Source organism: Gymnogyps californianus, chromosome 15 (assembly GCF_018139145.2).
Source record: "Gymnogyps californianus isolate 813 chromosome 15, ASM1813914v2, whole genome shotgun sequence".
NCBI lineage: Eukaryota > Metazoa > Chordata > Aves > Accipitriformes > Cathartidae > Gymnogyps > Gymnogyps californianus.
Genome location: NC_059485.1, coordinates 12,282,535 through 12,426,713, shown reverse-complemented (window position 1 = coordinate 12,426,713; position 144,179 = coordinate 12,282,535). Strand labels below are relative to the sequence as shown.

General features: G+C 38.3%; 3 protein-coding genes and 1 long non-coding RNA gene across 10 annotated transcripts; 2 read left to right on the top strand and 2 right to left on the bottom strand.

Annotated features, from left to right (window-relative positions):
- The first annotated feature begins 42,894 nt into the window (after positions 1 to 42,894).
- On the top strand, positions 42,895 to 51,554 carry SNN (stannin). 3 transcript variants are annotated; one of them, XM_050905777.1, is made up of 3 exons: positions 42,902 to 42,930; positions 44,015 to 44,083; positions 50,983 to 51,554. In XM_050905777.1, the coding sequence occupies exon 3, from the start codon at positions 51,062 to 51,064 to the stop codon at positions 51,323 to 51,325; it is 264 nt and encodes an 87-aa protein (XP_050761734.1). In that variant the 5' UTR covers positions 42,902 to 42,930; positions 44,015 to 44,083; positions 50,983 to 51,061; the 3' UTR covers positions 51,326 to 51,554. The 3 variants fall into 3 exon arrangements, with proteins under 3 accessions (XP_050761736.1, XP_050761734.1, XP_050761735.1); XM_050905779.1 differs by lacking the exon at positions 44,015 to 44,083 and having other exon boundaries at positions 42,895 to 42,930; XM_050905778.1 differs by lacking the exons at positions 42,902 to 42,930; positions 44,015 to 44,083 and adding an exon at positions 49,565 to 49,610.
- Positions 51,555 to 53,400: 1,846 nt separating this feature from the next.
- Positions 53,401 to 88,523, bottom strand: TXNDC11 (thioredoxin domain containing 11). Of its 4 annotated transcripts, XM_050905775.1 has the most exons (13): positions 88,378 to 88,416; positions 84,249 to 84,323; positions 83,742 to 83,958; positions 82,897 to 82,994; positions 80,842 to 80,971; positions 73,130 to 73,223; positions 71,773 to 71,885; positions 70,351 to 70,551; positions 67,005 to 67,788; positions 64,408 to 64,553; positions 63,044 to 63,153; positions 60,985 to 61,065; positions 53,401 to 54,480 (listed from the first exon to the last, which is right to left on the bottom strand). In XM_050905775.1, the coding sequence occupies exons 3-13, from the start codon at positions 83,937 to 83,939 to the stop codon at positions 53,853 to 53,855; spliced, it is 2,583 nt and encodes an 860-aa protein (XP_050761732.1). In that variant the 5' UTR covers positions 83,940 to 83,958; positions 84,249 to 84,323; positions 88,378 to 88,416; the 3' UTR covers positions 53,401 to 53,852. The 4 variants fall into 4 exon arrangements, with proteins under 4 accessions (XP_050761732.1, XP_050761730.1, XP_050761731.1 ...); XM_050905773.1 differs by lacking the exon at positions 84,249 to 84,323 and having other exon boundaries at positions 88,378 to 88,523; XM_050905774.1 differs by lacking the exon at positions 88,378 to 88,416 and having other exon boundaries at positions 84,249 to 84,349.
- A 967-nt stretch (positions 88,524 to 89,490) lies between these two features.
- On the bottom strand, positions 89,491 to 119,208 carry ZC3H7A (zinc finger CCCH-type containing 7A). Of its 2 annotated transcripts, XM_050905816.1 has the most exons (23): positions 119,159 to 119,208; positions 112,563 to 112,666; positions 111,466 to 111,505; positions 110,412 to 110,609; positions 109,674 to 109,832; positions 107,923 to 108,003; positions 107,793 to 107,831; positions 106,944 to 106,971; positions 106,135 to 106,415; positions 104,111 to 104,318; positions 103,067 to 103,131; positions 102,108 to 102,300; positions 100,250 to 100,411; positions 99,415 to 99,611; positions 99,081 to 99,178; positions 97,853 to 98,034; positions 95,710 to 95,786; positions 95,021 to 95,154; positions 94,549 to 94,654; positions 93,916 to 94,024; positions 92,925 to 93,058; positions 92,384 to 92,547; positions 89,491 to 91,044 (listed from the first exon to the last, which is right to left on the bottom strand). In XM_050905816.1, exons 2-23 carry the CDS (start codon positions 112,628 to 112,630, stop codon positions 90,855 to 90,857), a joined length of 2,913 nt encoding a protein of 970 aa, XP_050761773.1. In that variant the 5' UTR covers positions 112,631 to 112,666; positions 119,159 to 119,208; the 3' UTR covers positions 89,491 to 90,854. The 2 variants fall into 2 exon arrangements, with proteins under 2 accessions (XP_050761773.1, XP_050761774.1); XM_050905817.1 differs by lacking the exons at positions 89,491 to 91,044; positions 92,384 to 92,547 and having other exon boundaries at positions 92,965 to 93,074.
- An 18,617-nt stretch (positions 119,209 to 137,825) lies between these two features.
- On the top strand, positions 137,826 to 141,738 carry LOC127022217 (uncharacterized). Its single transcript, XR_007767315.1, has 3 exons — positions 137,826 to 137,891; positions 138,019 to 138,193; positions 140,867 to 141,738. It is a non-coding gene; the product is annotated as an uncharacterized LOC127022217 (long non-coding RNA).
- The last annotated feature ends 2,441 nt before the right edge of the window (positions 141,739 to 144,179 follow it).

The following is a 144,179-nucleotide window of genomic DNA, read 5'->3' as shown; positions in this document are numbered from 1 at the left end:
AAAAGACCTTACAGACTAAGAGTGTTTAGCTGAATTCCTCAGAAGCCTTTAACATACAATGAGTTCCTCCCAGGAATTCCCTCCATCTGCCATAACTCAGTTTTGCTTCAGTCAGACCAAAAAAATCTAGAAGCTAGTCTCCTTTAGTTGAATAGTGAGAATAAGGAGTCTAATTTCCATACTATAACACTGTTGGGTTTTTTTCTCCCTCATGCCTGCTGCCATCCCTGGTTCAGACTTCAGCTTTATCACAGCTGCTGCAGCAGCCAGGAGCACTTTCAGGGTTGCATGGTTCTCGCTGCTGTTGTGGAGGTGCTTCATGATAAAGAGAGTAAGTGGATAACTGAGCAATTCAAATCATACAGAGTCACTTTGATTTCTATCCCTCCCCCATTGCATTAAGAAGGCACCACAGCCATAAAACTTATTTTGATTACAAGAAGATATTTTTTCTTCTAAAACCATTCTTGATCCTTCTCCAGAAAAGCACTGTCAGCTGCCCTTTCCTAACAGCTTTTGAAGGCAAGATGAGAAAGCAGTAAATTATTTTCAGATTATCTATTTACCATGGACATTTAAAAGAGAAATGCAACACTGGTCTCAAGGCACTCACTTCACACTTCTATGTTAAAGACCTCTAATATTATTCTGAGTAATTTATGTATTGTGCAATGCCAATATACAATCACCTGTAGTGTGTGTGGAGGGCTATTAGACTGGTTACACCCTTGCAATTATTTCATCCATTTTGCATTTTCTGAACCAGATTTTTCTGCTGAATAACAAATAGCTACAGTGAAAAAAATACAGTTGTAGCAGTAAAAACTTTGACCATCTCTGTTCTAAGTGTGGAGGTTTAGCTGCTGTAGCACAGCGCAAAAACACTGAGTACCATCCTTGTGTGCAGGTGAGGGAACCGGAGCCCATAGGTTTGAAAGGTGACAGTAAACTCAAAAACCCAGAAACCACTCATTCCCCATTTTAACATCTACAAACCACAAGCCCTCCTAACACTCCTTTTTATCTTTGCCTTCTAATTATTGCTTACATAGCTGGAAGCTAAGTATATTTTAATCTGTAAAATCTTTCTTTTAGATGCTTACATACAGTATATTAATGAGGGACAAGATAGGAAATGGAATAAAAAATTTAGAAAATGCTAGATATATTATACCATCCTGCTTATGAGATTACTGGATGTAAATCAAGGCCATTCTTATTTGCAGCATGTTTTTTTCCTTAAAAAAATTCTCAGTATTGTGCAATTTACTGTCTACATTATTGACTCAATGAAACCACAAACTGCCATCTGTTATGATTCACATTACATTCCTGAGGATGACTGAGTAATTGAGACTGATAGAGGTGTAGTCAACACTGGAGAAAAGTATAGCTTGAGCTCTGGTTAGAATTGTATATCTTACTGAAGTTTCAGATAGTATCTCTGAAAGTGTATCCTTCTGCAAAGGAACTTTTAACTTTTTTCAAAATCAGAATTTTTATTTCTGGAGGATTTGGCATGGCTCAATTTCCTCCTTTGGTACACTCTGGCAGTTATCTAGTTAAGACTTTTCAGAATATTTGATATTCACAGTACATCCTTCTGTCTTTCATACGTACTCCAAAACGTTTCTTCCTAAGGCACTGATACAAAGGCTGAAAAATAACCCTTTCTATCATTGGCTTTCTGGTAGAAGGTCATTTTGACTATTTTTTTTCTTTTTTGTCCTGCATAAAGGAGGCAGATATCTGTGGGCTCTATAATCTTTGCAGTAACTCCAGAATGTTGATGCAAATACAGGAAGAAGCAACAAGCTCAGGAGGCAGAATATCTTAAAAGTGCTAAGAACTAACATCAGAACTTCGCTGTTTTGATTTCAGACATTGTGATGATATGCTGCTCATGGCATTGGTGCCAGACAGCAAAAATATGCAGGACAGAAAATAAAAAAATAATCAGTCTTCCGGTTGAATAGACAATCCTACTACTGCCTTGGGCAGTCAGCATGACTGCAGTGCATGCACATCAACCTGGGCTTACAGGGTACTGCAGACTTGAGCCAGTCCCTGTACCATTTACTATTTATCTTCAAGAATCAGATTTTGGCAATAGTTGTTTTAAGACTTGTTGAGTACAGAAAATCTCTCTCTGCAAGTGGAACAAGGACATTAAAAACGGATGAGGAAAAGCAATTCCAGTTTAAATTTAAAATTATTGCAATCAGTTCAAGATATTTAGGAAGAAACTAAGACAATTGTTTTACCCAGTCTGAAATGCATGTTTCAAAACACGAAGGAAACATAAGAATTTTATTCAAAGGCAAATGCTAAATAATTTTTCTTGCTGGCTTTACATTTTTCGCCATGGAATAGTGGATTAAAAGAAACAAGTGGAATACGTTCTCCTGCACAGTACAAGATGGCCGAAGTGGCACTGGCTGTATACGGATGCTGCATAACATGGTTGTACCAAAGTTTAGCTTAGCTTTTGGTGGAGATGGAGGACAGACTCAGAAAAGTGAAGAATATCCTTCGAGCAACTGGGCATTTACAATGTTATAGGTAATTATCCCACAAGAATGTGGGCACATGCACTTTATATGAAGAAGATTCAAACGCTCAGCAGCAGAGCTATTACTAGTAATTACATATTCAGTGTAGTAGTGGAAAATGTCTAATATAGAGTCTTTCAATATTATTTGATCTGCTGCATTCCTACAAAGGTTTATTCACTGAAGTAAAACAATGCCAAAAAGTTGGTTGTTTTAAGCTGTGTGAATGTTATCCTGTTCAAAAGGGGAAGCATACTTTCATATCCTTTGCCCATCCTTTGTGAGATATCACTATCTATCTGCTTTACACCAGCTGAAATTAGCTGCCACTTGGGAGCCATAAAGAGCTATCAATTACTTTTTCTCTCTTGTATTAAATGAGCTGTGGTTCTTCATATTAGTGGAGGAGTAAGTTTATATCAATGCATCTGTTTCAAGATGGTTCATATTTATACCTTGGCTATGATGGCTTGCATGCAAAAATCTTGCTAATACCAAACAAGTTGATACCATAGTGCACTAGCACTTCTGATATCTACTCATAATTTATAAAAGTTTTGTCTGAAATCTGAAGTTCAGCATGGCTTCACACTGATCTTGGACAGTTAGATCAGAGATGAAGGCTCTTCAAACTCAGTGTGCATTTATCTGTACTCCAGGCATACTGATGACACCATGTCCCAAAACAGCCTCCAAATATTTCATATAGGTTTCCACAGGCATTCAAAGCGAGGCCCATTCTGCATCTCCCTTGGCACGTCCCAAAGTCCATCTGGGGAGCATTTGCACTAGAAGCACCATCACAGGTGTCATGCTCTGTGAAGTTAACTTTTTAAAAGCAATACATATGATGATGGATCTGTGTGCACCGTTTAAAAAATGAAGGACTCATTTAAATGAAAATGTACTTTTAAAATTTTGTTAATGGAAAAATGTTGAAAATCTACAAAAAAGCTTTCGCTGTAGATATAATACAATGGACTTAATTTTTAATTTTCCTTCCACATCTGGAAAAATTAGACCTCAAAAATGAAGCTTCAACAAGCTGAGCAGATCTTTTATGACCTTTAGAAACAAATTGGCAAGTTGTTTAAAAGCGTTAATTATCCTCAGTCACGCCATAAATAGAAAGAACAGATGAAGATATTGTCCCTTTAGGCACTCACTGGAAAGCAAAGTGGAGGGCTGATGTTATTTTCCACAGAAAGGAAACTACACAGTGACAGTACCAAAAATAGATTTCAAACTTTCTCCTTGGTTTAAAAGACTAAACTTCTTTGTGGCATGGCAAAAATAGAACAAATATATTTATTCTACTGCCTAATCGCCTCTGGTGCTGAACTTCTGATTCCTGTACAAAGCAGGGCCAGGCAAGTTCTGGGCACCTTCCGCAGCCTGAACACTTTCTTATCAAGTTCTATGGAGCAGAAAATGCAAATCCATTCTGCTGGCTGGGATATTTTAAGCAGTGGATAAGGAGAGGGAAGAGAATAAAAATAGCTTTATTATCATAGCCCTTCAAAGGCCAAAGTGACATACAGCAGGCTTAAAAATGTTCTGTAGATAAATTAAGAAAATTAAATCTTTTACTCTTCCACACCTATATTTTAGGTTTTTTTGGTTTTGTTTTTGCTGCGTATTTTAAGGTTAGTCTGGCAAGCAATGCATTTCACAGGAAAGCTAATTCTTTTACACTGGCAGAGTCCAAATTCACATCAGTTCAGGGTCTTTTCCAGGAATCCCATGGAAAAGGCAGACTTTTTAATGTGTCACATGGACAACATATCTGCAGTAGACTCCATGTTGTTCCTTCCCCCTCCTTTCTCCCACCCTCTTCTCCTCTCCATCAAGTTTAAAGGTAGTGATGACTGTCTTCAGTCACAGACTGATTAATAACATTTCAGATCTGCTTTTTCCCCATATTAATGCAGATTGTATTTACAGTTCTGATCTGACCTGAATGATTGAGAGCAATACTTTGCAAACCATTTGTCAGCTCTAGTACGGTATTTTAGATACTTATCATCAAGAGAGAGTCTTCCTTCCACATGTATAAACTTAGATATTAAACCTAGGTATAGATGCTCCCTAAAAATGCAAATGAATCATTTTTATTTGAAAGTATCAGCATCTGTTGAGACTGCAAAATTAAGGTTTAGTTTGGAACTGGTCCAGGCAAAATAAATCTTTACAACCGAAGGATAATATGACAGCAGAGGTAAATCTAAGCATTAGGAACCAAGTAGTTCCTTTTCTGGAAATTACAGAATTTTAGATCTCATACAAGTTCTTATTGGTCTGGACTTCTCAATACAATATCTACATTTGGAATTAAACATTATATGGAAAAGAGAGGAAAGGGAAAAATAACTAATTTTTGAGATATGTTGTTCAAAAAGGCAAAGTCATTATTATATAATCTAAAAGATGGAATTAAAAGACATTCTTGACAAAAAAACCAGCAGAACTATAGAACTATAGAACTATGTTTGAAATTTGCACTTTATTTTACTAGTTTATCTTTGATTATATACAAACTTCCAGAAGCCAGTGGATCATTATAGAGTGTTTTAATTAAAAACCTCTCCATTGACTGAGTGCCTGAAGGTCTATGTAACACAATAGCTATATTGGTAGAGCCAATATAGTTTGACGTACCATCTCTGTATAGGGTCGATGGAATACAACCAAAAAGCACATTAGAACAACACAACTCAATAAATATTGGATTCCAAGTCCAATCCAGTTCCCTTCTTGCACCAAGTAGTCTAACAAAACTGAAATTTAATTGGCTTAAAAACAAATAAAATGATACATTCTAAAGGAGAATATTTTACAAATATAAATCCACTCCACTGAGGACTGAACTACTATCTTCACCACTATTTGGAAGATATTTTTCCTCTAATCACCCTGGGGTTTATTTCCTGCAGGATTATAATAACAAAGAGCTGATCAATATAATGCATTTATTCAGATCTGCTGGTCATTAAGGAATAAGAGTGTTCTGGAGCTCAGAATAATTTAGATTATTCACATCTTACATTATGTGGTCATAAAAGCACGTCTCCTTATGATGCCTATGAAGTCAGCATTTCAGTTTCAAGACATTCTTAACATACAGAAGGAACATCAGGCACATGTTTATTGAAATTCCTGATAAAGCAGTAGGAATACATCTTTCACATTTCATGCTTCTGTTACGTCAGTGGATTGACAAGACAAAAACCGTAAACCTATACTTTGTACTTTCCACCTAAAAGTTTGAAAATAAACATGCTAGTAAATTTTTAATAGAGCACTTTGCACATTTCTAATTGCTATGTAAATAAACACACTGGTTTATTAACACCTCAGAATAACTCCAGGAAAGGGGAACACTGATGGACAACCTGATTTAAACTAAACCCATGGATGGTCACATACAGATTGTGTTACGGACAGAATCAGAAAACCTGTTCTGCTTAAGTGTTAGCCAAGAGCCAACGGCTATGCCTCCGACAGAAAATAACTGAGTTTCCTTGCCATTTGCCACACCTATAAGAGAGTCAAGTTAAAACATCTCATGGATGCATCAAAAGTCATTTTTTTGACAGTTATTTGTGAACAATCCCCATTTAGGTCATACTTTCTGGAAATATTTAATAAGAGAATAATTTGATTGGATAACGAGCAAACTAGTACCCATCCAAATGAAGAGAAGTAACCTACTTTCACTTTTATTTCAGACCCCAAGGAAGGATTACAATGTTCTAGCAACAATATGCTATGAGCAACTATTTTTCCCCCCTGCTAATACAGTCCTGCATTTTTTAGTTGAATTGAATGCTTTCAAAGGTCATGGTTTAGATCCCAGAAGCAAACTTCAGTGCCTCTTACTTTTTAATTCCTGAGGAAATCTACTACTCTCCAAATCATCTCCCTTCTCTCTCACCAGTGTACTTAACTATTTGTCCTAACTGCATGTTAGAGGACTGACTGGCCATTACTGTACTGCTAAGACTCAGACTCCCTGTGCAGTTCAGAACAGAGCAATGCCTAATCATCAGCTCCTTGTACATAAATAAAGAACATATTACTTCTTTTATCTCCTGTCCTATCTCCTCCTACCTACTCATACCTACCATAGATTATGTCAGCTAAAGTCTGCTCATAAAGACTCAGCCATCAACTGATTAAGATTCATTCAAGACTGGTCGCCTTAGCAGATCCAGACATTGTTCTTTGAGGGCTTCTTAAGTGAAGCCAGATTCATCTTTGGCATCATTTCACTGGCTTTGCTAAAGCCACAATATGGGTTACAGTTCAGATGAATTGAAAAATGTATTACTAACAAGCGTTGAATAAAACTGTCTGTAATTAATACTGGCTCACACACACATGGTACAAAGGTTTGCATTATGAGGAAATTCTGTATCTCCTGTTTGCTTTGGTAAAAACAGACACTTTACAAAAGTCATAGTATTTTCTTTGTCAAATAAACATGGAAATTATCTGTCTTGCCACTTTTATTTTTGCTTAACTGTTACACAGATGCCACTGTAAAAATAGAGGAGTAAAGTTAGCTAGTGTTAACTAAAACTTTTGAACTTCCAGAGTACTTGTGCTTAGCAACAGTTTTTCAAGTGGATTTAAATAGTACCTAATGTAGTTAATCCAGCCTCCCATCTTCTTGATAATATTTTGCTTTTGTGGACTTTTGTGAACAGAATTAATTAAGATAACGTAGCATTAAACCTCTCATTAGCATACTTTGGTGTAGAAACAGTGTCCAGAGAAATCCTAAGTTCTTAGAAGACTCGGACCAGAAATAACACCCAGATACTCTGAGACCTAGTGTCTTTTTCTAGCCAAGACTTTCCCGCTCATAATTTCATACTTCTATAAATTTCTGCCTTTCTGATGATGGTGTACACATTGCAAAGCAGCTGCTTTTCCTAGGGCAAATCAGCTCCACCTGAAGACTTTTCTTTTTTTTTTTAGTAACTTTTGCTTTTATTTTAATAAGGACAGAAAAATCCTTCACTATAAAAAGTCTACACAGGGGAATGAAAAAAGCATATAAGCATTTTTGAAGGATACATTAAACAGAAGAGATACATAGAGCAGTTTTGTGGAAAGGAAAAGTGTTTGTTTGCTTTTCTATATTCATTTTTCATTCTCTCTTACACCAGAGAGCTTTGATTGTGACAAACTGAATCCAGTTGGCTCAGCAAAAAGAAATAAGGCATTAATGAATATCAAATCCAGAGGAAATTCTTCTAGCTTTAAAGAGAATATTATAGTTGTTGGCAGTGAATGCTTTTGTATTGGTCACTCTTTTGTTAAAAGTAACTAATTTGGATACATGTTAAATCAATCAGATCGCTGGCTATTATTCAGCAGAAAATTATCAAGGCACTCCCACCCCTGTGGTGGACTGGCTTGCACTAGCCACTGAGAAGAAAGGTCAAGCTTAAATTGACTTACCTCCTGGGGGAAAAAAGGTAATGGAAAGGGAGATGAAATGCTGGTAAACAAGTTTTCCTCAATACTCCCTATACACCACCACTACTGCTTGGACATTCAAGCCCAGATGCTGCCTTTATCCCCTACAGCAAGCACTGTTACAGCCCCAGAGGAAACTGCATCATATTTTATGTGTATTGATAAAAGAATGAAACTGATTAATGAGGTCTAGAGGAATGTGTAGATTTTTCCCTCTAACAACTCACCCCTTCTCTGGACTGACTTGTGCACATTGATTTTTTTCTGTGCAATCAATTTCATTTTAAATTGCTTCTAGCAGTTATTTTGTTGCTACAGGAGCTTCCACAGTTTCTCTGAGCTATACTGATGTGCAGGTCATCTGACTATTTATTCAGCTTCTCCTGTTAAGCCCATGACATTGAAATCACCTCAGTCCAAATGTTTTCATTTCTCCTACTTTCTTTGCCTGGCCCCTTGCACGCAAGCACTATAAAAACCTACCATGCTCAGTGGTCTTATTACATTCTGGACTTTTCCTGGTTTATTTACTGACTTTTTCTTTACTTCTGTTTTTCCCTTAATACATTAGGGGTATAATTAAAACTGCTACTTCAGCCTCTTCATACTACTGACTTCCTTCAACAACCTCCTTTTTACTCTGGTAGTTTTTAACCTGTTCAGTCAAAAACTGCTTCAAAGATCCTTTTCTGGTTCTCCTACCTCCATTGGATCTTCATTCTCCAAAACCTTTCCTAATCTACCCCTACCTTATTTTCAACTCATATTCTCAAATTATATGCTGCTACCTCTGATCTGTTGATTGTTCATATTCACTTGTTCAGCAAGCTTCACTGTTCACCTCTGCAGCCTGGTGTTTTCCTTTCTTTTGTTCATCATGAACAGGAAGGATTCATACAAAATTCTGCAATGGAATATCATCAAACATTTACTTAAAATTCTACTGTGTGTCTTTAAAAAACAGCCAATCCGTCTATATAGTTGCTGCTGTTGCATTCAGATCACTGCCTATCAAGTTGATCTTTCTTTCCTGGTCATCCTCTGCTGTCTCCTGCCTTCAAGAAGTTGGGGGCATGCATGAGTTTGTCTGTACAGCACTCAGGATTCATGTCTGAACCTTTTGAAGCCACCAGAAAACCAGTAAATCACAAGCACTGGTACTATTGGTTGGTGAGTATGTACCAACTGGGGACAGTTATATTCTCTTTCTCCCCAAAACAAAGACTTGTTCATTTTCAGAAACAGTTTCCTGATACACATTATCTGTTTCTAAAAATAATCTTTTTTCCCATCTAAACAAAATCTGCATTTTTAATTCAAAACCCAATATTTTTGCTCAACATCTTTGCAGAAACAATTCAATCACTTCCAGTAATCCTGTATGTAATTAAAGCCTTAAGTACATAATATAGAGATAATTATGAAACAAAAGATTATGCTGTAATAAGACCAGCTGAAGTACTTGTCAAGTGCAAACAAAAGCATAAAATCCATTTCATGCCACTTAACGCTTTTGCAGCCTTCATAACACTATGACTGTTTTCTCATTATTTTTCCCATTCGTAAGATCTTTCTCTAAGCTAAGAAAATCACTAAACCTCAGACTATTGGGAAAGAGTATAATGAGAAAAGCTGTGTGTGCAACTTTTGATACACTATTTAGTGGGACAGAATAACCCTGTTATTACCTCTTGGTACAGAAGAAATTAGTATTAGATTAAACAAGACCTGATTTTGAACAGAATCTCAAACAAGTTTCTCCTTCTGCCTTTATGACTAAGTCTAGAAACAGTTGATGGTGTTTGAACTCTTGTTCAAACCTGCAAATTATGCACATAAATGTATATTTCCGTTCCAAAGAGGGAGTCAAATCAGTTAAATGCTTAGTAATAAATGCAGAGTTATTGACAACATTAGTGTTTGTATACATGTGGCTTGCTGGGGCCTTTTACACATGCATGCAAAGGAGGCAGAGTAATAAGCAGCGATATTTACAGACAGAACATGTGCCATATTGAACTGCCAGTATTTCAACCTTGACTTACTTCCTGTACAAAGGAAAAGAAAGCATGATTTTCGCTTCCTCCCTTGAGGTTGTCAGCACACTATTAACTTGAGAATCTTTTAAAATCAGCAATCAAATGGTTAGTCTAGGACAAAACAAGGAAACATCTGTCAAAATAATAACTGCAATACCCACTCTTTGAAATGAATTAGCAGACTTCTGGAAACCTATTGAGTCCATTATTCCTTGCTGTTCTGCGTTCTTCTAAAGGATCATAATAAGTAAGATTAATGAAAATTTAAGGATTTGCAGTGGATATACTAAGTGGAGATAGGCCGCTTGCTTGCACAGAGCTAGCTATGAAGCTCTGACATGCTACTGAGGTCAAACACTTCATGCAACCGCGAGAGTGGCCGAAAACAACAGATCCACAAGAATTGACAGTTGCAAGTTGCGGCAAGGAAAATTTCTGTTAAATCATTAAAAAGAATTCTTCACAGTGAGGGTGAAACACTGGAATATATTGCTAACTGAGGCTATGCAATCTCCAGCCTGGAAGATATTCAAAACTCAACTGGACAAGGCCTTGAGCAATCTGCCCTAATCTTGAAATAAACACTGCTTTCAGAGGTGGGTTGGACTAGGGACCTTCCAAGCTGCCTTACAACCTGAATGATTCTAGTTGTATGTCTGTTATTGAGTAGAATAACCACCTCCTCTGTTTGATTTATGATACTCTTTTACATGCTCTAGAATGAAATTTGTCTTTATAATCACTTATTGTCTATTTACTCAGCCAGTGACAGGCTATAGACTATAGACCCATCTTCCTTTTCTGCAGTTCTGTTGCCTCTTAAATGCTTCCCATTTGCACATGTTTTTAAGCAAAGTTTTTAAACTACTGTGACAGATGTCTTGATTTCTACCATTTACACAAGTGAACAGAAGCTGAATTCATTTTACTGGAGTGGCAGAGATAAGGTTATCACAAGAAAGGTGAATATATATTGACAGCCCTAGGGGCTACCCACACACTGAGCAAGCACACAAGTATTACAAACCCTGCATTTGCACAAGGACTATCTCAACTTTCTCCAATGAGACCAGCCTCAGGAGTATAATTTAGACTGTCTATTTAGTCTATACATTCTTCACTGACGTTATTGACAAGTATGGGAATTAATGCCCACTGTAATGCAGTGCTTCTTTTCTAATTTAGTTACCTTCAATATCCTCCTAAGTGAAGGAATTGCATCCTTCACAGTAACAGGAAGCTGTATGGGCAGCCAGTTCTGTAGCTGCTGAGATCCCTGGCTAGAAGGCACTAATTTGCATTGTCCATTTGATTTCAACTTGAAGCCAATCCTGCAGCATTTTCCTTTATACCAGTTCAAAGTAAACTGTCTGTATGACTCTGAATGTAGCTGCATGAAAACTCCTCACACCTTGTGATCTCAATAATCATTCTGAAAATGTCACTATGTGCACAGTGCCACAAGTGAATGCCACCACTTTCCCCTTGCTTGGCTTAGCGAGGAGGCAGTTATTGCTAATAAATTTCTCTCCCTTCTCAAGTTTTTAATGACATTATTTTTTATTTTGTTCTTCTGCAAGACTAAACACTTGACATTGCAAGGGTCTGGGTGACCACTTATACCTGGGGAGTGGAAGTTTGTAGCTAAAGTAGGGCCATAGCACAGCAACCATAGGAATGTCTCAATCATATAGATCAGCCAGTGATTTTCAAGAACATCTTGCCTTTCATACACAGAATGCCCTAGTACCACAAAATTATTAGAAAGTGGCAATTGCAGATGTTTTTGTGGCATGGAAACAAGAATACAAAGAATTCTTCTCATGAATAGGTTACTAGAGGGGTATTAGAGATTAAAGCAGGAAGATATGGAAGGCTGCCCTGTCAGAAGGGTTTGGGCAAAGGAGAGCAGGAGTGAGAAGAAAGAATGAGAAAAGTGCCTCCTTGACCTACAGAGATGACATTGTTAGCCCTCATTTACCACTTGAAAATAGTGAACACTACACAGCTTTATCCCAACTATTTCCTTTCAGACACATGTTCCATTTTTCAGCTGTTACCTTTGTGCTGAAGAAGCAGGAGCTGAAATGCCCCATTCTTGCCCATCTGTACAAAGTGCTGTCGCATTCAGAATTCCATCACAAAACACAAAACCGCCAAGATTTCCCCTCACAAAGCTCTCCTTAGACTGGCACCCTGGCACACTGCTGCCTGTGGAAAGCTCCTGCAGGGTGGAGGGCACTAGAAATCAGCTCCATGTGAGACAGGACATTTAACCATTGCTAGAAATAGTGGTGAGATTCCAAAGCTCATATTGGCCAAAAAGGAAGGCAGCAGTGTGATGAGCAATGATTGCTGCTAGCATCCCACAGAGCAAGTATAACCTGACTGGGGGAGTCAGCAGGATTGCTTGTCAGCAGCCTGCAGTGAAAAATGTATGTCACCATCCTAGCTAATAAGCAGAGTCACTGTCTTTCTGTTGAATTTAACAATGAAGAGTTTTGTTTTTCGCTTTTCAAAATGGTTAGCTTTCACATCCTGTGCTAGCAAGTACTCATTATTCTTAACATCTAGCTTTTTAAAAAAAAAGGAAAAAAGGTTTCAGCCTTGACAACTTATTACAACATATAGAGGATGAAAATGCCTCTCCTTGAACAGTCCCTTCCATTGATTGTCAGCCTAGTCATTTGAAACTCCTGCAGCTTTCATTACCTTAGTGAGCTTAATCGTTTTGGCATAGTTAATTTTTCTGTGAATAGGAAATATGATCTGATAGCCATCAAAACCGCCAGGATATCTGCATCACCAATAAAGGACTGAAAAAACCAGCTCTGTTCATTGTGGAGGGCTCTGATATTCTAGGATATTATACAATGCTGCCACAGTACATCCGCATAGCCCTTGTCTGGTTGAGTTGCGCAGCCATTCACTGAATTATCATCCTTCAACTGCCATATCCCACTTCAGAGCCTTGGGAAGAATTTAATTGCTGTCTCTGCCCACTGAGGGCTCAACATCAATGAAAATGCAAAAGCAAATCCTAAAGAATAAAAGGGCAAGTCAGCTAAAGCTGACTCACAGATACAGGAAAGGGAATGCTAATCCTTCCTTAGGAATTGTCAGTGTATCTCCCTTTCTGCCAGCAGCAATATTTTAGGCCCTTCTTCAAAAGGGTGCTCTGAGTATGAAAATCCTCACGCTATTATCAATTTCTTTGACATTAACTGAATGCCTATTTGAGCAATTTCTTGCAAGTGCAGAATCAGACATTGGACTACAATCACAGGGGCACGAGAATGTCTGGCTCACTGCACACTGTTGATCCAACACAGAATAGACACCTTAAAGGTTTCGGGAAACATCATAAGACAACTACTATTTTTAACCTAGTTACATTTGCTACTCTATGTAGTTACCAATGCAGGTAATAAGGGTATAAGATGAGGGCCCTGGTATTTCCTTAAAATAAATAGCCTATTTAAACGTAATTATAATTTGGATTTATGAAGCTATACAAACACCTTCTGCACAACCTTGGGATAAAAAGTGATACCAGTTAGTTTGATTAGTGCCAAAATACAGAGATGAATGGTTAGGGCTGCAATGCCATCCTCAAAAGGTACCAGCTGCAGAAATATGCAGGGATAGGTTGGTGGGTGCCTTCTCTCTTTAGAGAAGCTGGCAGATAGCAATTTTTCTGTTCTTGCATGTGAATTTCTTCACTTAATAGATAATAGAACTGCTTCCTTTAATTTAAGAAGCAGCAGCTTGCATGCTGAATTTAACCCTGTGTAGTCTCTTCCCAGTGCCCGCTTAGGTACACAGTTATCCAGGGCAGCCATGGGTCACTGCAGGCAGTCTAGGGTTAAGAGACTTAGCAGAGCTGAGCACAGAACAGTCTAGAGAAAATCAAGTAAATCCAGCTGCTCAACTTCTAACATTTAAAATTAAAATACCAGTATTGTGTTATTGTAGCAATATTGAAACTCCTCGTTATTTTCAGAGAACTTTAAGTTCAGTTCCTTCCAGTCAGGTCATTCCAGTAACATTTATGTCAGCATTTCTATTCTAATAGCCTCCTATTTTAGAGGTTTTATAACTCACCTACCTATAAAAATATACTTCAGACTCAGGAAGTACAGTCTCCTTTTCTTGGTATTACTTATGAATATAGCACAAATTTTATTTTAACCCAATTCCACATTAGTTCACAGCTGAGTTACAAAAGCAGAAGTCTTTAAGATGGCATTGAAACAGTATCAGTTGTATAGAGAGGGAAAAACAAGCCATGGAAAAGAGGAATGAAAAGGAACGTAATATCAAATTAGTATGGAACAGACATAAAAAATAAGTGGAAAGGAAAAAGCTAGTAAATGAAATGTTGTTCTCTACATCTGCAAAAGTGTTTTTCTCCAACCATTAACCAGTCTCCCCAGGATCCCCATGCAACAGATCATTATTCCCCAAGGTAGAAGAGAGAGAGGACTTTCTGTGTGTTAGGAACAGCGTGAGACATTCAGCACTGTATTGGCAAAGTCGATGGTTCCTAAGCTGTCGCCATGCATTAAAGGAAGTGTACACAGAACTCCGGGCAAACTGCAAGTGAAGGAGGCTTTCCAGAAAGAGCCAACATTGCATGCTGCTGCCTGAAGGGCAATTAGTCTTCAAACTTCAGCTTTCTATCTGGCAAAGATTTAAACCCACTGATTGTCTGTTACATTTACAGGTGACTGAGGATGCCCTAATAATAACAAATCATTTTATGGAACCCGAAATGATTAAAGAAAAGTCTGTGCATCAACTTGCTTTACTAGTGGGCTAAAAGAGAAGTAAAGACCTTGCAAAATCCACAAATTATGGAAACTTGAGGGTGCTTGAGGCTTCCAGGTGCACTTGTCTGGTACTGAGAAACCCTGTGGGTTTGGCTGTGTAGTTGCCTGTACATTAAGTTGCCAGTCTGGCTTCTTACAAGAAGTTTCCTACAGCATCAGAGTTGAGATGTCTTAAGTAAATAAGGCAACAACGACAACAAAATCTACTGCTACCTCCAAAGAACTTCACTGAAATCTCATAAAGCAAGAAAGAGAAATCCAGGCCTAGCATCAAGGCTCCAAAAAATCTGGAAGCCACACCTGAAATGAGAATAAAGTAAGAAAAGAAAGTACTATTCCAAACACTGGGGTTTTTTGCTGAGCTATTCAGAAGAAAAAGCATAATTTTATGCTGCTACAGGGAACTGTGTACCTTCTGGGAACCCATGTATTAAAAGGAGCAAAATGTATCAACACAGATTCTTCCCCATTGTTTCTGGACATTGGTATCCTCCATGAGACAGATCCTTGCCAATTTAATCTAGAGGGCTTTTTTTTTTCTAGGGACTAATCCCTGTAGGAGGGTCCATATAAAATTTTCCCTTCTACCAGCTTTGGCTATACTCCAGACATCATCTGGAATGCAGAATTTGTATCCCCATTCTGTCCAACTCTAACATGCCATTTTCCTCTTGCTCTATTTTTACTTTTCATGGTCTAGCTTAGCCAGGCAAAACTGTGCAGCAGTCAGAGTGCAAGTTTAAAATATAAAAAACCTAACCCTCCTAAACACAGCAGAAACAAACTATGTTTTCAGTCTTTGCTCTGCTTTTCAAGTATGTTTCATCTCCAGAAAAGCAGTCCGTCTCAAGAAAATTCTTTTCTCTCACATAAAAGGACAATTATTATCTTGTTTAATGGCATCTTAAAACATGGCAAAGAGCAGGTTTTATTTAGAAAACCTGTAAATCTTTTTTTCTAGCTAAAGGAAAACATTGTTAAAATGGGATATTACAAGATCATTAAGAGAGATGCTGCTAAAATGAAAGTTTCACTTCATACTTCCCATTTCAAACTTCTCACCCAATGTTCCTTTCTCTGCATTTATAGTACCAGGTGTAAAATATTTGTTACAGTGATTTTTTACCCTGAAACCAAATAGGCAGAAATTTCTGTACTGGAAGCACCAAATCTGTAAATGAGTGAAGTTTACAGTAGCAAGATAATGACAATCTCTCTCTCTGACCTGTCACCAAAATTAACATAAACTGTTCTTTGGACTTTCAATTAGTCTGCTATGATGCCAGGAACATGTATTCTTCTTGAGGTCTGGGGCTCTGGGATATCCCCGCGATGCAGCCTGCCTGCTGGCTCCCTGTGCCATCTTGCAAGCCAGCTGACTCAGCAATCTGCAAGCTATAGTCCCTTGGTTACAACAGACTAAGCAGTGCTGTCCCTGTTGCTTCATTGCCTGGGAAACTGGAAATAAACAGTGAGTATTTTAACTGACATTAGAAGCTGCCCTACTGTTCTACTGCTTTCATCTGAAAATACATTCAATCTAAACCAAGTCCAAATATTACAAATTTTCTAAAATCTGTCCTTTTGTTATGTAGTAGACATCAAACAGTGAGAAAAAAATAATTTTGCTTGTCATCACATGGAGGATAGTCTCTCTGCATCGTTCCACTATCTGGACTAGGTTATTCAAAAATGTTGTCCTGAAAAGGAGGCCTTAGATTGCAAAACGAGAAAAGCCTCACACAGAAGCAGGCTACGGAGTCCTGTGTATCTAATACCATATATTTAGCCACATTTCAGAACCATATATATTCTCATTAATGACACAGACTGCCTATTTAGGCAAGAATCATATGGGTCTTTCAAAAAAACAAAAAATTAAGGAGAGTCAATGAGAAAAACTGCCACCAGCTTGCTTTTTGTTTCTCCTAGAAGCTTGGAAAGGTGAGTGTGCATGTTGACAAGGAATATATCTCTATGTTAAATAAGGAATGCCTTTTATTTCAGCCCCTCCACCCCCTCAAATACTACCAGCTACTGATGTTAAGAGCAAACTTTAGTACCTGATCCCCGTTCCTTTCTTGTGTAATGAATGAAAGTGAAATCTCTGCAAGCCTTTGAAGAATTTCCTTCCCTCCTTTTAAATTGTTTTTCAGTCAGTGGGAATTTGACTAATTAGTCAATAGCTCACATATTGGAAAAGTCCTCATTATGTAAAAGGCATGATAAGGGTACAGTCATATTACAGGTAAGGATGATAAATATTTCACTGTTGACACTTGAGTTGTCAAGGAAAACAATTTTAAGTAAAACTCCTTAGGTCTAGACATGAAGAGATCTTTGGGGGTGTTTTGGGCTATTGTGTTGTCTAAGACTGTGCTGTAAAAGATGTCAAATTAGATGGTGATGTGGTCCCACTGGCATTAAAAATGATCTACAAATATCTATCTAACAAACATTAATCTACAAGTAATGGCTTTGAGGATGATCTGCTGCTTTCTGCTTTAGGACAACGTGTATTCTTTCCTTGAGCACGAGAACAGGCATGAATAAGCAGTTCCCTCACCAGATGATTCCCTTTGTCCTCAGCCAATGCCACTGCACCCTGAGAGTCAGGCTAAGGTGAGTATCATTTGGAGCAGGGGATAAGGAATGAACTCCTCTGCCTGACAAAAGAATGAATGGAAAACTAAATTTGGATGGTTTTGGTTTTTAACTTGCTGCAATCATCCTCAACTGTAGCCCCTTAGGGAGACTTATTTCATAGAGTTTAGCATTTTGCAGAGTGTCCATTAAGCAAGATGATTTCAGCAGCAATTTCTTTTCCAGCAAGTTCCCTACACAGGAGATTATCAGTACACACTGAACACACATTTAAATACACATCCTTGATAGTTCTGTATCTTCCTAACCTTTATGACTCAATAAATCTAGAAAGAAAGTTACCAAGCAGGATTGTCAGTCTTTGCCCATTTGGTTTTTTTTTTTTTTTTTTTGGTCAGTTGAAACTATGCTAGTTATATATATATAATCTGAAGGGAAAGCAAACAAGTTACATCTCTGCCTCAGGAGACTGTTCAGAGTGATACCAGCACTTCTAGAAAGGCTCTCCTCAATGCTGCTATAGAGAAGAAGGAATTCCAGTTCATCTAACTGGCTAATCTAACCAGTACACTTTGGAAGCCCAGGAACCACAAACTGCTACCCCAAACTTCTTTCTCTGATTCAAAATTCAAAAAGATCTCATATCCATGGCCAAGTGTGTTTAAAAATATTATTAACAACCTAATCAGTGTTGATGTGATTCAGTCAACACTCAACTGTTATTTAACTGAATGTATGGTCCCTCTATACTTCAGCTCTTAGGAGCTTTTTAAAGCATGCTATCAAGTCCAGGATACAGACTAAAGTTTTTATAAGCTTAGTGCTTGTCACTTTATTTTCCAAATGTTTATACTTGGGGCATGGTGATCAGGCAAGCCACACATTGGCTTATTTTCTGAAACAAAATAGTATATTTATAATACCACCTGCATGTGAGCATGAAATGTATTAGTAATTAATATTTCTGTTTCAAGAGATTAGATTCAAGTGTGTTATATTTATCAAGAGCCTTTGTTCACCATTTAATCCCCTGTTCTCTGGGAAGAAGACAGCAAAATGATGGCAGAAAACTCCAAATGAGCAAAGCTGGTTGGCACTCTTTCTCATTACGATTTTATTAAATACAGCAGAACTGTGTGGCCATAGGTACAATTCAATAGAAAGCTACAGCACTAGCACTAGCTAGCTTTTTCTCTTTTTGAAGTGATTATTACAGTATCAGTGTAGCTCTACTTCTTTTACTTCCTTCAGGGAAGCAGCAGAGAGAAACTTCCTAGATTTTGCTACAGGAGTTTGGAGATAAACATGGTTATAAATCAAAATGAGGGATTTTATAAAAGGAAACTGAAGTGTAAATGAATGTCACGGTCTGAAATATCCCTTTTGTAACCTCTCTCGTCAAGAGCGTCATACTGAAAGCGGATCCCCATTTGTTAGCTATACTGTCTGGTAGATATATGTGAGGTATCGGTATGTGACTCTCTGTAAATAGTCTTTTCAGTGTGCATCAACAGTGAGGAAAAACAAATTCACTGCATATGCAAAACATACCATGATCTTAGTAAGACTTTCCCAGGGGAAGTGCATATAAATTTTGGCACCTGGTAACTTATGTTAAATCTTAAACATTTATTTCATAGCAGGCACCCAAAGAAGAAATCACACAGTACCTTTCTTGTAGGAAGCATAAATTCTGAGAACTTTATACCTTTTCTGTGAAATTTCCAGACAAGTTGTAGATGGAAAAGATGTAAGCACCAGATTTTTCCAAAAAAATAACATCTAATTATTTTCAACATACAACATAAATAAATAACTTTTAAAGAATATGAATGTCCTTGATTGTGCATATTAACTATGAAATTCAGCACAACTCCTCAGAGGAGTTACTGCTAGTGAAATTAATTGGGTATGTATCTGGAGCCAAAGAGAGTATTAGTCCAAACTTAGATAGTCCCGGGTTTCCCCTAAAAATAATATAAATTAAAAGTGGTAAAGGCAGTCACAAATGAACGGTTTGTAAGCTACAAACATATTTTACAAAAGCACCTAGAGGAGAATGCAAAATACCGAGAAATCCATTGGTTTTTATAGAAATTATATTCAGGTTTTAAGTGAAATGCTTTAGAAGTTTCAATTTCAACAAGTAATTTTAACTATTTAAGTGGAAAAAAAGAAGAGTTGGGATTATAAGGGAGTTGTTAAATTTGATATCTCAAGTATTAGGTATAGTGTGTGTAAAAAGTTAATGTGAAGTGGCATTGACCAGATCAGTACTCCAACATGCTAAGCATTGTATGAGTTATGCTGTAAATGTAGTCCCTGCTCCAAAGAATTTATATGATACAAAGTGGCTAAATCTGAGAAAAGAAGGTGCTTAAGAAATATACACTTAATTTGGACTGGCTGTGCAGGCAACTGCAGACTAGTGGGTAGTAGTGAAAAGATACAATTACTCACATGAAGAGAAGAATAGACAGAAAGTTTGAATTTAAGGTTCCTGAATTGGCTTTTCTTCTCGGGCTTGTCAGTATGAAGAGGTTGCAGAACTGTCTGAAGTGGCCTTTTGGCATTTCCGTAGCTGGTACAGACCCTTTAGAACAGTTCTACTTACTTCCCTTTTGTCCCCACACCTCCCATCAGAGGCATGTTTCAGAGAAAAGTCAAAGCACTTCTACACTCAGTGTTCAGTGCAGAGAGGATAGCCTAAATAAAAGCAGCACTCTGGAAAGCATTTTGAAAACTGACAGTTCAAAGAGAGTCAGGAAGTTCAAAGCTGCAGAGTCGTAAATTAATCATTTTTCATCCAGCACCTAAGTGCTATGTTTTTACTGTGTTTCTTCTTTTGATGTCAGCAGTCTACCGTATGTTAGGCACAGCAGCACACAAGTTCATTCCCCATGATAGTAATCTGACACTATTCGTTTTGAATCCTATTGCACATTTTAGAATTATACAAATTTCACAGCTTCTTTGTGTTTCCATTTTGTTTGAACAACCATGGTGAAAATAAAATAATACGTTGTATTTCCCTCCTCTCCACAAAATACTGATCTTAATTTTGAATTTCTTTCCTGTTTATGTTAGCATTTGCTTTCCTAATTCAGCAAGCATTCAGGCCTGTCATGTTGCAGAAATCAAGGCATACATTTCCTATCGAGCCAATTACCTTCCATAAATTTAATCATTCTCTTTCAGTCTTTTTAGTAGCATGTGAGAGGGTTCAGTGTTATTTTTATGCTCTGTGTTAGAAAGAGGGAAGAAAAATAACTTGCTTTCAAGAGGTAAAAAGTGGCGATGGCTGGGATGATTTTATGCATATTCTTCTAATTGAGGTCAAGTAACTGGAATCTGTGTCTGATGTCATGCAGAACAGGGATGTGTTGTGATTTAGAGTTATATTGCAGTGGGGTGGATTTCTAGAAGATCTGAGCACCCGGAGATCTCAGTGGCTGCCTGGGGAGCTGAGAGAGCTCAGCGACGCCAAAAATCAAGAGGGTTGGGTTCTGTAGGATCATATCAGCAAGCTATTTCGTTCATATGAATGTGTGCGATAATACGGTACTGGGTGTTGTACACTATCACCTGAATCTGAGTCTTGAGTTAGTAAATTTATGTTTGAAGTCTCTGTTAGAATGTTATTTTTTTTATGGGGTCAGGAAACAGAAACCTAGCTGGCATGTGACATATCTAATAGAAGCACTAGAAAATAGTGTTCACCTATTCATTAATAACATGCATACAAAGAATTATTTATGCGTTTGGCAAGTCTAATTTCTAACTGTGGAAGAGTCTGACTTCTTTCCCACCTAGTTATAATTCACTCTTCATACATCAGACAACCATGGCATCAGTCTCATTCTTATTCCAAACACAAAAAATGCACATATTTCTCATGATTTAAGCTACTACTTTTGAACCTCTCCACGTTTAGTCACATATAGCAGTCATTAGCTTATTTGCTTAATTTACCAAAATGAAAGTCTGGACAAACTAGCACATGGTATATAAATATAAAGAGATATTCATTATGCATTTAAACACTTTCTATAGCAAAGAATATCATGGAGCTACAGCCCCATTTCCCAGAAAAATCAGTTTAGAGATCCTGTAGTAATTATCTCTTCTGTGTAGGCTAGAGAGATTAACAATTCATTAGAACAAGATAGTTTGATTAAAATTTTCTTAAACTCTTGTTAAAAAGCCACGTTTCCAATTAGCTAAATCTACTTTAAGTTTAGCACATAAAAAAAAAAGGGGGGGGGAAGTATTATGGTAATCTGTGTCTACAAGTGATTAAAAGTACTCCCACAGATTGTGCTGCTGCAACCTATTTTTAGGTAGAAATTTAAGACCTAGAACACTCAATAAAGCAGAAAGACTGTGAATCATTTCCTTATCTAATGAACCTTGTCTGCATATAGAGAGGTCAGCAGGAATCAGCCCAGAACCTTTAACATGGAAATTGCAGGCTTCTGCCATTAAAGTCAAAACAAAGTGCATGCTGTTACAGTTACTATAGCCAGATTATAGAAGGAGACTCAGGATTGCTGACTGATCACAAGAGTTCAAAAATCATGAGCTTTTAAAAGCAAAATGGTGGAATTTTAAAAGTTATAATCTATTTAACTTTTTTATTAATCTATGTGTACCAACAGAATTCCTGTCTTCCTTTCAACATTTCTTTGAAAAACATGACATCCAATAATTTGCTTTGCATTTATTATCCGAGTTTTAAAGATATGCTAAATGTTCTAAGAGTGACAAGAATCAGCATGGAATTTGTATAGCTGTCTCTTTTTACATCCAAATGGAGTCTAACTAATTTTTATATAAATCCAAATACATTCCTAAACCATGTATGCAGTACATACAAATCCAGGTATTTTTCTGGTGACACGCACAAAAATGAACTGTTAAGTGCACTTGAATAGCAAAAATGGAGGCAAGATTCCCCTCTAGATCCAGTCATGCCAAATGAGTAACAAAAATTGCCTGCAGAGCAAATCCTTTACCTGGCTTTACTTAATTGTCCTTTTCACTGGAGTTTGAATTTCCTGCTACCTGTAAGCCATTCACATTCTCATCTTTTTCCCATGTTTGTTTTCTGAAAAGGGATCCAAGCAAATGGCCACCTCCAAGCAAGTATGGGCAATAGTCAGAGTAAAGAGCTGGAAAGGAAGCCAAAAAAGAATTTAAGCCGTAGATAAGGACAGCAACAAACTGCTAGTTGCCCAGTGTACGTGAAGGGTCATAAAGAGTGCTCACATATCCTGTAGCTTAATTCCACCTAATGATTATGACCAAGAGCTTGTCACTGGTGCAGACATGACTTGGTTTGTTTTGAAAATAGATTTACAAAACCAGCAGACGTACCACACATCTGATAAATGATGTAACTCTTACAGTTCCCAGACCATGGTACTGGTGGATCCCAAAGGGAACTCCACTACACTTAGTCTGATGTATGACAGGTTCTCCTCCCAAACCTCTTCATTCCTGGATGTGTCACCATTCCAAACACTGGTGAAGTGCAGAGGTAGCTGGAAATAGCTGAGTTATTGGAAGTTCCTGTAGGAGCACAGAGGTAAAGCTTCCCACAGAGAAGCTTGGACACCTCTAACACTCGGCACAAAGTAGAGGCAAGCTCGCTGTTACAGAAGGTGGCAGTTGGAAATCTAGTGTTAAGCTACATTATGTAGAAAACCCAGTCATCACCTATATTTGCATGGGTCATATCGTACACAGTCTTTCATGCTGTGAGGAAAAACTATTAGTTTCATTTTTCAGACTAAGGCACAGAAACTAAGTCCCCATGGGACTTGGTGGCAGTTAGGCACCTAAATCTCTTTGGGGTAATGAAATACTGCAGTGACTGTGTGCAAGGTCACACTGAGGCAGAACGGGGAAATAAGTATCCATGCCCTGACCCCAGTTTCTGAAGTTAATGGCACACTCTGTGTTTCTACACGTTCATGTTCCTGTGAAGTCGTCTTGATAAAAGACTCATTGATAGTAAAGATTATTACAACCATTTGAAATGGTACTTCAGGACATGTCTTTTGTCACGTTAACATAAACAGATCTTCTGTTTATATCCGTAATTTATCCCCCCCTCAACCTTTCTGAATTACAAATGGAACCACTTATAAAATGGGACTTTCAGATATGAAAACCTGTAACTCAGTAAATCCAAGTAAGGACTGTGACCTTACTGCAATAAGGAAACTGCAGAGTCTGTCCGTATCTGTAGCTAAACACAATCTGTCTTAATATTTGGCTACACCATGACCATATTTTTCAGGACTCTTACTCCAACTTCAGTAACATTATATAATTGTATCATACCATGACCAGTTCTCTGCTTGCTTCAAACGCTTGTTGTCGTGGTTTAACCCCAGTCAGCAACTCAGCACCACGCAGCCATTTCCCCCTCCCCCCTCCCAGTGGGGTGAGGAGGAGGAAAGGAAAGGAAAAAAAGTAAAACTCGTGGGTTGAGATAAGAACAGTTGAATAACTAAAGTAAAATATAATACTAACAATAGTAATAATGAAATATAATAATAATAGTAATGAAAAGGAATACAACAAAAAAAGGAAGGGGGAGGGGGAAGAAAAAAAACCAGTGATACACAATGCAGTTGCTCACCACCCGCTGACCAATGCCCAGTTAGTTCCCGAGCCGCGAGCCGCGCCTCCCGGCCAACTCCCCCCTGTTTATATACTGGGCATGACGTTCCATGGTATGGAATATCCCTTTGGCTAGTTCGGGTCAGCTGCCCCAGCTGTGCTCCCTCCCAGCTCCTTGCACACCTGCTTGCTGGCAGAGCACGGGAAACTGAAAAATCCTTGACTTAGGATAAGCGCTACTTAGCAACAACTAAAACCTCAGTGTGTTATCAACATCATTCTCACACTAAATCCAAAACACAGCACTGTACCAGCTACTAAAAAGAAAGTTAACTCTGTCCCAGCCGAAACCAGGACACTTGTGTATGCATTTAATTTTATTTCTACACACGTAATGGAACATTTTCTTCTAAAAATCCTTCTCACGGTTTTGCCTCTAGTCACACTTAAAGGAAACGCATCTTTACAGATACATAGTTGATTAATTGTATTAGTCTTTCAGTTGGGCAAATTAAAACATTTAATGAACTTATATTTTATAGTAAATTCTGTGTTTCTGCTTCAAGAACTAAAGTGAATCACACAGCAGCTGAACTGTTTTAACAGAAGCTACAAAATTATATTAAATGCCTAATCTGAGACAGAGTAACATTTACAGGCTTCTAATGCACTATTTGTTGTTTTTCTGCATCCCTCTGTGTGTAAGTTTAAAAGCCAGTATTCATTCCTCTTCAGTATATTAACATATGGCAATTCCATTTCTGTAAGTGCTGCTGCATAAATAATTCATCTGGCATTAAAATATAAGCTCTCCCAGAAGAACTGTGTATTTTATTAAGACTTCATACACAAAAAGAAATGCAGCAGCAGAGAAAGACATCTCATTCTAACCCAAAGGCTGGAAAAATATCCATAGTCACAAGACACATCTGGTCAAGTATTGTTTTGCTACAGGTATCTTCAAGAAGGTTTTTTTCAGTGTACTAGAGAGACAGCACTTTATCATCTAATCTGTTAAACGTTATAAACATCTCATAGAAAAAAGGTTAATTAATATAAATGTGAATTTTCCTAACAAAGGCATAAAACCCATCCCTGAACAAAATCTGAAGGGAATGAATAAAGGAACAGATAACTATTCTTATAGTTACAATTTCATAGATTGAAAAAAGTTTAATTTCTCTTAATTTACACAATATCCACACAAGATGAAGAGATGTTTACCATAATTGCAAAATGATTTGTCCTATAAATGGTTGTGCTATGGAGAGGAGTGAAGTAATAGGGCAGGAAAAACCCCTATAGTTAGGCATGCAGTAACACTTGTGTCTTTTCAGTACAGATCAGACAGTTTGCAAACACTGAACACTAAGTATGGGAAACAGAAGAAAATTTTAGAGCTATATAGGTAATATTGCCTCATTAGCTTGCATAAAAGTGACAAGTTAAAAAAATAGCACTGTGTAAAAAATTCCATTATTTTGCCAAAAAGGTTTTCTTGCTGTTTGTTGCAGGGTCTGTTAGTCCAAAAATGTCTCTCTGGTCATATTAACCTTCCTCACAGCTATTTCTTACTTCAGGGAGTAGATCCCATTTAGAAGCCTTGGTAATATCACTAGTAATTTAACTTTCAGAAAGCCTGCTAAATATGCCCCATTTCCAGACCCATCTTCTCTGGTCTGCCTTGAAAATACCACTAAAAGGATATGCTTTGGGAAGCTTACACTTTTGTGTGTATGTTTTATTGAGTAATTTGGACTGCTACAGAAATTCTCTGTGCAGTTTGTCCTGATGTCAGAAACTGCAAGTGGAACACAAGAAATGAATGCAGTCTCAGCTGGCAAATTTCTCTTCTTCGGAAGATCCCATTCAACATGAATTGCACTGAAACAGTTGATGTGTACCTTATGAACAGTTTAGTATGTGAGCTGAAGGAATCACATGAACCATACCAATGGCTACAACCACAACTTTCCAAAGTAATGCTGGCAAAACTCTTCAAATGCTAAGTATAGTTTTGAATATAAATATTTTCCAAAAAGAGGTAGTGGACTGCTGATACAATTTCTGTCAATGTATCAGTTCTAATATTCACTCAAAATAATGGAATCATCTTGTGCAAAGACTGGGAGGTTCCTAATCCAGCCTAGCAAGCATTCCTTGACTTTGCCATTCAAAGAAGGATAAGATATTTTTATTCATTCTACATAACAGCATTTTCAATAGTACTTAAATATTTTGGTCTTCTAGGCCAGTTAATTTGTCAGATAGATAGGTTACTCATCTGCAGCTGCAGGTATATACATAATGTGGCTGAGGGCTAGATATTTTCTTCTCCATATCTATCACATCCTGAATAACAGGGCAAGATCTCTGCAGGATTAGAGTTTACGAGCTCCCTCAATGAAATATTGCTCTGGCAGCCAGTCCATACAGCAGGGAATGCACAGATCCTTCCCCTGAGACAGCAGATACCAGACTTGTCAGCAAACTATGAAGCTACTTCAAATAACATAATGCTGCAGCAGTGTTTCTACATGTTCACTATTTGCCATTGTGTTGTTACCTCTTTGTCGTCTCTCTTTGCACTGATTCTTTGCCTTTGATTCACTCATTGCATATGTGTAGTAATCTCTGCATTGGTATGGTTCATGTGATTCCTTTAGCTCAATTACTAAACTGTTCATAAGGAACACATCAACAGCAGAAAATGGAGGTATCATATAAGGCATTTTCCAGAAGAGATGGGGCCTTTGTGGGGGACCCTCAATTGAAGAGCCTAACGAAAGTTTCCATTTACAACAATACGGCTGCTGATCCAATTTTAAAACTGTGCCCTAAGCTGATTCAGCAACCAAAAAAGCTGAGCCAAGATGGACTTCAGGTGCCAAGTTCTTGATCTCTGATTCTGCTGTTAAATGTATCTAGTAATTTGGTGTCCTAATTACAGCTCTTTCTCTTTTTTCCTAGGCTCTTCTCTGCCTATTAAAAGGGAGAGGTGAAGCAAACACTGTGAAGAGGGAGAAATGTAGTATCTACAAAGAATGAAAACTGCTTAGGTTCATTGGCATGATTAAGTCACTTCAGAACTTACTGGGAAATTAAAGAGGGAAAAAAACACATTTAGCACAGGAATATGTTTAGTCTGCCCTGAAAAGAGTGCAACAGAGCAGGATCAAGACTTCTACAAAAGAGCTCAATTGTACCAAAAAGAGTTCAATTGTACCGTTTGGTAAATGTGCTATAAAGAAAAATAAATAAGTGATAATTATCACTGGAACTGTGTAGCATCTATTTTATGGCTTTGCAAGCTATAATAGTATATAATCATAAAATCACTTTATTTCCCTCCTGCCTTCCACTATGAAACAGAAGTGACAGCACTTAGGGGACCTTACAACGTGTGGTGAAACTACATATTATCTCAAACACAACAGTCTCACAAAACACTTGTGCTCCCACCAAGCATTCCTCCAGGTCCTCATCTGCCCCGGGCATTGCTCTGCAGCCAGGTGCAGGCAATGGTACAGTAGCTCTTCTCATGCTCCAGGGCTCCCAGCCAGTTCTGACCGTGCTGGCCTGACAGTGTGCCTGTGTTAGTGTGTGTAAATGGTTTCCCAACCAGAAGTCCACCACGCTTCATAAGCTCAGAACCTAGGTAAATCAAATACATGACTGTCTCTGCTTGACACCATAAACATGTGTTCTGCCATCTTTACTTCTCATGTCCTGAAAGGCTTAAGCAGGTGAATTGCTCAAAAATTTCTTTGTACACCAGGGTAGGATGGCTTGCTGCATAGCAGGGGGAGGTAAGTGTTTAAAGTTGACTCTTCCATGCTACTAAGGAATCTCTTTGCTGTACCTTTACTTAAACATAGCTCCAAGCTTTCAATTTGCAGTTTGGATTTGTAGAGCACTGCACATGCCATCTGAAGAAGCACCATGTCACAGTATCTTTACCTGAACAAAACTGTGCTACAAGCAGTGACCTGGAAGATGCAAAACTAAGCGAGTAAAAAACCCACTGCTCCACAGTTAAACAAGCTTTGAATCCTTTCTACTGTTTGCATGGGCACCATCACCTTAGCCTCATAAAGTCATAGCAAAGGTTCTGGCTAAGGAAAGGGAAAAAGAAAAAAAAGAAAAACCAGGTTTATACTAGCTAGCTTTAAATGTGATCTTGACTGGAAGACCCTCACATGACTTCCACTTACCGATTTGCCTTTTCAGTACAGTAAATTAGCTAACATAAGAGTGTGGGCCACAGTTTCTGTCGCTGGCTGCTGCTATGTGGACAGAGACAGGTGGTGGTGTTTATTTTTACTAGGCTATGTATTATGTAATCAGAATACAAATGTAGATTTGTTTTTACTTAAGTGAAAGGATAGGTTTGGGGGAAAGGAGAAGAAAAAACTCAAATCCCTAAAACTACATACATGATCAATAGTCATCTAATACAATAGGAAAGGGGATTCTAAAAAAATCCCATCCATGGGTTTGAATCCATCAATTTGGCTGCAAAAACAGGATTCTGTCTAATTCTAGGGTTGACTAATTATGGTAGAACTGCATGCTGATGCACACGGGAAAGGGAGCTTGAATGCAAAGTCCAAGTATTGTCCAGCTGGTGCCAAAACTCGCTGCTCTGCCAATTTTTAGTGTGAACACGGGATGTGCCTGGCTCAACACAGTCCACCGCACTGCTAGCTTAGAAGAAGTAGTGAGTGTAAGTGCGTGCTTGATTTTAACACAGCCTGAGCGTGAGTGTGAACTGTTAATGTTTTGTGGCAGCAATGTAACACTGCGTGGCTGCTAGGCACAAATGCAGGAACTGCACCAAGCCCTGCCGTACACAGCTAATGTCAAGCAGGAGGTGCTATTTCCACTATAAATCCATCTGTATTCACACATTTTGAAAAACAGCCTAGCAAATTTAATCTTGACAGCTACCAGAACACATGAAGAGCTTTTGCAGTCTTGCTGGTAATCTTCCAAATGTGTGCAATCACTGTTTTATTTAAAAACAGTGCAGGCAAGGATTTAACTTTTCTCACCCTTCTGACACACGCAAAATTGTTTGCAAGGAAAAAAGTCAGCTTGTTCCAGGGAGCACAACCAGTCTGCACTGGCATAAAAGTGTTTCTGCCAGGAACATAGAGGTCTGCAGAGATGAGAACTAATGCAAAGAAAAGGAACAGCTTAAGGAACAAATGAATTGCCTTTCTAGGAGTTACCAGACCATGCCAACAGATCCCTACATACATTTGGGTGAGACTTTTGATCACAATCCATGGAAATGTGACTGAAATAAATCAGCAATAGAACCAATTTCATCTTATTAGCCTAGTAGTGACACAGAGCTGCTACCTCATCTGCAGTCATTCACTCTACACTTGGGTCAAATACCTTCAAAGATGGAGGTGTATATCACCAGACTAGCCTATTCACTCCCTATCAACAAAAAGGGCAAAGCACTATCTATTGCTTTGTTGCAATTCTTTTTTTTCTTCAGAAAGGTTATCCTCCAACTATGGTCTAGGTCCAAATCTGCCTGAAGTTAACTATTAACCTTATTTCACAGAATGAACAGCCTGTAAATACTGCTGCCAGATCCAGTTAAGAGGAAGGCTTAAGTATGAGTCTGATTTGCTGTTCTGCTGTTTCCTCAACTCTGTTTTCAACAGTTTGTCCAACAACGCCTAATATAGGCTTGTTCTCTAAGGAGGAAAATCTTCAAGTTGACTGAGGCTTAACTCAAGGGGTTTTAGACACTGCTAGAAACGGTTTTCTGAATTCCCTATGCAAGAGTGTACTTAATAAAATATTATCCTGAACAGAAATTCACTGAGCCTTGAAATTCCTTGTAGTAGTTAGATACCACTGCCTGATACTGAAATTGAGAACAACTTAGTCACATTTGATTGAAGACTAGGATCTTTGGGAAAATGTAGTTTAGCAGGCTGATTTAGAATTGTGGTCTCTTGCTACTGTCTCAAGCTTTCTGATATATAGTCTTTTCTTTAAGTCCAAGCCCTTGGAAAGACAAGAATCTCAGTTTTCCTTATTTTCAATGTACTCTTCCAATCTTCCTGGTTACAAAGGAAATTTTGAAAATGTATTCAAGCTAACTCTTTAAATGGAAAGAAATAACCAATATTATTCTTCTTTTCTGGCATTTTAATCCCCTCTCTAGAGGCATTTCGCAAGAACATGGGTTTCTGAGCTTAGCAGTACAGACTGAAATACACTCCTGTGGGAATACATACAAGAAAGCTGGAAAAGGATTGTCTAGTTCCTGGCAATTTTTGAAGTTATTTGGAACGGTACTGGTCAAGCAAATCATTAGCTTTCTACAAAAGAAACTAGAGGAAAAAATCAGAGTAAAGGGCCTAGATACACATAATAGTAATGGAAGGAAAAGTCAGAGGTTCTAAACAAGCTACTTCAACTGTTACCAGCCAAAACAGTTATGTGCAGGCTTTTTTGTCATCTTTGAATCTAAGAATAGTTTACAGAATCTTGACTCATCTTGACTTTGTGATTCCAGCTTCTTCCAACTGCAAGTGGCACTGTGAGCCTCTCAGCAGAGCCTGCAGTGCAGGAAGGCTGTGTCTTACAACGCTAAGCAGCCAGGCATTCTTCTTGTTTGGTTGCTTGGTTTTGTTTTATCTGTGGGTTTCTGTCTATCAAACAAAAGTGCCAAGGAAATCTGACAGGCAGTAAATGTAAGGGACAGACAGACACCACCAAGAAAAGTAAGACTCAAATAGTTCTCTCTGCAGTTTATTCTGTAACCTTTTTTCTGCTTAGTACTACTCATACTAGAGGTACCACAGTTTGTAAGACTGGTTGCATTATTACAAGACCTAAAATGCTTACTAATTCAGTGTGAGACTAAGTTTCCAAAATGTTTCCAAAATGATTAGAAGAACTGAAAGCCATTGAGAACAGCATCACTGGGAGCATTTTGGCCCTCGTTTCCTCAATAAGAAAGTGGGTAGAGCTGTTGGAGAAGTCACTTAACAAAAAAAGAGAAGAAAAAAATTGCTGCCAAGGTGTTTATAGCTTTTCCTAAACTAAGCCATCATTTTTTTTTAGCTCTTAAGCTCTTAATGGGATACAACAAATCTTTACCTGAGACTGAGAAATTAAGATGGGGCAAATGCTGAAGCTGAATTCTTCATCTTATGTGTCAATCATAAAAAGCTTGTTTGGGCCTGCTGCTCTTACAGGAATACCTTAGCTAGGCTAAGAACATTTATAATAAAAGATTTTGAGCATATTTTCTTCATCAACAATTTGCTAGCATTACCACATTTCTTATGTGGTTCATCTCCTACAACTCAGTATTTCAGTAGCATGCACAGTTCTAAAGCATATAAGACTCATAATTACAGTTCAAATAATAAAGAAGAAATAATATTCTGTGTATTTATGGGAAAATGGGAATCAGGAGATTTGGGTTCTGTTGCTAGATCTGGCACAGATTTCCTATGTGTCCTAGGACAATTTGCTTATACAAAAATATTCAAGTGTTGCCAGGGGAGTTGGAAACCTACAGTAGGCCTGGCTTCTAGAACCAAACCCCTTAGTACCATATACTTTTTTCAGAAGCACTGAATACCCACAACGTCTATATGTTTCTGCTGTTGCATGCAGCATCTCTGGCATGCAGTCCTACACACCAAGTTGGGCCCACAATCGGTGGAAATTCAAAACTGTGAGCTCATACCCATCTGGGTTTTATAATCTGTAGCAACTTTGCCTCACTCAAGACAGAGAGAACAATATTTAACATTGGTAGCAGAAGACTAACTATTGATGATTACAAGCATTGATAACCTTGAATAGTTCTATGGAAATACAGTGTTGATATACCAACATAGACAGCAGCTATCCGTAATGTGGTAAAGCAATTCAAAACCAAGTAACTGCCAAATGCACTCTGCACATATGCCTAGGTAATAAATTTAACCATACTTTTATAAATGAATTTTTAAAGCAAATAGGTACAGGAAACTGTAACTACCAGGAAAGTAATGCATAAAGCAGCTGAGGTTTTGTATGTTCACACAGTTTACAGGAATTAAACTAAAAACAAACCAGCTGAGGTAAATAAATATGCAGCTGAGTGGAGAACACTGTAACAAATGAACATCTTATTCAGGTATTTCCATTCAGCATGCAAAAGAAACAAGATGTCCAGAAGACTGACTTGCATGCTAATATTACTAAGGTCTACAGTAACATATTGGAAGACTTTGATTTCATCAATTTGTCATGGAAAATGTGTTGAAAGACACAGAGAAAAGCTGGTGACTTAGGAATTCTTACTATAAAGTTACTTCAGACAACGTGCTTGTGTGACATGTAATGTAATCTCCTTGGATTTTAAGCAATAAAATGGAATATGGCTGAATGTGACATGAGATGCAGACATATCAATACATACTGAGCAGTAGTCCCTGCTCAAGAGCAATGTCATTTTTCTGCAAGGTCAAGGAGGAGTCATCAGGGTTAGGAACTTAAAGCAGGAAAAGGCTGTAAAGTGAACATTGTAGCTCTAAGAAAATATGACAAGGTCAGAGAACTTAACTTTCCTGCCCGTGCAACTGAATGATTCTTCCTCTGCAAGTCAGGCAATCTGGAAGGTTGGCCCTTGTTCTCCCTCACTTGCCACTCTGCTCCTTCTTTTCCTCTAGTTGATCCTTGACTTCACAGGACAGAGAGGAACAGACATGTTCTACTTAATCCTTTGAGGCAGTTAAATTGTGTGACTCTCTTGCACAGGCTCTGATTTTGACAAGGTGTGAGTTTTAATTAAGGATATACCTTTGACCAAAGACTGAGCTGAAACAAATCAATGCCCGTTAAGTTTGCACATTTAATTTTCCTGAGCACCCTCTCCTAGACAAGCTGATTCTAACTGCAAGAGGCAGTGCTTGGAAGCACTTGATATGGCCTAACCATACATAACAGGACTAGGGCTGGTACTGCTGCACTCCCAAACCCCCATAAGCACAACAGAGAAGATGATGTAGTTAACTACAGAATACAAGGAACCATGAGGAGTCTGAGCATAAAGGAGAGTAATAGAAAATGGACATTCAGTAGACCTAGGTGTCTGGGACATCTCACTGCCTTGTCTGGCATCTTCCTATCACAAAATAAACACCTTCCTATTCTTGGCACATCTACATTATAGATGTCTATAGGTGATGCTCTGGATGTCAGATTTCCATTTACAAGGCTTTTTTGTATTAACTCAGCAGTAAGAAACAGGTCTCTCTAGAATGATCTGTTTACATTTCTGCCCACCATTGTAAAAAGAAGGATACCAGTTGTGTCTAGGAGGCTTTCCAAGTGTCTTGAAATTAGCTGGAAACCTGGTCTAAGTGCTGTGTTGGGTCTGTGATAATCTTTTGTGTCACTTCCAGTTTGGTTCTTTTTAGAACTGGCTGTCGGAGTCTAAACTGCCACTGGATTCCCTTGTGTCTCTAGGTAATATACTGATTTATATTCCAAACAGTTCTTGGTTTTGTTTGTTTTAAATAAACCTAAATAGCATGTGAATGGCTGAAGAGCTGTATAATACATTTCCCCAACCATTTCTTTTAAGCTTTTCAACCCTCTGAACTGTACCACCTGCTAGTCTGGAGATCACACTCATATTCTCTAGTGTTTTGACCCACTATCTACATTTCATTCCTATCAGCCATCTGAGCACATTGTAGATGTCTCAGCTACAGCTGTTGTTCTGTATTTAGTAAATAGCATCCCGTTAAACAATCAGAAAATACATGACTTGGTCATATACCAGAAGAACCACAGAAAGAGCATTTCAGGCCTGTTTGCATCATAAGAGACTGGAATATCAACTCCATCAAAGCTGTTAATTTAATTTTTTCCTTTATATTATTCAAGATTCATAGCCAGGTTAAATGCGTCTTTGAAACATATACATAACATCACTGGGCTGAAGGTGCTCTGCACTACTACACAGGCTTGAGTAATGACTAGTTATCTGAATAAAACACTGAAAAGCAATTTAGGCTATTAATACAATCTAAGCCATATATGTCGACATGCAGCTTATCTGGCTACACATTGACACTCCAGCAAACAGAATTAATCTGTTACTACTTAAAATGGAAATATGAGATACAAATAATCACACTGGTCATAGCCCTACCCAGACATCTGATAAGAAATAAGCTCCAAGAGAAACCATACACTATATAAAGCAAAACTGCTCACTGTTATAACTGTTCACAGATGTAAATCGCACCTTAGTAACACCTTTCGTGTTTGAATACCTACAAATTTTGTTGATTTTTCTGTTAAAAAATGTGTACCTAATGCCAGAAGACTGTTGCGAGAATCACTTCATATCTGATATCCTATATCCTACTTGAAGCTACATTCAGAGTCTTCCCATAGTTATGGTGCCCCAACAACAAGTAAAATGCAAAGGGGCTATCATGTTTGGGATAATCTGCACAAGTTGCTGGGGTGGTACTGTCACTGTCTCCCAGTGCTCTGTATTCTCCTTTAGCTTTTTAAGCATTTTTCTTGTCCTTCAGATTGCCTGTTCTCTGTTTTTCCTGCTAATATTCTCACCATAGAGTTCTTGACTCTTCACAAGCCTAAAGGAATTAAGGGAATTTCCCTGAATTAATAAATAACTGCTCTCTCCAGCAGCACCATTCACCATATGTTCTGTTATTCAATTTGCAATATCCTACAAGCCCCAGTACAGCATGTTGTCTTTGCTAGCACTCAGCCAGTGCCATAGGCCAGCTGCTAGCATGGGAACAACTACGGTCTCTAACTCTGGAGAGGTCTAGGCTATCCAGACTATCCATTATTAGTATAGCTGCAATAATGAATAATAGCAGAGAACCTTCACAGGAAAGTCTAGTAGAGATGAGACTCTTCAAGAGACACAGAGGTCTCTAAAATGGAGAGCAGGTATTCAGTCAGGGTATAAGAGCACCTAGGGAACAGATAGGAATACGAGAAATGCCTTCACTGTATTTAAAGGATAACAGACTTTTCAATGTAGTAAAGTGATCTGATTTCTTACAGCAATTAATATCAGCTTCAAAGAATATACACTCCCAGTTTTGGAATTCTGAAATACAGTGGCAGAAAAAAGTTCAAATACTTCCTACAAAAGTTGGCTTCCGTGGAATAACTGCTGACTGGAGACCTCACCATAAGGAATACCGTGTACGTTTTCTTTTACAGAAAAATGCAATGCTGTTTTGAAGTCTTGTGCATTCACCCTGGGGAAGCTGCAGGGCACTTTGTACTGTAAGAAAGATATCTTGTCATTAGTGACTAATGACTGGTGGGTAATCCTGCAGCAAAGTCCCTTTATCTGACAGGACTGCACACATGGATGACTTGCAGCAAGATTACCCTAGCATGGTTGCTAGGCAGTGAATGTAGTGCCTAGAAAACATTTGATGCTGACAGCTACTGTAAACTGTTTTGTAGGGAACAGCTTTACCAGTGCATTTATTCTGCTGCAATAAAGGATTTTCTAAACTAGAGCTATTCCAAACAAAAACATCATAAAAATCAAATATACACTGAACTTTTGACATATACAACTTAACCTGCATTTCTCAAAAGAAAGATTTATAAAAACAGAGTTCTCTAAAAGCTGAGTCAACAAGACAGCTAGGTCACTAAAGAAAAGGCTGTTCTGCTCCTTGCCCACAGATTGTAGGCCTGGATCACAGGCACTCACAACTCTGCCCTCCCTGAACTTTGGAGGGAGATGGCACTGCTCAAATAAGCATCTGAGCTGATGAAACAAGGATGTAAAATTTTACTTGTGAAACAGTCAAGCACAAATGTACACTTCTTGTGCACTGCTCACCATGCAGGGTTAACACCTTGAATTCCTTTGTCTTCAAACCCCCTCTCCCCTAAGGATTTGCATATGTTGGTAACCACAGCACCTCTCACTCCCTAGATTCACGGGGGGGGGGGGTGGGGGGTGGGGTGGGGGGGGGGGGGGGTGTCACATTTACTGATTTTACAATCCTGATAAATCCACCATGATGTTAATATTATCTAGTAAAAGGAGGGTAATGTCCTTTCTCTTTACCTATTTCCATACTATCGTATAGTAGTTCATGTGGTCAGCTCTTCTAGAAAGTAGCTCAATCACCCCATTTATCAGAAAATGTTTCTTCATAAAAAAAAGAAAAAAAAACCTCAACCACACATTTAACGGTTAGCAATGTCATTTTTTAAGACAATTTTTTTATTTTGGTCCCTGCTCCTCTGGAGTATCTGCAGGCTATGAAGGAGGCTAAGCTCTTGCTGATCTAATCATACCCATTTTTGCAGTCCTTCAGTTTCATACTAAGAAACTAGTCAGGAGCTGATTGCAGACTGTTTATCCTACAAAAAAGACGTTGCTTTGCCAAAGTAAAAGCATATTCTGGGCCACACTACTGATGACAGAAGGAAATAGGAGTGTGCTATGTTCATCAAGAAGGGGGAAAGGCTGCTACATACAGGAACATAAAATATGTGGTCTTTTTCCATGCATGAGAGAATGAACTAAAATAAAAACTTCTTGGCTCTGCCTCCAGTCTTGGAACAGGGAATAGCTTTTTTGCATATGTCTTTGTGGTAAAGTTAAATCGAAGGAAATGCTGAACAACTCTACCAAATGTGGTTTCCAAATGTATATCAAGGAATTTATTTTTCAGCATAACACAGTTACCTATAGTGCCAAGCAAACACTGTTCCTGCAAAGCGAAGTTTATTACACTGCCAGATCTTTCAGCTAGGAAACTGTTACCTCTCATGTCTACTACAGACAGTTCCTGCAGCCTAATTACAAAGCAACATTTGATTTCGCTAAAACCTGTACAGTGTCATGTTTTTAATAACATGTTTTAAAATAACTGTTGGATTCAAAGTAATAACCTGGAAGGATGGGAAACTGTCTGTATACATTCAGATACACTGAGTGAGCCTGAGATGGTGACACTATCATCAGATGCCTTTTCTCATTAGGCTTCGTAACTGGCATAAAGCTTTATAAATAACTGCTGCAGAAAGGAAATGCCTTGTACCTTGCTCACCAGCCTTTAGATACAAAACCAGCCTCCAAAGCATGGGACAAAGATGTTTCAACACAGCAAAAGACAATAAATTTCTCTTTTTGCCTATTTTGAAGCAGTAGAAGTGAATAGGAGAGAGCTGTGTTGCAGCAAAATAAAGATGAGACTTTTCTGTGTCAATATGACGTATAGCACTGTTTTCACCTTTCTAATTATCAACTGTGTAATTATATACAAAAGCTGCTCTTTCAAGACAGAAGGCAAGGCATGCAAGCAGAAACACCTCTTGTCCCAAGTTAGGTTCTATGCCAAAAAGGGCTTCATCCTTCAGAAGCCTGAAGCTAAGCTTATGCTCAAATGGGTTTTAAACAATCCTTTTTTCCTGGCCTGGATTCACAGTCTGTCGTCATGAAGTACCACTTACAGCACTAATCAGAATAAGAGAATTCATCATTGCCATTACTGCTATCACATAAGAACTATCTTTTGAGGGTTTTCTTTTAAATAGATAAGGTTGGTATTCCTGAAGGTGGCATTAATGCTGAAGTGAATTGATTCTACTACTCGAATATACAGTGAGTCTATTCTCACACTAATATTAAAAGTGTTTTTACACTTTGTGAGTCATAGCAAAATGAGAGTGAGGTGCAGCAGACACAGAAATATATACACACAATTACAAATGGATATTCAGAATTGCAGAGGATAACCAGTCATGTTACTTTGTAACGACTGCCGAACACTTTAAAATAAAACAACATGCTCATTCCCCTATTCTCAGGAGTATCAATTGCCTTCATTCTCTCATCACTGAAGATCAAACACACCACATGTTCTGAATGCGATGGAAATTAAAATAGAGGTATTTGTGGAACCTGTCTGATAGTTTCATTATCCTTCTTTCTTTCCTAGAAAACTGGAAATTAGGTTCCTTCACTATGGACAAATACTCAGCCTCGGGCCTCGTAGTTTATCCACTTGCTGTCTAACGCGCTAAAGCTGCAATGACATTATGTCACTCAGTAGCTTTAGCTTTGCAGGCATGAAAAAAATGCCCCAAGTTTAGTGGACATGATACAGCGAGCAAACGCAAGCAGACAACTTTCTAATATACTAAAGAGGTCAACCAATATGTTGTGTGTCAAACAGCTGACAGGTAAAAAACAACCTCAAACTTTCAGCCAACAGGTGGAGCTGTGGAGATCTCAGCTTCATCCATGACAGAGTACAAAAAACAACAGATGCTTTCTTAAGCACAAGGCTATGGGAAACTGGTAGGGTTCCAGAGCAGAAGAATGCAAGAAAAGCTTCTGGGGCATGTACAGCACGCTCTGGTAGAGGAAGCAAGTCTTGCTTTAGTATTACCCTGAGGGTTTTATAAAACTTTTAAAAATTAAACTTTGACCTGGGCAGACTCTTCATATACTTTCATTCCTCTCCATGTGCAGAGCTGGATTAATTATTTCTCATTCCCTTCTTTCAGGTGAAATAAGAAAAGATAAAACTTACCTGCCCAAGCTGCTGGAGAGATTCAGCTTGGTCTCCTTTTCTCTGTGATATGTGCTCTCCAGTGGACCTGTAAGTAAAGGTGCAAGTTGTCACTTATACCTCCTTGAATAGAGAGTGGCATTTTGTCCTCTTTAACAATCATGCTATAGACTTGCAAAACAGCTATTTCTAAGGAACAGTTAAAACATACAGAAGAAAATGTTCTGTGTGGACCAGTCTGTTTCCCCAATACACTTTCTAGGGTGCAAAGATGATTACTGAACACATTTTGCAGCAAGGAGTGCTACAAAACAACAGAAAATTGAACAGGTATTATAGGTGTAATATATATATGTTGCATATTTGTTGTCTTTCCAAGTGGGAATGGAGGAAGCATATGTTTTATTTTACTAGTTACTATTTCAGAAGTAGCACAACATATGCTCCTAATTAAAGGAACAAATATTGACAGTAACCATTCAAAATTTAAAGTTAATGGATATACAAAGAACATACTTAGAGGACACAGGGTGTAACTGACAGAAGAAAACTCCAAAAAGAGGTACATTTAAAATAGCCACATTAGCTATCTGAAAGCTGTTGAAAGACAAGGAGAGTGTGATGTGAATTTCCAACAATGGAAACAATTTCTCTCTAACAAAATAAAATACAGGCAAATCTTAATCTGATCATTAATTTCTCTGACAGTGGTATAGTCCCTGAAGAGAAACCAAAGAAACTCTATAATTAGTAACGCTTAAAATCAACACTGCTGGAAACTATGCTAGGGGTCAGAGTAGCTCCAGCAGAGATCCAGATGACTGTGAGAATGATTACAACTGACCCCAGAATTCCCAGTGAAATCAATAAGCATATGTAATCTTTTAAGATGTTGAGTGCTGTGATATGAAAACATCAAAGCAAGAGGGTACGCTTTAAATGATGGTATAAAATTCAGAAAATTGTTAAATCTGTTTATATAAGTTATGAATATTGGGGAAGAAGTCTTATTGATAAACTTAGAACTTTTTTTCTCTGTGAAAACTATCTCCTATGCATGTTGCATGTTCACAGTTGTACATTACTTGTGCATAGCTAAGGAGCAATAGTAAATAAATGAGAGGAAACTCAATTTTTCATCCCTAGCACAGCTGAACAGCATGTTACTTGATTGCTTTAACTCAATCTGTCAGTACGCTTCACAAGCTCCTGGTAAATTATACAGTGGGCTCTGTCTGCTCCCCAACTGTGAGGCTCAGAGGTCACAAGAGCCTTGCCCCTGCTATAAGCCTTACGCATTAACTTGAGACAGGTGAAGGTGGCAAAGTAAGAGAAGCTTTTAAGCAATTCTGAAGGATTAACCGCCCTGTACTTTCTCCACAGCAGACTGGAAATTTCCCATGCTATAAGCCTACGCAGATCAAGCAGTCCATTTGCAATAAGAAAGAAACTAATGTGAATGAACCTGCTTTGTTCTCTGTGCAATTTACTAAATATGAGTTACAAAATCACTATAAAAAGTTTCTCAAAGGCAAAAAGTTTTCAAATTATGCCAAAAGAGATTGCTGCTCTTCTCTTAAGGCTGTGCTATTACTGGATAGCTTTTACTAGTCAACTCTGTTGTAATTGTGTTCATGCTTTTTGTACAAAAGGGCATGACCCTTCTCACTGAAGTGGATTAGGACACTCATATACAGTGGAGTCTACATCCATGGTTATGTAAGTAAAACAGGCATCTCCACAGAGATTCAAATATCTAAATGGGATTTAGACATCTTATTAAAGTACTGTCCCAAAGGCTACCTCTGCATCTGCGCACTTGATAGATAAGTTACTGCCATGGCCAATATTGCTTTGCCAGACAATCCAGACCATTAGTTACTCACAGTGAAGGTGTGTGGTCTTCTACTTCCTTTCAAAAAAAGATTCTGAACTTTTACTTTATCATCTCTTCTGTGGTGGGTGATGCATAAAGACAATAGAAACTGATGCTGTGTCACACTCATTAGATCCAAAGCTTAAATAAAACATTAATTTTACATTATGCAATGACTTTTCTAAAATGTTCTTAATTGGCTGTGGTACCTCAGGTACTCCATGCCATCGTGCATTTTTGATTAGACAAAACTACAAGATGGTGTGCTTAGGGCAGTCTGTACTATGAGGCAGTTTCTCTGCTAATGCTGCAACCCAGCTAGGCAGGATTCAGGAGCAGTCCAGAGTTACCTGTCATCTTAGGAAGGCCTCCTGAGATACCAAAATGTGTGAGCGGGGCTGTACAGCTTCCAGGCAAAAGATGGCTCATGTCTGGATGGCTTGGAGAGCAAGCAGGGGAGGTGAGGCATCCATCTGGGTACTGGGCCCTATTTGCTTTTTCACTGAATGAGAACGGAAAGGGACAATGCAGTTAGGATTGTCACATGCTCACGGTGGACACTGCATTAATGCAAGGAAAAATTACTTTTACTTCTTAGAAAATTGTGCATGATTGTGCTGGTTTTGGCTGAGATAGAGTTAATTTTCTTCAGAGTAGCTAGTATGGGGCTATGTTTTGGATTTGTGCTGAAAACAGTGTTGATAATACAGGGATGTTTTCGTTGTTGCTGAGCAGTGGTTACACAGTCAGGGCCTTTTCTGCTCCTCACCCCACCCCACCAGCAAGGAGGCTGGGGGTGCACAAGAAGTTGGGAGGGGACACAGCCAGGACAGCTGACCCCAACTGCCCAAAGGGATATTCCATACCATATGACGTCATGCTCAGCATATAAAGCTGGGGGAAGAAGAAGGAAGGGGGGAACATTCAGAGTGATGGCGTTTTGTCTTCCCAAGTAACTGTTATGCGTGATGGAGCCCTCCTTTCCAGGAGATGGCTGAACACCTGCCTGCCGATGGGAAGTAGTGAATTAATTCCCTGTTTTGCTTTGCTTGCGCGTGGGGCTTTTGCTTTACCTACTAAACTGTCTTTATCTCAACCCATGCGTTCTCTCACTTTTACTCTTCCGATTCTCTCCCCCATCCCACCGTGGGGGGAGTGAGTGAGCGGCTGTGTGGTGCTTAGTTGCTGGCTGGGGTTAAACCATGACAATGATATAAACCATCATCTATATTGTAAAACAAGTATTTATATAAGTCATGGTAACTTCTGAACTTGAATTTCTGTCAGAGTCTACTCCCTCAAAACTCCTTTTGCCAGAAACCTCTTAAGACTCTAGATGAACCTCAAACAAGTTGGGATCTGTTTTACCAGCAACTATACCACGTCAGAGGAGTTGCAATACTCCGTCACCTTTTCGCTCTCTGGCATCAGTAAGGACCAACTTCAGCGGAAGGGTGATGAAACCCTGTATTGGGCAACTTCCTAACGCATTTACATGGTTACTGTACTACCATGGGGTGAATTACTAAATATAATGGACATACTGGGAATGAGATCATACTAGATGTTTGACACGACCTTAGTGAGAGTCAGGGAGGCCTGTCATGCTGTCTGCATCGAGCTCCCGGCAGGAAGGCCTGGCCTGGGCCGGCCTGTGGCTGTCAGTGCTCACCAAGCACCACAGTGGCTCTGGGGTGGCCTTGGCGATAACGGCGCCCATGTCGTATTGCTGCACAGAGAGTCGAGAAAGGGCCTCTTACGCGGTCAAGGCGGCAGCTGTGGGGGGTTTTACACACGCAGAGGCTGGCGAGGAAGGCGCTGGGGCCAGGGCAGAGACGTCTGGCACCCTCAGTCCCTTCACGGGGGTGGCTGCAGGGCTGCCCAGCGCGGCCGGCGTCTTCCCGCCCGGCCGCTGCTCCCTCACGCCCTCACCTCGCCGCCGGGCAGGGCTGAGGGCTGAGGAGGCCGAGGGCGGCGGCGGGAAGGGGCGCGCTCCCTCAGGGGAACCCTTTACCTCAGCTTCGCCCTCCTCGGGCCCCCCGGCCCCGCTTCGCGACACCCGTCAACCCCTCACGGGCCGGGGCGGGGCGGCCGCCCACCGCCGCTGTCACGGGAAGGGAGAGGAGGGGAGGGGAGGGGAGGGCCGAGCCGCCACCGCCCCGCCCGTCAGCTGTTGCTGGCCGGGCCCTGCGCGCCGGGCGCCGATTGGCCGCCGCGCGGCGCCGCCCGGCCCCCGATATAAGGCGGCGCGGGCGGGGAAGGAGCCGTCGCGCCCGCGGTAGCGTCGGTGGGTGCGCCGCGGGGCGGTGTGCGGCGGGGCCGTGACAGACGGTGAGCGCCTGGGGCGGGGGGCGCGGCGGGATCGATCCCGGCACGAGGGCGGGGGGAGGCTCGGCTGGGCGCCGCGCGGGGCCCGAGAGCTCGGGTGGGAGGCGGGCCCGCCATGCTGTGAGCCGGGCGCGGGGGTCGGCGAGGCGGGCGCGGGCCGCGTTTCGAGGAGGGTCCCGCGCTGGGGCAGGGGCCGGAGCCTCGGGAGCAGCTGGAGGGGCCGCCTGTGCTTCCCCCCGCCCCCCCCCCCCCCCACACACACACCCCGGGCCGGGGCCGCCCCTTCCCGGGCGCCGCCGCGGCGGAGCCGCTCTTTGTGTCTGCGGCGGCCCGGCGGGAGAGGTCCGCGCCCGGGCGGCGGCGGGCTCCGCTCCGGCCCTGCCTCGCTCCCGAGCGGTGCTGGGTCGCCCCGCAGGCCTCGCGCGGGCCCCGAGGGGTGGCTCGGGTCTCCGCCAGCGGGCCCGGCCCCGGCGGCGGCTCTGCCCCGTCCTCCCGAGCGGCCCGTGCCGCCTCGCCGCCCGCCCGGGGGCTCGGTCCCCTTCTCCCGGCGCGGTTGCAGCTGCCGCTGCCGTGCTGCTGTCACAAGGCGATGCCTCACGGCTTGTCAGCGGCAGCTCGGGGTCGGCGCGGGCCGTGCCCGCCGCCAGCTGGGCTCATCTCGGCCGGGGAGCCTCGTCCCTGCTTGCTCAGCGCCGCAAAGCTTAGTGCGAGGAGTTAGGTACGTGCTACAGAAGAAGTCCAAACTGACCGTTATGTTGACAGGCCTGGGAGTTCACGGTAATGTGAGTTGTTCAAAATGACTCTTGTTCCTTCCTGTGAGCATCTGCAGTGTACCATGCTGTCTTGTGCTCTTCCTTTTCCTGACATGAATGCAGGTGTAGGCATCTGTCAGTAGACGTTGCTTTTGAATAGCCCTAAAGAACTTGGAACAACTTGTAAGACTCTTGCCTTGATTAGCGGGTAGGTGCTTTGCCTGACCGCCTGTACCAGAAGCTAATGGTTAGATGTTACGTAACTCTGGAAAGCCCAGAGCAAAAGGGACTCGGGATGCAGAGCATCTAGAGAGCAATGTGATCCCTCTCCACAGGGGAGGAGTGAGGAGGAAGACTTGCCAGACAAGATCCAAAACCAGTGTGACCTTCACTTTTCTAATAAGGTAATTCTGAAACTCTGAGTAGAGGACTCCTAGCCTGAGCTCTTGAGCTACTCTGTACAGGTATGTGATAGACTTTTGGGGTACTTGCAGTCTGAAGATTTGAGCTGAGTGTAAAAACTGCTTGAATATCAGCAATGTATGAGTGCTATCTAGCTGCTGTTGGATAAAGCCATTAAAAACCCCCAAACCACACATTTGAAGAACTACCTTGAATGTGTAAATAGAAAAATTTTATCAGCAAACTTAGTGTTGCCATCTCAGCAATTTTTCTAATATATCAAGCATTAAGCTATGCCACAGGATCTACACGGCATGTTACTTGTGATAACTGAATGTCAGAAGTGACCTTGTTGCCTTATCAGCACAGACCTCTCATTAGAGCTCCGTGTGGATGTGACACTGACAAATATAAATCTAGAGTGTGACAGATGCTTGCCAGCCATGCAATTGCCTCTGAAGCAAACATGGTCTTAACACTAGAGACCTGCTTCTAGTTCTGCATAAACTGGCTGACTGACTTGCCTGACAGGCAGTTACAGCGTAAACCTATTCCACTTGCTATGCTACTGAGAAGGTCTGCCTGCTCCTGAAATTGTGTCGCTGTGTCTGGGATACTTCCTAGACTGCTGCTTTCCCCTCTCCATCTTACTGTCTTATGTAAAATATTAACTTCTGTGTGGTTTAGCTTGGTGTAAAGCTTTAAAAGTGATTCTTGATTAAGTGTAAGGTACTACTACACCTCGTGTGGATACTATTTGCTGTTCCAGTCAACGCTGTTAGGTTATTGGTTTTTGTTCTAGCATTTCTAACAGTTGCTTGAATGCTAAGTTGTTGGAAGACTGTCCATAACTAATCGGTTATGAAAAGCCTTTTTAGCTGCCTTCCTTGTTCTTTTATTCCTCATCACAAGTGTAATAAGGGCTGAGAGGAGATTTGCATTGAAGGCTTCTACTAAACAGCTCCCTGCTTCTAAAATAGCTTCTGGCCAAGCCCCAGTTTGTGCAAGGTAACTTGGCTTTATCAGAAAGAGGTGGCATTAACTGAAGTTAATGAAGAATAACAGTGATCCCACTTTTTTTTTGCAAGTGGTGAAGCCTGAGAACTCCTGTGTTGTAAAAGCCTAACTCTCTATGGCTGGGTAGTGTGGGTGCTGTACGCACTTGTGTACCAATGGTAGAATTACAGTTCACTTCCCCAGAGGGTTTTCCCCTCATCTTCCATTGGCAATAAGGAGGCTCTTGTGATGAGTATGCAGCATTCCTCAAAAGTAATCTTACTGGCACATACAGGAAAAAGCATTTTTCACAATTAGTAGCATGTAGTGCAAGCTGCTGTTACTTTGTCTTTTAAAGGTCTTAACATGGAAGCTTTTTAACTAAACAGTCATTACTAAATTTTTTTTAAATTTTTTAAGCTGAAGTTCACTCCGGAAGTTTTATTCTCATTTCCTTTGCCCTGCCCTATTCAACTTAAAGTGAAACACTGTAATAGAAAGTATACCTCCCACTTTCCTCCCCAAAGACTTAATACTTGCACCTTAAACATTACTGCTTGAGGACTTTGGTATATTTGGGTGAACTATAGTAGATTTGCTTTTGAAGGCTCTTCCTATAGCTTTGGCTTCTATGGTAGCAGTATTTCTTTTCAGAAACATGCCTGTGGGCATTAACAATAGTGAACTTAGCAGCAGAATGCCTGTAATCATGAAAAACTTGGTTTAGAAACTAATGCCAGCCCTGCATTGAATTTGTCCCCTAGCAGCCTTCTGCAGTTTAAACTGCCTCTTTGTTTGTCCTTCACTTACAGCTTCTGAATTGGATTTAAAAAAAACTTCGCAAATGAAGTTCTGAGTAGAAGCTGGTATTAGGCAAAAAAGAAAAGAAGCAGTTATTTATGGAAAAATGGTTTATAGCTGATGTTTTCACTGCTTGATTGCTGTAAGAACTGAGATAGGCTATTTGCAGTTCCCACCAGTGAATCTGACTAATCTTGCTAATGAGTAAATATGCTCAGATGCTTGCTTTGATAGCAAGTGTGGTGGGAAGGGATATAGCACTAGAAGCACCACCAAGTATATATGGATGGTGTTAGCAATCCCTTTGAAGATCAGGAATTTACAGCTTTTAATATCTTACAGTAAAAGTGATAAATGAAGTCAGTGCTGCTCCTGGTATGCTCATGAGCTTTTCTAGCTCAGGTATGCTTTAAGGGAAAAGCGAGTCCTCAAGCTAGTTGTAATCCCCTTTAGATCAATTTAAGGGGATCTACAGAATGCAGTATTTCTCCCATCAAGAAGTGGACTCTGAAGACAGTTTAATCTTGATTTCAGTCAGTTGCTGGTGGAAAGAGTAGTGAGGTTGGAGTTCTGTGTCTAGAAAACAACACAGAAACCAAAGGTGTGTCTGGTAGTTCTTATACTAGTATAGCTACAACATGCGAATGTACTGTGCTAAGGATAGAATTAAAGCTGCAGGAGAGCTTTAGCTCTAGGTATACAGTGACCTAAAGCAAGAAAAATAACAGCATGAGCTACCAACAACACTGTAGCTTTCACTGCCAGAACACTGCAGGTGTTTGAAACAAAACTATCCAAAGCTAATAAAATAACAGTGCTACCATCCCAGTTACTGTCATGCACCATTAACTAGCTGTTTGTGCCATTGTACATCTGTACAGATGCTTAATACTTGACTTCATATAGGGTGCTGGCTCCAGACTCCTTGAGTGGGAAGAAGAGGATATGCCTGTAGCAGGAATGACTTCTACACTTTACCTTATCTCATTGAGAAGTGGAGTTGAAGTGCTTTGAGAAAGTAACCTTGAACTTTATCTAGTTGTCCTTTTCCTAGAAGGTGAATGTCCATGGAATAATCTTTCCAAAGACATGTAGGCTTGTTTTCTCCTACAACTCTTAGCATAAACTATAGTATGGTGTAAAGATGTGAGGAGCTTTCCAAATAGAAGCTAGAAAGGGCTTCTTGATGCAACCTGATTATCTTGACAGTATTATTGTGAGATCACACCCATTTCTGTACATCCAGAGGAAGTTGTGCTCTTTTCTGTCCCAGAGTTCAAACTGATGCAGATCCTTTGAATTTTTAATCAAAATTCCGAATGCTTTTTAATTTAAAGGTAAAAACCTATGGATTTGGCCAAGAAAGATCTTTAAGAGGAATCTGTAAGCTGCTGTGTTGCACTCAAATTTGGACTGGAAATTGTTTAATAAGGGTAAATCAGTCTCATGCATCCTGGAGGTCCTAGTTCTCAATCTCCAACACTTTCTACCTTGCCATATCAAAGCAAAATCACTTGACACAGGAGAGCCTAACCCAGCTAGAAGTAACTCTTTAGTGTAAACAGAGTGAGCATTCATGTAAAACATCCTGCCTCAAGGACAGGTCCTGAAACTTTCTGGTCTGTTTATATCTACTACTGTTAACATCTCAGTTGTCTTTAAGAGCTCTTCTAGTTAGTTGGTGATAATTAATACGAATGACCCCTTAGACTGGATGAGTCTGATAACACTCTTCGTTGTGTGTAAACTTAGGAGCAAGACTTCTACAAGAAAAGATGATATCCCAGTTGTTAAATCTGTCCTTCTGTAAAGGATTCTCTAGAAAGAGCTGTCATGATTAAGCTGAGTTGACTTACTAGAATAGAGGATAAAGAAACAAAGCTGTCATACCCAAAGTAATCAGCATGTTCTTCCTGGCCAGCTCTGCACCTTGAAACTCTCTGCTTATGCTCCTGACTGGCATCTGATGTAGAACTTCATATAGTCTAGAAGCATCAGCTGTGTGGGAGTTGCCAGTGACTGAAGTTGCCCACTCAGGGAGTGCATGTGGGCCTGCAAGGTTCTTCCCAGTGCTTGCTGAGAAATAAGACTGATGGAGACTTGCGTCTGGCCTTTGTATAGTTTAACATCAGGATTTTTCCAAAACGTGGAAGTAGGGGTTAAATTGCCTCAACTTCAAGCAAGCAGTAGCAGTGTTATTAAGCAGTAATTGTGGTGTTAAACAGAAGTGTCCAAGAACAGTAAATAGGAATTAAGAAAGTACTATGCAGCTCTTCACACAAGGAGTGATAAATGCCTACCTCTCATAACTCCTCTGAACTGCTCCGGTGCATGCTTTGCTCAGAAAAAACACCTTCCCAAACAGTGGACTTCCTGGTCCAGCTGTACTCCTCAGGATCCCAAAAGAAATGGGAATGGCAAGAGCCCAGTGTGTAACCTGATAAGAGAAAGCCTTGTCTCAAGATAGAGGTCTGCACCCTTAAAGAGCCCTGTTTCTCCTTCAGATAGGAACTTACAGACCTGCCTGTGTTTTCCAGGTCAGACTGAGACCATTGCAGTCTGGCTGTTAAAAAGGGGGAGGGAGAAATATATTCTCTTGCAGTCCAGATAGATGTAGGTCCTTTGTTACCTGGACCTCACATCTAGCTCTTGCTTTCAAACTTGTTTCTCAAGACTGCTTGCAAAGGTCTGTGCCTTGCTAGCTATTATGCTGAGGTCTAGAAACAGCTGGCCAAAAGAGCCTGGTGATACAGAGGATGGTGATGTGCAAAGTTTCATACCTTATATAGGTGATGCTGTCTACTCACTTGAAGTGTGGCAGAGGGGTGGCATTTGCAGCGCTAGTTTCCAGTACGAAAAGCTGTTTTCTAGGTGACAGTAACTGTTTAGTTCTAACGTAAGGTTATGCGCTGCACCAAACTGCTGTAGAGAAACAGTGCTAGTAGGTTGTTGTTGCTGCTAGCAATTGTGCAAGCTGCAGAAGAGGGCTTAATGGGGACATGCAGTGCCTGTATGAGAAGCAAGGTAAACAATCTTTTATGCTGATGCTGTACTGGTGTGGCTACATCAAACAGTGCTGCAGTTCAGACATGCCCTGAGGAAAGTGAACTATATGAAAGTCACTCTTAATCACCCTCAGCTGATCACCCTGTGTTGAATAAGCATTGCAGAACAGAGATGATCATGACAAAAATCATATACCTCTCCAGCTGCAGTGGGCACACAGCTCTGCTGAGGGTGTGTGGTGTGATCTGTTTTGTTTTCCTTACTTGGGCAAAATTGGGTCTGCAGGACTTGGTTGGTTGTATGAGGCACACTACAAGCTATTGGTTGCTGTATTTTACAGGGCTGGAAATGTAGCCAGTGTGTGTGCAAGTTAGTTATGAGACACTGGACCCTAATGACACTCACGCTGAACTCTTTAGTGGATGTGTCCTTGCTGAAATGGCTGTGTGGCAGTGTGCATGGGTCTGCCATTCCATGAGATGTTGGGGAATAAATTTAGTCTCTAGCTTGGGTTCTGTTGGTAAAGATACTGTACTGTAATTGCCTTGACTTTCATGTTGAAATGCTGGTGAGAATTCAAGTGCAGTGGATAACACTTCAATAACCTAATGGTTCTGGCTCAAGGTTGGTTAAGACTGACTTCTCCTGAGGGGTTTGTATGAAGATACTGCTGTTGCAGCTGAGAGACTGCAACAAGGATGGTGAGGAAGAGCCTTTCCTGGAAAGGTATGTGGCCCTCAATACACTGGCACTTACGGCAGCCTGAAGATACTCCTGTTATTCCATTGCCAGTCAGTGGCTACATGTCAGCTGAAATGCAGATGTTGTTCTGCACTTGCAGCTGACCTCACAGTCCCCACTAGGGACTGTATCTGTTGTACCTGAAATTGTAGTATTGAGCCCTAACCTGAGTCCTACAGCAGTACAGAGCTAAGTATGTTCCTGGGTAGGACTGGCTCTGATCTCTGCTGAAGTCTTCTGTGAGTTTCTGTCTTGTTAAAGAGCTAGGGTAGTCTGAAAGAAAAGGTAATGAATGAATGACTTTGTCTTATGTCCCAGTTGAAATGGAGGAATGTAAAGCTACCAACTTTGTAAACAATAACTCTGAAATTTAAGGCAAGGCTCACATGACCCCTTAGTGTTGTGAATTCAGAAGTGGAAGTAGCAAAAGACATTCCCCATACATTTGTCCTGCCAAAACTGCAGTAGACTAAGCAAGTCTTGGAGCTCTTCCTCTCTCCCATTTTCCTGCCTGCTGCCTCTGTTCCAATTTCAGCTGCAGTCCTAACATACTACCTTGCTCTTGTGGCTTGAAAGCCACTAAGAGGAGCAGAAGCTTAAAATAATGATCTTCCCCTTGTGTTTTGTTAGTCTTCAATAAATGTAGCTCTACCTGCTTATGAAAAATGCATATAAAGCAACAACTGTTTCTTTTTATCAGCTCAATGAACAACCAATTATTACTATGTAGTCAACCTTTCTAAACAGACCAGTGTTATGGACAGGCTTATAGTAATGCATTAGCATTGCAATTAATTTGCTTGCCAATCCTGGAACTGTTAGTTATGTAAGAAGGATGTTTGTAAATTAAATTTTAAAAAGGGCCAGACTTCTGACTCTCAAATGTACTGTTTCTGTAGGATTCCTTTAGGAAAACTAAAGGTTACTAAATTGCTACCTTCTCATGGATTTCAGAGCTCACCCACGATTTAGCATTTGTATTAAGTAGTCTTAAATCTCTCTATACTAGACTGTGTAACTTCCATACAGTCTATTATGTGTCTGTATCTTGTCTCATCTTCTGTCTCGTAGTAAAAATTGTTACCTTGTAGCAGGCTGACCATGTGCTATCTTGACAAGCATGTCAAGAGTTGAAATAAGCTTAGCTTTCATTTGCTTTAGTTTGATGTAGAAACCTGCATCTTCAAAGGTAGTTTGAAGAAATAGCTTAAAATGAGTAAGAACTGTAGGAGTGTGAGAAGCTCAAAGCACTGAACGCAAGAGGGTCATGTGCCATTGTGAAGGATACCAACCATGAATAAATGTTGCTGAATATGGTAAAACTGCACAACTTCATTGTCTATTTTTTCCACTGCAGGAGTTTGAAGATGCAGCAAGCCTGATAGTGAGGACAGAAGAATCTCCTTAAAGAAGTTGGACAATCTGAAATATTGACCATGTCTATTATGGATCACAGCCCCACCACTGGAGTGGTGACTGTTATTGTTATTTTGATTGCTATTGCGGCTCTTGGTGCCTTGATACTGGGCTGCTGGTGTTACCTGCGTCTGCAGAGGATCAGCCAGTCTGAAGATGAGGAAAGCATTGTGGGCGAAGGAGAAACCAAAGAGCCCTTTCTTCTGGTGCAGTATTCTGCTAAAGGACCTTGCGTAGAGAGGAAAGCTAAGCTAACTCCAAATGGCACAGAAGTACATAGCTAACTTGGAGCAACACATGTATATGGACTATGCTTATGATGTGTGTAACCAGCAGAAGAATATACTGTGAAGAACCTGGTCACATGTACACTACTCATCAGAAAACACCCTGATTAGGATTAAGTAAGCTTTGTTTGCAACTGCATGCACTGAGAAGTTGCACTTTGCATCAACTGTGTATCCTAATTCCTCTATGACAGGAGCTGACTCACCTGGTGTAATGTCCATTGCCGGCAATGGACACAGGGATATCTTGGTGTGAAGAGACTGCTAGTGTTTTTTGTTACTTGAATGTTTAGCTGAGCCTATTTTGATGGAGCTACTACTGTAATGTGAACAACTTTACAACTGTGAACTGTAAATAGGCTGCCAGAAGCTTTTTGCTTTGTGTTCCACAGCATATGGGAATAATATGATGCAACTGTATGTACCACACAAGGGGACTCCTGAACCACAACTGTAGATGCGATTCCAGACCTTTAAAACCAAATCTGCAGTTAAAGCTTGCTTCTGCTACTAACTTGAGTGCACAGCCATAAAGTCAGAACTCCTACTCTTACCAGTTTATTGGACTGATGCAGAATACTTTCTTTGAAAAGAAGTTATAAGCCTTCAGTAACATGTTGAGGGAGGAAACACAGGAGCTACAAGAAAGGAAGTGACTTCCTTTAGTTGCAGCTAGGGAGGTTAAGCTTTTGGCAGCTAGAACTGAGTTCTCTAACTATGTAGCTACTGCAAGGAAACTGCCATTTTGATGGATTCCAACATGGGAACTAATGATGGATACTAAACCCTCAGGGATGGTCCAGAAGGTTTCCAGGAGTTTGAAATGGCAGTAGAGCAGGCTTTTCTCTTCTGTGGGTCTGCATGCTGAAACTGCAGAAGTGGTTACTTATTAAAACTGGTATAAGTGCAACTGGTATAAGTGCAACTAGGATGAATTTTTCCTAGAACCCCTGTTTGTGTACTTAGCAGTTAGGGTATATGTTAACAGCCTGTTGTAAAAAGGCATTTTAGTCTACAGACAAACAGTCAACTATAGAATTCAGTTAACACATCTTGTAGATAATTCTCTTGATTTAACTGTACTACTACAAGATAAGTTTCAGTCTTTCCTACAAAAACAAATGTTGATATGGGCAAGGGAGATTGGTGGTCAGTTTGTAAAGCTTTTAGCTAGCAATGGCAAAGTCCTTCCAAGTAAGGACATCCCTTCCATTTCCTGCTCTGTGCTATAGTTCAGCTCTAGGAACTGTAAAAAGATGTGTTAAATGGGGAGTTCTGGACCTCAAAGGTTGGGGGGAGGAGAAGGAACAACACTGAGCCACCAATGGCAGCTTACATATTCCAAAACTCTTAGGGTAGGCATATGTGCTTTGAGGCCACTGACCTGTTTTCTATGACTTTATACATAGCTTCCTTTGCCTACTGAAATTTTTAAATACTTAATTGCCTAGGAGAAAAAAACCTACTGTAAATCTCTTCCCAGAGATAAGTTACAAATAATGAAGTCCAAGTTCTTCAGCTCTATAGGAAGCATTAGACTTGCTTCTTGTACCTGTACATATGGAATAACTAACATAGGCCTAGCAAGCGTGCTTGAGAATTGTAACTATATGCAAGACAACAATGGCCTAGACAAAAAGTCTTGTCCCCTTCTTCTACAATAAGATGTTGACTTTACATTTTTAGTGCTACATTTGCTTTTTTTTAATTGAAGGCTATAATTTGAAGCAAATTTAATGCTGTCGGTAGCAAAAAGCTCCTGCTATTGCCTCTTGAATACAATATAGGGTATTGTATACGATAGCGGGCTGTTCTTACCCTGGCACATGCTTTTTTTAAGATACTAGTCTCATGAGACTTGCATGTATAGCCAGACCCATACACTTAAACTGCTGTATTCTAGACCTCTTACAAATCAAGGAGAAATGGATTAATTCAGTAAGACTCTCTTTAGTTTTCAGTATAGAACAGTTCACACATGGCTCTTGCTGGTTTCAAGACAGTCAGATGACTGGTATACAAAAGTGATACAAAGTGGTGAAGTTCTAGAACAGAATAGTTGTAGCAAGATGACTTTGTCCATTCAAGTTTACTGATTACACAGATGAAGTGTATCTATTTTAATTCAGCAAAGAGAATGCAGTGTAAAGGGCAAACTTCAGAAATTATGGAAAAGTATAAATCAAAGGTCTAATTTTTCTTCTAGCAGCTGTAAGAGAAAGCCAGTGAAAAATAACTGGTCCTTATTCAGAGGTGCTTCACACTGCTGCCCCTAAAATTCAGCCTCTTTAAATGGATAGGTGTTTGCAAGTTAGTGCAATAGTAAAGTGCAGAAAGTGTTTTCCATTCTCCTCTTCTCTTTAGATGTGGGTATCTAGTAAGTTGTTCAAGTATACAAAAATATTCCATTTGATTTTTCTTTTTCTAGATCATGTGGGGGAAGAAGTCTTTATTTACAACGAATTTCAATAAAATTTGCATAAATACCTACCCAATACTGCATCATTTGACTTTGTGTAAGCAATCATTCTGTCCTGTTTCCACTACTGTGCTCTGTCTCTATGGTATCAATATTGTCAATCTTTTTTTCCTCTAATGTAGCAGTAGCTGTTGAAACTGATATATCATTATCTTCAGAAAGTGCTTCCTCTGACTGAAGGGATTCTTTAATTTCATCTTTGCTCTGTAGCTTTCCTTCCCTTGATGCCACCAGGATTCTCAGTAAAGTATTCTCTTTAAGGAGGTTTTCTGATGCATCAGCTAATTCTTGAAGCTTTTCAGCCATTTCTAATAATTCTTCATTCTTCTGGTCATATGTGGCCTGTAACTGCTCACTGTGGAGCTGCAGAGTCTTGTGCTGCTTTTCCAGTGTGTGTTTTTGCTGCTGTAGTCTATGTTCCTCTCTCCTAGCTTCAGAAAGCTGTGCTTCAAGCTGGTCATGGGCCTGATGAAGGGCACTGATTTCTGATCTTAACTTCTGAATTTCTCTCTCCAAGTGGGAGATGTGTCCTTGCTGTAGAACAGTCTCTTTATGTAGGCATTCTTTGGTACAGGGCTCTGATGAAGAAAGACTTGAGTGATGTAAAATAAATTTAAGGAGATTAGGAAGGTTAACTGAAAAGTCTTCAGGGAACTTAACACTTTGTTCCTTCCTAGAAAGACATAACAAGTTAATATTAAAACATTCAGATAGGTAAGCAATGATAACTTTAAGCATCTGCTGTTCAACTCCAACTTGATGATACCTTGGTTTTTATTGAGAATGGTTACTATAGCAGCTAAGAAACCTGAACTCATGTAACTAAAAAAGATAGAGCACACAGTGTTTTCTTTTGATGAACCCTTTTACCTGTATTCCAGGCTGGATGCTGTAAGCATCTCTGCACTGGACTGGTATTTGTCTGAGAGGAAAATTTTCTGTCAAATTTCAGGAAACAAATTTTACCCTTAAAAAAAGGTATCCCAATCATGGGTTATGAGCTTGAAGTACATATGGTAGCATCACTGTTGGGCAAGTGTAATCAGAGCATACTGATATTAACATTTGTTAATAAGTAAGTTGAAGGAGAACATTTAAGTGTTCCTATTCTACATATATTGTTAGAAGTTAAGTCCAGATGTATAAAGCTATCTGATGGGAAATGACTATTTTGAGCCCATATATGTTATCCTGGAAGAAGTAGCTTAATGTGTTCCAACATTAGAAGGGTACTGCAAGGAGCAGAAAAGTACAGTTTACTTTTAAACAGTAAGTAGTCACTTTAGTCAGAAGTGAAGCCCTTTTGCTGTCAAAAAACTAAATCTTCTTGCTTGTTCCTCTTCTTTGTTTTTATGCCACTGAGGTGATCAAGGAAGCAAACCAAACAAATTTTTTGGGTTTTTTGGGGTGTTTTTTCTGAAAAAAAAAAAAAGGCTCTTTCATTAGGGAGCCATTAAAACAGAGAAGAAAAGCTTAGTTTACTTCCCTTTGGTTGCCAAATTCACAACCAGATTAATGATACATAGCATACATTCAGACATACGTTAATTACAGAAGTCAGAAAAAGGACATAGGATAAACCCAAACAAAAATTATGCCAAAGCAAGAAAGCCAGATTCAAGTATAATGCCTAATACCTCAAAGTTTACCACTGTCACTCCTGTACAATACACACCACAGACAACTCCTGTGTCCCCACATGTGTGACATTATGTTTCTGAATTGCTTACACCATGCATCTGGAACAGGGGAGTTATTCAATTACAGTTGCCTCAAAAATGCTTTCTGTGAAATCCAAACGATTAGCATATAGGATATAAACATATGCTAATTTCATTTACTGAGAACTACTTATTGTATTTCAGGTAGAAGACAGATACCATATTTTATCAATAATTCAAGAACTTCAGCGAGATGAGGCTCCTGTTCATCAAAATTAAGCTATTTCTGGAAGCATAAGCAACATGATTTTTTCTTCCCCTGCAGACTTCTGGTGATCAACCAAGTTACTCTTGTAATTACCATCAGCAGTTTCTCAGCTGACAATCAGCTCACATCCAAGTTTAATGAATCATGACATGATTTAGGCAAAAAATAGTCTACAATAAGACAAAACTGACTCATTATACAGTGGTAATATTTTACTACGTCATCATCCATTCTTATTGCTCAAAAACACTGTGTATCAGAAAAGCTAAAAGGCTATTTAAAACAAAAAGCAAAACAAAATATTAACAGCATGTGGTGGAAAGAAATTGAGAACAGAGTTAATCTGCAAAAATTGTGTCATAAGGCAAATGCATAAGGAGCTGCATAGAAAGCTTTAATATGAAGCACCTTTATATCCAAAATAAATACATGACTGCTCTAGTAGTGCTACTGATACTACAAATACTCTCAAAACCTAATTTTCTTGATTATCTACATGCAGCAAAATATAAAACGCACTGGAGAGGAAAAGCAGGAGAGAAAACAATGACTAGAGGTAAGGTACCTTTATGAAACCAATTGGAACATTACAAAAACAATCTTACTAAAACTATTAAGTCTGTCACTCCAGAGACAGTCTAGAGCTGCTTTATAAAACAGACCAAGGCAAAATAAGTATCTATGAAAAGAAATAGGGAACACTGAACTTTGTAGTAACACAGGGAAGATGGTAAGTATTAGAGGAAGCTTCACTTACCATAAATTGTTTACTGCTCTAAAACCTGCTTGAGCTATAGTTTAAAATAATTTAAGAAAAACGTTTTCATCATGTTATACATGACACTCTGTCCCCTAGAAGGCACGGTTGTGCAAACTAGATCCTTGTTCAAAAGTGGGAGGGAAAGTCATTTGACTCAAGTTTCCAAAGAGTATGTTGGGGCTCATTAACTAGAACAGTGGTCTTAAAACTGTAGCCACAACAGTATTTGGAAATCAGCTTCTAACTTTTTCCAGTGCTAATCACATTAGTATTCCAATGGTTGTTAATATGGTTAGATCTAGTAGATCTTCAGCTTATGCCACTTGACCTAACTGATTAGAAGACAACAGCATACTACTACTACTACTTGTTGTCTCAATTGTCAACAGCACCTCATGAAACACGTGGCTCATCTCAACTAAAAATCGAGACTACCCATCTTTAAACCAGCAGGACCTCTGCTTGTAGCCACTCAAGCCAGCCAGAACTAATGGACTGTGCAAATGCAAGCTAAAGAGTCTAAATGCTGGAAAATGTGCAAAACTGAGACCCAGTGGAATCTGCAGAACTTGACAGGCAACTGGATTGGGGTATTGGCACTGAAGACTGCAGCTTTTGCTAAGCAGCGGATGAAGGTAACGCTGCCTTTATGTAGACAGGTACACACCTTGGAACTACTCCAGCTGAGTTCCTGCTCAGTTAACCTAGGGAACAGAGAAGGACTGGACCTGAGCTGGAGGAACGTGGCAGAGGGAGCCTGATCTGAGGCTGATTTGCAAGGCTTACTGCACAATGTAGGGGAGATGATGAATTGGAAGTTGAGTTGACTCAGAAGTGATATAAATGAAACTATTTCTGTACTGAATTAAAACATGAATTTAGAATTGCAAAACTTAAGGCACAAGTTTAAAGATTTTGTGGTAGGTAACACTGCACAGTACCAATAGTCTGAATTACCATTTGCTGATGACAAGAGTTCTTGAGGGAGAAGGATGGAAATCAACGTTTTTAGTTTACATTGCAAAGAGGCAGGTATTTATTATAGTGCTGTTTTCATTCCCTTTCTATAAAAACTGTAATTGTGTAAAATTTAGTATTAATCTTTTAAAAAAAGAAAAACAAAACCCAAGGTCAATCAAGTCTAATGCATAGGGCATACATGTAACATCAAAAATATATCTGGAACAATAAACTGAGCACTTTCGAAAGCTTGTGGCTCTCTTGCATCTAATATTTCTTTCTTGTTCCTCAGCCTATGAGAGGCTGGATGTACTTGCACTGTGTGTACTGGTACAAAGCAGAAATGACACACAGGTTTGACACTGGATTTCAGAATTTCTCCCTGCTGCAGAGGAAGAGTAGGATTCAGGACCCTTGTATGCCATTCCAGGTCCCATCCCAGTCCTAAATGTACTCTCCTGCCCTTTTACATCCCTAACTTTAGAGTTCCTTTTTTTCCTGACTCACCCTTTGTGCCTTTCTCTACCCCACCCTCCGTTGTCTTGCCTTTTTTTGTTCACCCATTCATGAATCAATTCCCTTCCTCCAACTCAGCTTTCTTTCATCATCCCAGAAATTATTCTCAACCCTAGTTGACTCCTTGAAACTACACTTCCCTGTCCTACACTCATTTCTTGGCTCTTTCTCTGAGGTCTTGCTTGCTGTATATAGTTTCACTTCAACAGCATGTACACCTTGTTTTACTGCTGATCTCCTTTGGATATTTTCCTCTGTAGGTGTTAAACTGCTACTGAAGCTTCATTTGTTTTCTGTTTTAAAGAAACAACGCAAGGCTTCTAGAATGCCAACAAATCTGCTGCTATTCTCCTGTGAAAAGTCCAGCACTTGTTACTGAGTCAGAATGAAAATGAAAACATTTTGGCAATATACACAAATTCCAATGATGTAATTCTATAGTATCTGTAAAAGCAATGCTGTGTAATTTTTTGGGTTTTTTTTAATTCCTGCTAACAAAATTTAGTCAATAGCATTAAGGACACTAATGACAGTTAAAGTATCTGTGCTATTCCAACAAAAGATTTTTTAGAACTTTGAAAAAAATGTATTTATGCCCAAGTGAAACAGTGAAGTAATAAGTGTTGTTTTAAGAAAGAAAAAAGATATTTCAATAACCACAGTGTTAGTTTACACAGGAAGTTCTTACATGAAATAACTTTACTTTCAAGCATGGCTTTCACTTGAAGACTGTATCACACCATTTGAAATATTCATAGTTTAAAAAAAAAGAAAAAAGTTATGTTTAAGAAACACTGCAGTAGAACAGTTCAATAAAACCCCCGAAGTATTTGCAGTAGGTTTTCCAGTTTTTCTAGCCATGCAACATGACAATCTTACAATAACTTTTATACAATTTCCAAACAATTTTGAGAATGTTTTCATTTTAAGTACATTTTCTTACTGTGTCATACTTCTGCTTTTTCAACTACCTTTTTTCACTCCATCCCATATTCTCTTTCTACTTGATCATAACATTCGTAACAGTTGTTTGGGTTTTTTTTGCTTCATATTCTTTTATGGCAACACAGTGATGTCACCAAACAAGACTAATTATATCACAAAAGCAGGAAAAAGAAAATAATTCTATATTCTGATTTTATCAGGAATGAAAACACCTCTTATTTAATGTACATTTTATACATTGAAATGTCTTTTAATATGAAACTTCTTTCAATACAAAAGGGAACATAGCTGACATATAAATGAAAGACAAAACAGAGGAAAAGTTAACCCTTATTTTTATTAAATTAGGACAAGATATGAGCTATCTCTATATATCATGACATTCCTATACTATGTAAAATCAGAGATGTTGCTTTAGATATTAGCATCTCCTTTAGAGAGCTTACAAAGGCTGAAAGTATTTCGCATCATTCTCTCTGCCGCTGTTAGACTAGTGCTTAGCTGATGGAACACTTCCATGGTTTATGCAGATTGCCAAAGAATCCAATATCCAAAATACAGGTACAGCTAGACACACATACATTCCCCCCAAAAGCCAAACATCAGAACAATGAGAGAAATGCAACCTGAAAGAACTTCAGTTTGAGCAATGAACGCTCCAAAGTCCCTCTGATTACGTTACACTCATTCGACCACAGAGGAGTGAGGGAGAAATAAAAATTCACAGATTAGGACCACTGTAATATTTCCAAAGGATGCATAAGCCCTCCTTTAGTACTCAGATTCTCTACTTTTTTGTTGTTGTTGTTAAGACAAATTTTTTACTTTAAAACCACGTAACAATCTATCTCCTCTCCCTCTGTAATGTCAGGATTGGTAGTTTTTGTTCTCTTAAACAAGACTAAGCTTGGGCTGGATTACTTACTCTCCATCTGTGCTTATTTTTTATTTTTCTTCATTAAAAACATAGCAAGCAAATCGTTGCATTTTACTGCAAGATTCCATTATAATATTCTTTGAGATCTCTTAATTTATCCAATTAGAAGCAATTAGATACAAGTTGCACTAGACCTACGTTGCACCACCATCTACATCATTTCTCCCCCTTTTCCCCCTCCTGTAGTCACTCATTAATTTATTTGGACCATGCCAAAATAATAATTTTAAATACAACCAAATAATAAGGAAAATTAACTCAAGAACAAGGTTTGTAATGCTGCTATTCATAAATAAAGACTTACAAACAATTAATGACCTTTGGAGAGAACATTTGCTATCTGCATACCATCAGCTATCCATGTCTGTTGTTTTGTTTTTTTTTTAAATTAGAATATGCATGAAGTAAGAATGCATATATGGAAATGAATTACTATTTGGCTTTTTTCTCTACTAAGATTTTGTCCTGGTTTCGGCTGGGATAGAGTTAATTCTCTTCTTAGTAGCTGGTACAGTGCTGTGTCTTGGATTTAGTGTGAGAATAATGTTGATAACACTCTAATGTTTTAGTTGTTGCTAAGTAGCGCTTATCCTAAGTTAAGGATTTTTCAGTTTCCCATGCTCTGCCAGCAAGCAGGTGTGCAAGAAGCTGGGAGGGAGCACAGCCAGGGCAGCTGACCCGAACTAGCCAAAGGGATATTCCATACCATAAAACATCATGCTCAGTATATAAACCGGGGGGAGTTGGCCAGGAGGTGCCGATTGCTGCTTGGGCATCGGTCAGCGGGTGGTGAGCAACTGCATTGTGCATCACTTGTCTTTTCTTGGGTTTTATTTCTCTCCCTTTTTTTGTTATATTCCTTTTCATTACTATTATTATATTATTATTATTAGTAGTAATATTATATTTTATTTTACTTTAGTTAGTAAACTGTTCTTATCTCAACCCATGAGTTTTACTTTTTTTTCCCCAATCCTCCTCCCCATCCCACTGGGAGGGGGGGAAGGCTGAGCAGCTGCATGGTCCTTAGCTGCTGGCTGGGGTTAAACCACGACAGACACATAACCAGATAATTATTATAACTTAGTAAAATGAAAGTTAAAAACCCACAGGGAAAAGAATTACATTACCTCTGATGAGGAAAAAGTAAAATGGTTGGGAGACGGTCTGTCATAAATTCCCATGGAAGGTCGTTTCGACTGATATCAATTCTGTTAAGAAAAGACACACTGATGAAGACAACAGGCAGATGAACAATCTGTATTTACTTGTAAAATGCCACTTTAGGGATAGGGAAGAAGGAAATGCAAGTATCTGTGAAAGTAAGTCTAAATGTGTTATGTCAAAAATATGTTGTGTATATGAGTCAGCAGAATTAATTACCAATATTCAAGATGATGGATCTCAGTTTAACAAATATCTGTGGGCAGTTTTTTTGCTAGAAAACTATGTACAGTATTCCAACTGCTCTCACTCAGCAATTAAATCGCACAGTCACTCATTATGTACACACCTTCCTTCTCTGAAACAGACCTGCCTAACAGTTTCAATGTGAGACCGAAGTTTTTTCTATTCATTAATTTGTTCCTCAAGTACAACTCTATGAATATTTTCCCCTCAAGTAGTTTTGGGGGTAAATTACTTTGCTTCTTCGAAGGACAAGCACATTCTTAAAGGCACAATTTTTTCTAAAGCTCTACATAGAAAGGAACACAAGATTTTGTGAATGAAACACTTGTTCAATTGCTTGTTATGTTTTCCTCTGCATTTTTAGGTTTTCTTCGATTACAAATAAAATTCTTATTAATTACAACAATTTTATTGTAGAAAAATTATTGATTTTTATTATAGAAAAATACATCAGTAATACTGCAATAAAAATAATGGAGCAAATGAGAGAACTTCAAAGTCAGGAAAGAGAATGGGTGTAGATTTGAGAGCAGCATTACATCTGTGGGAATAAAGCCACAATTATAAACAGGTGATAACTCCAGATTTTTAACTGAATTTTTTTCCTATAGATCTCATGCTGCCTCCTGGAGTAAGTTCACTCAGAATGAAACCAGGATGCAATCAGAGCAGATGCTGTAAGTATTGATGTATTATCAAATACATGAACAAGAATGTTTGGGTTGCACTGAAACATTAAAAACCCTAGAAACGCCAAACAAAAACATGTCCTTTTTATATATTTAAAAATGTATTTTTATATATATATAAAATATATATATATTATACACATGCATATATATGTCTATAAACTGGTTTTGGCTGGGATAGAGTTAATTTTCTTCATAGTAGCTTGTATAGTGCTATGTTTTAGATTTGTGATGAAAATAGTGTTGATAACATAGGAATGCTTTGGTCATTGCTGAACAGCGCTTCCACAGCATCAAGGCCTTTTCTGTTTCTCACTCTGCCCCCACAGTGGATACACTGGGGGCTGGGGACACAATCAGGCAGATGATCTGAACTAACCAAAGAGCTATTCCATACCATAAAACATCATGTTCAGCAATAAAAGGAAAAAGAGGGGGTTTTAGAGGGGTTAGCCGTCTTTTACTCGGGAACCATCTGGGCACCAGTCTACCCACAGGAGGTGGTGAGCGATTGCCTTTGCATCACTTGTTTTGCTTTCTTCTCTCTCCTTCCACTTATCCTTCAATTACTCAACAATTTTGTTTTGTTTTATCTTGACCTCCCAGTTTTCTTAGTTTTATTCTTCCTTTCCTCTTCCCCCATCCCACTGAGGATGGAGGGGGGAAGTGAGCGAGCAGCTGTGTGGTGCTTAGCTGCCCACCGGCGTTAACACACAACAATATGTATTTTGCATATCTCAAAACAATTTCTCAAATACAGTACTACAGGATATAATTATTTGCTACAAATTATCAGAGACAGGGGTAAAAATTATTTTCTGCTGCTGTTTTATTGATTCACTTCCTGAAATTAGGAAGTTTCAAGGTTAATTGCACTGTTTAAAAATTCATTTTAATTAACTGCAGTGAGATTGAAAACCACCGAATTTATACAGAGGATAACAAAATAATGCATTCAAAGAGAAATTAAGCAGATGACATTCACATCTACTATTGCAAGACTGTAGACAGGAAAAAAGTAATTATTTTCTAGGCTGATGACCTCAATGAACTTACATTATTCTAGAGAGATGACATTAGACTCTCTTACCTTGCCACAGTGAAATTATCTGGAGGCAAAAGCCGAGCAAGTTGAATAAAGATGTGATTAAGAGAAGCACAGAATCCACACCACTGTGCATAATAGAGCAGCAAGACATTCTGGAAAATGAAATGGAGAAGAGTTTCATTATCTAATGTAGTTAATCTGCAGTGAAGGAGGACCAGTCTTCACAACATCTAAAACTTGGAACCCTTAAAATGTGAAAGGAAACTATATCCTAATGTTAATAAACTTTATTATAAGCTGTTTACTGATGCTCTCTGTCTACTGAGTTCATACACAAAAACTCTTGGGGAATTCTCTTTCCATAAAGAAAAAGACAAAATGAAGAGGATTATTTAGATTAGGATCATTCCCTTTAAATGAAAATGCACCAAACTTTACTACACTTCCCAAGATTCTTTTGCAATCTTGAACTCCTATGTATCTAACAGTGACTGTATACTTCGGGGGGGGGAGGGAGAGGGGGAAGATGATGTCCAGACTTCTGCTTTTTGCCTCTAACTAGCAAAGCAGGAGTTAGGGCTGCTGGAAACCAATTACTGGAGATGCATACATTCACTGAAGACCTGAAAGACAATGGATATTAATCCTTACTATCACATCTTTAAGAAATCAAAGTAATTTAACTACGGTTCAGGATGACATCCTATGTAAAGCAATTTCATGGCATGCAATTGGAAAGCTTTTAATGGTGAGAGTTTTGGGTTTTTTGCTGTGTGCTTTCAAATAACGCCTTAGGTTTAAAACCTTCTCTTTTTTTTTTCCCCCATTATGTCTACTTTGCAATAATTTTTAACTTCTTGTAAAGTAACTTTTTTTTAAAAAGTAATATATAGAAAAAAAGTTGTGGTATATTTCTTTCCTTTGAGGTAGGAAACACAGAAATCAGAATATTCTTCAATGTTACCTCAAACCTTATGTATTTAGCATGTGCTCCTGTTACAGTGGAAGAAAGGAAAAGGAAAAAAAATCAAGTCACAGACACTTCTTTTTTTTTAAATTAAAATCTGTATTTCAAACGCACAGGAAAAAACCACACCTCCTCCCCCCAAAAAAACCCAAAAAACAACCCCCCAAAACCCAACAAACCTTGAACTGTGGCAGAAACCTGTCAGGGAATCAGTTGCACTGACTTTTTGATTATTTTAACACCAAAAGATCTTTTGCAGGTTTACTTCAGATCACACTATTCTGAATTGCCTTTTTTTTTTTAAATACTTTTGAATTGTTACAAAATAACATATTTTATGTTACAAATAAGAAAAGCACATCAATGTAAAAAAAGAATGAGACCCCCTCAAAAGTCTGCACAATGATTTGCAAGAAACTTTGTCAGTAATGAAGTGTACCTTTTCACTCAAAAACACGGTATCATGAAAGTTATTAGTAGTCACTTCAGTGATTACACGCTGTTCATGAAAATGGACTGAAGGGTCATCAACAAGATGCCTTTTCAAGGGACTGTAGAGAATACTGAAATTTTTTATGAAGTTCTCTGAAATGAAATTGATACATAACAAAGTTATTTCAGTTTCACAAATATGTGATTTTGGCAGTTTTTACTTTGGAATTCAGAAGAACTTACAGAGAAAATACAAATTCAAACCTGGTTTCATGTTATTAGTTTTTGACAGTTTGGTATCAACTCTTGAGTAACCACCACTGCAGTGAAATTTTATCTTGTTTTCACATTTTTTTTGTTTTGCTCATTACAGTTGTCTTTTCACTTGCCACACTACTCTCTAATCTTGCTTCTACTCCTATTCAATTCTCTACCCTCCTAATCTAACCACACACCTGGTAAGTCATAAATAGTATCCTCTCACCGTTTTTCACTTTCTACATAGCATTGAAGTATTTGGCCCCTATCTTGAAGGCTCCACTTAATTCCATATTTATTTGCATTTATTCTTTTCATTTTAAATTACTTTCCCTGTAATTCTCCTTTTGCTTTAGACCTTTAAAGAGTGTGCTATTCCCACGCCAATATGACCAGCCACCTTTTGTTTACCAGTGACCACCCTCCTCTTCATTCAACTTTCTCCTTAGTTTTAAGATATTTAAAAAGTAGCTGGCCAGTGGTAGAAATTTAAAACAAGCTCCAAAGCCCTCAACTACCTTCAGCTATGCTACTCTGAGCCTGGACCATGTTCTCTAAATTGCTGCAAGATACCGACTGTATCCTTCTTTTCAATTGAGATGGAGAAATATTATTCTATGCATTATAAAATAAGAATATTCAATAATCAAGACAAAAGATATAATATCAAACACACTAAAAATAATTATTTGATCAAATAGAAACATCTTGTGCTGGTATTTCCAGTCCAAAAACTAGGCCCAAGTAAAACTGACACTTTTGTACATATATACAAAATACGAGATCATCAAGTTTATTGCTGAAATGCAAACAGCAGTACATTTAATGTTATATTTACTGTTCAGCATTTCATTAAATTCTCACATCAGACCAGACCAGTTTTTTTCTTTCTAGATACCCAGATTTGGAATATCTATGCATGATTAAGTAATAACTGAAAGGAGGGGGCTAATTAAAAGACATACTCCTGAATTTTTAGAAAACATCTGTACAAACTGACATCCGTTAAAGGTATTAAACACAAATCTGTTTTGTTATTTTAAAATATCAAAAGTTAAGAGGCTTAAGGAAGTAAAATAAAATTTTTAAAAACCCCACAGAACCCAAACATAAGTCACAGTGACTCCTTGACAAAATACGTAGAATCAAAAATCTTCCGGAAGTTCAAATGACTTGGAATAGAAATATACTGAGTGTTACTCAGCAGAGAAACCCTCATCATGCTCAGGAAATCCTGTGACCTGAAAAAAGTTTGAGACGGAAAGTACTGGGAGCAGAAAGGGGAAGGAAATTTTTATCTCCTCACTCTGATCTTAAATTTTCCTAAGCATCCTTTTATGGTCACTGGGGTTTTTGTTTGTTTTTCCAGAGTGTTTTTCTGGGGGCTTGGGACAGAGACAGGATACAGGGCTGGATGGGATCCTTAATAAGAACATGGCTATTTGTTCTATGTTGTGCATACTTTTGTACTTACAGATTTATGGCAAAATGGAAATGTAATTAATGCTATAAGAAGTATATTGATATACCTTCTTGAACAATTTATTTAAATACTATGTTCACCCGAATTTACTTCCATATTTACTTACACTGCTAACATTAAAAAACTCTGCATTTTCTGAAGATGCACTCAGTTTTGCACATCATCACGATAGGTAAATGCATGTGGTTAGGCATGTTGTGTCTTACTCAATAACTTGCATATAAATCAGAACTGCGATCGTTGGGTTGGTTGGTTTTTTGTTTTTGTTTTTCTCCTCCAATTCAGCCAGGAAATAGAGTATTGACAGATTTGGCCAAAACCACTTCAGAGCTCTACCTTGAAGACACACACACTTTTCAAAATAAACTTAAAACAATTTGTAAGTTGGTTTCAGAGGACAAGAGGAAGGGCTAGTCTCTGCTGATAAGTGGGCAGTTATCTCATGAAATTCTGGAATATTTTAGTACACAGAACAGCTGAGCAAACACCAACACCACTATTAATATACAAATGTCTTCTGTAATCTCAAATGTGTTAGATGCATAGTAATTTTTTTTTTCCACAAGTAAATTAGTTTAGATTTTACCAATTCCTTCAATGCATCAGGCAGTCAAGAATCACACATTTTGAGGTTCACTTCTTTTAAAGCAAATTACTTTTGCTATATGAAACTTAGTTCTTATGTCATCTAGAACACAACTCTACTGCTTGGTTAACTACTAAATAAATTAGAACAGAAAAAATTACAATTCACAATGTTGACTATAGTCTCACTTTTCAAAATGGCATTAAGTTTTCCACTCATAAGCTTACTTGCAAACTTCATTTTCTTATTTCAAGCATTTGTATAGTAGATACCATACCCAGGGTAGTTCCAACAAGTGACTGATTTTGATCCAGGACATAGTGCACTTCTTCTTTCAGGTCAACAATGGCAGCAAATTCCTTAAGATGACTAGATCTTGATGCTCCTAGTCTCTCTGCGTATATCCAAAAAAGATTTGAATCCAGTAGATAGAGATTCAAGGTTTTGTTGGTCCTGCAGCTCAGACCAGTAATGTTAGTGCCACTACTATGAAGGTCAGGAATAAAACAATTCCTATCCTCAATGTGAGGAATAGAATGTTGGGTGTTATCTTTCTTCCCATGGGAAGAAAATGCTACTTTGGGGGTCTGAAAGATGGTCTTCTCAGAACTAATGAAACTTAAAAAATGCCTGTTTACTGTCCTGCAACATGCAGTGTAATAGCTAAAGGGACTATAGAAACTTAAGAAATTGCTGCATTCTATGGTATTTGATATAACTTGAAAAAAGGTATGTTCCTGGAGGTAGAAAGAGTCCAAAGCTGCTTCTATCTCTAAGAAGTTACAGTGTGGCACATGGACTTTATTTGGTTTGACACCAAGTGTCTGGTTAATGCAAAGCTCACAGACATTGTGAGTTCTAGATATTGAATGCCACTGTGGAAGCACCACAGTGTTACAGCATGGGTACTTGGTTATTGAAAACGTTTCTGATAATTTCATATATGCATCTGGTATAGAGGAATCAAAAGCTGGTGAATCAGTGTCTCCTAAGTGTTGAAGATCTGGCTCAGCTGCCTGGCTTTTGTTACAGTTGTGGTATTCCAAGGCCACTTTGGTAACCTACGGGGGTGGGGGGGGTGGGGAGAAAAAAAAAGCAAGATTAACTGTACATAGTTCACTCAAAGGCAGTTAACTGTTGCAGGTTTAACAACATATATGCAATTAGAGATGGAATTTCAGAAACATGAAGTTGCCTACTCTTCTCCTTCGTTCTTACAAAAAATTATAGGCGGCGGAGGCTGTGATTTGATAACAAAGTTAAATTTTCAGATATTTCAGCATGTAAGAATTAAATGTACAAAACAACAAAAAGCCACTCTAAAATTTTTTCAGTCCGCTACACTGATCTCAAGGTCCTCTCTGCATCATATTTATCACAGTGCAATACTACTACATTTTAAGGTTAAATCCCACTACATGAAGCATTAATCAGTACCGGTTCCTGAATTTCCCTTATTTTCCAATACGAGGAGAAAATAAATAAAAGCATTCCCATATGAAAAGGGAATAGAGATTTTTCCTGGTATAGGTGGTGCACAAATTTTGCAGCAATCACTAACAGCGTTGAAGCAATGTTAGTATTCTCCCAGCCATGGGCATATAGTTGTAAGACTCCAGGTGTACTGTGCATAGTAACACATGACTTATTGGGAGAAGAAAGCAAAAAGGAAATAAAAAGAAAAAAGCCTGCCTCTCAGTGCAAACATTCCTGTGCTGCACCACCATTTTGTTTTTCATAACCAAGGGGAAACAAGCAGCAAAAAAGGCATGTGTATGGACCATAGAAGGAATTCCCTTTCTAGGACACAAATAACAGAACACAGAGGAAAGGAAAATGAAAGATGAAGTTTCCCTTCATCCTCATTATCACATTAAACATAACCAAAATACAGAACACACACATTGCTTACACAAGAACACTTTGATAGGAATCGCTGTAATTATCAAAGGGATGTTGAAGCATCACATCTAGGAGGGGTGCTGTGTCACAGGACCATCAGTAGTAAGATGTGATGTATAGCAACAGTTTGTTACAGTCTTTAAGAATTCGTTGTTAGGTGTTTTCATCCTGAAAACGCTCAATTACTTAAAAGAAATTTGACCCCTCGTACTATAATCTAGCCTGAAGATTTTGACTACCTACCTAGAGAAACATGAGAAGAAATTACGAACAGAAAACCAGATTTGCGATAAGAAATCTCATTTCAGTAAGCTACTACCAGAAAAAAGAATTTTGCTCTGAGAGCTTTCACCATATAACTTGACAGCCTTGATCTCTGCAACTGCCTTACAGTCAAGTGGTTTCATCACCTGATGAAACCCACAGGACGGCCGCAGTAAACGTCTCTTCCTATGGTAGACAAGTTGCATAATATCTCTCTATCAAAGTGAAGCTATACAAGATCAACTGGAATATTTTGTATCTCATTTCACACTTTGATATAGATAAATACTGTTATTTAGCAGAATGAAATCTGAAACGGAACATCTTATGTTGCACTGATTTGATCTAAATAAGTGGTACCTGTTACTAGAATGTTTAATCTGTGACAAGCATCACTGAATTAAGCCTGCCAAAAATAAGACAGGTTAGTACAAGAATAATTGCAGTTCTTTTCCAGTCTTTCTGCAAAGATTTCCCCAACCCTATCTTGTAGCAGTCTAGCTTTTATTTTGTCTATTTCTAGTTTGGCTAAATATTGTATCATAAGTTATTTTAATTGTTTTTTCCTCATTGCTTCAGACACTGCAATATTAATTAGGCCTCCTTGTGGAAACCACACATTCCAAGACATAGATGCCATGTATATAATTCAGCATTGCCACCAAAACTTATCCCTGCTTTTCATTTTCCACAGATGCTTGTTTCTTGTTCCACACTGTCCTTAGTGCTATGCGATCACCACTGCGATGTGCAGCTGTGTGATATACTAAATGGGATAATGTGGTCCAGCTGAAAAATAGCCCAGGGAAAAAAAGTATTTTTCAGCCATGTTAGTCTCCCTATTTCATTTACTGCACAGCTACACAGACTCCTGTCCTAGGCAGTTCAGAAATGGAAATAATGGCAGAGGAAGAGAAAATTGGCAGGTGACTAAGGAACACACAGGATATAAAAATCAGATTAGTTCTGAGTAGTTTTTCAATTGGCCTATATTTCAAATAACACTGTGTGGTTTAATAAAAGGTCCATTCTTCCTTGCGTAACCACCTCTGGAAAGACAGAAGGAGAGGAGATATAGAATGGGGTGGACAAAACACAAGTCCTGCAATACTCAATACATTCTTGCTCTTTCATTTGAGCTGTGTTAGCTGGAACAGAAGACCAAAGATCTTCATCTCTCACACAGCACTCACCACAAAAAGAAGGAAGTCAAGGAAAAGAGTTAGGTGCTTGTTCTAAACAACGGTTGACATGAGACAAAGGTACGTTGTGTGGGATGCAAACTAGTGTAAGGGAGTTGTGATAATATGGCTTGAGAAAAAGTGTTTTTGAACAAAACTGAATAATTGGAACAGTGAAATAAAATGAGGTATCTGTCACAATTAAGCTCAGAACCTTAGACTAGAGTTCTCAAGTTCTAGTATTTTTGAAGTAAAAAAAATAATTATTTCACTTACTTCATCTAAAAGAGGATGAATTTCTGCTAAGGGATTGTAAGGTATAAATATGAGAAGTGCTGGTCCTTTCTTCAGCTCATTGTTTAGAAGAAGGCTTTTTCCACCATGTGGTCTCAGCCAGCGTACGAGCATCTCTCGATTTTCTAGAGCCCACTTGCAAATGTTCTCAGCAGTATAGTTCATGGTGTCATTTGGATAGATCTTGAAGGGAGAAAAAAATAATTATTTGTCCTCACTTGGTTTAGTAATGAATGCAGTTCTCAAATATGGCATACTTTGTTACTGTAATGCCTAAAACTCTCTTTCTAAATTCAATGACACTATTCAGTGAGCTTCAGCGTTTCATACATCCTTTCCCTTTGGGAAATCTTTCCACATGCTCATCAGATCATAGTAACACACACAATCTTTCAGGTAAAAAGTATTCTGCCAGGGAAGCTCCTCTTTCTTTTACTACATCTTTATAATCTTTACTTTTCTCACTAGTATAGATTTTCTTTATAAGTGAAAGAGCTCAGCCTCTAAGTTGGTATCATCACATATCTTGATTTACAGCATATTAGAAAACTTTTTCCCACTACTCATTCACCATATTAACTAATTTTAAATTAGTCTTTTAAGACCCCAACATCAAGACTGCATTTAAAACTGGTATTTCTTATTACTGAATGTGGGGAAAAGAAATGCATAATAAAAAGCACTCACAGCTTCTAGGGTCATTCTAGTAAATTAAGGCAAGTATATCTTAAATCATTTGCACAGACAAAAGTAGTTTTATGTATTTACCAGTAATTTAACCCGAAAAATCCACATTTTCCCTAGTCTCAATTGAACAAAATACATGTTACAATACTTGTCTTCACAGAGTTTCCACTCATGGTAGCAGTGTGGATAGATAAGGTCTCTATGCCAAATAGCAAATCTGAAAGTTAGTATTTTCAGTTTTAGTCTTCCAAAAACAAGGCACATGGATTAAAAGTTACTATACATTTTCAATTAAATTAATTTGCATGATTTTTCTAATCAGCATAATGTCATACCTTTAAACTGAAATGCAAGTTTTCACTATTCCTACTATCTCTCCACAAAATCTCTTTGTCCATATCCTCATTCAAGTAGCCTTCTAATTCTGACCCACTGAAAGAGGTAGAAACTTTAGGAAAAAGTCTTTGTGTGGTCACTTCTGAGGTGCTTGGGTTTTTTGGGTTTTGTTTTGAAAGAGACAATCAACTTGGGTCTTAGCTACTGTTTAGAACTGCTGCTGGCTGGCAGAATGAAAATTTGTATTACTGTACAAAAATACGGTTCTTAAACATCCTGTATCCTAAAGCTCTGTGAAACACTTATTCATGGTCTACTATGACAGAGCTTCAATCTCCATGTACTGTCTCAGTGTCACTACAACATAAATACAATACTCACAAGAGATGTGTTGACATGTCTGTGCAAATACACGCTGCCTGAATGCACCAAGGAGATCTCCTCTGCAACATGTTTATCCGTGATAACTCCAAAGCGTATTGTTCCAAGGTAATCTGAAAGGGTAAATTTTCAGTTTTTAAATACAATTATACACACCGAACTTCTCTCCTGAAAGCCTTAGAAGAACACCTTCAAACCAAAACACAGAACATTGCTGTGTAAAGGCACAGAAACCTTACTGAATAGCAACTGCCAATATTGGTGATTAAGTGAGGTAGAAGAAAGATGACAAGAGCAGGCAACAAGAACAAACATGTTCCTCTTCTGCACTCAAGGTATAGAGAATGCTAACCTGAATTGTCCAATTTCTTAATTTGCTTATTAAATATAGAATCTGGTATCACAGATGCACCTTGCTATGTGTTATGGCATCTCAAAAGCCAAGATGAGATACACATATAAGGAAAAGGTATGAACGCTGTTTAGATGATGTACATTTACAGTAAATATATTAAATACTTACTATAGTATTTCTATATTTATAAATATATACACACAAGGATAGAATGCTTCTCATCTTTACGTTGCAAAGAACTATCTCAACATATAAATGGGGAAATTACAGAACAAAATATAGGAGAACAGGTTCTATATCATATACCAAGTCAGCGGCACAGTAAAAATCAGAATAACGGTATCAATTTCCTTCATTTGCTGACAGGAAAAAATATCCATAAAATGTGCTAATCTTAAAGTTAAGAAAGTTCTATCCAGAATTTGTGACCCATAAAAAAAAGGTATTAATCATGTGCAAAGTTTGCATATTTAAACGCATGGGGTTTTGTATTTTAGATTATTAATGCAAAACAACAGCGGGAGAAAGCCCTTCTCATCATGCTACCTTCCACCCACTCTGTAATTCCATCCAGGAAAGCACTTTGTTGAATTCAGTTACTAAGTATTGACCAAGTCAAGTTCATCCTAATGCCTCTGCACCTGACATTTCAAATGTTGCACAAGACAAACCCTCTTGGATTCAACTTAAATGAGTGCTAGTCTGATTATGGCTCTATATGGGTTGCAGCTACACATTTAGGTTTTTGAGGAAACTGTATCTTAATGTATCCTTGAATAGCAGCCTGTCATATACTTCACTCTGTGATGGCCGACCACGTAATAAGCATTTTGTGTAAGCAATCCTCGCACTGTAATAAAAGACAGTCTCATAATTAGATCAACATCAAGAAACACTCAAAAGGGATTAATTCCCAAGTTACAAAATATTGCAAAAAACCACTGAAGCCCATATACATAACTCATTCATGGATGCCTTAAATTATGAAAATGAAGCTTTTACCTTTCTTTAATGAATGTAATGCTGATGTGAAGAATGTTAAATAACCAGGCGGTTGAGGTGAAGCATTGAACTCAAAATATCCTAGAACTCCAGGCTGAAATAGTAAGAATTAGAGTTAGTTAAGCTATTTTCAAGTATAAATATACGGGGCACAGCAATTATTTGCCTACAGTAAAACACAACAGATCTTAAAAAGACAACGTTTACTGAAGAAGTCACTTTATGCTGCAAGAAAAATCTTAATATTAAAAGATTGAATGGAAATCAGTTCTAAAGTTGTCATTCAAAAGCTATGTATGAGAGAGGGTTTTTATGGCTGTAGATGCCTAAGTTTCAAATCGCCTATTTCCCATGTTAGCTATTAAAGTTCACTAAAAACATTTAATATTTGCTTTGCAACAATTTTATGAGTCAGTTCCAGCACCAACATAAGAACCATAAGCGTCATTAGAACTGGAATATCAAATGTGATTTTTCAGAGTATAAACAACTTAAACAGTAACACTTTAATTGTTCACTATGTTGCACATAATTAGCAACTACATATGAATTCACACATTTTGTGTGTGAATACTTGAACTGCTAAGCCAACTTATCATCCCATCATTAAGCTATCAGTCATTGTAAATTCTTTCCGTACATCCTGCAGGAGTCAGTGAGAGACCAGCTGCACAAAAATAATGAAAGAGCTCCATATCCCACCCGCATATCCATAAAGTTCTTCCAATTGCCAAACAGACAATTCAAAATTTAAAATACTCATCCCTAAATAGGCCTGTTGACTTTGCCAGGTATGAAGCCTGAATGGCTTCGTATTAAATTCAGGAAGAGAATCTGGGAGAAGCTGGTTTGGAACAGAGAGGTGTGTAGTCTTCTGACTTCTCTTGTTCCAAAATTTCAATTAAGTTTTGGTTTTAAATTTTGCAAAATATAATTCATTAAAAATTATTATTATTAAGTATGTTTTTTAACGCATCAAATTGGCTTAATAAACTTTCAGGACAGAGTAAGTGATGGAATTTGGTTACTTTGTGTTATTTGTTTCCCAGTTCCACCAGTGCATACAGAAAGAGCATTTGATATGCAAAGCAAGAGCACTCTAGGGATTGCTGTGGAACAAAAGATTCCAGTGTCACCAGTCACCCATTTGTGTGGCAAATATATTCCCACATAAGTATTTTCATTTGGTATTTCAGAGGCTGCTTTATTTTTTTGTTGAGTTTTACATATAGAAATTTTCTTTTTAAAACATGAGCATGTATTTTACCTGTTACTGTCATTAGTGATATCAATTCAGTTATTCATACCAGCCATATGAATTGAGTTAATTCAGTATGAATTAGCAATCTCAGGATGTTCACTAATAACAACATTGCCCATTCCAACTAATGACCTGCTCTTTTTAGGCAGGAATTATCTTTCATGAATGAATGCTAAACACAAGACCCTTGTTTATAAAGATTCCTTATGATGCACCCCAAGAAAATTATCAATAATAAAAATGAGACACAAGCAATTAGTGAAATTTCTGCAATAACAATTGTCAAGAAGGAAATAAAAATAGAAATAAAATAGAAGTGAAAAAATACAGCAAAATAATAGCACTCATTCTTCTTTTTTAAACAATAAACAGGTTAGTAATTAGTGTTCATCTTTTTCTCCTAGTACCAAATTAAGACAGTAAAACGAAACAATCCCTTATAAAAAACTTCTAAAGCATTCAAGTGAACCAAAATAAGGAGACAGATAAGATGATTAAAATTTTAGTTTCCCATTTCCTAGGACCATTTTTGAATACCACTACTGTACAAAGCAAACTTATGGCACCAAATAGTGAATGAAAGAAGCGTCAAAAGTGACAGTAAAATGTGACAAGAAGCCAAAAGTCAGATCTAGAAATATTTATAAAGTTATTAAAAAAGGTGATGTTCTGATTCTGAATGCCAGTTCTGTTGTACACTAATAGCCACTTAAGACTTCCAGACTGTGAAGAATAAGACATTTCCATGAGACATTTTTGGAAAGTGTTTTTTCAATAAGAAAAAAATTGTAGTGGGAGAATATATACTAATGCTATATGCTTCATCAGTAATCTGGTTAATTAACGTCCTTTTAATGATCATCCCAGAACAGTGAAAATTTGCTCCCTGTTACAGGCTGCAATTATACATATGACGGAAGTGTCTAAAATGCTGTATTTCTTCTGAAGTACCAGGCAAATTTTCCTGTTCTTCTATCAGAATGAAGCGATTCACTTGCTAATACCAACTACTCTGTTCATTTTAACAAAATTGAACACTTCCAGGTGCTAGCAACTAACAAGGAATCTTGCTCCGTGCAAGTGAGATTCAAGTCTTACAGAAGAGATATCTTGATGTAATTAAGAGGTTCCTAGTTTTGAATACAAGTACGCTAAGAGGAGGTTCACAGCAGCAACTCCCACTTCCTTTCATATAAGAACCTCCAAAACAATCAATAACTGGTGTAGCAACAGCTACCTGCATACAGTTTATATAGGCATCTACATACAAGTGGTTATTGATGACCAGCTGCTCCAGGCAACCATCTCTGTGGAGTTACGGTTAACTATCTTCATGCAGGCAGTTAGGAATAATCAATTGAACAGGATATGACTTGCTGCTATATAAAGTTGGAGGATAAAATATTGGAATGTGACATAGGGATAGTTTAAAGACACCGCATTAGGAGTGTTGGCGTTGCTACAATGGAGCTTACTGGAGCTTTTCTTTCCATGAAACAATTTTCACCACCTGTCTCAAACCGAGTGTCTGTAGGAAAGGTTTTGGAACAAACCTGAGGACATCAATAGTGAGGAGTCATTAGTACCATCTCCTAATGAAACTAATGTATGGAAATACAAAATCACTAATTGTAGTGTAGCCTATTTCTTGCTTGGTCTCTCCACCACAGGAATGGAAAGTGATGTGTGATGCCAATTAAATCAAACAAATAACAGACTTGACAAGAATCTCAACAATTACAGAACAGCAAGTTCATAGAAACTTAACAGAGAACTTCAGGTGAGTAATTTTTATTGGAGAACAGTCAGCATGGTTTTATTATTGAACCATGCCTCAAGTCTATCACAGTTCTTTGAAGGAATGAGCAAGCATGTAGATGACCGATCTACTCAATGCAGCATACTGTAATTCCCCAAAAGCCTACAAGAAGTTACCAAACACACTGGAAGAAACTAAAGTGATAAGGAATAACACAGAAGGTCCTTCTCTAGATTAGTAGAAAAGATAGAAAACTACAGGTAAAAGTCATTGTTCTTTCACAGTCACAGACAGCAAGCCAGGATGTGTACTGATGCTTATAGTTCAACATTTCTATAAACACTTTAGAAAAGGGAGAGAAGGGTGAGCAACAAAATTTGCAAAGGTTATTGGGAATCACTGAAACTACAGCTGACTCAAAAGAATTGCAGAAAGACAGTATTAAATGACTATGCGATGAAAGAGCTCCGAAATTTAAAGGCCAATAAGTGCGAAGTAATGGGAACAGAGAATAGAAAAAACCCACAGCTACTGATTAGCTTTTACAATTAGATAAACGCTTTTACTACTCAATTAAGTTATTTCTATACCAATTTGTATTTATTTATTTTTATGCTTTGGCTATATTGCATTGAGGTAAGGGAGATGATTTTTTTTTCAGAATCTCAGACTTGTGCAGGCAGGCAATTCCTGCCTCATTTTATCAGTGAACACAGGAAAGAAAACAGCAAGAGGAAAGGAATGTGTTATCTCTGGGGAACAGAAGAACCAATATTACATACCACTAATTCTATACTGTAGAAATGCAAAGAAGAAACTGTTGATTGATATTAATTAAATTTACAAGTAAAAGTAACATCATTTTCTAACGATATTAAAAACATTGTGTATCCAGAACTGAAAGCAAATTCTCACATCATCATTTAACATAGGCACCACAGTACCCCACACAAGAGCAAGCTACTAAGTCAAATCCACTTCTGAGTGAGATCCTACACAGCTGGTTAACGCTCAAGAAACATTTCTACACAAATAGAGCAAAGAAGAAAGCTGACACCATGTTAAGACACATGCTAGCTACCTCCCAGAGAGACCAACTCCTCCCCCACCTCTCCCGAAGCCAGAAAATGATGAGCTCCCTGGGCACATTTAATTTTTGTAAGTGAACGAAGCTTTTTGTCTAACTACAGAAGCTGCATGTTTTCTTCCCCTGTGCCTCAGAAGGATGATGCCATTTCTAGTAGCTGGGTTAGTCAGATGAGGAATACAACATGCCAGTTTGGATTAAAATGAAACTGTTATACCTCTGCAGACAAAATACCCAAAAGAAGTCTGATTATAGGTACTTACAGGTACCTGGAGTTACGGTAGGAACTGTGTATCTTTCTCCTCATGTAACTCAGATCTTCCTATACATTCCAAGATTTTAACTGCTTTCCAAATGGGATTTTTTTCCTTGCTCTCAAAAATTAAATTCTAATTCTTATCCAGTTCTAGTTTTGCACCAGTATCATTCCACAACCACAAAAAAACTTAAATAGTATCAGAAAACGCAGAATCTTAACTCTCCAGTCTTCAACCAGATTTTTTTTCACAGGTTTTGAGCGCCCTCTTGTGAGAGCAATACAGCATCTCACGATATTCATGATTTGGTTGAGGAATGGACATAACACCATGCAACTACCACCACTTGCTCTTACATTTAGCTGGATTCTGTCCATCAGTATTTCTTAGAAATAAAAACATGCTAATTAACATTTGAATACAAGATAAAATACTGCTAGATTTCAGTATCACTTGGTGTGGTTCAATTTAAAAAAAAAAAAAATGCTTTGAATGTCTATCTTGGTACCTTTACAGTACTTGTTAGTTCAGGCATGCTAACATGTTTAATGGATTTTGACATTCAATTGCGTGTGGGTAGAGCTCCTGGTTTTCTTTGCTAGATGCTTTTTCTGTCAAAAGCTGGCTACTGGAATTTGAACGCAAGATTAAAGCACCAAAAGCATCACAGATTAGATGGAAAAGGACAACTATGGGCTTGAAGTCCTGGCTATCAGTAAATTGACAGGCAACAACAAAATGCCCTTGAAACAAGAAAAGAAGGGTGCAGTAGCAATTTTAAGCGTGAAAACACATGCTGAGCAGAACTTCAGATTGACATGATGCCCGGCAAATGAATCACTCATACACTAATAACTTACCAACCTATTGCATACTCCAGATTATACCTAGTGCTATTCTTGGACAGAGAAACAGAACAATGAGGACCGAAAGTGAGTGACAGGCAACTGCTCTGCAACCTACTGCTTCCTTAATATGGGAGACCTTAATACCAAAGTAGAATGAAACAGCCAAGGAACAGAATGGGCACTGCCTAAGTGCAGTCTGGGGATCAGCTACAAAGAGGTTCTTTTCAACTGAAATTTTCAAGTCAGAAGTAAATACCCCTAACATAAGTTTGCAGAACTCATGCCCTAGCAGAACACAGGACTGAAAATTAGATACTGATGATGACAAATCTTTCAGAAAATATTCTGAGCTTCAAATTAATTAGCTTTTCAATGAAGAAATCACAAAAACCTGATCAAGCAGTACAGTGGTCAAAATGCCCAATGATCTATCCTTTACAGTCTTCTCTCCTTTCCCTTCTGCTAAAAATTAACATTTTTTAATATATAAAAGATCAAAAATCAAAGGAAGACACTAGCCAAGGCTCTCAAAATAGCAATTAGTTTGTGCCATACATGCACTTCCTGTAACCTACTCTACTCCTCAAACTTTCTCACTTAAACACAGGAGTCGCCTCCTGGATTGTATCTTCTCCTACAAAAAGGTATAAAGTTCCTCGACTTGCATGGAAAACATTAGAAAATGTTCACATTTCTAACTGTTTAAAATGATGAAACAACATGTTTATTTCTGGTTTAAAACTAACTTTTCCTTTGTGCCTGACTATGTTTCCCTCTCCATCCATCTTCATATACAATTCTCTATTTCTTAGGTCTTCTCTGTATCCCAGCTCCTGATCACTCAGCATTTGCTTTTCTTATCGCACTCACCTGGACTTGCACTAGCCAATGTCCTGTTCCCTGAGTGGATCTTACCGCATGAGTTGGCTGTTATTTTTGCATCCCCTTCTCCCTCTCTTGCTTAACTTTACAGAGGCAAGACACCGAGCACCTAGTGCCATGGTCTGGGAGAGAACCTCAGCCTTAAACGACTGTGGGGCAGCGTGACAGATCAGACTCTATTCTTAGTCCGTTTCAGAAAAAAGAACGAATAAACGCTGAACATAAAGAGACTGGGCATTTGGAGCCACAGAATTTGAAGCACAAGAAGGGGGGAAGTTTGAAAATAGAAATAGAAATATCTGTTCAATTGCTAAGCAGCATTTAAAAAACTATTTTCTGGTTCCCCCATAAATTTGTCTTTTATCTTAGTCCTTTTCCAATGGAAGTGCATCTCCTACTGTAAAGCAAATTTAAGCTTAAAGACACTATACTTATTAGTTACGTTTTGCAGACTACCAAGAAATAATTCACATAACACAGACCAAAAACCAAGCATGGCTGTTTTCAAATCTCTATAGGAGGCAAAAAAATAACAGAATTTTAGAATGGAAAAACTGAAGCAGTGAAAGGACAACAGAATTGCTTGTGATGACAGAAACTATCAGCAGAGACAGACACAACTCACCACTCCTGACTTAAGCAGTGCCTGCTTAAAACACTGGAAAACTAAACCCATGAATAGCTCCTGAGGGATAAACTGAAGTGTGAACAGCATGGCACCTACCCACAGTAACTACCAGCATGCATCCCCTTATGCTGTGGCAGCTTTCGTTTAACAGCACAGGTCATGCTCCATGCTGCAGCAGAACCAGTCTTTAGAACATGCGCTAATTCAAAGAGGAACTCTGCTTCATTTTGAAACGCTGGAAAGCCCCTCGCATGTTTTGGCCACTACTACAGCATCAATTTGTTGACCAGGTTTTCCGTTCTGCTCTAATAGCTTGGGGTTTAGTAAGATTATGGTATTTCTCCATTGTGCACTACTGAAATTAACAGTTATAAAGGGATTATAAATGGTTCTGTTGTAAGCACATTTTGTCTAATTGGAAGTTATTAATCCACTAGTATTGCTATCAATCTTGGTACCTCTGAACAAACAGACCAAAAATTAATAAAACACAATGTACCAGTGGATTAAAATCATGAAGTTACAGCATACAAAGTGGTTAGGAGCCATTACTTCAACTGATTTCACATTTGTTTTTACTTAACAGACCTATTTTACTAGAAAGGTTTAATATTCCTTTAAAAATTAAAACAATGATTATATATTTCTCAAATGCTTTCCCAACTTAGACTGCAAGACTTTTGCGAAAAGATTTCTCCCTTCTTTCTTGTTCATATGTGACTTTTTGGTGAGGTAACAACTTTGATTGTTGTCTCTACATACTAAAGCACTGTAAATTAAGAGCATCACTAAATTGTAAGAGTCACTATACAGGGAACCAACATTATGAATTTGTCATTTCATATTTTTATGATTTTAACAAATTTACAGGGCACTGATTTCAGGATCCTGGAAATAAACTAGTACTTTGGAGCAGATCAAATTTAATTGTGAAACAAGTCAAACTCTTTCTGAACCACAGTGGTAAAGCTAGAGAAGAGAGACAAGTACCTCATAATTTGAGAGGAAATCTAGTAATTTTGATCGAGACGAGATGTAGAGTAGTGGTGTCATCACCCGGCGAACAAACTTTTCAATATAAACAGCACTCATAGGGCCTTTGTATTCAATTGGTCCAAAACTAGTACCAAAAAAAATAATAAAACATTAAGACTTAAATTAACAATAAAGAGAGTCCCTCCTGGGAGTGGCAGAGATAGGAGCTACATCGACAGCATGCTCAGCCTCTAGGGAATTGCTCTCTGTGTTAATTAACAGTGGCTTCTGTAACTGATAGAGGAGTTGTGTTACCAAACTCGAAGTACAGCGCAGAAATTGCAGTGACTCTAATGCAGTGTCTATGGGTAGGTGCAGTGTGTTGGTGGGGATGAAGGGATGGAGACCACCTCTGAGTCCCATTAAAGAAGTTGGTAAAATGCAGGTATGAATTATATGATCGTATACATATCTTTCCGCTTTGTCCAAAGTAAACACGACTTAAAAATACAGATCTGAAAAATGTCACTATTTTCACTCAATTTTTAAAAATCTTTAGAAAGTTCAAACAGTATCAATCTGAAAAGGTGCAATATTTTTACATAGACTTTTACAAGCAGCACTCAATAAAGCAGGGATGAATCCAGTCACACTGCTGATAAACAGACTCAGCGAGTCTACAGTTTCTCCCCCAGCCATCTGATAAAACAGCTCACACCACATTAGGCAGTGCTAAAACAGAGCTTCTCCTTCATCCCTTTGAAATCCTGCATCTCATTTATTATCATTAGGTTGGACAAAGCATCACAGTCCAAAATGAAATCAAACACAAAAAGCATGAGGAATTAGTCCATTCCCACTGAAGAATTTAATGTGATGCATTTTTTAATATAATTTATACATACAGACACTCTCAAAAAATATCAAACCTATATTCAGATGCTTTGAAATGGTCTTCTAGAGCCCACTAGATTATTCTACATCCTATACTGGTTTATTACAAACCTTTGTCTTAACAGCAACATGCACTACTTCAACTTGTCACATGCCCAGTATGCAATATTCGAGGTTTAATATCTCAGGCATGAGGGGTGCATGGCCCTTTGGGGTTTTTATGAAATATCAATATGAATTTACATCTCATCTTGTTGCAACTCTGTTTCAGGTTACTGATAATACCCAAGTGTATCCATCTATTGTGTTGTAATTTCAAGATCAAATAAGTTTAAGTCAATGTACATCCAAGTGGGATTGTTGGTTTTTTTAATTACAGTTTGAATTATGCCAGTGCCATCTGTGTCTATTCCAAGTTCAGCTGACAAAGATCAGGATTGTTCCTCCTCAATACATAAATCCCCCCAAAAACCCAAAATCAGCCTCTGTAATGGAAGAGAGCTACAGTTCAAGACTAGAGTACACAAGTAAAATAGAAGTGATAAACTACACAGCATCCAGCTCTATTGTACCTAGCATTAGAAAGTGTGTTTCCTTACCTTCTGCTCCACACAAAGAGAAAAAAAAAGGATAATACATACAAATACTAAAAAATAGAAGTGAGATTATATAAAGTTTTATACAATGATATCTCAGCATTTGGAGCATAAAAAAGTGAGTGTAAAGTTCAAATTTAGAAGAAAGTCTTCAGTACATAGTGCCATTTAAATATGTACTTAAATTCCACTAACTTCAATAGCCCTTAAGTACACACTTTATTGCTGTCACAAATTGGGACCAGTTGATATAATGCATCTACAGAGCAAGCGGACAACTGAAATTAATATATAAATCTGAATTCTCTACTTTTCATTGGAGGCAGAACTTCCAGGAGATGCACAGGCAAAAGAAGATCTCCATAAGGATGAAAAATTGTGCAGCGTGTCATTTAACTGACATTTACGGCCCTTCTTGACACCTAAGCGGCATATAGGATGAGCTTCACCCAGAATCTCCTCCTCTACAACTATTTACTGTAGCCATAAATATAACTTTTTCAAAAGGCAACATTTTATACAATAGCTCTGTTTCCCAAAACAACAATAAGAAACCCAGACTGTACGTATGAAATCTTACCTCCGATGGTATAAGTGTATCACAGGAAAATAAAAGAAATGCTTCTGCTTCCTGCATTTCCCCTGGTTCCACCAGCAATTTACAGCCACAAACAGCACCTGCAAAGCACGTAAAAATTTACAGCTCACAAAGTACCTTACTGTGACCTTCTTTATCTAACATATTTTTTTTCCAATCCATTCCATCTGCTATTTTCAGTCTTTTCAACTCAGTATTCCATATCTGCTCCTCTTAATTCTATCACACAAGACTTTTTTAAAAATTATTATTATTTTTAATTTTTTTTTTGTCATTTTGCAACAGCAATCCTTTTGGTCACTTTTCTTTCTAGTTTTTAAGCTTCTTAATCTAAATCCTTCAAATTTACTACCTTAGTCATAATCCATATTAATTACTTTTTCTGCAGAGTGGAGCTCAGCAAGCGGAGGTTTAGGACAGCTGTACCTGTGAAGTGTTCACAGGCAACTAACTGCTAGAAAGTAGTGCTGTGCCTGCAATCTTATATGATTACCAGTGCCTCCAATGATCCTGGAACTGGAAGCAAACTCCCTGTAATTTCTGGCTGAAGGCAGGTGAATAAATCTGAGATCACTTTACTAGAAGAAACTTGTAGAGTTCCCCATTCAGGAGCAGAAATAACAGACAACTAAGCAGGAATCACAGGTTTTCTCCATTTATTCTAACACTCTGTACGTTAAATTAAAATTGAGACAACTGGCTGAGTTACCGAAAAATGTGAGCATTCAAGTCCTACTGGTTCCCATGGGATGACAGAAATTAGCATCGGCTTGGAGATTAAAAAGCTATCAGGTCATGTTTAAGATTCGTATCTTCTCTGGAGTTACCTGGTCTGATAATCTGCTGGCCACATGTTCTATTTCTTCTCTTGCTGCAATGGACTGGCCACACCACGGCGCATAGAAGAAATACAGCACAATTTCTGAATCCTGACGAAGGTGATCTGCATAGTCTAATTGTCCCCGAAAAAGATCAATCACTGGAGATCTTGTGGAGAAAAAATTCACTGGAAGCTTCGCTGGCATTGTTACATCTTTTGCTCGGCTGCAGGAAGAAAATTAAGAGCAGTTATTCAGACTGTACAGCAGTAGTTAAAAAAGTGTGCCCAAAGCCCTGATTTTTAATCTTATCAAAGGTCATGCAATGACAAAACTTTAGAAATCGATGCAAATGACTACAACTTACATTATCTGAGTTAGTTTCATGAAATACTATAAAAATCCAAAGATTACCCTTAACAAGCTTTAGAAAGTCACGCTGTGATACCATGCACTATGTTTATGGGTATGTTAGCTCACACTCTTATTTGTGGTTGCTATAGAGCATAAAATTACCAGGAAGAGTGATTTCTTTGGATTTCTTCCCTGGCCTCATCCTCTTTTAACACTTGTACTTTAGGTAACAGCACCCTGATAAGAGAAGAGACACTGGTCATAAAGTTTTGTGATGTGATGTTTATATAAACAGAGACTATCACCCTGCCTTACACTTTGCTTTAAAGTATTCTACACTTCTATTCTTTTATATTATATTAGGAAAAAATATGTAAATGTGTGTTAGTTTATTTTACTGATTAGAGCAGGGACTGCAAACTGTTCAGGGCACATTTCCTCTTCAGTGTAAAGACAATATCAGTAAACAGTCTCGATTTAAAGAGATTATGACAGATTAAGTTTCTTACGAGAAATCAGTTTGACCATGAACATAAACCAAATACTCAGGAAACCATTTTCTATCAAATCAGCAATCAAACAATCTAGAACTCAGCACTTCCAAGGTGTTCAGAAGTGGTTATGGTATAAACTGCCTTAAATGCAAGTGAATAATCATATTCTCTTTTTTATATCCTCTTAATTCCAAAATTTTCCACTAGCTATATTTACACTAGAGCAAGTCAGATTAAAAACTGGACCACACCACTGTAATGCTCAATTTTGCCATGGTTCCTTATGTGACAGGAAGTTTTAGGAAAGACGGTGCATTCCTTTACCTTGTATCACAATAAAAAGCTAATACAAAAATCTTTTTACCTGATATTTGATCCTTCTCAGGTTACAATTTTAGTAATTGTGATAAAATTACTGAGCCCCGAACACTGTCAAACTCATACGTTAAGCAACCTTCTAACAACACTGCCATTTTCAAACTTTACAATCATTCTGGTTTGTAAGAAGTACCTTTGTTTTTACAATACAGACCCACAAAAGCCACAGCTATTCTCTCAATTTCAGGTTACTAAGCATACACTTAAAGCTCAACATTTAAGAATCACTCCCAGTATATTTTCTAAAAGTTACGGAAATTCTTAAATCTTATGTAAGAGACAGTGTTTACTTCAAAATCCAGAATTTTGAAAATATTAACTGGTTCCTCATGTTTACAGTTCATTAATTCCACTACTCACAAAATTATGTTTTCATACAGATGGCCAAAAATCTAGTTTCTTCTATGGACTTCTACCTTTGTTCCTTCCCTTCTCCCGCAATCACTAACCCAGCACCTCCTTCCCCCTTAGGTTCTTATGTCACCTCACAACCAACACCTCTGGTTCCCTCCCATTCCTGCACCCTGTGCTTATCCAAACTGCTAGCTGGACAGGACACAACACTGATGCGCTACGGCTCTAACTCACAGGTCAGCACACACATGCTGATTAGCTGCTGAAAGCGAAACACGGCAGCTAAGTGTTGATCTCACACTAACACATACTTCTTCAGAGACATTAACTAGAATTTCTCCTCTTTAACTAGTTTAATGAAAATGGACAACCTAAATAGGTTTAAAACCTCTGCTTCCTTTACTGAATTAAACTGAAAGTGGACAATTGATTCAAGAGTTACAGCATAAGCCTTAAAAATGAGATATGAAATTGGCTCCAAATTGCAAGAAAACGTAAAGCAGATCAACAGAAGTCCCATGACATGAATGAGTCAGGAACTACATGGCTATCTTCAAATATGAAAAAACCCTCCAGTAATTATTAAAAAACAAAACACAACAAATCAATAGCTACCAGCTTCTTAAGGTGATTTGCTCAGTAGTGTCTCCCTCTGCAATACCAAATGCATAACAGAGCACTTTTACATAATTCCCAGGTTTACAAACAGAATAGTGATCTGAACCCCTAAAAATTATACAAGTATAAACTGAGGATTACATAATAAATGATTATACAAACATAATAATCATATACTGTCTATTAAAACACTGTGTTATTTACCTGCTGCACAGAGCCTATAAAAACCTAAACTCATTTCAACAGAACAACCTGGTAATAAAGGAAAGCACATGCAAGTGCCGGTACGATCAGCCCCTTTGACTGCAAGGTCCTTAGAGTGGGGTTGTCTCGAAAGACATTTGCATAGTGCCAGAAATAATTCAGGTTCTAAACCACAGGCTTTCCATAGGTGACCGTTAGCTCAGGCTTCATTTGGCTATTCCTTGAGCCACTATAAACCTGCAATACCTCAAACCCCACTAACAGATTGCCTTGTAGTAAAGGAATTTTCCCTTTCCATACTTTTTATCCATTGGTCTCGAAAGTTACGTGTTGTAAGCACAGTGGTAGGAACTGTAATCTGGTGCTGAGACTTGCTTGCAAACCATACTGATGTGCGGTGAGAAACTATGTACTGTAGTCATAGTTAACGTGCAATTAACCATTCTCCAAATTGCACCTGGAATTTTTACACTTGCATTTTCTGTTTCTGACAGCAACAGAACAGGGATTACTTTTCTGATACTAGTTTGTCTATTTAACTACAATCTGAAAAACCAAACCCCTTTAATCAAACTTCCTGTACATAGTAGAGGGTGGCGAGAAGTACATTCCAAGCACATTCCATTTGTGAGCTTTCAAACACAGCTAGCAGTAAAATGAAAGGAACATGCAGCTTTTAAATAAAGGAGAGCAGAAAGAAAACAGAAGCAACACTGTAAGTGTAAAAGAAAAAGAATTAATATTTTAGTAATGGACAGTAAAACAGGGAGGTGATTCAGTTCAGAAATCCTTCACCATATGTTCTTTAATATGGCAGGAGCTTTACACTTTCATCTAAATTATCTGGTCACTGTGAGATACAGACTACCGGAACAGAGGCACTGCTGCTCACAGAGCAGCTCATTCATAGACTTAAAATTCACTCCAATTCAAATAATACATCCTCTGTGGACATGTCAGAAAAGAAGGCCTTAGTATTTTTCAGAAGCATTACCTGTGAATCAAGTGTTTCTTGGAATAAAAATTTGTCAGATTCTGCAGAATAGGGAAGTAATCAGATCCTTGTAGCCTCCTCCCACTCCCAAAATGAAACCCCAAATGCAGCAGATGTTCTTAAATTAATATAGTATGACTTGAAGCACATAACAGTCACCTTGACCTAAAACCCATCCAGAACATTCAGATCCCAGTTCAGGCTCCAGAAATGAGCTGCCCAGCTGCAGCGCATTTACATGCCTACCTCACATCACCCAACTCTCCCTGGGCTTCCAGCCACAAGCATCATCTGGTTCCATGTACCCACATATACCAGGCTCTCAGCAAACAGGAACCAAAGAGACTTTTGCAATGAAGAAAGTTCCAGCTCCCAAGAGGAGCACCACCAGACTGCAGGAAAAATACCCGCAAAGCATCTTTCTGTCTGAGGCAGGTGCAGGTAATGGGGGATGTCAACACTAATGCATGAGCCAGAAGAGACCTGTTTCCCCCCACTTTCTACCCCCACACCGATGCAGCTGGCTGAGACCTCTGAGGAAAGGGTTTCAGCCCTATGCCTCCCCAGTCGTTCTGTGGCAACACAAGGTACGAGTTATTCTCTGAAGATGAGGAAAAACAGCTTTCTCAACAAAGCGCCTGTCCCTCAGGTGCACGTGCATCCATGTACCTACCGCCACACCCCGACGCCCCCCGATGAAGACATACGTGTCTTAAAAATACCATCGCTTCTTCGCCACCCATGTACTAGCGCGGGGAGAGGAGGCCTCTCCCTCTGCCCGGCGCGGGTCACTGGGCCCCGTGTCCCCCCCGCCGCCACACCGCTGAGCTGGCAACGGTGTTCCCCCCCGACACGAGAACAGCCGTCGTTGCCATGGGGATCGCATGTCGTTGGGCCCGGGAAGAAGATGTCTGTCACCCACCCCACGAACGGCCGCTCCTGACACGACCCGGCCCCGCGCGGCGCCTCACGGAGCCCGACCATAGAGCACAGGGAGACGCGTGGCCAGAGCGGGCCCAAGGGGTCGGGCCCCGGCAGGACCCCCGGCCCGGCCAGCCCCGGCCGCCCGCCCCGGCACACCCGCCCGCCCCGGGGCGGGACCTCCGCAGGCGGCTTTGCCCCAGGCCTCCGGGGCACCGCACCGCCTCCGGGAAGGGCGGCTGACGGCCGCTTCCCTCGGCCAGGCCCCGCGTGCCCCGGGTCCGCCCGGCCCCCACCCGCTCCCCCGAGGCCGCCCCCCCGCCGTTACCTGCAGGTGACTTTGAGGGCGACGAGGAAGGCGCAGCCCAGCACGATGGCAGCGCCGCACAGCAGCTCGGGCCGTCGCGCCATCTGGGCGGCGCGAGGCCGCAGCCGAGGGGCAGCCGCGGGGCCGGAGCCGCCGCATAACGACATCACCCCCGGCCGAGGCGGGGAGGGGTGCGGGCCACCGGGCCGCTCCCGCTCGCACACGTCTCCCTACCGCCCGCCTGTCAGCCGCGCCGCGGCGGGCGGGGCGGCCCCCTCCGCCGGCGAACCCGCCGCCGCCACGTCGCGCCGCCCCGAGCAGGCGCACAGGCGGCCGGGCCCGGCCGGGGCAGGGGGCGCCGGGGCGCGGTCCGCCGGCGGCAGACGGGACCCCTGGGGAAGGCGAGTGCAGAGCGGGTCCCGCCGGGGAAGGGCGCGGGGAGCGGGCCCGGCGGCGGGCTCAGGAAAAACGTGTTAATAATGATTTTGGTCGCCTCCTGCTCTCTGTGCAGGACATCGTTAAAATTCCCGTCGCCGGCATCAGTGAGTGAGTAATTCCCCAGCAGCTCTTCCGTTTCTGCGAGCACCGAGCCCCCTCCGGCAGCTATTCCCCAACAGCCCCCCTCACTGCAGCCATTAAAGATTTCACACCGTCCTTACAGAACAAAAGGATTTCATGTTTAGTTTTGTCTAGAATTACTTCCAATAATTTACAGAGCACTTACATTAAACAATGACAGCATAAAATTGAGAAAACAATTCAGAAAGGCACACGATACAATCAGTTTTTGTCACAGAAATAACAGTGTCCATAGTACTCAAGCTTAGTTTATTACAAACAATGTAAAAAATTAGCATTGCAGCAGGTGGTATTTCAAGCACCAAGCTAATTTTGTATGCATACTGTACATCATATTCAAATGTACTTCAGCCTAGCCTGTAAGGAACAGTTACTTCGCAAGTTCCCCTAGCTATGGCTGAAGCGTGTTGTTTTAATATTCATTGTGCTTTTATTTTGTGAAGTGAAAGGGACATAGCATCCACGCTTGTCATGTGTATAGGTATCACTGAACTTTGGTTCAACACTTTTTACATACACAATGTATGGCAAAAGACTACATTCAAACTACTTAAGTCATTCTTAAAGCTCTTCTAATTACATAAGGTCAGCCAATAACAGAGAAAAATACTCTTGACAGGAGGGTAAAGTAAGTCATGGGGAAAAAAAAGAAACCTAGTTTTAGCTAGTTTGAATGAATGACTGAAAGAACCTTAGTTTAAAAAAAAAAAAAAAGATAATTAAGTGAACACACAAAGCTGACAGCACGATCTGCAGAGATGCCAAAACACAACAGAAGCTCCAGCAACTGTAAAGCCAATAGGCTCATCAGTCAGAAGTCACCTCAGCCCATGAATGGTTTTCCATTTCCGTGGTCTGCAGGAAATGTGCAATTTGAAGTACTATCCACCTTGCAGCTGAGGTGGTGGTTCATGCCCAAGTCAAAAAGCCGAAAACATATCCCAGCACCGTGTAGCTCCAAAGTGCTTATCTACTTTGCAAGTGAGTTGGCCATTTTTGTTATTGTAGTGATACGATGAGCTAATGACAATACAGAAAACTGCAAACAAGCAGCTGGAGACACAAATACCAACTTATTAAATTTTTAGCTACAGGTGCTCAAGCTTTTGCTAATAGGCAAATCATCGTTTGTTTGTTTGTTTTTACAAAATCTCAGTCCTGAGAGGCTACATGCAGAAAACAGCTTTGTGTAAAGTTCTCTTTATTACAGGCAACATTAGTCCATACAATAATACACAATACTGACATACAAGTGTAATCTTTCAAAATCATCATTTAAACAGCAAAGACCAAGAAACAGAATTTTAACTACTTCATTTTCAAAAATTAATACGTTTTTTTCCTCCCAAGATCCTTTTTCAGTAAATTATATTGAAACATACAAATAGAGAAAAAATACCCATTCAACATATATTGTAGTTAAATGGTTATTTTGTTTAAAATCTTTAATAAGAAAATCCTTTTTAGCAACCTACATATAGATAAGTAGCAAACTTTGTTTTAAACAAATCCTCTCCATTAAAAGATCTGAAGAATTTTCATCCATCATTTTCTTCTTAGCCCGTAACACTCTTTTGTAATACCTTGATACCTTAAAGTTTTTCAACTGAAGGACTGATACAAGGGGGCTTCCTAGATATTATAACCTCTCTTCTCCCCCTTCTATTTCCTAACTTTCTGTCCAACAGAAGGTGAGTAAGCACGTAATACTTCAGATTTTTTTAATCACCACTCTGTTTCATGAGAGCATAGACAGGTCTGCTCAATCCCCCTAAATCTACTATATTTTGCTGTTCAGGAGGAACAATATATGCCAATAAAAGCAGAAAACCTGCAGCTTTTCTGTCACATGCTTTTGATTATTGTCAAGTTTTCTGGTTTATGCTTCCAGCTGATAACATGTATGTATCATCTCAGTATTAGTTTAAATCTTTAAACAAAAAACTATATTTTCCAAAGTCATTATCACTGGGAGCAATCAAGTGGTCTTTTCTTGCTTTGCTGAGCTTCATTCTTAAAACTTGTCTTCGTTCTTCCCACTCATGGAGTTCAGCATTTCCATGGGCAAATTTACAGTTGTTTCCTTCAGTGCAAGTACCAGCCATGTATCTGTTGAGACAGATTTCAAATAGTGTTTTCATAGAATTATCATGATCACTATTGTATCTAGGTGTTTTCTTCTGGTCATGTTTTTCAAATACACTAAAATATTAAGGACAAAAAAAAATAATTGGAAGAGTATTTACTTTTTACGTAAGACGATACTAACTCTGTTTAGCATCTGATTATATTTTTCTTTCCCAGCTGTCAAGTGTTTATAGAGGACAAGAGATGGCTCTTTTCTTTCTGTTCTTCACGCTCCTACTTCACTAAGTCATTTAATGCCCGAAACCCTTAATTTCATCAGGTCAAATTATCAGGTAAATGTATACCTTACCATTTAACTCACTAAGCTAAAGAACTACTATTGTTAAAAAATCCAACTAATTAATTACCCTTTGTTAACTAAATTTGGTTTTTAAGTACTCGGTATATCTTAAGAATCTATTTTATCCTAGTATTTTTGTATTAAGTTATAAGCATGCCAGTTTGTATTCACTTTATACTGCATATCTGAGGTCTGTTAGTGTTCAAAACATCAAATACATTTAGGATGTTACTTAAAAATTTAGTAAAGGAGGCATGTAAGCTTCCATGCAAAGACTGCAAACAAAAAATAACTTGCTTTATATGCTGTGCAATTTCTCTAGATCTCTAAGGCATCCAAAATCTTTAACTTGAAATGGAGTAACAAAGGTATCCGTACCAGCAAATTGAATCTTTAACTCCAGAATGCAGATTCCAAAGTTTTTAGCCTTCCAAAAAGATTGCAACAGTGGAAAGAACTTTCAACAGATTTACAAAAAATCTACTGCAGTCAGGTAAACAGGCTGCATTTAAAAATTAAAGGGAGCAGCAAAACATACAACCAATGCTGGGGAAAACCAACAGGTCTTGGAACTTCTCTTCCACACGTTCATAAATGATTTCCAATAACAAATACTCGATTGTAACAAATTTGTTTTGATGCTAACAACATTTCTACTTGCCTTAAAGCTCCAATATTACTGTCCAGCTAGGTACTGTTCTTGTGTTCCACAGGTAATATACAGATGCCTAAGTAAACTTGTAATAATACTAACAGTATTTCACACAGCTGCAATAAACTTGCAAACTTTTAATAGCATCACACAAGCAATTAATTTGGTTCCACAATTAGGCACCTTGTCGCTCCCCAAGTTCTAACAGTATGTGTTAAAATACTGTTAATTACTTAATTTCTTGTTGAAAGATGTATGCAAAGCAAGAAATACTAGAAACATTGTCTGTCAAAACTAATAACTGCCGTAATTATTTACACTATGAACTGTCATTTTTCAGCATTTTTGACAACTTAAAACCCACATACCTATCACAAATGCTAAAATATCCGGTTGGAAAGCGATACTGCCAGCAGTTTTGATCATCCTCAGTGTGGAAAACCTTCTCTTTATGCTTTTCAGAAGAAATGTGACCCTGCCATTGCTTCTCACTATTACAGTTCTTCCCACACATCCAACAGTGAAAATCCACCTGTTTTACAGGGAATTTGAAAACAAAACATTGAGAATTCAATACTGTAAGCACAGAACTGCTCCTAATACATTTTGAATGTTTTCTTTATGTTGGCCTGTAAATTGTTGTTTACCTAAACAGATATAGTTACTTAAACAATCACCTGAAGTTTATGATCTCCACTGGCTTTAGAGGATTCAAAAGAACTGCTTTACAGTTTCAGTTAAAGTTTGCATTTAGTGTAGCTAGCCAGGATCTAAGCAAGCACCAAGACAATAAGGACAACAACGTATGTTACTGAACGGGGGGGGGGGAGGGGAACGGGACGCGACACCCCACAAAAAAACCAACAAAAAACCATGTTTGAATTTAGAATTATACCTATGACTACTTACTGTAACTTCAGCATAGTCAGTTGGCATGTGAATTTGCTTCCCATTTTCTTTGTTTGCCTGAGCAGCTGTATCATCTCCTTTTTCTGGTTTTTGACTTTTTAGCCATATGTCATACAACTGCTCCAAGTCTTGAACTAATGAGAGCAGAAGCTAAAATAAGTAATTAGCAATTAAGGCAAGAGTTTGAGAATACTAGATAAATGACTGAGTTTGCAAGCGTAATTCAGTCCCCACCTATTGTAAGAAGAAAAAAGGAAGGACACAATGTAGACAGTTACACAGTTTAGAGATAAGAGCCAAGAGCAATATGAATCTCTGGCTACTTACCAAGACCCATTTCTGCCTATCTAGAGGAAAGTAAGATATCACACATTTCTGAACAGGCACCCAAAGTACAGATAACAGCTGTGCTGCTGTGTATCAATATCTGAATTTCAAAGTACTAATATAAAGTGTGCTATAGTTTTTGGTAAATTTAGTCTGCTTTCTTGCACACCATGACATCATCATTTATTACTTCTAATTTTCAATTGTTTCTCCCCAGTAACACTCTAATGAGATAACAAGTCAACAACAGAAAGTGATCAGTAATTCCCAGTAAGTACACTGGGGGGGGAATTCTTCGGCAAATAGCTTGCCCCCATATGTTATCAACAGAATCCTAGTGTGTGCACATGGCAATACAGAGTATAAACACCAAACAATATTGCTGCATGGATCAATATACTATTTCTAAAGACAACTAAAAAAATTGATACAAACTACTTTATTGTTAAAAAACACATCAAACAACAAATATATAATATAGCTATTTTTATTTAATACTGTTTTTGAATACCCAGTCTGGGGTCCTTCAAATTAAAAAAAAGGGCACCTGCAAGGTTTACTACAAAAGACAGTGAAAGGAAGTGGATTAAAAAGTAATTGAGGAACAAGAACAAAAAGCAGAACAGTTAGATTTACAACATGTTAGATTTACTCTTCTACTTACTGCTGTTCTCCTTCATATAGGTCCACATCTCTCTCTCCTCAGGACTGTGAGCAAACGAGCAGTTTCCATCATACTGACATTTCTTGCCTGAAGCAATATGATTGCACAACTGGAACATGAATTTAAAAAAAAAAAAATCCTTATGAATATAAAGTAAAATGGATGATAGTAGAAAATGTTTGGGTTTTTTTTTCCCCCCAGTCTTGGCTAGTGTTTCCCCTCCCAATCAGACATTTATATCACATGAAAAATAAAATCATGTTTATTTTATAAAAAACTCATATATTGTAGTTACAAAAAGCAAACTGCTGGAAGCAAGTACTATGACTGCTTTTTGCCTCCTACTAGATTACCAGACCACAGATATGTTTAAACTATTTCTGAAATATTTACTGGAAATAGTAAGAACTTAGTTAAATCACTTAAAAGTTATTAACTTCCACTGATGAGAAAGGGCTTCAGTAATAACATGTGAGATCAGTGCTTTTCTAAGGCTGAGCTCTGTAGAAACACTATAAACATATTCCCACCAGTTCCCATGGGAATTTCTGCAGAACTGATGAAACCAGTCCAATTACTAGTATTTTGCAGTTATATTTTCTTAACTAAAACGTTAGTTTTAGGTTAACATACATCAAATTGCAGAGGCACTTGTTTCTTTGCGGGAAGAGGACGAATGGTCATCCACTTCTTACGTTCATTAGACATAACTAGCACCACACGGCGATCTTTGGTCCATCTAAAAAACAGATGCATTCAATGAAAGAAAATACTATTAAAAAACCCACAGACTGTGTACACAGAAGCAGAACCAGGAAAGCCCAGAAAGGTTCTTTATAAAGCTTTCACCATTTATTTGAGATTTTACTACATTCTACTGAAACTTTACCATAACTGATAATTAAAAAAAACCCAAAACAAACAGCCACCAAAGTGTTTCTCATTACCAATTATTAACATACTACAAAGAGATGACTGTGTTCTGCTTCACTATGTTTTTTTTAATTCCTTGTATGACTCTTTCCTAAGCAGTAACAAAGTTTCCCAAAAGAGGTTTTAAATGGCTGACAAAATGGTAAGATTTTCACTGTTTGGTCTCACTTACGGGTGTCTTGCCTTTGCACTACAGTATTTTTTGTTTCTGTCTGGCTCATTAACTTGACCATTTCTCCAGCACTGACCACAAACAAACTTCATCTTCAAATTAAGTGATCCATATTTCATTTGGTTCCCAAGGATCTTAAGCCAAAAAAATAACAACAACAATAAAAGGTATTTTGTATCTGCAAAGAAACCCATACATAATTATGAATTACCCCCCACGATAAAAGTTTACAACACATGTCCGGAAGCAGATGTTACACTGCATGCCTTGTAATAGTTTACCTTGTAATTTCAAGCTAGACATTTCTTAACAAATGCATTTTTATTTAACTTATTCTGAGTTAGGTATATGTACACAGAAGTTGTGATAATATATACAAACTAAACACATAGAAGTCCTACATATTAAAAAGGTAATTAATTGCCCTACAGAGGCTGACCTTGAAATTATATTTAGGTTTTCTGTTCTGCCTACGACAGAATAAGCAAAGCAAAAACGGAATTGCATAGAAGCAAAGCAGACATTTTAGTGTAAGTGGAGCAAGCCGAAGAAAGCCTACAGTGAAAAAGATTATTTGAAGAGAGCATTAAAAAAGTAATTTCTAAACTAAGCTACATTATACACAGACATAGGAAAAGAATTATCACCAAAGTCACTGTAGAATTAGTTTAATGGAAAAATGAAAATACCTGTGATCCATGTGCACTAGCTTCCATGTTCTGCCAGTATTTCTTTGATTCTTGAACAATAGTATCATGTGAAATACCTGTAAAGGAAGGGAAAAAGTTCTTGAGCACTTATGACTGTTGTAGAATTACAGACATGCTCAAACTGGAATGCTACTGAAGCCCCAAAGCTTTTATCTATTTTTCTTTTTATATATTATATATATATACAGACACTCATGTGTGGATGTGGATATACATTTATGTCCATACACACACAGAGACACACACACACACATATATACTTAAGAATCTCATGAGGGCCTCCAAAACAGAAATATTGTATGTATCATCACATTGAAAAGCAAATATAAAAGTTTTCTAAATTACAGATTGCTCAAATAAGTTAAGGTGCATCTTTGAGTATTTATTTAAACATAATGTACTAAACCTCTAATGACAATTTAATTAGAAAAGCTGCATGGTATTATGGACCACAGAAAAACTATCCAAAATGCAAGCTGACAGACACTAGATTGCCCCTGCCTTCTTTACAAAGATTTTAAACAGGCCCTGTTAATTAGGTTTTGTTTCAGAAAAAAACCCATTCTTATAAATACTTTGGCTAAGGTTCCTATCAGAGCTATACAGTGTTCACACATACTGTAACATTTACTGCTCTAATTCCACACAAGTACAGACTGTTATCTGTGTTTGGATTTGTGGGTTGGTAAAATGTTTCTTTCCTGAGGTAGCATTCCTTTACTTCCCACACCTTACACTCAGAAGAGGAACCTCAAAGAGCAGAGACTGAGTTTTAACTGACTTTGGCAAAGCATGAGGGCAGCATGAACACATCATAAAATAAAAAATATGCCTTCTGTGGCGAATCAAGTTTCTTGGAGAACCCAAGCCTTACTTCAAAATATAAATTACAGTGTAGGTATTTGCTATCCTTGACTTTGTAGGGGCAGCTGGTAAGAAAATAACTGTTTTACTTTCACACAGAAACTTCTAAAGGCTCATCCCAGGAGAGACAGAACAGGTAATCAGCAAAGAAACAGTTCTCTCTTGTCTCTATTTGACTTTCTTCCTCCAAAATTTTCAGGTCAGTATGACATCTTGTGTCGGGATGCCTGTACGAGAATCTAGATAGAAAGCTGAAGCAACAAGAAGCCTCTTCTTCAATGAAGGGACAGGTGAGGATAAATCACAGACATAAAGGGGCAAAAATGCCAGAAACACTGTAACACATTGGGATTGCCACGTTTCCCTTTTTCATCATCACGATGATCCCACATGATTACTTAATACATAAAGTACTGCTGTCATACAGAGCAAGGTAGGAAGAATAAGCAACTGTTACGGGGTACAAATTATTTACTGCTAACAGTTCAATTGCTTTTTTAAAAAAAAAAAAGTCATGGAGAGTTTGAAACTCATGACCAAGTAATGGACTGTAAGTACAGAGACATGTCATTCAAAAGCTATCAGCTAGAAATGAAGTAGTAAAATCTGTTATCCTCAAAGAAGTCAACAAAACAAGCAAGATCAACAAAAAGCAGCCTAAATGTCCTGTGTAAGCAAGAACAGAAAAATAGTTACGTTTTATCAACACATACACTAATGAGAGACAGAGCAGCAAACTGTAAAGATTTATTTTCTGGCTCACTGTGTAAGAATATCAGAATGGCACTAAGCTAAAAGAAAGGTTTAACTGTGGAAAAACTTGATTCTTGTACTGGGGCATGGAGGGAAAGAATGGCATAAATAAAATATTTCAAGCTTTTCTTTCAGTGCTCTGTGAAAAAGAAATTTGATCAAAATCTTCCAAACTTTGAAGGTTTAAAAATAAAAACAAATCTACTTCGACTTGGATTTAATATCTGCTCAAGACTTCTTGTTTTATTTCAAGAAGAAAAAAATCTGATCATGAGCAGTTTTGACAGTTTTTATTATCAAAAACTTGCTAATTTTGAATAGCTAGTAGCCTACTCAATACTTTTCATCATATTTACATTACTGTTTATTGAATATGCTGTATGAAAGATTCCAGCAAATTGTAAGTGAATGCACTGATCCCGAGTTGCTCATTTCAGAAAAGAGTTGAGACAAGGAAGAAGTGGCATTACAATGAAGAGCAAAGCAAGCATTTTACCAAACATACCTGTTTCCTTTTGCATTATCCAGACTTTAAGCTCTACCAGACTGTGAGCATAAAAGCATTTATCCTCTCGTAAGCAGCCATAATGCACCTCATGTCTGCACAGGTCAAGCTGACATCGAACTTGAAAAGGGCGGATTTTGGAATATTTCACCATAGTTTCTCGCAAAATGTGGACAAGGCACCTGTTTTGAAAACAGTCAATTTTAGACATTCCTTAAAATGACTTCGTTCATGTGTGGAAAAACACATAAAATAACCATCCCTCATCACAGCTTATTCAAATGTCTTTTTAAACACTTTTTACTTGAAATCAGAAAGCCAAAAAAGTTTCCAGAAGGAAGCAGCATCTAATTATCATTTCTAAGCTGAGTAAACCAACATTACGAAACAGTACCCTTGCAAAATCCAGAGGTCCCTCTTCTGCAAGGCATTACAGAATTCAATCCAACTGGATCACTGGTTTCCAAGAGGGAAAGCATATCATGTCCATTTTCAAGTATATATCCTGATCTAATTACAAACACAACTACTTATTCTTTTGTAGAGCACCATTAAAGAAAGAGTTGATGCATCACACTAACAGCCTAGCTCTTACAGCTGTAGTGTTTCCTCAATATAGGGAAGTGGAGTACAAACAAAGCAATTAAAATGCTCCCATCATATAAAAATGTAAGTCTATTAATTCTCCAAAACTCATTTAACACTATTACCACTATGAAGTCTTTGTTAACTTTCAAAGAATAATTAGACACTTTTCTCACACTATTTTTTATCAACTGAATTAAGAAGGACTATGGTCTATTTCATACATTGTAATTAAGGTAAACCTGTTCTTAACTGAGTTAAAACTACAGCAAAATAAGCAAAACAGACCAAAGAAAGAGCAAACTTATGAATTCCTATTTAACATCACACATCTATTTACATCAATGCAGCTCACCAGGTAGATAAGTTATTAACAAACTGACACCAAAACCAGTAAGATTCAAACATGAGGCTGGATACCACTAAGTTTGAATGCATTGATAAAGAAATAGTTCACTTTCAATTTAGTTACGAGACAATCCTTGTTCAGTAAGATTGTCTTATCAATGCTGCCAAAGCATAACAGTCAGTTAGCAAGGAAGAGAAGTTAATCAACAGGTAAGAAATGAAAGTCAATATTAAAAAATGCCCTGAAACCTTTGCTTTTAATTTGAAACTTGAAGAGATGGTATTTCAGACATACTTGTTATCTTCAAAGTCATGCATAGCAGGGTGAGAACAAGAAGATGAGTTATCCTTGTTCCTTTTGCTTATTATTCTGGGTTTGTGATCAAAACATTTCTGGAATACAAAAACAGGTAATTACAGAGTATGTATTTTATACATTTAAAAATATATCTTACCTTAAAGATTTTAACAGAGACTTCAACTAGTCTCTAATCTAAAGCTAGCCAGATTATTATTGAACATGCATTTCAAAATTTACAAAGTAGTCATGCATGAACCAAAGCATTTCTTTCCACGTAATTTTATTATCCATTATCATTTTTATTGTGTCATTAGAAATAAAGCAGCACCTCACAAAGAAACATAAATAATCCATGATGTTCTTGAAGAAGTCGGGACACAGTCAAGTTGATCTTTCCATTTCCTCCAAAAAGAGCTTCTCGACTAAAGGCTCCTTTGCGCTCCAGTGTCCACACATCAATCTCCTCTTGGCAATATGCAAACGTGCAATGACCTGGATATCTGCATTCCTCTTCAGCAGCAACATCTAAAATGATAACATTGAATATGACATAGCTTTTACACAACTTTTATTGGAAATTCATCTTAAAACTTCCACTATCTCCATTTCAAATGTTTTTAATAAAGAAGCTACATCTGTTGTAAATGGGTCACTTAAGTCTAGCAGACAGAAGCAAAACCTTATGCTGAATGACTTGCTGAAAATGTAAGACTCCTCAAAAAGGCTGATGCACACCTACATCAACTATCCTTTTCTTGTCTAAGGCAACAATGCTAGGAACTCAGAATACCCTTTGCTTAAGTACAGCTGTTAATTAATCCACGAGTCATCTTGCTTACATCATAAGTAGAGGTTCATACTGCAAAAGTCTAACAAGAATGCTTTTTTGTTGTTGTTTTGAATAGTAATAGCCCAGCACTCGGAAGCAAAGTTATTCATGATGAAGAGCAGTACAGAAGTACAGTGCATGTTCTCTAAATAATCACATTAATGGTCAAAATATGGCTTTCCTTACAGACTCTGAAAATATAAACAACCCAGTGAATTTCCTTCTCCATCTCCCATGAGCAAGCATAAAAACTCATTCTATACTTCACTGTGGAAAAGCTAAACTATATTACTTTGAGTGTAGGCATTAACAATTTACTATCTGTAACACGTACCTTTACATATATAATATGGTCCCACATACTGTGTCTTTGTTGGTCTTGGACGTATTTTTTTCCATGATTTATCTTCAGAGTTTTTTATTCTGCCAATTAGAATATCCTTCTTACATTTATGTTCTAAACTGGGATGGTAAGCATAATCCAATAATTTAGGACCTGAAACAATCACAGAAAATTGCTTATATTTGCATAAATTGCAGGATACTTTTAACATTTCCATACACAGACTGGCACATAAGCCCAAAAGCAAAGTATACGAATACACTGTATAGAATTCCTACTTGCACCAGCAACTCTGAAGAACCAAAAGTCATCAACAGCCGTGTTGAGCAGAATAGAAAAAAAATGAATACTTACAAAAGGACCAGTCTCGACAAGAAAAAAAAAACACAAGTTATCTGGGGAGAGATGCTGTATTACAACCTTAAGGTTACCTTGGGACAGCAACAAATTGCTGCGTTTTTTCAAATTCCGAAGTATAAGCTTCCATAACACTAATTTAAAACTTAAATTGCTTATTTATAATAAGTCAATGCAGATGAATTCCAAGGATCAGTAAACTGCTCTCTTAACCTTCAACTTTTATTGTATTAGAACAGTTACTATGTTCAGAGACAAAACACGCTAGGTAAGAAGTGCACACATGCCAAAAATATAAATGCCAGTCCCAGAACTTTGTGATTTTGGAAACAAAAATATGCCTAGCTTTAAACGCTGTCTTTAGGATGATACTAAAGTGAAGATTACATTACCACCAAAATGAAGAAATCAGGGAGAGTCTGAAGACAAGCAATTCTCTGTGAATTTTGCTATTTAAGAGACTACAAAAACAAGAGTGTGATGCAGTTTCCCTGGACAAGAAGCTGATGGAACAGTACAATTTCAAAAGTAGGTAGTAAAAGCAGGAGACACCTAAAGGCTTTGATAGAGATGCAAAGAAACAGAAGAAATAGATACATTGATACAAAAAGTGAAGCTAGGAACATGCTAAGTAGTTCCACCAATATTTTATAGCTCCTGCTTTTAACAGAAAGTGTTTTATGATTTTTCAAACATCACTTCATGGATTTTTCTTGTAAAAATAATTTTAAACTAATATAAAAGTTCTTAAAACTACAATAGTCATCCCCTAAATGTCTCGATACAATTCTTTATTAGTATATCAATATCAACGACACCTATAACTTGAAACACAATGCTTATTTTTAACATTAGTCTTAATAAAAGCTATTGCCTCTAGAATACGGCTCTGTTTAACAGCAACAGCTCAGGCCTAAATGATTAGTTATATTAAAGCCCAATACTGGTTAAGATCCTTTGAGTCAATACAGTGGAGTTAATTATTACTAAGGTTTGGAAGCCTCAGGATTATGATTTAGAATTAGTTTGAAAGAACAATAAAACAGATGGGATGTGAAGGTTACCAGGTACTTTGAACTGCGATTCAATTCCCCATGGCCAATCAGAGAGAGTATTGCAAGTTTTTTTTAGTCTTGAGCAAAGGTGTCATTCTTCACAGTACCCTGGGGGTTGGGAGGAAAGCGAATACAGAATGTGAACGACCTTACATAGTAAACCTACAGGTTGGGGAAAGCGTGTGGTGATTTGTGGTGGTTTTAGGAATCAAGAATCTATTAGGACAAGAAATAAAGACAAGAAGAAAGAAGATAAAATAGTTGTTGAAACACTTTACGAGTTCCTTACTCATAAGATCGTACTACATCTGCAAAGAACAAGTCAGGATTAGCACTGTTTAGAAGCCAACAGTATTTTAACTTATGCACACTAAAATTTTAGTGTATGCTTTTTAATTTTTTAAAAATCAACCCCATTGAGTCCAAAAGCCCCTTACCTTTTTTGACAAAACATAACTGGCAGGCCTGTCTTAGCTCATGTGTGCCTTCTAATGGGTTTCTTCCCACAAGTGCTGAAGATACAGGTATATTAGCAGTTGCACTGCTAAAAACATTTGAAAAGTCATTTCTAGTTTGGCCTGCAATTCCCATGTAATTTTCAGACCCAAACAAACTACTAGGGCCATTTATCTGTTGGAAGAAAGAATATTTTACTCGATCTGTATAATTTAATTTATCTACAATTAAAATTTAACCTGCTGAAATTATTCTTCAAAGCATAAGAAAGACTACACACAAAAAAAATCATAATACAAACTTAAGCACATGTTTAAGAAGGGGACACGGAGATTTTACAAAAGCTGTATACCCAGCACAGACTAAGCATATAACAAGACCCAACCAGGTACAGGGAGAACAGCAGCACTGGCCAGGCTAATTATTACTCCATTCTGGCTCATGAGGATGCAATCCTTCATGCCACCCTTCCCTGCATAATCAATGGCCAGCAGCATGACTGAAAATACACAGCATGACTAGAATACAGGGACCAGATGGATTCTCAGACACAAGGCGATCTCTGCTCTATTCCTGTACTAGGACAGTTCTCCAGGATTCCTAATATTGGGCACTCAGATGATAAGAGATTTTCTCTCTTTTACGTTGGTTATTTTACACTTCCACAGTATTTTACAGCAAGTTCCTCAGAATGGAAAAGCAGCTATGACAGTAGTCAAAGTTTGCATATATAAAACAACCTTTGTGCATTTTTTCTTGTGTTCAATTACTGTTGCTGTGAGCTACTGTACAACTGTTTTCCAAGCCAGAATCATACTTTAATGGTAAAAGTGCCATTTTTTAAAAACAGAAACTTCTACTGTAAAAATTAAGATCTACGTTAAGCCTTCAAGGTGTTAACATTTGAACTGATGTGAAAGAGAACATGAAAAATACTTACAAACAATGGGGAATTATTGCTGCTAAGTGTTGGTGTTCCATCTCTAGAAGCTGAACTTGAGAGGTCTAAAGGAATAAAAAGAAGTTTTAATTATTTCAGTTCCCCAAAACATCCTATGCAAAAAATTATTTGTCATTCCTGAGCAGTAGAAGTATCAAAGGTTTGGTTGTTTGACAAACACCAAAGTTCTTTTTGTTTGCTATGATTATTTTTTTCAGTTATGTAAAAGCCCCTTGTAAACATCTGGGCTGAAAAATTACTAGGTAATCATCTTCAATATAACCATCTGATTAACAGCAGCACCAGCTTCACAGGCATATGCTGAAACAACACGAAGATACTTGTGCAGTACAAAAAGGGTAGCTAGAGAAGCAATACCTGACTATCAAAAATGAGGAGATGAAAAAGGGTTAAGAGGATTCTTCTATTTTTTATTTTATTTTGTAAATTTGGCTTCGTTCTGAAGAGAGCATGCTCCTGTAACACTGGCAATTAGAGACAAGACTTTATTTTATCTTTTCTAGTTCACTGACTATTTTTATCTTGTTATTTCACATACCTGATTTCACTACATAATTACAGTCCTTAGAGTTTGAATCCAAACATGTAATACTGGTATCTTTTCAGAGTACACAGTTATATTAGCCTTTTAGAATTCTTGTTTATTGCCAAATCATCAGAAATGGTTGAAGCTGTAAGACACCTTTGTTTTAAAAAAAAGTTTGAAGGAACATGGTTCCTTCTTTATACTTATTCACCTGAAACCAATAACTTACACAATAAATGCAGAAAAACTGAACAGAGGGAGCTGGGAGCATGCTTATGCAGACCCCAAGTAAACAAAAGCTTTATTTATAAATTCTTGTGTACAACCAACACTGATTATCAATACTCTCAAAAATTGTGAGCACAGATCAAATGTTATGTAAGTGTTAAATATTACTGAACAGTTGTGAAAACTCATTTGTTAAAAAGAGAAGCCAGTTGGTTCATGCACAACTCACTCTCATCATAAAAGGTTAAATATTAAGACTCATTTCTTACCTCTTTTTGGGTCACTGATTGAAAAGGTGCTTAATGGTGAACAAAAATTTTCCAGTGAAGAAGCCAAAGGCTGTGAAAAGATTTCTGAAAGAGAAGGTGAAGGAACAAATCCTGCACTAACTGGCAGTGTCCCCAACAAAGAGGCAGAGAAAGGTACACTAGGAGCTACACTTCCTGCAGGAATAGGTCCTCTGGCTCCTGTAGTTTGCTGGAAAAAAAAGAAATTTAAAAAGAATGTTCACACACAGCAAAAAAACTCTCAAGAACACAATCTGCAATAGTATTTCTTTCAGTAAACTTTTTGCAAAGTTTTTTATAAACCTACTGAAAAACAATAAAAGGTACACTACAGTACTACAGTACTGTACAGAGCTACAGTACACTTAGAGAACTACAGTAATCAAACCCTAAACAATGCCCTAATGCAAGGAATTATCCATGAATCAACCACTTCAAAGGTTCAGTTAGATGAAGTTTAACTTATTAACAGATTTGGATTTTTTTATGAATCAGATCAGAGCTGAATTTCCAAATTATGTTAAAACCATAAGACAACGGGGAAGAGTCAGAAATCAGCATGATTTTTTTCTAAATAAAGAGAACATAATTCAAATTGCAGTACAGTAAAGAGCTAAGAGTTAGCTTTGAAATAAATCTTCAGATACAATCAAATGATACCATGTTCTGCAAAGGCCAGATCACCTTTTTCCCCCCCATGGAAAATAACATATCCTTCTGTACACCTTTGTTAAGGACATACCAAGTGGGGGAGTTTCTCTCCCTTCTCCCTGTCATCCCAAGAAGCTGCCCCCTTGTCTGGAGGTTGACCAAATAGGCCTGCACAGAGTTTGGCCAACATGAAACTCCCTCTGTTCCCCAAGTTGTTAGCCTACAACTCACTCAAGATTCTACACTACAGGAGACTGCAGTCTATCTTGGAAGACTGTATTTCCTCCTGGCTTTCACTCTGGCAAACTTCCTAGGATCTCTTAAAAATAACTTCTTCCTACATTTCCGAAATAGTTTCTACAAAACAAAGTGCATAAAACAGAAAATTAGAAGCCCAAGCATTTTTGATTTGAAGATTTACAACTGCATCCACAGCTGAATGAGGAATTAAAATCACAACTAATTGAAGAATTAAATATGCCACAGCCTCATTTAACATTGCAATACTAAGGGCTCCAAATGACTGGCAGGGCCACAGCAGAGTGTCAGTAACCTTGCTAGTAAGTTCAGACATCTCTGCTCATCAATCAGAGCTCTCATTTTGACTAATAGTTGAGGAGCTCTGTATGCTTCACAGTCAGTTCTAGCTCTGGAATGACGGTGTAATTAAGAACAACTCTTCATGTGCCTAAATTTCTCTAATAATCTCTTCTAAAAAATACAAAAAGTTAGACTCATGATGGTCTAACTATTTCTCTTTATTCAGGAGGTGGATCTGGACAAAACTCTGATTGCAGAGATACTAGTGAATGCACTAGAAAACCCCAGCACAAGTACTACTGTCCTGCAAAGCTGCAAAGCATATGTTTAACTATAGTTTCTACAACTACAGGGTGGGCACTCCAACACACTCTGAGGTCTGAGAGGGTTTATTTGCACCAAAAAAAAAAAAAACAAACAAACCCCAAAACAAAACAACAAACAACACACTAGCCCAGACTTCAAACATCTACTTCACTTTTCATAGTACTTCCTGGAAGTAGTATCCCTCCCACTGTGGTAGTATTGGTAGTAGTACAGCAGTATTTCTAAAGTAGTATCCCTCCCCCAGCAACCTCACTCAGGTTTTCCAACACGCAAAACCAATGTAATTGTCCTTGGAGCTCTGCTGGGTCCTGCTGTCTTTACAGCCACATTTGCAAGAATCTGCACCTGAGAAAATCACCCCAACTATGCACAAATACAGCTCAATGTAACTAGGAAAGGTAACCCACATTTCACTACTAGCCCACTTGAACAAGATCCCACTCATAAGGACAGTCTTTTGAGAAAGAGAACAAACAAAAAAGTCTTACCATTACACTTTCATCTGGATCAGGCACAGAATCAAGTAATTCATCAAGTTCTTCCCCAATAATTATATCTCCATCTCCACAATCTAAACATGCTTCTGGCATAGAGAAAGAAACATTCCCTCCATTTGCCAGCACTGCAGAAGGCAAAGACACCTTTTCCACTTGAAGAGGCATAACAGAAGATAAAGATGGTACAGGTACTGATGACACTTTAGACACTTCAGAAACAAAGTTTGATGAAGAAGCAGCAGAAACCATCTCTTGCTTCTGGTCAGATAAATCTGAAACAGGTAAGATGGGAATGACTGGAACTTTTGTTCAAAGATGTAAAAATATCTTGCATAACTTTTACCCTGACAATGTGGGGGGTGAGGGAGTGGAGAAACATGAAGAATGTTTAAGCAAAACCACATTAAATGTTTTCAGCTTCCACTGATTTCCAATTCATGTGTACCTATATCTCAGTGTTTATACATTACTTAAACTAAAAAAAGACAGGAAAAGTTACAGACCTGATACTTTACTAAATCTTTGGCATATTCTCCCCTCTCTATTTTTCCAAGTTAAAGAGAACAGTATGAGATGATCACTATAGGAGCAGTTACAATCCTATCAAGTTGAGGAGACTGAAAGGAAATTTGCTCAGCCACTTAAATATGTGGATTTAGAGATAAACAGATCAGACTTTTTACCACAGTTCTTTCAAATGACAGGATGAATTTTCTTAAGAAATTTCATAACAAATACAATGAGATATGCATGGCATATCTAGCTTCCTAGCATTAATATTGTAACACAACAAGACTCACCTAACTCAATATCTTCTACAGAAGAATTCTGTAAGTGAGAAAAAAATACCTCTCAGCACTTTGCACAAGAGCCATTAAAACTTTTCAAATACATATTTACAGACTAAGAATGTAATTCCTCAAATTTAGGTTTTATGAAATTTGAAATTTATGAAGTCTAATGGAATTTAAATGTCAAGTAATTTTTTAGATAAAGCATCCATTTGCAGACTGAAATCCACTCACAGTATCACTAAAAATCTGCAACCAACCAACAAAAGTGAGAGTGATACATCAGGGAATGAAGGACTCTAAACAGTATCTTAAGTAAGCTGTTCCTACATTTCCTCATTCATTTACAGCTAAATTGTCTACATTCCCATGAAAAGTCTGTAAGCTAAAGGTGAACTCCTCTTCATTACTGCTATTCAGACACATTGCAAATAGCAAGATAAATGCAAGTTCAGCTGCTAGTGAAGGTCAAATTTGGACAAATGCATAGATTAAAAGGGATTTTATCCCAGCACCCTTCACTTTGGTAACTGTCAACAAAATAAATTAAATAAATAAGCACATTAACTATGCCCTTGCCTCAAGACATTAAAAGTAAATATATTCATTGCGCTGGATTTAATGTTTTAGTTAACATTTATTTTACAAAGATAACTTGAATGATAATCATATGTCCTAGTCTGCCATAAATATACAGCAAAACTGAACACAAAGATCGACAGAACCCTAAAGTCCAAAATAACAGCATCTTATATAAAATGTCAATTAAACCTTTTTCACTTCTTCATCGTGAAATTATGAAACAAATTTTCCCTGTAGTTTAAAGTCAGCTTGCACTTGGAACATGTAAAACCTTACCTGAGTTGATACATCGCTAGAAACCGAATTTGAGGGTGGCTGCAATGAAAAGATACCTTCATTAAATACAAAAGTGGTATCAAGAGAGGGAAACTTCAATGTAAAATGTTAAAAAAACCCCAACTCTTACCTTTGCTCTTACATATGCTTTCCTTATTTTTAACCCTAGTTTTTGAGCTAGTTCTTGAGTCAGCTTAATCACACTTTCATCCTAGAAGACATAAATAAAATTTCATAATTTACATGTATTGTCATCTAGTCAAGACATCTGTTTACATCCCAGTCTACATTCTGCAACATCTCTATATGCAGGATGTCTCATAATGCATCTTTATTCTTTCACAAACATATGGGACTGCAAGCTAACATTGAAAAATACAGCTACCATCAAGCAAAATCACTCCAATACTTGGAATTTTTTAACAAGCCAGAAAATAGACAGTATCCTTCTCTTCCATTTATTTGAATTTAAAATAATGTAAAGATTTTTCCAAAACCAGAGAAGTTCAGAGAAGTGGGTTTTTTTGTGGGTGGGTATTTTTTGTTTGTTGATTTAGGGAGGGTGTTTGTTCTTTGAGGAGATGGGGTTTTTTTGTTGTTTTGTTTTCACACAAATTGAGGGCCACATTTCTGATTACCATAATGTCAGCTACTACATAACACTGCTGAACATTTAATGAGAACGCCGTATTTTGGCAGTAATGGCATCATACAACTAGAAAAGTTTAGTTAAAAACCTGGTCATATTTCACTCTGTCCTATAGTTATAGTAACTATCCATTTAAATTATTTTAAGATTTAGTTTTCAGAACATGTCCTACAGCTAGAAAAAGCTATTTATAAAACTTACATAAAGGCATATAAACCATAAGTGAAAACATTCGGATCTGGAGGTGCAAAGTGAGGATCCAAAGTCCAAAGTTACACATTCAGATAAACTGCTTGTGTCTTTGGAAACACAACTGAAACCTTCTCTATATCAAGAGGTAAACCTATGCTCGACAGTTTGTCTAGCCATTTCACTGCAATTTTGATGTAGAAAGGTGAAAAAAAATGCAACTCAGTATTCTGTCCTGTGATCAGTCTATTTTGAGCAAAGCATGTAAAGTTTCCATCAGCATTTTAGTTCAAATCAGGAATGCATTTCTGAACTGAAATCTCTTGATCATCCTCACTCACTGCCTTTTAGTTTGCATTATGAAGGGTCTCAGAGAGCCAAATTAGATTCATTTTGGATGAAACTAAATTGAAAGTAGTGCAGGAGTGCACTTGATGCACTCCAACTCTTTAAAAACAAACAAACAAAAAAAACCACAAACAACCATGGAAATCAGATCCTCAGGACCAGCATTTCAGTCTACAGATCCTCTCCTACTATACCACACACTGCTTGCTAATATAGATATAGCCTAAGATTAAAAGTGCACAGTAAGTGATTCAGATGGAGGACAATGCACTGGTAAGAATGTTACTAAATGCTTGGAAAGCTAAAATGCAGTTATCAAAAGAATCAATATTGTACATTATAATTATGTGTGGTTTTTCTCTTTATGTTGTGAGTATACTTCTGACTGTAGAGAATTTTCAACAATTCATTCAGTGGTTCTAGTGTTTATTGCAAACATTTATGGCACTTCACCCCCACTGCAAAGTGACCATTTCTTTTGCTGAAAGTTAACACAACAAACTGAGCTTGGGGACTATAATCTCTGCTATTAGTCTTCACTTCCACAACAAAACATAATGCTTAGAGGAATAAACAATATTTTACTGCATTAAAAAAAACCCAAACCAACCAAAAAACCTTCAATGGTCTTGATGTAAATATATGTTTTCTGTATGAAATCTTTAAAAACAATCATGAATATATAATTTACCTACCTGCGGCACAGCAAGAGAACATTTTGCTACAGCATCATAAGCCTTCTTATACCTTCCCAGTTCGTTCAAAGCTTTTGCCTTCCGATAGAGAGCTCTGAAATTGTTTTCATTCAATCTTAATGCTATCTCACAGTCTTCTAGAACTTTTTCATGCAATCCCTACAAGGAGAAAAAAGAAAAAAAGGCACTAATCAGAACTATTATCATCAAAATACTGAATTTAAACTGTATTAGATTAAGGTATTGAAACACTATAAAACATTCACCAAGGCCACTGCACACTGCATGTATGAGTTTTGCTAACTCACCAACTTAGGCAACTAAAAACAAAGCAGGGCTGTCATTCATATAAAATCCAATAATAGTTATGAAGACAATTTAGCTCTTTCACAAGAGCCATCTTACCAGAGATGCCTGGCTCTTTCATAAGAGCCTGCCAGAGAAAGCAGCAGACTCAGGTGCAATCAGCAGCATAAATGGATAAAAATACTGTTCCATCAACTTCCAAGCCTAATATGACTCTTTTATGTTCATATTCTAGTATTACTAACTAAAAATATCTCGATGATTATACTTGTAAAAAGAAGATATTGAAGAATATGCCAAAATGATGATTTGAAACACGCCAATTCTCAAACCCACACCAAGAGCTTTTCACTCACTAGGAAATTTTCCGTGTCTTCATACTCTGTTAGCACACTGTTCATAAGAAATCATGCAGTTTAAACAGAAGCTTACCATATTTGAAAAACATGCTATCCTGTTCACATGCAGCTTCTCTAAAATATCATCAGAAACATGGATTTCTTCAGAATTAGCATAATCAGCTATGTTTATAGCTTCTGTATAGTGGCTCAGTGATCCTCTCCAATCACCTTCGCGATATACATCATTCCCTTCATTAAAAAGATTTCTAACAAGCTCTCGTATAAATAACTGGAACAAAGAAAAGAAACACTCATCAACAGCAGTTTTGTTGTTTATCTTCCATATTTCCAAATACATTTTTAAACAGAAAATTTATACTTGTAACTTCATGGAATCAAAATGAAATGCAAAACTTTTGTCTATATTAGTATTTTTCTCCCAACATTTTCCCAAGACAATCTCTAATATTCAACACCACAATACATGTAAATAAAAGAGAGGCTGAACTACTGATAAAAGAATTACTTTGTATAAGTAACTTAAAAAAGACATATATATGTTCCATACATTCTTTTAGCAAGCAGCAGCCATAGCAACTGGCAAACCAGTAGTACACAAAGGCTGCTTTTGCAGAGCAAAAGATTTTCTTTAATCTAAAGTGTGAACGATTGCATTTCTATCTAATATGTTCTCAAATCCAACGAAACCACCTACCATTGGATAAAAAATGCTAAAAAGTGAGCCTGAAAATATAAGTCAAAAATTATGCAAAATAGTAACGTGTACAGAAACAAAATATGTTATGAAGATTTATGTGACTGAGGTCCTTTTATCTCACTTTTGCTGTGCTACTCTAAACTTTACTCAGAATAGCACATTGTTTTATCCAATGAATGCCCCAAATTCATCCCTAACACCAGCAGAGAAAGAGTTAATCTGAACTGCTATATGAGCGAATTCCGGGCATCCAAATATCTGGATACCTGTATCACAATAAAGCAGTCCCCCAGTTCCAATATTGAAACACTGTAAATTACCATTCATACTGTATCATTACTTAAATGATGATTAAAAACAAGAATAAACATAATAAGATAGGTCCATGTTAAAAACCCTTCTGGAAATGCAAAAGTAATTTCATTACCTCATATTGTTCTTGCGTCCCTGGATAGGGCAAAGTAGATCTAGAAAAAGAAATTACAAAATTTACTGTCTGTTGCCTGCACTGAACAAGGCGGGAGTGCTGTAGATTAGTTTTGATTAAACAACTGTGTTTTCTTATTACTAATGACTTGTTTTCATTTAAAGTTACTCTGCTGTTCAAAATGTATTAAGGTTTTGAATGCTTTGAGTTTAAAACCTCGATGTTGTTTGTTTAAAAACAATTTCCCTCCTCTCCTCCACTGTGCAGAAACAGATTATACAGGAGGAGAACTGCAATCTTCTTATAAGTACTATAAAATGACAAATTATCTGTCAAAAGAACACATCAATTTTAATTAAGTCATACCAATGACACTACAGGAATTTTAAGAGTTCTTTTGTGTGACATACAACAGAGATTTTCTCTAGCACAGAACAGAGGTATTTACTTCTAACTTTTCAGGAAGAAAAATAGGAACCCTTTCCCTTCCCATACAGGCTATCTGAGAATCTGTTTCTAAATAATTTTTAAAAGGGCAGTTTTCTTTTTTTTTTTTTTTTTTTTAAGAACGCCTTATGCGAGCAGTGAACTAGTGTGAAATTTCACAATGATTTTAAACTAGCCAGGATCTTCTAGAGAAGAAGTTGGCATTGATCCAAATGAAAATTAACTACTAAGATTTTTTCATTAGGTTAAATTTTATCTCCAGAGAGTTGAAACATTTAGGTAGTGGTGAGCAAACCCACCCCTTTCAGTAGCAACCTAGTCTTAGGTGTAGCTGTCCCTAAGTATAAGGTGGATTTTCAGGCTACCAACATTTTCCACCCACCAAAAAAATTCAATGCTGATTTTTCTCAAAGGCAGAAACGGAATACCCTCCCACCTTCAATCTGCTCTGTTTGGGAACAAAGAGGGGTTCTGTCTTTTCTTTAAGACTGCTCCCCATTTCCACGTTAGTGTTAGCAAATATTCTGAGGAGAAACACAGGTCCTCCTCCTTCCTCCGCTGGTGCTATATTAAAAGGACTTTCCCAGAGCTATCCATCTCATATATATACACGAGTATAAGCATACAAGAATAAAACCACAAAATCATACTCTATAAACTGGAGTCCTTTCTTAATGTCCTGTTGTCTAGTGCTTCTCTCTTCCGACACATTGGACATGTTATCCTGAACATCCACTTTTCGGATATGCCACTCCTCAAAAAGGAAGAAAGATAAATGGCTGTTAATATACAGCAGTTTGCATTTGGACTAGAAGGATCCAATCTCACATCAACACGAAGTCCATCATACAAAGATGATACTGCACCACAGCTTCAGAGAACACACTCTGAAGAAACTTCAGACAAACACTGAAGTGCCCACAGCGATATAGGTAGAAGCCCCAGGTCAGAACCAACACCCCCTCTGTCAGTGCCCAGTTACACAACACTTCTACAGAAAACATTTCTTCCCATTTCTACTTTGTCTTTGGTTTTCCAATTATTTACTCTAGATGATGCAGACTCACGTTAGTGAAACTAAACCAAACTACAAGGGCAGCTTGCATGCATTACTGCTAAACCAAGCTAAGGTTCCACATTGTTCCCTTTTAATAGCTTTATACTTCTTTTGTTTGTTGAAGTAGAAATAAACTCAAGACCCTGGTATATTTATTAATAAAACCCAAACTGATTAGAAAACCACCACTAAGTCTAATTCTAGAGTCTCTCATCATCACCCAACCGCTAACGTGTAATTAGAAGCAAAATACTACTGCTTTAATAATATCTACCAGTTGACCAAGGTGAAAATCTTGGAAACTTTACCTGTAGCAAAGACTACCTACCTCATTTGAAAAACCAAATTACTTTAATGTAATTCCACATTGTCAGCTTGACATTTCAATCCAATTTAAGTAGTCTGAATGAGTGATTTTTTTTTTTCTTCATGTCTTTCATTTACTGGATTTACAAATATTCAAGTTAAAAAGGCTAAACCAATCTGTATAACCTTCAAGATAAGGCTATTTGACGTATGGTTTCACAGCTGCATACTGCTGTGACTAATGGCAATATAAGAACACAACTTATTTTTACAAAAAATATCATTAGGACAAAGTTTTATTCTGAAAATACTGAAATTCAGAAAAAGGCTTTTAGCTTGAGGAAATACTTTTTTTTTTTGGAAGAAAATTACTTTTTTTAGGAATTTATAGTTTAAAAAAAAAACCAAACAAAAAACCAAACTGCATGCAGTACATTTCTGTTAGTCTTGAAACTAAGCTAAAAAAAGCCAGTATTTTGTGCCAGGTTATCATTTTACTTCAATGACAGAAGAATGAAAACAAAGTAAAATGAAAACCAAAATAACCTCCAGCAAACTCAACAAAATCCCAAGTGAGAACAGAAACCCACTGGAGAAGATACCCTACTTTCTCCAAATGATTTGGAGTAATGAAACAATCTGAAGAGCTTTCAGCTCTAATAATGTTTACAAACCTTTCCAAAGCATCTTAAACGAACATATGAAGTCTACATCATTTCAAGTCATTAAGAGTTAGTCCTATTGTAACACATTCCTAAAATGAGCATAAGAAACTGAGTAATTTTCTTCAGGTCACTAAGCAAATTAATGAAAGCACTCCAAGGTCCCCATTTCACCTCACTTCCCACTGTGACCTCTAATATCAGCAAGCTTTAAAAAAAAAAAAAAAAAAAAAAAAAAAATCAGTCTGCAGATAAATATCATGGACAGCTACAATAGTTCACTGACATGAATTGTCCAGATATTGCTTGTTTAGGTATATAAATAGCATCAGTAGTCTACTCTCCAGAGAGGAAATAACCATGAACACCCTTTGTAACTGTTTTTCATGTTATTTTATGCATCACCTTTTCTTCCACCAGTTAGTAATACATACTGTGCTTTTGGCGTATATATGAAAGACTTTTATTATAAGATAATTGTTTTAATGAATAACAATAGCATATCTATGAAGAAATCTAAATATAAATGCCAAAAGGAAATTTATTGGGCATCTGAATATTTTTTATTTACTCATTCATGGTTTAGGTGTTAGAATTCAAATGAGGGCTAGTAAGAATAAGAAAGTCTCACACTAACCAAAGACAGCAGCAATATCAGCATACGCTTTCCCACAAAAATAAGCAAGCTATGTAAAACATATTTTAGTCCCCTGAATTAACAACTGACAAAGTAATACCATGCCAACACAAGAGTCTTGCATATGTCAAGATCTGGGCAAGTATTAAGATAAGCTTTACTCTACTAATTTTAAGGAACCCCAATACTCCACACCAACAACTTACAAAGAGATGAAAAAAGTCCAACACAGTAACAACTGCATTTATTTATCACCCCTAGCATAAATATTAAAGAATAAATGATATATTGAAACTTGAGGATGTGCAGATCCCATTTCTCCATAACAATAAAGTTAACAGAAACATTACAAACTTGCATCACAGATAAAAGAATAGCTAGCAAGTGATGAACATATGTGAGTGGTGTAATTTATTATTCAAAGCAGTTTTCTCTTTTTTCCTACTTACTCATTTGCATCCATAAGATGTTCAGGCAAAAATTATCTTTCCTTAACATACTTTGACAGTCACATTGCCCCAATATTTGATGATTTTGTAGAGGATTTAAAATTGTTTCAGATAGCACCTCTAACAGCATCTCTCCCGTCCAAATTATCCTTAGATCCTCTTGAGCAACCAGAAACACATTAGACTCAGTTATATACAAGGCAAATAACAATCATGTCTTGACTTTTAATGTCATCCATCCACTTTCAAAGTTTAAAAAAACCCACCTATTTAGCAACAGCTTTTCTCCTCCATCTGCAGGGACAGAATTTAAAAGGTACATACATTAAAAAAGTTAAAATGTTGCTTTGTTGCTTGTAACTATTACTAGAAAAGCAAAGCCTATACTGTTGCTTTACTCTGTGCAATTCACTGAAGGAGACAAGCTAAAGGAAAGGAAAGAAAAAAAATAATATGGGATCTGAAAAAAAAAAAGCAGACTAATGTATCAGTAATTAATGTCATAGGCAGAACTGATTTTCGCATTAAATGTAATATTTCTACAACTGCTGCTACATGACAACACAAGCTCAATTTACTAAATCTAGTAAAGCAAAAAAAAAGCTGCCTAAACCCAAACAAGTTAAAGAAGAATTTATACTGTTTTATCTTTATCACAGGCTTCAACTCATCCTGTTTCACAAAAGCAGAAGCCAAGTGACAAAAGTACACTGTCAGTAGCCAACGTCACATTTTCTGATAGATGCTGGTCCAGTTATACAAATGGGAGACATGGAGGAAAACAGGTTTGTGCCAGCTCTGGCAGACAGGAATACCTACACTTTTCTCTTCTACAAAGCCATTTATGCCTCTTACTGGTTATTTGCTTTCCTTCCAACACAGGGCAAGACAATTTTCTTGTTTTCTATATTTTGGCACTTCTGAGGCATTCAAGGTAAGTTTTAAAGGACATTCACAATGTTTAGGATATGCCTGGGATAATTCTTCAGGCACAAGGGCTTTGAACACAACAATTGCTAGACTATCTTGCAAAGCAAAATTGATCTTTGGAATGCAAGTCAATAAATTTATACAGAATTCCTATCCGAAGGATAGGAAACTGGGCAGGACTAATACTCCTGTTGCATACAGTTGTGCAGACAGCTTATTTAGAGATGAATGGAGAATAGAGGAAAAATGCATAACATTATTTGGGGACCAGAACTACTACCACTGGCAATTAATGACCTTCAGCTGACCAAATAATTCTGTTACTGTTCATTATTGACATTAATGGTTCCAGCTGTTATAAATACTTCAAATAAGCATTCTCTGCACCTTCAGGCCTAAATGCTGAAAACAACTGGAAGTCAGTGGTCCTCGCTGCACTTCCTTCTCCACAGAGCTAAACCTTAAAAACTAAGTGCAGCGTATAGATGTGTTCTTTTAAGATACAGAAGCATATCCACTTGCCATGCATCACTGAGTTCACTATTAATGCAATTACTAGGTTACAGGAATCTCAAATTAGATCTTTGTACAGTACAACGCACATTGAAAATTTTATCATGATTGCTGCTGATAGATCTCTATCAGCCTCAGTGGTTCAGCTGAATTATGAACCTTGACTGGGGTGCAAGTCTAGTGAAAATCACACCAAGCAAAGAGACCCCCTTTTGTATTCTAGCATCAGCCTTCTCCCCCTCTTTATGACATGGGCAGGAGAGAAGGTAACAAACTCAAAATATTAAATCAACTCAGTCAAAAATTTACCCACCATCTACACCATCACACGTCAAAACTTTGATCAGCAATCAGAAGTTGTGAAACCAGAAGTCTGTGTATCAAATGAAAACATGAACAGTTTACCAATGTTTCCATATAGTCAAACTGTACTCCAGAAGAGAGAAATTACACCCTGGGTCCTAGAATAAAGGGAATAATGCAAAGAGAACGGGGAAGACCAAAACAGAACAGTAGGAGTGAATATGACTAAAAGGCAGGTAGTATAAATACCTTTCATCTGTAAGACGCGAAAGCCCATCTCTGCTGCTACCTCCTGCACCACTAACAGCAGCAACAAGCATAATGTGTTCAGGCATCTGGATCCAAAAAGCTATATATCTATAATTCCCACCCCAGGGGCACAAGAAAGCAGGCCCCTACCTCAACAGAGACAAGTGAGAAAAGGAGGTGGCACACATGCAGCTACACCCTAACTGCTTCCTAAAGAGATGTCACTGACAAAAGCATCTCCATTACCCCCAGTTCCAACCCAGCCAAGAATCAGACTGGACATCAAGCACTTGCCCAACATAGAATAAGCCTGACCCAAAGCAGACTTCTCAAAACAATTTTATTGGCCATCCTAATCATCTGACAGTTTAAATGAATAACTACAGTGCAAATTAAAGCATGCCTTACAGAGATTGTAAGCTGCTCAGCGGACTTGGACTGGCATCAAGAGGAGGAAGGGAAAATAGAAATCTTAATACAAAACCTTTTTAGAAATATCTTCCTCAGATAGCAAAGGCACAAAAGATTTAATGTTCAAGCTCATGCATCACTGGGCCTTTACATAAGACATTTCAAACATATAACATGCTGAGGAGGAAACAGGGTAAACAGTACACGACACACGTTTCAATAGTTTTGAGTTAATTCCCCTGCTTAATCTAATACTTCCGGTCACAATCACACAATTCTGTTATGTCAGCTGAAAAAGCCACTTAATAACACAGACATAACTGAGTTTCAGTTATTTCTGTAAAGAGAAACAAACTTGACTGTTGTCAAAATGAAATATCTAAATAAAACAAATGAAACAGAATATACAGCAACAGTTTAACACCTATTCATTCCACATTCTTTATTTACCTTAAGTATTTAGTTGCATCTCCTCCCACTCGTTCCCTACCCACAAAATAATAAGATACTGTTCGAGGTTTGTTTTCTATTTTCATAGCTTTCCTACTTTTTTTTTTAAATCCATGAAAGAAACAGGAGAGAACAAAGACGCTTTGTAAAGTCGCTTCACTTCCCTAGGAAATTAAGGAGTGGGGCTCAAAGACTTTGGTTTATGGTTCCCTTAGACATTTCAGTAAAGGACAGAGCCAAAATTCAAGCTGAAGAAGGAGCATCTTATCAATAAATCCAGATTTAACAAGAGAATTTACACCAAGAGAAGCTTTGGTAATCGATTTTGATGATTGCAATTGACAGTCTTTGGGTGGTTGGTTTGTTTGTTTGTTCTCACTTCCTGTAATACAGTTATGACTTTCTGTAACAAAACCATACCCGTGCTGCCTAACCGAGAACACTGTCCCAACAAATCAAAGAAACGGAAAACGGACATTGTTTTTTCCTTCGCCTGCATGAACGAGAGCACAAGTTACAGCGCGCACTTCTTAGCACAGAAAGCCCGAAAAACTCGTCACGCGCGAAACGCGGCGGCGGCACGGCAGGACCGGGGCACAGGACGGACACCGTCCCGCTCCCGGCCTCGGCCGCTGTCAGCGCTTCGCTCTCCGCTTCTCCTGTCAAACGCCGGGGTTTTGTTCCAGTCACGATGCAACAGGAGAGCTCTTAAAAGACCAGTTTTCCTGGAAAGTGCCCGCGGCAAACCCGCCAGCCCCGGGTCAGGCCGGGGCTCAGCGGATTCCGGGTTCGCCGCCGCCCGCACCGCACCGCACCGGGCCGGGCCGGCCCGCCCGCCGCCGCCGCCTTTGTTCGCGCCAACCAGCTCCCGATCGCCGACGGAAAGCCCTCTCCACAGGCGCCCGCCGCCCGGCCCGGCCAACTTCTCCAGCAGAACCGACAACGGCCGCAACCGTCCGGGCCCGCCGCCCCCCGCGCCGAGGAGGCAAACGCGGCGGGAGGGCCGCTCCTCTCCCCCGGGAGGGGCGAGACGGCGGACCCCGCGGCGGCGGAGCGGCGCGGCCCCACCCTCGCCCGGGGAGCGGCTGGCACCCGCGGCGCTGGGAGGGGCGGGAGCGGCTCCCCCCGCCCGCCCCGCCGAACGGGGCAGAAAGGGAGCGGACCAGCCAGGCGGCACCGCCTGCGCCTGGGCACCCCTTCCTCAGGCGGAGGGACCCCGCCGCGGGCGGCGGAAGCGGAGCGCGGTTCCTCCCCTCCCCCCGCGCCGCGCAGCCCCTACCTGCTCCTCAGGCCCGCGGGAGCACAGCGCCGCGGAAGGCGGAGCCAGCGAGCCGGGCGCGCGACGGCGGCGGCGACAACGACGACGACAACGGCAGCGCCTCCCCCGCTCCGCCCTCGGCAGCGCCGCCGCTGCCGCCCGCTCCCGAGCGCGCCCCCTGCTGCTGGGAGGCCGCGGGCACAGCCTGCAGGCAGCCTGACTCGATTGGCCGGAGCTCTAGCAGGGCGGGCTTCCCCATTGGCTCGTCACCCTTGTTTTGGAAACCGGCACTTCTGATTGGTGGCGGCTGGGAAACTTTTTGCTGCTGATTGGCTGGCTGCCTAGCGCCCCCCCCCTCCGTTTTTCTTTCAGCTGGCTGCAGAGCAGAGCCCGCCCCTAGGCCTCTCCATCGCCCTGTGTGAAGTGTGGCGTATGACTGGTTGAACAGACAATGTCCGCGCCACGAATGAGCCCGTCAGCTGCCATCGCCTGCAGACGCCACTCCAGGCAGCCCGACGCTTCCGTTAAGCCTCCCATTGGTTCTCCCGGAACCAGCCTGACGTGCGCAGCCCGCTCGCGGCGCCCCACGGGAGTCCTCGCGCCCAGTGACGTCACCTTCCTCCTTCCGCTCCGGACGAGAGCTACTGCGCATGCTCCGGGCTAGTGCGGCACCGCCCACCCCGCCTCGCGCGTGCCCCAGTGCGCATGCGCTCTGAGCGGCCGCCGCCTGTGAGGGCGGCGTGAGGCGGCGGTGTCGCGTTCTCCGGGACCCGCTACCGGCCTTCGTCTCGCTGGGACTGGGCGCGGGAGAGGCGGCAGTAAGTGGGCGTTACCCCCAGGATCGGTGTTGGGCGCTGCGCCGTCAGCCGCGTTGAAACGAACGCGGAGCGAGCCGACGGGTGTGAGAGGCCGGCGGGAACGGCGCTCGGTTCTGGGAACGGCAGCCTGAGCGCTGCCCTGCGGCGTACGGCTTCTTCCATTCCCGTGCACCGGCATGACCCGAGGTTTTCTCCGTCACCCGCCTGGGATGAGTATTTATGAACCCGGGAACTTGTTGTATCTTTTGATTCTTTATATTGGAACTCACACAGTACCTTTATGAAAACTCTTTTGCCAAATAATAAAACGTGAGTAAGCAAGAGGCTTAAGGAACGTTGTTTTGTCATTACTTTCTCAGCAACAGCAGTGGCTGATCTCACCAGTGGCAGGTGAAGGCAGGAACACCTTCCTTTGTGGCAGGCAGTATGTACTGCTTCTGCTGGCACACATACCATGCCTAGGGAATTGCTGAATTACAGATATCTTGAATGCTCTCTCAAATGTGAGGGGTTGGGGTTTTTTTCCTCTCTTACAGTGGACGTAATTGACGTTCTAATAATACTATTTCCTTTTTTCCAGTAGCGTCAGTGATGGCAATGTCAGTAGCATAGCCGACCAGTCTTGTACAGATGTCCCCACAAAATAAAAAAAAATTTGAGACACTGATGTGGCCTGTATGGTAGAACTGTATAAAGAAAAGCTTTACAGGTTTTAACAAATATAGTATACAAATTATACTACCATTAATTGAGACTGAAAGGAATACAGCCAATTAGTAGTTTATCATCAGGTGAAGTTACGCTGATGGAAGGTTTCCTGACCTGGTGAAGCATACCTCTATTAAACATTCTTCCAGTCTAATTACTGTGGAGGGCTTGTAAGAATAAATTGTTGAAGCTCTGCCTTGAGGCTCCAAAGGGTGAATTACCTCCAGTTGGTCTCAGTCATGTCGATTCTTGAGACTAAGTGTGACAATTTAATGGTAGCAGACAGATATTAAATAGTTAATACTTGAATGTATAGAATGAAATTTAAAAGTCAATGCAAAATTGGGCTTTTGCTTACTGTAGGAACTAAAGGGAGGTGAGAGAAACAAAAAGAGTAAAAAAAAATCATGCATAGAACAACAATTGTACCCATGGATCATAAACTATGAAATAGACCATAAAAGTGGTAAGAAGGCTTATCCCATTCCAAATTACAATTGTTTGAATGCTGAGCAGCTTAAGAAAGGAAGCAGTATGACTGTTCTCATCCAGAACAACAAACCATTGCTCAGGTAAAATCTTTTGGCTGATAGTAGCACGATTGAAATATTAATCGTAGCTGTTAATTCCTTTGATTTATAGCTATTACATAAATCATGTTGCTGATTTTTCTAAGCCTGCTGTTAGGATTAGCTACATACTGTTCACCTTTAGAGAATGGCTTGTTGAGAACTCCACCGATGGGCTGACTACTTCGGGAATGTTTCAGATGTAATACAGACTGCAAAAGCGAGCCTGAAAATTGCATCAGGTAAAGTTAAATTACTAAAAATGTCTATACAAATACCCTACCTATCAAACACTTAGAAAACAAAGTAAATGTTGTGTTAGAATTAAGAGGTTATTGAACAAACTGTTCAGGTGTTATAACAACTTGTACCCTATAAAGCAGCTTTAGAAGCACAGCTGTGTATGGCTTGGCACTGGGTTAAAGTGGGAGCTGTAGAGTCATGGTTTCAATGATAGGTACAAGGTGTGCAGAATACCTTGAGAATGCAGCAAGATAAATAATATAAATGTCTGACCGAGTAAGTTTTTGTGGAAGTAATATATTTAGCTTTTATATAAATTAAATTGGAAGAGGGTAACAAGCAATTATCTTTTTTCCTTGTTTAAATTAATTACATGATATAATAATTAACTACTCAGAGGAAAAGAATAGTAGTTAAACGATCTTGAACTAACTTGTCTTGAGTTAACTGGTGAGAATTAATCCTGTTAGATAAACTCATCACCTTTCATTTTAAAATACTGCTTGTGGAAGCCTACATAAGCTTACACGATTATTTTTTTGACAGTTTCAACTGCTGACCTAGTTATACTGAGATGAAAAAAGGAAATCATTACTGTTGTGTGTGAGAGAGCTTAAAACAGTCTTTAAAGGGAATTTGGATTTCAGTATCAAGAAGGACTTACCCCTGTACACTGCTAGAACATGGCTAAAGTCAGCTAGAAAATCTTGCAGTTGCTGTCTTGGAGAATCACCCTTCTGCCATCTTAAAAGCAGTTTTAAGACAACAGATGTTTCATCAGAATTTGTACTGATGATTTTGAACAAATAAACTAGGTTAATTATTTGACACTAAAAGGAAAAACTTAATGTACTAGATATAGCTAGAAGTTATAGAGCTTCTCCACGCTTTGGAGAACAATAGGTGTTCTGTGATAAACTTAGCCACTGTGGTAGAATTGTTAATAAGAAGCATATGTTTTAGTTGCTTTTATAAGACTGACCAAGAACCTAATTGAAGTTGAATTAAAGGAACTCTATATCCCAAGTTTCAAGCTGAAAAATAGACCAAATAATGTATTGTAGGACAGGCTATGGTGAAATCATAATATATATGACTACATTTAAAGTATTGTAGTTTCTGATATGTTTATTTTAAAACCCCAGGGAAATTTTGTCATCTTTTATTTGTGTTTTTGCTATCATAGTCCGAATTTTAAATTTAGAATGCCATATATTTAGGAGAATCTCCTTTAAAAGTTACATTCCTGTAAAATCTTGAAAGATACAGTCTGAAGAACAGTTGTTACCTGTGTCCCATTATTTGCAGGATCCTTTGAAAAACAAACATGAGCAATTCCTTTTTTCATTACTTTTACCTTAAATCGAAACTAGCTATTGCAACTCTTTTTTTTTTTTTTAAATCAGAAATGGGAATTTCTCAGGTCATGGTGGGATATTTGGCAGTAGAAGTGGTAACACAGCCTCCGCATCATAAATACCTGTCATGTTTCTGCACCTCTGTTGCCCCCTTTCTTTTGTGAGTGCTAGAATTTGTGTGGGGGTGTGGTGGAGTAGGGAATTGACACAGGAGAAAAGCAGTGGCTATGTTTCAACTGAAAGATTCCCTGATCTGGTTCACCTTGGAGCCACACAAACAGCTCTGTTGGCAACAACAAAATGCACTTTGAACAGTGTCCTGAAATTGTCATCACTCAAGTAGACAAAGACCTCAGAAGAGAATATGCAGGAGAAATAAACTGAGTTACACAGCAGCTTAAGTGGCAGAAGTTGCAGTATTAAGTATCAAGATGAAAACAGCAGAAACCAAGATCGTCTTATCTAGGCACATTACAAAGGACTAAAACTTACTATGTATAAGCACTGCAGTTGTAATTACTCATGTTATCCTGCGGACAGCGCTAAACTTCATTCATATTGATGTCAGAACATTTGCAGAATGGGAGATTGACGTGCTGAAGACATGCTTGATGGCTGCTATTTCAACACATTGGCTAGAGCAATAGGTTTGTTGAGTAAGGCCTAACCCAAAGGAAAATGAAAGGCTGGCATGAGCAGCCTTTTTCCCTATTAAGCGAATTAAATGTGGATTATTCTCTTTAAAAAAGATAAAAATCCTGTAAGATTGTCACTGTTACTAAGTAATAGCTATGTTTTTCATCCTGATGCTTTTTAGCATTCTATCATGTCTGTCTATATATTTATTAGCTTCAGGTGAATGACAATAGTTGTGATTTTATAATGATTTTCTCTTCCTGACTGAAATTCCTTAGGGTAATAGAGTCTTTAACCCATTAGTTGGTTATTCAAGGAAGTGTTTAAACTGAAGAACTGAGACCTGCATTCCAAGAACAGCCAAACTGCACTCACGATTCAGTCACTGAAATATGCCCTTGTTGCTGTGCCACTGGTTCATCGTATCTTCCAAGCTTGCTATGTTTGTGTCTGTTTTTGGGTTCAGCCAAGCTACAGCCTGAAAAACATGCAATCATAGATTTTTTTAAATAGTAGTTATTAAGGCAGAAGAAAATACATATTCTGTCCTTTCCACTGCTTTACTCTACAAGTAGATGTGTTCCTTGTTGTTAATCTTAAATTATGATAATATCTTAAGATTTATGATTGAGTAGTTAATTTTAAAAAATCCCTTGTGAATTCCTGTGGAGTAGTTAATTTTAAAAAATCCCTTGTGAATTCCCATGTTTAAGTAAAGTGATATTCTGAGCTAAGGAAAAGTTGGCACTTACAGAAAATGGAAATTAAGGCATTTATGCAGCTGCCTTTTTCAAAAACATGGCCAGCTTTTTAAACATTTTTTTTCCACCATAAGCTTACGGAACAAAACAAGCAAAGGGATTTGAATGCTAAAAAAATTTTTGGAGAGGAAACAAAACCAGTCTGATTTTTATGATTCAAATGTTATAAAGTAAATTGCTTTGGAACCCCTATTTATTATGTGCTCACTGATCAGGAGGATTACATAGCTGTGAATGATAGTTTTAGATGAGTGGAAGGCAAGTAAGTGTTTTCAGTGTATTCCTTTATCTGCAGCATCTGAAGTCCTTATCATGAAACACTTTCTGACATTAGGATTACAGTTCACTGGAGTTTCTGACATAAATAAGTTATTTATGTGTAGAGATAATTCCAGGAATGTATTCCCTTTAAAACTGTTTTGGGTTTGCTGTTTTGAGAGAGTCCTTGATTCTTTCCCAGACCCAGAATTCTGTCATGTATATATATGTATAATGACATTGCTCTCTTTCCTTAAACAGTGGTTATGGAATATAACTACATTTGAAATATATGGTTATTCCAACTCCATGTGTATTTTGGAATGGAAAAAAAATATATCTCCCTGAATAATTAAAACAGGAAATTTCAAAAAAGATGGTTTTTTGACATCTGTAAAAAAAGTCAGTTTTGGTCAGACATGAATATATGTTTTAGCTACTACCAAAGGAAATAACAACAAAGAATGTATACATAAATTCTATAAATACTTCACCAAGATAGAGCTTTATACAAAACAAGAGTATGAAATATAGAACTCCTTCGGTGAAGGCATGCTCAGGAGTTTTGACCTGAATTAATCAGATTGAAACAGTTAAGCCATATTATATCTTTATGAGAAGAGAAACCTGCAGAATTAAACTGAACTAAATTAGATTATGAACGGTTCCCTTCCAACGGCAAGTCACTTAACCAAAATAATGCCCTTTATTTTAAATAATCATGTGTAGATTAAATACAGTTTAATGTAATCCATTCTAAAAGTCAGTTTGCAGTTGGTGGGGTTTTTGCTTGTTTTTCTGGGGTGCCCACACTATTATTGTTCTATTTTCTGCCACTGCTTGACACCCCTCTTTTCCTTAGGATACCCAGAGATGAGTAAGCATTGCTCTGACCAAAATAAGAAGACCTATTGCACATTTCTGTAGCTGGCCAGCGTATGAAGGAGGACTCCCACCAAAGGTATTGCCAATATTAGATTTTGTTTCGGCTTTTTTGTTCATAGTGATGGATTCTTAATATCTCCGTGATAACTTGCATGCAATACTCAATGTTTTATGCTCTCTGTGGTATTTTATCTGTTCTGTCATGTGCATACCATGCTGTTGAAAACCCTAACTCACTGCCTTACTGAAACAGCAAAAGCTTTTCCTTTTTAAATGCTGATTAAATTGTAATTTGTCATTTCCAGCAGTTACTGGTCAAATTATGGGCTTGACCCTTGAAAATAAGATTAATTTTCTTTTTTTTTTTAAACAGCAACTACATCAGTCTACACTCTTTTTTTTGAAATCCATGCAAGAACAGAATATCCTATACTAGACAACACTTATCTCTGTAGAAATAAAGAGCTTTCTCTTAGGTTTTTTTACTGTTTTGTTTATTCTTTCTTAAATGTCTATATATTATTATTTAGTTACCCTTAGGCTTGAGCTAAACAGTGTAACAGAATCTTCCTAAACAAATGGCATGTTGCAAAGTTGTGCTTGTGACTTGGTACTCTAACAACGATGTTTCAGATGTAGTTCATTTACTTTTTGCATACAGTGGTAATGCCTTAGCAGAGAAGTGATTTCTGCTAGCACTAAGAAATTGACGGTGGTGGAGGGGCAGCAGAGTATTTGGAGAACAGCTACAAGGCAAGTTAAACCGTAACTTTTATGATATAAGCCTGATGTTAGCTATGAACACTTTTAATTTCATTAGGAAACTGCTTAGCATTTTATAAATTAACTTAAGATTTCTTGCTTGTTAAAACATTGTTGGAAACTGTTTAAGCCAGTGAAACACCTATGGGGTTTTGCGTAGGAATTAGCATAGAAATCCATCAGTCGTATCCTTTACATACAAATTAAGTATTAGTATACAGTAGAGAGTATCTTGGTTTGGTTTCAATGTCTCAATCGTAATCTGCAGCAAAATTTAAAAGCTAGTAAACAGTCATTCCATAATGCCTCGCTGTAACTTCTAGATTATTTTACTAAATCTAAGATGAATTTTGCCTTCCACAGTAGCGCAGTCACTATCCAATAGACCAGCAGAGGGCATAAGTCCCACTCCTTCGCTTCCTGGGGTGGTGCCCAGGCCCACGGTTTGTAGGAGCTGAATCCTAGGGGGTAGCTACAAGTTTATGTCTGACCTGAATCCACAAAAAGTAGGAAGATAACGATTCTTTTACGTTGAAATGTTCAAAATTAGAAAGGACTTCTTGAATTTAAAAAAAAAATCAAGCAATTTCAGTGCAATATTTTAGCACACAGAAAACAAATGTATTAAGCGGGGCTAATTGAAATTTGTTGATGCCAGCCACCATCATGAGCGTTAGCTTCAGGCCTCTGAATAGCCTCAGAGGATAATCATGAGTAAATACGTTGCAGTGTGACGAAGTTATAGATGACTGGTATAATGAGGATGTGAACAGAAAAGATAACCATTTTTCAAAATGGGTGACCTGTTAGAGATCTTGTTAGCCAGAAAAAAAAGGGGGGGGGGGGGGGGGAGGGGAGCACCAGTCTCTGCTTTTAACCTTCTCTTAAGAGTAGTAAGGGTTATAATGGGCAGGTGGGAGATGGATCTAGGGTTTTTTTTCCCCGGCTAGCTTTACTCCCTAAGATACCTAAGTTACTCAGACCTCTCAGTATGTTTGGAAACAAATCAAAATGCACCACCTCACTTTGTCAGGGGGAAGAAAAAGGGGGGGGGGGGGAAAAAAGAGACATGCTTGTTAGGCTATCAGTGGTATTACAACTTAGACTGTCTCCTGATTTTGTCACACACATTTAAACAGGAGGAGTGGCAAAACTGGAACCACGTGAAGCCATACCTGAAAGTGCCCCTACAGCAACTACCCAAACCCACTCTTTAAGCACACTGTCCCAAAAGTGCAGTAGTTAAATTTTTAATCATTACAATGAAGGTGCCTAGCTAAGATATCCTTCCTAAGTGTTAGTTGTCCAAAGTATGTAAAAATATGCAAATAAAACTTGTTACTGGACTAGAAAATTCAAGATTCATTTGCAGAGCCACATAGAGAGCTTTGAAAATGTGATTTAAAAATGAAGTGGAAGATGTAGGGCATTTTGTATTAATTCAGACAAGAAATACTAAAGAGTAAATAAATTTGAGAGACTGATACAAATAAAAGTTCTGCTCTGTAAGTTCTCAGCAGATTAACTTCAGTTTTCCAGCTTACTGAGCCTTGACACTGCATACCCTTAAGATCTGTAAATCTGTTAAGGTGCTTTACCATTTTCTTAAGGGATTCACACATTTGCAAAATTTCTTATGATCAGACAAATGTATCTGTCTGGACATAAAGGCTGTATTTCAGTAGGAATCATCTATACATTGCTTCAATTCTTGATTTCATGATATCTGATCTATTCCAGCTGATTATAGGTAATTTTGGCCAGGGTGATGAGCAGTCAGCAGCTCTGATGTTTCTGTGGGCAGTTCTCACAGTACCTCACTTCATGTTCAGTGAGCTAAGGATACTTTCTGAGAGTGCAGAATATATCTTGAAAAATGAGATACTGATTTATATATATCAAGATACTTTAGGGATTCAAGGAAAGCACATCATGAAGGTATTAATTTGTCAACTCCATTCTTTCTGAGAAGCTTTTAATTTTCATTTTGTTAACATTATGTTAGTCTTCACAGTTCCCCTAAAGAAAAGAATATCAGAACTTTTCCTAGTCTTTAGAAATAATCCTTTTCTTATTATTTATTGTGGTTAAGAAGGTAGCACTCTATGTCCACTTAATTTATTGGATTATTTTATTCTTTTCCATTTTCTCTATACTGTTGTCTTACTCATTTGTACATTATAAACAGGCATTGGAGATTAAGCTGAGGAAAATTACACCTATTTTCTGACCTATTTGCTAATATAATATTTACATCACTGTTGTAACTAGCTAACCCATTATCATGAGCTTCAGCTGTTTACATCAGGTCTTAATTTTATCATTTTCTTTTCTGTAACTATGGGTGCGCTGATTAATTTAACAATGTAAGGTGTGTCTGATTACTTCCTTTGGAAGACGGAGAATGTCACTGCATCCACTGTTAGCATGAATCTCAGGAAGTGTTTTATTCCACAGATAATGCTTGTTGTAGCTGTACTTTAAAGCTATACATTTTTGTTAGATTCAATATCTTGATTTTTCACCTCAGTAGTCCTGTCCTTATTTGCTTGGCTTTATATTTAGAGGTTAACTACAACAGACGTTTAATGCTAGAGAATTCTAGTGTAACTGAAAAGATGGAATATGGGTAAAGTGAATTGATCTCTTTTTATCACAGGTTATATATGAGGTTTAAATCTGCTCATAAAGAAGATGGGAGAGGGGAAAACAGTGGTTTATAATCTAACTCAGTTAAAGAATGGTGCTTTAGCAAATAAGAAGCAGAACTGAGAATACCTCTCTACACAGGGAGAGTTCCCTGCCAGAATAGCAAAAAAACCAACTTTTTTTTTTTTTTTTTAGCTTTGCCAAGATCTAGAAGGTCTCAATGTCTTAGTAATGTAAAAGCCAAATTAGTGTGACTTCTAGGAGCGTACATTTAGTAAGAGTTGTCCAAGAGAGGCCAGGGAGCAAGGTGTATGCTGAGTCTGCTGTCTTTGCACGTACTCGTGTCTGCTTTAGCAAGTAGACTAGTCCAAAAGAAGCCCATTTGTGTAGCAAAAGTGTGGATGTCAAATGCTCAGCACCAATGCACGTTTCAGGGATCTTACTTTGGAATAGCTTTAGTCTGAACACATGGGTTGAATGCAGTGGTTGGAGCACACCTTCCTGTCTCATTTTACCCCAGAGGAATCCAGGTCACGTGCTCTGAGACGACTCTGTAAAATGAACCAGAGCACAGTACATGGGGATGATCAATTTGGCTCACTTCTGAGCCAAACTAAAATGCTAACACAGACACACACTTTACCAGTTAGATTGCTCTTAGCAGGAATGCTCTCTCGGAAGAAAGTTTTGCAGGAGACCTCTGCATAAACAAGCAAGGATCAAGCCAGATTTTCTCTTTTGGCAGTCAGGTATCCTAATCACAAGCTAGAGTGTCACTGGTGTATGTTTCTTTCTCTGTCACTAAATAAGAGTCACTCTTAATTCTTTTCACAATTTCAACAAAAAGGAATAGAGGCAGTAGTTGCTTACAAACCTCTTTAAGCTGACAATCAGATTATCCTTTTCGTAGGTGAGCTAAGTAGGTTAAATGTCTTCAAAGCCTCTAAACTCTCTCTCTCATATCCTGAAAGCTATTAACACATCGGCACTGTGTCTGCTTCCCTGCAGTCTTAGGTCAAAATGGCTAAATGTTATGCCTCTCTGCCTTGCTTAATCATATCCATGTGGCTAAAATAGAAAGTCCCCGATCATCATAATGGCTCTTATGAATTCTTAACTCTCTCCGTATACTGTGGAGGAGGCTCAGGCCCTTCACATAGAGAACCAGCCACCACAATCCTCAGTTATACACCCATACCTTAATTCCTGCAAACAGTATAAGCAGTTATTCATCAGCTGATCTTAACTGTCATCCTTATTCAAAAGGTCGAGCAGTCATCCAAAACTCAGGTTTATAAGCACTAGTAAAAATGGCAAAGTATTTTCAAGCTGACTGAGTATAAAACATACTTAAGCAATTCTTCAGGTTTACATTCCAAGGAATTGGAGTTTCAAGTCCTTAACAGTAGTGTTTACTTTTTGCTTTATATCATTCTACTTCATGTTGGAGAACATACTAAAAAACAAAATCATTTTAATAATCTGTCTCCTAAAACATAGTGAAACAAAAGCCACATTACAAAACTAACAATTTTACATATACACTGAAAAACTCTGACTGAATTTAAATAAAACTTTAAATAAGGAGTGGTGAGACTTGACTGGGTTCTTTCAAAGAAAATCCTTTTGAGAGAAAAACAAAGGAGAATGACGTTAGCTGATGCATTCAATCTAGCATATTTCTGTTTTTATATTGCTGAGCATCAAACTGATGAGAGGTTTTTCTGTTTTCTTTACAATCATTACTGAAATACAGGATTCAAAATACAACTTTTTCAGAGAGCAGGGGAGAGAAGGGTCTTCCCACTCTCCCAAAACACACACAGACACACGCACTTTTACAGATAGAATTTGCTTGTAGAATTCACCTTTTATTCCTTCCTGGCAATCTTCATTTCAATTGTTGACTTTTCTTGAGCAACAAACTGTTTTAAAATACAAAATGGTTAAATAAATACAGCAATTATTTTTTTTTTTTTTAACTGCAAAAATTACTGATAAGTAATGCTGGTGTGTATTAAGAATTATAAATGGGTACAGGAATATTTTGGCAACGTGCAGATCAGCAGTCATCAACAGTCATTTCACTAAGTGATCTAGTCAGCAACTGAAACAGTAAAAATGTGTCAAAACTAGATATTAGAAACTTGTACGTTTTCCTTTCACTTCTGTCTTCTATGGAGAAGCAGATTCTTTTTTTCAAATTAGGAAAAAAACAGAGTACTTCATAATTGAGATTCTATCAAAAGAGAAATATTTTAAAACAGTATTTTAATTGTTGTTTGTCAAACTAGAAGGATTAGCATTTTAAGGACATCTTAGAAGTAGAGCAGAAAAGCATGAGAATGCTTTGGATGGGGCTTTGAGCAACCTGGTCTAGTGAAAGGTATCCCTGCTCATGGCAGAGGGGTTGGAACAAGATGATCTTTAAGGTTTCTTCCAACCCACACCACTCTATGATCCTATGAATGCTGCCATAGACACTCTAAGAAAGTATTTTCTTTAAAGAATCATACATTGCATCCTTCTGTCCAGCATCTTGGTATTAAAGCCAGTATGACTCTAAAATTATAAAATCTCAGGGATTTAATTTATTTACCACTAAAGTTGCTATATAAACAACACAATCATTGGAAGTTAGTGATTCCACAGGGAATTATTCTGAAGAAATTAGTATCTGGAAAAATAAGGTTAGCTCATTTTCTTCTTATCTGAAAGAGTCAGTATTCCCCAGTATGCAGACTGCTCGACAGTTTTGGGAAGCAAGTGTAAACTGCTGTGCTACTGCTGCCTAATTTAGTAGTGCCGACATAACTGCAGCTGTGAGCTGTATTGTAAGCATCTAGGTATATACTAATTACTCCTATAAATATACACAATTTCAGAAGCGATAAGAGTTCCGTGACAGTGGACTAACACAATATACTTAGTTTCACAGAGTTCTCATTCTGAAGTATGGAAGAGAATTCAGATGAATAGGCAGTTTACAGTGGTCATTACAAATAATGGCACTGATGGAGCAGCAAGACCTTTCACAACAATCTTAGTCCACATGGATATTATAAGGCAGGATATAGGATACATGAAGAAATGGAGGAATGTTCTTAGGAAACAATTGCAATTGCAACAGAACTGCACTGCCATTAACATAGAAGTTGCTACAATAGGCAGAGTCCTGCTGTTTCTCATACCTTTGTGCTAATCAACTTTTTATTTCATGCTTTTTAAATCTGTTTTATAAATCCATTTTTGTGTTTCTAACTGTACTGGTTTCAGCTGGGACAGAGTTAATTTTCTTCTTAGTGGCTGGTACAGTGCTCTGTTTTGGATTTAGTGTGAGAATTATGTTGATAACACACTGATGTTTTAGTTGTTGCTAAGTAGCGCTTATCCTAAGTTAAGGACTTTTCAGTTTCCCATGCTCTGCCAGCAAGCAGGTGTGCAAGAAGCTGGGAGGGAGCACAGCCAGGACAGCTGACCCGAACTAGCCAAAGGGGTATTCCATACCATAGAATGTCATGCCCAGTATATAAACTGGGGGGAGTTGGCTGGGAGGGGCGGATCACTGCTCTGGCATCAGTCAGCAGGTGGTGAGCAATTGCATTGTGCATCACTTGTCTTTTCTTGGGTTTTATTTCTCTTTTTTTGTTCTATTCCTTTTCATTATAATAATAATTATTATTATTACTATTCTTAGTTAGTAGTACATTTTATTTTACTTTAGTTATTAAACTGTTCTTATCTCAACCCATGAGTTTTACCTCCCCCCCCCCCCCCCCCCCCGCCCCCATCCCACTGGGAGCAGGGAGGGGGAAGCGGCTGTGACGCTAACCACTTGTGCTTCCAGAAAATTTGAGTTTTGAGCTTGTATGCTGTAAGACTCAAAACAAACCTTAGATGGTTGGGTTTTTAACTTGAATGCTGTACTCTAAAATGTGGCACCCCACCCATTGGCTGTATACAAAAGGAGGTTTTAAATTGACAGGAGAGTTAACATTCTTCCAAACCTCAGTCTGGATCATGTGTAATTATGCTAAGTCATTGTTAGAAGCTATTTTAAAAGGAAACGTTGCCTGCCTTCTGAGGTTTTTCTATATACATATAGTTTGGGCATGTCAGCCTTTCTTTAGAACTACAGCATTATTATTCTTGATGGAATAAGTAGCACTAGCACACTTCAAAGCACAGAAAATAAGACAAGCAGCTAGGCTCTTTGAAGTTTATATCTGCGCCTTGCCATTGGTATTGTGTAGAGCTTCAGTTATCCTGGGTCTCATTATTTAAATTTGTAAAATTGAGCTTTCAGTTTTTAAACCTGTGCAGCTGTTGCAGTGATTATTTGTTTACATAAAAATGTACTTTCTTCTGTAAACTGCTGAATCTCAGGTATTAGATAGTTTTATACATTTTTCTTTGTTACCTTTTAGAGATAGTAGGAATATACTGGTTTAACTGAGGACAGAACCTAGCCTGTAGTAAATATTGTTTACACCTTATATTTTCTCAAGACTAAAGTTTCTTTGGCTGTCAGTTGAAACATTTTAGTATTGAACTTACTGCCATTCCTTCCTTTTCTCAAAGGCTCTCCCAGATTATTACCTCTAACAAATATTTTAATGAATAAACCACCTTTTTCTTGCTGAGAAAAAAGCTTGTCTTTATTAAATTTTATTTTTACTGTAAAAATACAACCCACTTTAAATATGAATAGTCCTGTCCTACTGTAAGTCAATCAGTTTTAAATAAACCCTCCCCTAACTAGGCTGTCCTATGTCTACTTCTGGTGCCTACTCTTGATTCCACTTTTTTCCAGCCACAGGCCCCTTACAAGATGTTCTTCTGTTAACAGAACAGGAAGTTCCTTATCTTCTAAAATTGTGTGACTCCAAATTTAGTTATGTGCTTTAAGCGGATAGAAAATATGCCTTGCTCAAAGAGAAATTACTTGGGCTGGTATAAGAAATTTCAGGGCCTATGGCATCCAAGTCAGATGAGATGATCTGACCTTCAACTCTTCAAATAAATGACAAGTGACTTAAGAAGCTGAAGAAGAAAAGATGATGGGCAGAGGCCAAAAAAAAGTGATGAAAAACAAAATTCAAAGACCAAAAAAAATTGAAAGAAGCAGCCTACCAGTAAGCAGTTACACTGGTTTCGACGGCGACCCTTCTCTAAGGGATTGTGCTGCTCAGTGTTCTCACATAGGTTCCTAAGTCCAGTATTTGAAGTTAAATTAGGAGTGCTGCAGCTCCTCCTCTTCCTTCAACTTGCAGTCATAATGATCATAAAAGGACCCACCTAATTCCAGTCCTTCCAGTTGTGGGGTAATCAGCTAATTATGCAGATTACAGAACACTGAAGGGGGGATGCAATATATGTGCTATGGTACAAAATATTTCTTTCTTTATATGAAAGACAGTGATCGTTTAGTGCTTGCTTTCTGTCCAAAGGAAGATGCATTCCCTTCCCTAGGATTAGGGATGAAGTCATTACAGAACATCAACTACTTTGCTTTACATTTTAATTCTACTTTATTGCATGCATATGCAAAACATGTTTGCACACATCCATAGGCAAACTATTTGTTGCTTCAACAAAAATTAATAAATGAAAAATACTACTTGATTGGACATGAAGAAAATGAACCTTCAGCAGCATCTCAACACACAATTATCCTTGAACATCCATGCATTTGAAAGAGTGATGTACAGTATTGACTTTTGGTTTTTAAAATAAATACCATACAGGTATTTTCTTTGGTGGCTATCAGAAAGAACAAATCTAAACAAAAATTCAGTATAGCATTTTACAGAATAAATATTAATTAGAATTGCTTATGTAATTAAGTTTGGGTATGGCTCCCCTTGACCCTCCATTCTAAATAAGACCTGGACACAAGCAAAGATTATCTGTTCCTGGCAAATCTTTCCTAGGGATTACATGGTGCATAAACTAATAAGGGTTTATCTTTTCTTCTTTCTGAGAGAGGAAATAACTAGAGCAACATTAAAACATTAATGTGGCACTAAAGAATTCCAAACAGAATTAGGAAATTAAAAGGTTAGGATTCTCACAGCAATATCAAATCACCATTAAGTTTAAGCATGCAGATCTTACGTGCAGACCACTCATAAAATCCAGAATACTCCGTGTATGCAGTACTGTTTTGCTCTGTTAAGTAAAAATGTCAAGTATGCATAAGCTGTTTATTTTAAAAGATAATCTGAATATGGTCAGCATAAAATTTTGTATGCAGCACCATATTATTCCTATTTTTTGGGGTGCCATAGTCACAAAACAAAGCTAGACAAAATTTCTACCATTCAACATCATTTAAATGAAAATATGGTAAAGTAACTGAGACACAATTAGAATGTGCTAAGTTTTACACTGTAAAAAAATAAAAATATATTTAGTACTTGCCATCTGAAAGAGTTTCATGATCACTGTAAAATGGCTATTTGGCAATATGTCTGTTTATTTCTGCAAACTTTGAAATGCTGATCAGTGAAAGCTACAACATAAATTTGAAACTAGGAAGTTACCAAAGAAGGCCTCAGAGGAATGAACTACTTCGTTAGTAGTCACCTTTTGACTGCTGGTTCTTGAGATTTTAGGATAAGTGCTTTAAACAATTTAAATTCATTTAGCAAGATTCACACCTCTAACAGTTGAAGAGAAAACTATTCTTTTTAAAGCTTTACTATGATTGATCCCTTGCTCCCATTTTTTCTTGCTATCTTGCACATCCTGATGCCAGTTAGCAAGGCCTATTACATGCAGTATAGCAAACTCCCTTATTCTGTAGAGTAAATGCAAAGAGAATGACGGTTCCATCACTCCTAGTACAAATGGGGTAGTTCATGGCATTTGATGTATTAATTTTATGATGGCTTTTCTTATGCAGTTAAAACTTTTTCTTCTTTATACATAGAAACAAGATTCTTCATACATGTTATTATAAAGCATACAGCCCCTCTATGTGTTTAGGATGATATGAATTTTATTAGTTACAGGACCTGTAGACAGGAGTTTTTCTAGATGGGTCTCTATGAAATTCAGTAAATACAGTATCACCATTAGGAATTTGTTTTATTTTAAACCAAGGAAGCAATTTAGGTATTTGGATCAGGTCATCTTCCTTGTGTTAAAATAAAACCAAAAAGAATGACCAAGGCTTAAGACTGCCAAACCCATGGTGTCCTAGTTTTCAATTTGTACAATGGAAATTATGCAACAATTCTATATGTCTTTGAAGATTCAGTGAACTCTGTAAGAGTTAAGTATCATCATCTTCCCTGAGCACTGTTGTATTTACAAGGTACTGGGACTTCACTTCAGCAGCTACCTTCAGACTCAACTGTTTTCTTAGCTTTTTCTGACAATGAGTCTACAAGTGTTCTACTTGTAAGTGTCCTGAACATGTCTTCTCTTGTCTATAACTGATCACTTTTAAGGAAATATAAAGCCTATAGAATCATAAGCTCTTTCCTAGTTTTAGGAAAAAGTATTCTTAAGCCAGTAATTGATACTGCAAAGAAGCATAAGCTTAAGTCTTTATAATTACAGGATATAGAAATTGTTCTAAATTGTTTATATTATATAGTACCCATGGCGTTTGTTGCCTTCCAAATGCAGTGGAAAATAGGCCTACATAGAAAACTTAATAATATGTTTGTCATGACGGCCCAGATTTGAGAATACATTTAAACTCTTACCTTCTATTGAGATGAGAGTCCTTGCCTCTCACTGGAAAACAAAACAGCAGCTAGTAGCTAAACAATAGCAGCTAAGCAAACATTTTACTGAACATTGACCTGCATGTCGTGCACTTACTCTGCATACTCCTCAGCAAATGACTGTTACATCTTTTGGCTGATTTGGAAGTATCTGGTTTATTTCAGGTACAGCAAATCATGATGTTAGTGCTGACAGTTCTCTGGTTCAATTACTCCTCATCCCAACCACACTGCAAAAGCAAAGAGTAAGATGGGAGACAATCCAACAGCAAAGAAAGATATCCAGAGCCTGCTTGACAAGTGACACATACTCAGTTCTTCAGCACTATTGAGCCCCTTTTTGATCCCACATGTCTTAAGATACCAGATTTCTGGTATTCATTTCTTTCCTACTCATAAGTTCTCTAGCTAATCCCAACGTTCCCCATCCCTCAGTAGTTCCAGGATTTTTTTGTCTCTCAACCATACATTCAGTAACTTTCCAGTTCCCAAAATAGTCTGGATGGCATTTAAGCTGTTGTCCTGGTTTCAGCTGGGATAGAGTTAATTTTCTTCCTAATAGCTGGCATAGTGTTATGTTTTGGATTTAGTATGAGAATAATGTTGATAACACGCTGATGTTTTCAGTTGTTGCTAAGCAGTGTTTATACTAAGTCAAGGACTTTTCAGCTTCTCATGCCCAGCCAGCAAGAAGGCTGGAGGGGCACAAGAAGCTGGGAGGGGACACCGCCAGGACAGCTGACCCAAACTGGCCAAAGGGATATTCCATACCATATGATGTCATGCCCAGTATGTAAACTGGGGGAGTTGGCTAGGAGGGGTGGATCGCTGCTCGGGAACTAACTGGGCATCGGTCGGCGAGTGGTGAGCAATTGCATTGTGCATCACTTGTGTTGTATAGTCTAATTCTTTTAGTATTACTGTTGCCATTTTATTATTATTATCATTATTTTCTTCCTTTCTGTCCTATTAAACTGTGTTTATCTCAACCCATGAGGTTTTTTTTTCGATTCTCTCCCCCATCCCACTGGGTGGGGGGAGTGAGCAAGTGGCTGTGTGGTGCTTAGTTGCTGGCTGGGGTTAAACCATGACAGCTGTTTAAAGATAGATAGCTCTTGTGTTGATTAGCCTGGAACAGGCAAGGGCTACATTCTACTCACCTTTCGTTTGATGGACCCATAACTTAGGGGTTTTATCCTCTGCCAAGTGTCCAATTGCCATAAAACTCTTCACAGCTGAGGAAGCAGACATCATGAACAGAAAGGTCGTGAAAGAAAGCTGTAATACAAGCAGACCAGACCAATAGGGCGTTGCACCATTGACAAACAGGCTGAAGAACAAAACAGTAAGAGGTGAACAAATAAACAGGTAAGAAAAATCTGCATTTTATTTTTAAGCAATTTAAAACATTTAGAGACAATGAAGAGCCAGTAGACATACTAAAAGGAAAAGTTACTCAAAATCATAATGTGCATTTCTGTCTCTTCCCTCTTAGTGGAACGTAGTCTGCACAGTCTCTATAAATCCATGTTCTGTCTTCACCTTGAATACTGCATACAGTTCTGCAGCTTCCTCCCCATCTCGCTAAAAATAGAACAGCAAGAAGATTCAGAAATGGTCAACAAGGACAAAGTCATAGAAATGGACTTTCAGAACAGTGAGTTAAAATGGTAGGAAAGTAGTTCTTTATGAAAAGGGCACTGCTTCTGTTTATGACAAAGCTGTCTAGATAATAAAAGTAGGCAAACAAAGTCTCAGCTCTCTTTGAATTCAGTACAGATGATTTCCCCTGTGCATTTGCATAACTTAGTTGGTGATATGTGGAAAAAATAATTATCAATGAATTTGTTATTGCAGTAGAACAGGACTACTGCCTTCCCTGCCTGCAGGGCATAGTTTCATGAAAACCTTTAGGCAAAAGGAAAAGTGGTATTGGAGTCTCTTTCCCTGACAGGCTGGAACTGCTAGTTTGAAGCTATCTGCTATCACATCACAAAATCATAGAATCACATAGGTGGTAAGGGACTTCTACAAGTCTGCAGTCCAACTTTCTGCTCAAGGCAGGTCCCATTAAAGCAGGTTGCTTTGGGCCATGTCCCGTTGAGTTATGTATATCTCTAAGGATGGAGTTTCCATAGCCTCTCTGGGCAAGCTGTTTCAGTATTTGACCATCCGTTGTTGAAAAAAAAAAAAAAAAAAAAAAAAAATTGTTTCCTATATTGCATTTCCCATGTTGTAACTTGTGCTCATTGCCTCTTGTGCGCCTCTGGGAAGAATCTGGCTCCATCTTTTCTACACCCTTCCATTAGGAAGTGGTAGACAGCAGTATGACCTCCCCTCACCATCATCTTCCTTAAACCTGAGCAAATCCAGCTCTCTCAGCTTCTTTTATGCCATGAACTGCAGCCCCCTGAACAGTTTGGTGGCCTTCACTAGCCTTGCTTTAGTATGTCAATGCCTTTCTTAAAACAAGACACAGAACTCCAGATGTAGTCTCACAAATATCAAATAGAGGGGAAGAATCACTTCCCTCCAAACCTACCAGTTATACTCAGCCCAGTATGCAGCTGGACACATTTGCTGCAAGAGCACACTGTTGACTCACATTCCACTTGTCCACCATGACCTCCAGCTCTTTTTCTACAAAGCTGCTCTCTATTCAGTCAGTTCCCAACCTGTCCTACTGCATGGGGTTATGCCAGCCCAGATGCAGGGCTTTGCATTTGCCTTTGCTGAACTTCGTGAGGTCCCCAACAGCTCATTTTTCCAGTCTGACTAGGTCCATCTGAGTAGCAGCCCTGCCCTCCAGTGTATCAACCACTCCCCCCAATTTGGTATCACCCACAAACTTGCTGAGAGGTCACTCTATCCCATCATCCTGGTCATTACATCAGCCATTTCAAGAATCCAAGTTGATGTAACCTATATAAAAGAAAGCCAGTCAAACATCCTTCCAGAGAGATGCTAGAGATTTCAAATTTTGTTTTACAAAAATGCAAGAGTTGCATTGCTAAGTCTCTTCTTCTCCAGATATAAAAATAAAAGGTAGCCCTAGGTTCCACAAGCAGCAGGCTGTGGGTCTTTTTTTGGGTGCAACTGTTGAAATGTAGAACTTAACTTACAGCGTATAAGAAATCTTGTGGAAGGCAGGGATGACTGTCGAAACTTAAGAGCTAAGCAAGCCAGAAATTATTTATAGAGTCCTTCCTCAGAATCTTCCAGTCTGTGGCTTTGTTCAAAGACAGATGATATATTTCCATATCATAAAAATGGACAGAGTTGCATCAGTATATACATGGTACTCCAAGAACATACTTGCAATCTTGTTATTTGCCTGGCTGATTGTATACACAGGATGGGCTTTGTGCTAGTAGCCATTATACTTAAGGAGCAGAGGGTAGAATCTGGAACAGAACAAAACCCAAAAAACAGAAAAAAGAAAACTGTAGGAGTAATTTAGCTGCTCTGCATACATTATAACTGTAAACCAGTTTGAAGAACATTTATGTAATAACAACCTTTCCAGCATACAGCTGTCGGTTATGGGCAGCTACGCACTAGCACAGTATTTTCACAGAATGGACAGAATAACATCGCTGCCAAAGGGCATATAAAGGACAACGCTACAAACATGGTCACCAAAATTCTCTCAGAACATATCATGCTACTCATAGGCTTACTATTACCAAAGACATTACAAGTTATACTGTAGGCTGGTATAGTCTTAAATCAAACTTGGATTTTGTTCTGTATGCTAGAAATAGATTTGAGATAATACCACGTACACTGGAAAATACTGTAAAATGGCTTAGCAGAATGTTTTCTAATATTCCACATGGAGCTTGTCTCTCCAAACTATGCTTTATAACTCTCGTAGTTTTTGGAACAACATCCCTAACAACACGAGCTGAAGAAAACACTGGTAAACAGGAAGCTTTGGTTGTGAAAGGGAACTAAGAGAAGATAGAAGGACATGAGCGAGAAGAAAGCCAGCCAAACCTCTAAAAATAGGAACAAAGGCACTGCATGTTTCCAAACAAATACTTGAATAAGTAAGGCTGGGGTTTTTTTTTAGGAAGACAACGATGATAAAGAAGTTGATTGTGAATGATTGGACATTCAGTATCTGAAGGAACATACACTTGTAAGGGATGTATGCCAGGCCAAACCTGTGTCCCAATCCAATGTTTAAGAAAATGTGGGGTAACTTAGGGACATTTGCCAAGTATAGCAATCAAGTAAATACAGTCAGTTGACTTACTGCTGGGAAGCAGCTCTTCAGTTCTAATTATTCTGATACCTTCACAGTGAGGCATGTGTTTTCTTTCCTTGTTTTCCTCCAGGAGTCAGTGCCACAGAAGAACCCAATCTGGACTTAAGCTGGGATGCAGAACACCAAGGTGCAGTTTCCCAGCTCTGCTACAGCCATCATATAACACCTTGAGCAAATCACCCTGCCTCCGTTCCCATCTCTAACAACAGGAGAATAATTTCTTTCACTATTCTTTAGTAGTTCATTAATTCAGTGGGGCAGCAAATATGTCATATAGCTTAATTGTCACATGCTTAATGCAGTAGGATCCTAATTTTGCAGGACTTCGCTTAGATACCTACAGACCCTAGTACTTCTATACTCATCATCATTGCTACAGCTCTTCATAAGAGCTAAATGCAGAGTATATATAAATTTGACCAAGGTAGGTGGTCAATGCTTTTTCATTTCTCAGTAAAAATAACTGCTCTTACTAAATAAAAAGTGTTAATGGAACCAACTTCTGTTACTACAAAATACAAAATACAGCTTTGCACCTGTTTAGTCAGCAGTAAATGTACTGTTACACTGCTCTCAAAATCACTACCTTCACCTGCTCACAGGGAAGTGGATAAGTTGCACTTACATTGACCATATTTTAGACCATTCTAGCACTTTCCATCAACATTTTAGCATTTTGGATTAATGTACTCTATCATCTTCCTGCATGTACAGAATCACGGACACTGAGAAATGAGGCTTTTACAACTAACTTAACAAGTTTGCCCATATTGTTATGCTGTGAGAATGTTCCTCAGTACAACTGTGTCTCAATTATATTAATCTATTCCTCAGATTTAAAAATAACTTAATTAAAGCAACCATTGAGCACATGCAAACTTGTTTGAGAAAGTATATTTGAAAAGCAAATGCGTCTCCCCACCCCTGCTCAGCTCCAGTTGACAAAAAGACAGTATTCATCATAAGAAGGAAAATGCCATTTGTCACATACAATTTATACCAGTTACCAAAGGCTTCAGATAAAAGAAAAGGAACACTACAAGAAGCAAATATGACAGGTCTGCACTGCCACATAAGTGTTTATTTAAAAATTTAAAAGGAATTTTAAATCTCATTAAAAAAAATCACTATATCATTGTAATCCATATTAACTTCCAATCTGTTACTAGTATATTTTCTTAGCCATATGCCATGGCAATTAACTGGACAACCTAACTCCTCCTCAATAAAAGTATTTCCTTCTATCAATCAGATTTCTTCCCCCCCAATATCACTAGATGTTCTTTGAACTTTTACTACAACTTGTAGGAAATAGAACTTCTGACTTGCATTCCTTACTTCATCACTTCGTATAGTTTTTGTCACTTCACATCTTTGTCTACTTCCTGATAGAAGCAGCTGTACTCTGAACATTTCAGTCGCACTTGATTTTTCAATGGTTTTAAGATTACTTTCCTTCCTTCAGAGAAAAACATGCCAACTGCCCTAATCCAACATGAGGTGCACTAACACATTGCATCAGTCAGTCTCCTGAAGAACAAACATGAAATGTAATTCATGTTGCTCCCCTGGATACTGTTTTCATTGTCATATCCAATGGTATGCTGGATGGGATACTGTTCAACTGGCAGTTTCACTAAACTGCTGTTGAACACTATTAAAACGTTCTAATAGGTGTGACTTATTGACCGGAAGAGTCAGTAAACAAATGCAGTATAAGTGACAGTATGAAAACAGAGTAACAGTAATTAGCGATGTGACTCCATGAGTAATAGGAAAATTGCTTTGACCCACTTGATGGCAGTAGCAACAAAATCTTAAAAAAAATTTTAAAAAATCTGTCCCAAATAGATGGGTTTTCTATTGTGACTTGTACATTACCAAGACTTCTCAGCGTCATGGACGACATTTATGGTTGCCACAGATCCTATTTCACTAGTATTCTAGTCCGTCTCGGTTGGGAAACACGGTGGTAGCTGTGGTCCGCTATGTTCGTAAGACCCAAAAGACAGGGACAGAAAGACTAGCTGGCAGCGTATCATAGCACGTTGTATCAGAAGCTACTTGGTATCGATCAGCAGGAAGTCACAGTCACACAGCAAGCCTCCAACTACTTTCATCCTTTTGCAGAACACAAGCTCTCGAGCTGGAAACCCTGCTTTCTTCTGGTTTGTCAAGTTCGTACCATGATCCCTTCTGCTTGTTCAAGCACTGTGCAGTTTTGACTGGGCTAACATACCATTTCTGGTGTTCTGCATGTAGTTGCACAAAGGCGTATCAGGTGTACAAAGGCATGTCAATATCCTGCCTTAAATTGATGTGCTTCCACATTTATCCCCCACTACCCTAACTTCAGTGCCAACACAAACATTTCATAGAGCATGGATTAATGAGAGCACAACAAAAACAAATCTGTCTGTGCATGCTTTTTGTCTTTTGTAATCAGACGACATACATACAATTTTCTACTTCTGATTAAAGAGGAATGATATAACGCAGAAATCAGAGCATTTTGATACAAAAGTAGAACTATCCTTCAGTATGCACGTGAAAAAGCATTTTATTTCTTTGATAAAAATACCATTCACTACAAAAAAAACCTGCCAGCTGCTCTCCAATAGTAAGATGACATGACCAAGAACAAGTTCTTGGTAAGTTCTGTAAAAAACCTTTGTTTTTCTCTCTCCTTCCTTATCCTAGCAGTGTAGGCCTCAATGGAATCCAATGGGGGTCATATACTGGAACATAATAATGCCAAAAAAAAAAAAAGAAAACAAAACAGACACACAAAAAAAAATCAATACCCAAAATTTCAGGGGTCCTGATGATTGCTTGGACAACTGACAGGAAACGCACTGGTTTCAGTGCAATAATGAAAGGTCTGTTGAAATACTTAGAACGGATGAGCAAGGAAAAAAAAAAAAATCACATAAAAGCAAGCAGTATTGTCCGTGTTGAGAGGGGCAATGAAACTGTGATTGCAATATGGCATCTAGTTGTAGGTTTTACAAAATAATACAAGAGTTGGAAAGGGAATGGAAAAAATGTGAAGATTACACAATCTACAAAAAAAATACTCAGTATAAGACTCTATTGTGGCTGAGGGAAGGTTAAAAAGTCATTTTGATCAAGCTACAAATATCCATAACCAGTTTAGGATTTGGTTGTTCTTTAGTCCTCCAAGAAAAGCAGCGATCGGGAGATGAAGTTTGGCAAATTCAGGCTACAGGTACAGCACATGTATTCAGCAGCGGTTATAATTAACCACTAGAATAACTTACAACACAGTTCACTGCCATCTTAACTCTTCAGATCTAGATTAAATTATCTAGGAAGTGCTGTAATTCAAAGAGAAATTATAGCTACCAGAGCAGGAAAGTGCT

Excerpts from the sequence above, each read along its gene's own strand:
- SNN (XM_050905779.1), top strand. The coding sequence starts at position 51,062 with ATGTCTATTATGGATCACAGCCCCACCACTGGAGTGGTGACTGTTATT.
- TXNDC11 (XM_050905773.1), bottom strand. The coding sequence starts at position 88,523 with ATGTCGTTATGCGGCGGCTCCGGCCCCGCGGCTGCCCCTCGGCTGCGG. Across the intron at positions 83,959-88,377 it reads GCCCTCAAAGTCACCTGCAG|CCGAGCAAAAGATGTAACAA; the intron begins GTAACGGCGGGG and ends TTCTTCCTGCAG. Across the intron at positions 67,789-70,350 it reads TTCATCCTCTTTTAGATGAA|GTTACCAAAGTGGCCTTGGA; the intron begins GTAAGTGAAATA and ends CCACCCCCGTAG.
- ZC3H7A (XM_050905816.1), bottom strand. The coding sequence starts at position 112,630 with ATGTCCAATGTGTCGGAAGAGAGAAGCACTAGACAACAGGACATTAAG. Across the intron at positions 106,972-107,792 it reads CTAGCGATGTATCAACTCAG|AATTCTTCTGTAGAAGATAT; the intron begins GTAAGGTTTTAC and ends TCTCACTTACAG. Across the intron at positions 94,655-95,020 it reads AGTGCAAAGGCAAGACACCC|ATGGACCAAAGATCGCCGTG; the intron begins GTAAGTGAGACC and ends TCTGTTTTTTAG.